We start from the raw sequence: 103,053 nt of genomic DNA on the forward strand, positions 1-103,053 counted from the left end.
AAGTTCTCCTCCGCTGCTTCACGGGTCTGTAGTTCCGATCAACGTTTAGTCGATGCTCAATAACTGAGGGGTCTATCCCCGGCATTTCATTATGTTCCCAAGCAAAGATATCAACATGGTCACACAAAAATCCCACCAGTTTCTTCTTTTCCGCCTCCGGGATTTGCGCTCCAATCCGGAGTTTCCGGTTCTGGGGCCCGACCGTCACATCCTCCAAGTCGCCGGTCGGACTCCTCATCTGTAATTGCTATTTGCCTGAAGAGCTTGCCCCCGGGTCGGGGCGTGCATCTCTGGAGGGGCTTGCCCCCGCACTGGGGCGTGCGTTTCCGGAAGGGTTTCCTAAAGAGATGTTATAACATTTGCGGGCCACCTTCTGCTCTCCCCGGATCACTCCTACTCCATCATCCGTCGGGAACTTCATACAAAGATGAGGTATCGAAGTTACCGCCTTCAGTTCGGCCTGAGCCGTCCTTCCGAAGATCGCGTTGTAAGCCGACGGTTGGTCAACTATGAGGAACTTAACCGGTATTGTCTTCTGGGTGGGGGAACTTCCCACAGTAACTTGCAATTCAATTGATCCTAAGGGCATTACCTGCTCCCCGGCAAACCCTACCAAAGGGAAGCGGAAAGTGGAAACTTTCTCCCTGCTAATCTTCATCAAATCGAAAGCTGATTTGTATAGGATATCGGCAGAGCTGCCATTGTCCACCAAGACCCGGTGTATCCTATGATTTGCTATCACCATTGTCACCACCAGAGCATCGGAGTGGGGCAAGTATACCCCTTCATAATCCTTGTCCGAGAAAGTAATGGTCAGCTTCTCACACTTAGCTGCTTTCAACGGTCTTGCAATCGAATAAATGGACACCTCCCTCATCTCTCGGGCATATGATTTTCGGGCTGAGTAAGTCTCGCCCCCTCCTCCAAAGCCTCCAGCTATAGTCTGAATCTCGGGAAAATCGCCCGGCCCCCCGTGCCGACTGCGGCTTCTACTCCGCTCCCGCTGACGCGCCCTCTCAGGCTGAGAGTCTCTGTCGGGCAGTCGAACCGGCCTCCTCTCGTAGCGGTACGGGGGGCGCGCCGGATGTGCATCCCGGCCGCCCGAACCTTGACCCTCAGCTGGTCTATTCGGCTGGAATCTCGCCGTCGTGTCCTCACGCTTTCCCAAAAAGCGCGTCAATTTGCCATCAGCTATATACTTCTCGATCATCTCTTTCAAGGCAACACATGTATTGGTCCAGTGGCCGAAGGAGTCATGATAATGACAATATTTGTGGCGATTACGGGGATGCGGCCGACCTTTTATCGGGGACGGATCCTTGTAATTCGGGTCTTTTCTGATTTCCATAAGGATTTCTCTAACCGGGGCGTTAACAGGCGTCCAGCTATAATTTTCGACTCTCTTAACAGGCTTGCGCTGGGTGAACTCCTTCCTTACCGGGACAGCTTCCTGCTTCGACCTTCCTCTATCCCCGGAACCACTTTTCGCAGCTTCATCTGTTTCTCGAAATGCCCGAAGGGTTTCTTCCTGGTTCACAAATTCCTCCGCACGATCATAGAAATCCTGCAATCTCTCAGCCGGCCTTCTCGCCAAGTCCGCCATAAGAGCACCATCCTTCCTTATGCCTTGGTAGATGGCACAATGAATGAATTGCTCATTTTGGCTTTCAGCCGCCAACCTCTCCTGATTAAAGCGAAGCAGGTAGCTTCTTAACGACTCCCGAGGACCTTGCTTGATGGTCATCAATTGTTGAGCAGGCCTCTTGCGGACAATACCAGCCATAAACTGGGACGCAAACTTTCTAGCAAGACTTTCAAAGTTTGCGATCGAGCCGGGTGGCAAGGTCCTGAACCACTCCCTGGCCCCTCCTGCCAAGGTCAGGGGGAACGCTCTACACGCGACCTCGTCCGGCGTGGCATGAAGCGCCACATGCGCACGGAAACTTGCCAAGTGCTCGATAGGGTCTCCCAACCCCGTATACACCGGTATCTCAGGCATCTTGAACTTGTTTGGGAGTTGGCGTGACATGATATGTTCGGTAAAAGGGGACACAGAGGCGGAAAACAAGCTATCAGTCAACAAAGCTTTTCCCGTCACTCCCGCCTGAGCAGAGCCCATCAAATAATCGCACTGTTGTTCTAACTTTGTTAACTTTTCCACCCACTTCTCTTTCCCCTTTTCATCCTTCTTAGCAAAGTTAGCAAGTTCGGCGTCTCTGTCAGCTTCACCTCCATCTCCCGCTACTCCTTCCGGAAGCCCGGCATCACGCTTAGGGTCCCTCTGGCCACTCTGCGACACTTCTTCCTGAGTTTCCTGCTGTTCCGTACGATCTCGTTCCTGCAACTCCTTCTCGAGCCGTGCTACCTTTTCATTTAAGCGGGCTATCTCTGCCTGGGGATCATGTGAGGTTCCCGCCTCCTCCCGCACATTCTCTTCAGTCATACTTCTTCGAGTCCACCGCGTACTCACCATGAGAGGTGTCAGACACGTTGTATTGGTGGGAACACGCGACCACGTCGTTCCCATAGACGGCGCCAAAATGTTGATGTCAAATTTCGAATATAACACGTGTCCACTCCTGGTGCTTTCGGACCTCGAACGATTAAACTGGAAGCTAGAGGGCAACTTTCTCCAAGTCCTGCAAAACAAAAGGACCGGCAGGGTTTCCGGCCAAATCCCCTCCGACGATCAAGTTAGTAGGAGTTTTTGTGAAGGATGGAAAAACTTCTTTTGGTCCTCTCACCTGAAAAATCATGTTGTTGTTTTTATCCTCATTTGTTCTTTATTATCCTCTTTTTCCCTTAATCCGTACGACCATTAATTACTCTGAGATGCTTATCAATTCCTCATTAATGCCTTTCAGCCGTTCCAAGTAGTCACCTCATGCCGCATTTCAGGCTTTCCTGTATGGCGGCGGGCGTCTTTGACCCGATGGACCACTACTTTCCTGTGAAGTGACTTCTCCCATTAATGCCCTCATTTAATATTTCACTGTTTCGCCTTCCTTCTCCGGACTCTCCACGTCATTGTCGCCGGACTCTGCCCTTGTCCGGGGTTATTAAAAATCTCTTTTTAATTCATGTAAATTTCCCTAACAAGGAAAGAAACAAAAACCATATATAATCAAAAACTAGGCTGTACTAAAATATGTCGGCTAAAGCATCAAAAGGAGGAACATCAATGTCCAACCAATGCCATGTTAGATCAAGCATTTCAAAGGAGCAACATCAATGAGCAATCTGTTAGTATATATTATTAGATTTAGTTGTATTCATAATTGATATCACTATTTGGTTGTAATTATCTCCAAACTTTTAGGTAATCAGATTTCAAATCTGATTTAATATTTTCTCCACCTACCAAAGTTTTCCTATAAATATAGACCATTTGTATTGTAATTAATCATAAAGAAGAACAAGATGTAGCCCATTTGGCTGGTTCCTAGTTTAAGAAGATTAGTTTAAGAAGACCACAAGATTTGTCCTTACAAAATTCGTAGATGATTCAGTCTCCAGATGTAGTCAGGGATTTCATCAGAAATATTACAATTCCTCAAAATTCTAAGAGACCAAAAAAGATTAAGTCAATTATGATAGTTAGATTATGGATAAATGTATTCATTTATGAACATCACATAAACTAAATAATTGGACATACAATCTCGTAAGGCCTGTCATGTTTCTCAACTCTGGAAAAGCCTGAATTGTTCCATTTATGTCACTAATCCTCCTATAAGTAAAGATAAAGTTATTAACACAATCCTTCAAGTAAAAAGATTATCAATCAATAAAAATATTTATGTCACTTAACAAAATGGTCAAGAATATATTCACTCACAAATCTGTTAACTTTTCCAAAACTGAAATGGATGATGGTATGGGCCCTTTGAGTCCACTAGCAATCATTTCTCTGTATTGAATAGAAAGAAAACAATCATGAGAAATTAACAAGCCTGAACCATGCTACTTTTCTCAAACCCTAAAAGGCATACAGAATTTTGAAAGCTCTGGAGCTTACAGTCTCTCAAGTTGTTTCCAGTTCAGAATAAAATCTGGTATTGTTCCATTTAAGTTGTTGTCATTTACACGGCTGCAACGGGCAGTAAAACGTCATCGATTCTACAATTTCAACATGAGTCATGAGTTTAAATGTTTGGTGAAGTATCATACTACAGAAAAGCTTACGAATCCGTCAAGTTTTTCAGCCCACCAAGTTCCTCCGGCAAGTTCCCACTGAAATTATTGGAGGATAGCATCCTGCAAGGACAAGTATTACAGCAAAATAGACAAATCAATATTCGGAAAAAAAAGATAACAAGTATACACGAACAAATTATCCATCTCAAAAAGAAAGTTACAAGGTGACTCACAAAGTTTCCCAGTTAACCAACTTCCCAAGTTCTGAAGGGAGCGTTCCAGAAAATTGATTTGCTTCAAGATTCCTAAGAAAAGAGTTTGCCATTCAGTTTGTCAGCAAGTTCTTCTGTCCACACGTACAGAATGTTGTGTTTCATGGAAAGTGTGTTTAAGAGTGATTGAAGCCATGCTTCTTAATTCCAGAAAGGAACCTCTTACGATTGAAATAGCACAACAAAAATAGAGAAAAGTAATAAGCATACACTGACCCAATTGCCCATATCTTATGCTAAAAGTTATATAACAATCTAACCTCCAAAATTTCATGGACAAAAATGGCAACATCATTTTCCAAGACATAATTTTGGTGAATAAAAAAAAAACAGCTTACAAGTATGTGAGATTCCAGAAGTTACCCAAGCCCTTTGGTATCTCCCCTGACAGTCGGTTTCCAAGAACAGAGCTGCATTATAATGTTTATTTATAGTTAATTGATCAAAGAATTCAATGTTCTCTATATGCTTGAAGTAATGAAAAGGAGAAGAAAATAATATTTGCTTACATAAACTTCAATTGCATTGAACTCCATTTGATTGGAATTGACCCACTTAGATAGTTGTAAGCAAAATCACTGCCAATTAAAACGTGGGCTTATTTTTTTGGTTTTCATGGCAACCAAACATAAAATTAGTAGGTGCATTTTGTAAGTGAAGCTCACATGTCCTGGAGGTAAGGAAGCTGAACCAGCTCAGGTGGAAGCACACCTGGCAAACTGAACCTCTTGATTTCTCTGCAAACAATAACACGAACCAACAAACAAACACAACAAAGTCAAATGATTAGAATGAGAAATACGGTAGATAAAATTCCCAACTAAAATGGGGCATTTTTTTTAGTTTTCTTTTTTCTGAATTTGAAACAAAAAATAACTCCTCAAACGTAGAGTACCATACATGGCTACAATGTGGCAGGTGTTGTTCTCGAATTGGCAATTGCAAGTAACTTTCTTCTCAGAACGGGGTGGCTGCTCCGGCGACGTAACGCCGACCATTTCCAATTCGCAAGAGGTGGCATTAAACTTCCAGTAAGTAGCCCCCATTGTCTTGGCAATTTGCTGGAGAGCATCCACTGAAATACAAGCATATCAAACAGTAACATTTCTGAGTGCCATGCACATACAAATATAGTATATCATCGAGTTTTCTTTCAATCAAAAAAGAAAAGGGAAATAAGAATTTCATCATACCTTCATCTTGAGGCACCCTAGCAGTAGCAAATCTTTGTGTGCTCAAGCAACTGAGGGCAACAACAGAAACAAAGAGTGCATGTTTGAGGAAGAACATGTCTGGAACCCCCAAAAGATTGACAAGAATCCAAGCAAATCTTTTGTTTGCACGTTAAATCAAGCTGGTAAAGATCAGTGAGTCAGTGACTGATCTTTTACAGTTGTTCTTCTGTACTTACAATTAGTACAGAGCGTTTGGTGATCACCGACAAAACAAATTTTTGTCATGGCAACCTGCTGAGTTGATTTTTCTTTTGCTTTGTTCAGACGTTTCAGCGTTCGAACGTGCTGCTGAAACGTCCAGACGGATGCAAGCTGGAGCAATTTGAAGCTTCTTGACACAGAAAAAGGTCCGGACGGAAAGTTCTCGTCATCTGGACGGATGATGCTTGGACAGTTGAGCATCCAGACGGTATATCACGTCGTCTGGACAGTTGCAAGGGAACCAAATTTAACTGCCTTGAAATCTTCACAGAGTTTGCTTAAAGATCATAACAGAAGAGTAGACTCTGGATAAAATAGCTTTCTTGTATAAAAGCATCATTACATAGAAAAAGCATCATTACATAGAAGTGATTTTGTCTAGCAGAATGAAGCCAATTACACACCAACACCCTATTTTATCTAATAATGGTGCATGCTTTTACGTTATTTTTGTTGATCATTTTAGTAAATTTACTTGGCTTTATCATATTGCTTGCAAATATGGTGTTTTCTCTATATTCCCTAAGTTCTAGGCTTATGAAGAACTCCAATTTAATCACAAAATCAAATCCATCCAAATGGATGGTGGTGGTGAAATTACCAAATTGCACCACTTTTTTTGCCTCTCAAGGAATCCATCATCGGATCACGTATCCTCACACCCATCAACAAAATGGATCTGTTGAACGCATACACCATCATATTGTCGAAATGGGCCTCACTCTCTTATTGTAACGCCCCCGCCTTTTACAAAAAGACGTAGGTGAAAATTTTAATTTTCACATGACATTACGACATCATCAATATAAATTGGCAGGGAATTTTTTTTTTTTTTTTTTTTAATGATAACATATCAGAACTTCTAACAAAAATACTTCAAAGTATATAGAAATAGTGTAATTGAATAATTACACATTAAAAATAGTATTTGTGCCACATGGCACGGATAATTTACAACCAAAATACTCATAATAATATTATTACATACCAACAAAAATATAAATATTGTTTTCCGAATATAATAATAATAATAATGGACTAGACATAGTAGTCCACAAAAATGGGAGACATCCTAGCCTCAGACACTGCTATTAAGATCATCTAAAGGTCTGGACAATCCTGATACTCATCTTCTTCATAACCTGTATTAATATATAATACAGAGATAAACAATAATATAAAAATACCTAGTGAGTCCACTGTTTTCAATAATGATATGATTGCTGATTTATTAGAAATAAAGAACACAATGTAATGACATAATAAAATGACAGTTTTATATGCACAGTCTTATTTATTTAAATAACCATTTTCTCCTTGCATTCACTTTGTAACTTTAACAAATAAATTCAAGGAGACGTCACTCCAGTATATAAAATCTAGAAGACGTAACTCTTGCCTAACGTGTTACAGGAAACGTCACTCTCGTTTAGCGGATGATAGGAGACGTCACTCCCGTTTAGCGAGTTCTAAGGAGACGTCACTCTTCTAATAATTTATTATCTTTTTGGCACAGACAGACGTTACTCCATGATCCGTAGGCAGACGTCAGTCCCTACTCTGTTTTTTATTAATAATTTGGGCTCAGGCAGACGTCACTCCCTGATCCGTTTGTAGAGGTCACTCCCAACTTTGCTATAATTAAATTCATTAATTAAAATAATAAAATATTCAAATTCCATATGCGCAAACAATTAAATAAAGCAGATATCATAACATTATAGAAATTCAACATCACCCCCCTCAGTAAGTAATAAATACCTACAGTTTTCACTTCCAAAGTTGTCCACGAAAATATTGACTGCATAATTATATCTGTGCAATAATAAATTAGCAAATTGCTAAGAGAATATTCATTATTATTATTATTTATTGCTACCACTTATCCCTAAGAAATTATTTTCTATTTGGGCAATCACAATAGTTACAGATTTAAATATGAAAGTTACGTGGATATTTACGTGTCCTTAAATCTGTTTATTTTATATAAATAGATAAAATGATTTATTTGACGTTAATCACATTTTTAAGTAGAAATGAACGGCACAGTGACATAAAATATTGATACTTTATATTTTTAAATCGGAGAAAATAACAGTATTAATATATTAAATGTCTAATAATATTTTAAAACAATCGAGCGACGTACCAAAGTTTTGAAAATATTCACTTTATTACGAACTAACCGAACCAAAATATATATATATATATATATATATATATATATATATATATATATATATATATATTGGTTCGGTTAAAGGCCCACACACAGATCAGCACCCTCACACATTTTTATATATTACCACACACACATGGTTTTCTTCAATAAAGAACTTACTGGGTGTTTCTAGAATAAGCTAGAATTTTGTGTTCTTGTTTGCTGGATGTTGACCGAGAGGAAGAGGGACTTTTGCGCATTTTCGGCCAAATAAAGAGAGGGATTATCTGAGTTTCTTTAGCAACAAAGTACCAAGAAGAAACAAAAGAAACATAATCAACAGAGAAGAAATCGTGACTTAACGAAAGAGAGAAGGAACTTCTCAGTTTTTGACGCAGACCAAGTGAAGGAGAGAAGAGGTAAGTAAAATATTTCTTCTCAGTTTTCACAGTTTTAGGTGCAGATTTTACAGGTTATTCGGTCTGTTCTTTGTTGATTTACTGCTATTATATATATATATATATATATATATATATATATATATATATATATATATATATATATATATATATATATATATATATATATATATATATATTTTTTTTTTTTTTTTCTAGCAAATAAGGTGCTACTGTGGAAACAAAATAGAAGAGAAGAAGGTAGAGAGAGTTGTTCCCTTTTTCCTTTTTGCTGCAGGCTGATTCAGAGACAGAGAGAGAACTCCTCTGTTTTTACTAATGGCCGAGAGCTTCAGAGAGTTCGAGACTGCTGTAAAATAGAGGAAGACAGAGAGAAAGCTAGAGAATTCTACAAAACATAGAAACAAAGAAGAAGAAGAAGAAGAATGGGGCAGCTTGTGCGTGAAATGTAAAGGGGGTTGCACCTCAATTTATACATTTTTGGACGGACAAGATCGCTTGATTTTGATCTGATCCGACGGTCAAGAATGCTACTTGGGCAGCAAGTTTGGGCTTGTAGGGGGTGAGCTGGGCATTCGTGACTCGTCTTAAGGGTAGAATAAAAATCAGAGAAGGAAAAGAGAGGAAGGAGTCGCGCGTGATTCATCAAGCTAGGGGAATAGCTAGGTGACTCATCTCATCTAAAGGAATCTCAACCATTAGATGAGATGAGTCACCTAGCTATTCCCCTCATATTTTAAGATGTTTTATTCAATATGTTAAAATACAGGGTATTACACTTAGCACATTGCTCTGCCCCTCTTCTATATTGGGCTTAAGCATTCCAAACTGCGTGTTACCTCATCAACCGCTTATCCACCCCTGTCCTCAACAATAACTCACCCTTCCAAAAACTCTTTCCTTCCTGCCCTATTTATAGTTTCATGCAAGTTTTTGGCTGTGCTTGTTGGCTACACCTTTGGTCTTACAACAAGCATAACCTAGATTTTCGCTCCAAAACCCGCATCTTCATCGACTATAGTCCTTCTCACCGCGGCTTCAAATTTCTTCATCTACCTACTGGATGCAACTACATTTCTCGCAATGTCATTTTTGATGAGTCTGTTTTACCTTTCCATCTCTCCTCATCATCCTTTACCCCCCATCCTCCCAACTCCCAAACCACACTCTACCCTCCCTGATTAGAGAATCTTAACACTCCCCCTCGCCTACCCGGTGCTCCAACCCCAACCCAAACATCCCCCTCTCTCGGGCCTCCTGAAGTCGAATCTTAGGAATCGTCTCTTCCTCGCACTTCATCGCCACCTTCCCCTATTAACATTGTTTCATCTCCTACTTGTATGCAGGTAACTTCCACAGACCCCGACACCAAACTTGTGATGCCACCTCCACAGCATGCCATGCAGACTCACTCCAAGAACAACATCTTCAAGCCCAAGTCCCTTCCCACTAGTCTCATCCGCTATCCTCTTCCTAAAGCACTCACTACCACCACTCGCTCAGCAGACGTCGAACCGACCTCCTACTCTACAACTTCCAAGCACCCGACATGACGTAATGCCATGAATCTTGAATTTGATGCCCTTCTCTGCAACGGTATTTGGACTCTTGTTCCTCCCACCTCTGACATGAACATTGTTGGTTGCAAATGGGTATTCTGCCTCAAACGCAAAGCTGATGGCTTCATTGATCGTCAGTTGTCAAGCCTACTACCATTTGCTGGTTCTCTCACTTGCCATCTCCGCCGGCTAGCCCATCCGCTAGATTGATGTCCAGAATGCCTTCTTACATGGATGACTCTCCAAAGATGTGCACATGATTTAGCCCCTCGGCTTCATTCATCCCCAGTTTCCTAATCATATCTGCAAGATCCACAAAGCGCTCTATGGCTTAAAACAAGCCCCTCGTGCCTGGTTCTCTCGTCTTAGTGATCACCTCCTAGAACTAGGATCATCAGCTCTTGATCTTACCCCTCATTGTTTATTCGTCACACACCTCAAGAGACTACTTTTGTCCTCATCTATGTTGATGACATCCTTATCACAAGTTCTCTTCCTCAAGGCACTGCCACTCTGCTACATCAAGGACTTAGGCCCCCTTCACTACTTCCTTGGTATGGAAGCCCACCACCACTCCAGATGGACTTATTCTATCACAACAACGCTACATCCTTTATCTTCTTCAAAAGAGCAACATGTCCAAAGCCAAACCAGTCAAGACTCCTATGTCCACAGCACATGCTTTCTCACTAGTCTCCGATGACCCTCTAGATCCCTCCCCCTACCACAGCCTTGTGGCGCCTTGCAATATTTGTCACTCACCCGCCCAAATATCTCCTTCGCTGTCAACAAAGTCTCTCAATTCATGCATTGACCCACTTCCCTAAACCTGCAAGCAGTCAAACGTATCCTAAGGTACCTCAAATCCACTATCTCTTATGGCCTACTCCTTCGCCTATCCTCATCCCAAACCCTCCAAGCCTACTCAGACGCTGACTAGGCAAGCTGCCCCAAAATCTTCTGGTGGTTTTTGTGTTTTTCTGGGCTCAAATCTCATTTCTTGGTCCTCCTACAAACAACGGACAGTCGCCCGCTCCAGCACTTAATTCGAATACCGCTGAACTCATTTGGCTCCAATCTATGTTGCGCGACCTTGGCTTTTACCTCCCCTCCCCACTCACCCTATGGTGTGACAACATTAAGGCAACCTACTTCTTCGCCAATCCCGCCTTCCATGCTCGTACCAAACATATCGAAATTGATTTTCACTTCGTTCGTGACAAAGTCGCTTCCAAAACCTTGATTGTCCGATTCATCTCCAACAAAGATAACCTGGCCGACATTTTTACCAAACCCATTGCCTCACCATATGTTACGTGTCTACACCCGGAGAAAGAATAGCCAATTAGAACTAGGTCTCTTGTTAGAGAAGGTAAGAGTCGTATTGTCTCTTTAAGAAAATAATGAATTTATAATAAGGTACGAGTCGTTTTGTCTCTTTAGGAGGATAATGGATTTATTATCCAAATAAAGGAGACTTGCTCATAAAACAATATCTCCAATAGGAAAATAAAGAATTTGTCTCCCTTAAGAATTATATTTATTATTTACGTTATTTTCGTTCTTACTATGTAATTTTCTATTTAAACGTGAGAATTGATCAAAAAAAATATGAGAAGTTTAATATTCAATTCTAACTGTTGTTTTAGAATGTTTAAGATTCCTCGAATTACCCTAAAATTAGGAGGCCTAGGATTCTTCGAATTATCCTACCAAAATTTATCGTTTTTGTTTATTTTTCATCCTTTGTTACATAAGCCCGTAACACCATACTTTTCCCTCATGCGCACCAAGCTCAACGTCGTGTCCCCTATGTCTCGCTTGCGGGGGCGTAATGAACCATCTACGGAGACACAACTCTACAAGCAACATTCTATACAAGACACAACTCAATTCTGTATTTCTATGTATTTTCTTCCCTTTTGTAATATGTCAAATACTTGTATAAATTGAAACCATCAATGAATGAAAATTCAGGCAATCCAATTCAATCATATTCTCACCTTTCTGTACTCCATATATTCCTGCTCTAACTATAGAAATGTTTTTTACAAAAATATTGACATTATATCAAGGCATCCCTGGTAAAATCTCTACTTGCTTGTGGACACCCAAGCTAATAATATTCACATAAACAATTGAAACTTCAGTTTCGTCTCCTTGATGGAGATAAGAATCTATCACTTAAAAGAATACCTACCGAGAGGAATGCTCACCCCCACTCAACAAGATCTTGATTCTGGTTTGATTTCACCAAAGTCGTGTCCAGATGTAGAGGAAGAGTAAAATGAATGGACTGTAGTTGAGTTTTGGATCTGACTTCCACTCGAACTGTGCTCTTGCCTTTGTTGATGGAGGTCTCTCATGGCCTTAAACCTCAAATCTTCACTGTAGGTGCTTGGTTCTGGGATCACTTCTGGAACGGTGATTCGCCCTTCGAGCATGCCTACAACCTCGGACATCGTAGGCCTAAGTGATGAGGAAGCATTTGTGCACAACAGAGCTACTTTAACCATAATTTCTGCTTCCTTTTGGTTGACCTCAGACCCCAACCTCTCATCAATCAGCTTCATAAAGTTTCCAGTTTGTTGCAATTGACAAGCCTGCGACAAAAACTATTTAATTACTATCATGCAAATGTTCCTCTTAGCTTATGATCAAAGTAACAAGTAAGCATAAGCATTAACAACGGATGTGTAACAGATTAAACCGGAAGAGGAGTTATAAAGTACCCGATCCAAAAGACAAACACAATTGTCACTCGGCACATAGTTACTATTGTTCTTTCCACTCAGAATTTCTAAGGCCACAACTCCAAAACTGTAAACATCTGCTTTGTAGGTCAGATAACCCCATAATGCATATTCCGGTGCCATATATCCTCTGCAAACCAAAATCTAAACGTCTAGTAATTCAACACCAAAAGTATAAATTTTTTGCAAATATCATGTATGTAACTATGACAACTATAAATTAAATAACTATTGAGTTTTATTATATAAGTAAACGAACATTGTTCCAGCGACTCGGGTACTAATGTGAGTTTTCTCCTCTTCATCAAGCTTAGCCAATCCAAAGTCAGATATTTTAGGGTTCATGTCTCCATCCAACAACACATTAGTTGCTTTAATGTCTCTGTGAACAATCTTGAGTACTGATTCTTCATGGAGAAAAGCTAGACCTCTTGCTATCCCAATACAGATCTTAAGCCTCGTAGGCCAATCCAATTTAAGCTGGCTGTTTTCTGGACCTACAAAAACAAGAAAACACTGCTACCAACTCAAATCTTTACTTTATAGTTTTTCAGAAAAGTAATGAAATAATTATAAGGGCACAAAACATGAGACACAACCCAAGAACACAGGAAACATACAAGGAGAAACTAAAAAACTAAAATAAAACTCCATAGAACTATCGAACCAGAAAATCAAGAAAAGAATAGTACATATCTTATTATTTTTAGTAGCATCCACAGCTAAACAAAATGGCATAATACTCACCAAATAGAGCACGAGCAAGGCTATTATTTTCCATATACTCATACACCAATAATAATTGATCCCCTTCAATACAACATCCATGAAGCTTCACAAGATTTGGGTGTTGCAAACAAGAAATAATGCCCATCTCATTTAAAAATTCACGATTTCCTTGCTTCGATTTAGATGAGAGCTGCTTAACTGCTATGACAGTACCATCAGGTAATTGACCCTGAACGGTTGCACCCAACATTTATTCAGATGAGAACAAAAATCCATACTCAAATGGGATAAGTCAAGTCAAGAGTTTGTTGCAGTACCTTGAACACCGGACCAAACCCACCTTCTCCAACCTTGTTGGCAGAATCAAAGTCACTAGTAGCAGCTTTTATTTGTTTTAAGGTAAAACTACCTGTCTGCAACTCTGGCCCTTGAACATCTGTCCAAGGAGGCACATGCGAACCAGTAAGCCAAGGAATTTAGTTTTCTTGTAAGTACTAGCTTGATATACACTAAAGAAAGATGATGTGCTCATATGAAAATTTAATGTGCAATGACCGCAGTGAGTATGACTACCAACTTTCTTATTCTTCTAAATATCATTATCATAATTAATTTCTATCACATTCTAAAATTGTACATCTTCGTACACCAAAGCTCATCATTAAGAAGCAACAATTCAACCGCTTCTCATAACATAAGATTGCGATGCTTAAGAAGTAAAAGAGAAATATGCTCTCACGATTTAGCTCAACAAAATCTCCTTCAGGAAAATAAATAGTTCTACTTAACTCATATGCCCTCCCATTAGAGTAAACTAACACTGCATAATTAATATTTGAAAACCATACTTAACATATTATTGCAACAAATATTCCATGACATATCAAAACACGTCTACAAGTAAATTAATTAAAGCGTAGATATTGCTAATAAGCCTACACCTGACAATATATTAGGTATCTGAATTTAATTATGCACACCTGCATACATTTCTCTAGCAACTGAAGATCAGTGAACCACAATTAAAGAAGTTCAAAAGTCAAGAAAACCTACTCTTTGTGCATCATTTACTCATTAAAATTGACTACGTAGAGGCAATTAAGTCAATTTCAGAATCAGCCAATTTTTTTTTTTTTTTTTTTTAAATAAGTAATTTGAGAATCAAGCAGTTGATAGAGCCTGTACCTGTTTTTCTCCCTCTTTTCCTCCACAAACAGCCTTTCCACCAAAGGATTCCCACTAAAAAGAGTAGTAAGCATACTGCTCCAATTGCAACTCCAACAATGATATGAACGGTTTGCTTGGTTCCACCATTTGGACAAAGCTTAAAATCTGCCCAAAGCCAAAAACAAAATAAATCAATTATGTTTTCTAAGGACTTATAGTTGACAAGACAAGAAAGCTTGGCAAGATATATATTAACTGAATAAAGTAAACATAAACATGGATTGTAACAACGAATATGATGCAATCAAATAATAAAAAGGAATAAAAGAAAAGATATGGGCTACTTCGAGAGAGCCGTGATCTCCAATGGCTACTTCGAGAGAGCCTTGATCTCCAAAACAACTAAAAAGGTCTAGGTTTTCATAATATTCAGCATGCCTATTCCTTGAGTAGGATTACACTTAAATAGATGACGGCTAGGTCATAAAACATAACCATTAGGTCTAGTCGTCATAACACAATGCAAAAAAATAAACTAAGAAGGAAATAACTAATGAAAAATACATTCCTTATTAAACTAAATACTTAAGGAAATAAAATATGAAGAATTAAATTCCTTATTCTAGCTGGCTTGGGGTTGCTTGGTGGCTACGGTAGTGCCACCTAACCCTAGGAAAATCTGAACGTATCATCCCTCTCCCCTAACATCTTCCTTGTCCCCAAGGAAGAACTCCGGAAATTGCTCCCTCAATCATTGGTGCTGCCGGGACCGAATAATCAGCCTTGTGGCGTTTCTGCACTCACTCCTGAGGCTCGGGTCCTTTCTTTTTCCTCATCTCAGGTTGATTAGCCCCCGCATAGCTTTTAGTATTTCTTGCAGCACGCGGAACTAGAGCTTCTTCAGCATGGACCACCGCGTCTGGTTTTATCCAATGACTCCAAAAGCTCCCATCATCTTCAGCACAAAAATTGGCAACTTCTTCTTCTTCTTCTTTCTCTTCCTGAACCAAGCAAAAACAAAAGCTCTCTTCTTTACCTCTCTCGCACCACAGTGAACACGAGTGACTCCTAGAGGCCTGGAGGCGCGGCGTGAGTTGATGACAACGCGTTTGGAAGGTTGGGTCCAGTGCCTTCTACATTTACGGCCGAGGTGGGCTGATTTGTGGCCGATCGACGGTGGTTTGGTGGGACGCTGGTGTGGATGGATTTTTGTTGCTTTGACCGTTCTTTTCTTCCTCTTTTTTGAGATGGTGGCAGCCGGTGAGGTTAGGTGTTATGTGTGAGGCTTGGCTTGCCGGAGAGGTGCGTGGTGGAGAAAAGCTTTCAATTCTTTTCCTAATCTCCTCCATCCGTTTGCTCGCTTCTTCTTTGTACGTAAGGAATTCTGACCGCAGCTTTTCCCACCTTGCTCGTTCTTCTTCATTCCGAAAAAATGGGGAAAACATGGTGATGGTGTGGATCGGAGATTGTTGTAGAAAACAATCAACCTTCGCTCCGATACCACTTGATGCAATCAAATAATAAAAAGGAATAAAAGAAAAGATACGGGCTACTTCGAGAGAGCCGTGATCTTCCAATGGCTACTTCGAGAGAGCCTTGATCTCCAGAACAACTAAAAAGGTCTAGGTTTTCATAATATTCAGCATGCTTATTCCTTGAGTAGGATTACACTTAAATAGATGACGGCTAGGTCATAAAACATAACCATTAGGTCTAGCCGTCATAACACAATGCAGGAAAATAAGCTAAGAAGGAAATAACTAATGGAAAATACATTTTTTATTAAACTAAATACTTAAGAAAATACAATATGGAGAATTAAATTCCTTATTCCAGCTGGCTTGGGGTTGCTTGGTGGCTACAGTAGTGCCACCTAGCCCTAGGAAAATCTGAACGTATCAGAATATTACCTGTTAATTACTCAGAAAATAGAATTAGGCGCGAAGGGAGAGGAAGGAGTTGGTGGGGGAGTGGGGGGGAGGGGATAATTCCCACAATTGAAAGCTAGGACTTTACATGAATTATTAGAAGAAGAAAAAAGCAAAAGAAAAAAGGGATCAGAATGCTGCACTATCCTAATCACAACAATTACTAAATTGCAATTTAATTTTATCCTTTGACAATGAATACAATCGTTTGTGAGCAATAAGGAAGCCAAAATATTCAGTTCCAAAAGTATTAACTATTTAAGCTTCAAAATTTTTTGACGATCCGAAATAATTTTATAGCAAGGATAATGTGACAGACTAAAACTAAATCAAGACACTGCATTTCTTATAAGATTTATGTATGATTTAAAAAACAATAAAGATCATAGAATTGAATTCATACGATTTGACTTCAAAAAAGCAGTTGAAATTTCTCTTTATGCTTTTCTATATTGTTCTGGATTGTGCATTTATTAGCCAAAGGAAAACTGGAAGGAATTTCATATCATGCAACTCAATCTCTATGACATTTTCCTTGTCCAATGAGCAAACCTAATGATTCCATGTGGAGCCAACAGCATCTATAATACAACAGAGGACATTCAAGGATTTTAAAACACTGATACGCTGGATTATATGGATTGTAGAGGTGTTGTACTAAGTGCTAAATTTCACATTGAGTGTGTACTCAGAAGAACTCAACTATATAAATGATGATATAAGAGACCTTAAAGTGACTAGTCCTTATGATATTATGCAAATGTGACTATCACATCTTTGGGTCGTCACAAAGAGTCTTTCCACAAAAGGATTCCAATAATTATTCTGTTGCTGAAAATCATGTCTTGATTTGAAGACACATCAAGTAGTGGTGAACTTAGAGGGAAACCCATAAAGAGGGTGTATGTCCCTATTACTTGTAAATTAGCATGTGCAAGAACATATAGTATCTCAAGGGAAAGTAATATGACAAAGAAAATATTCACACATAACTCACCAGAAACCACAGAAACAGCTGATATAATGGGACCATAAACTCCTCTATCAGGGATTCTCGTTGTCCCTTTACCAGCCCAATAGAATCGGATCTCTAAGACATTTTTTGACACACTGACATTGGACACAGGCTTGACTAGTGGCTTTTGAGCAACACCAGTGTAATCTTCAATATTGAAATCTTTCCACACTAGTCTTTCCTGTGGCAAAGAAGTCTAATTAAACTTTAATTGGCAACTTCAAAGATACATATTTACAATCATTGTGGCTCATTACCTGAACATAGATATCAAATACACGCTTCCCAAGACTGCTATATGTTTCGTCATTTGTTAACTGTATCTCTGCAAAGTGGAGATTTACAGTGTAGTTTCCATTCTCCAAGCAATAATGGAAATAAGTAAGCGATATAGGAGATACACGTGCTGTCCCATACAATTCAGTGACATTTGATGATGAGAGAGATACAGTATAACGTGTATTCTGGAAATCGTTATCATCCATAAAGTCTCCAGTGCTGCTAAATCCCCAGTAACTATTGTCACGGATAAAGAATTTTGCAGTGCCACCTTCAGCATCTGCATCTCCTTCATACATAACAGTTGCTTTATCTTCCTTGAAGGCTACATCATTTCCACCAGAATTAACATGCCAACAATTTGAATCTGCCAGGAAACAACATAGAAAGAGAATCTATGTGAGAGCAAGATGTATGGTAACCACAAAGCAACGTAGAGAGCTCATCATTTTATACAGCTCAATTTTTTATTATTTAAATTTGGTGTAATTAGATATCAATATATACCTATACAAAATTACAATCTTTTGTTAAACTCTTTTCATAACTACGTTAAAGCAAGCTAGCATAACAACTATCATTCACTTTTAATTCAATCTTTTCTCTCCTTCCGAAGAACAAACATTTCGAAATAAATCACAATATTCTTAGGAAAACACAAATCTGATTAGGAGAAATGCAAGCTAGAAATGGTGCAGCCCAAGCGCCGAGAGGTATACAAGAGAAGCAGATATCAACATGTATTCGTACACAATCATTGTCTTCTGTCATATTCTTAAGTGATCATAGCATTTGGAAACTTCTTTAACCTAAGCTACCATAGCAACTATCATCCACATTAATTTAAAGGATTTCTCTCCTCTCTCCAACATTAACCCTATAGAAAATAAACCACCATATTCTGGTAACATTGTTGACCTTTACAAATTTATATTTTGCAAGATAATGCAAAACTGATTAAGAGAAATGCAAGCTATAAGGGTGCAACCCTAGAGCACGGGAGCTATACAAGAAGCACTAGAAAAGAAAAGAGTGAAAAGGATGAATTTACAAAAATTAAACGACATTGCAATCTTTCAAAGAGATCCAAGAAAAGAGCCATAATCAGCAAAGCAAGATAGATTGAGAGTCCACTGCCTTGAACACCCTATTGCTCCTCATTCCAAATTCACCATATCAAACAAAGAGGAACTGCTCACCATGCCATTAGACTCATCGCACTTTTAAATTCTTATATATAAGCTGCCAATATCTTTATCACTAATGCAGGCATTACCCAGTAAACTCATAAAAGACCATGGACCAAAAGTCCATGGCTACCAGACAATTGAAAAGCAATTGATTTGCTGTCGCCCATCTCTTCCCACATAAGAATAGTATATTAAATAGTCTCGTCTTTTTACCAAATTCTCCACCATACCTATGTGAATAAGAATTGCATTCCTGAAACAAATAATACCTTAAAGTCAGACATCACCTTAGACTCATGACCCTCAGCTTCCAACAGAACATCTTCACCAAAACTACTGTCAAACATTGTGAAACATATGAACTGGACCCTCAACTGATTCTGATTCTGATCTTAGCAAGAATGGACAACTCTTATTCCAATGCAATATCTTCCATCTAGCCCAGATACTTAGTCATTGTTGCACTCTTCTTGTGAACAAAGGAAATAAATCAGGGAGCAGGAAAACTTGAAGGAATTCCCACACAAACCTGACAGGAACCCGAGGATTTCTTTCATTGAAAATCAGAAAATAAAAGGGATAAATCGATCACTTCGAAGGGATCAAGCCTCCAAATGATCACTTCGAGGAGATCAACCTCCAAATGCCTTAGGCAAAGTTGTATTTCTTTTCTATGAATTGGCCATATGGCATCTACAATCTTAAATAGAGAAGAATTATACTTATTTATAAATGCAGATTTGACAACATAAAAGGAAATCAAGGAAATAACGGCTATATCGGAAATAAAATCAGAACATTAATGAAGTGTAATCACGGAATAAATAGAAAATATTGAATTTCTTGACATTCCCCGGTCCTTCAAAACAACCTTGTCCTCGGGATTGATTATTAATAAAACATGTCACCAATCCCGTCCTAAATCCCATGTGGCTACCATGTCCTTGTTAAAGGTAGTGTCTCAGGAATGGAACACGATAGAAGAGAAACAAAAGAAAACATTTTAATATTGCCCATTTTATGAAGAGAACCATAGAAGAATTTTAAATCATTATTACCCTTCCGAGACATTACGTAGTTAACCCTCACAATTTGGAGCAAAAACTTCTTTGTTAGACTTTGTCGAATCGATTCCTTTCCAATAAAGCCTTGTCAAACCTGATCATGACTTGTTTCTTTATCAGATTATAGAGACAGTATCTCAACTAGTTCTTTATCTATTGTGCACCTCGCACTCATAAAGGATAACAATTAATCATCCTTGTCCATCATGGGATTCATGATCTCTTAAGTATTAGAACAATTATCAATATTTGAAAGAACTGAAAATTTTGATGAAATGAATTCCAACTACAAAACTTTTACCTTTCTCACAAATGACTCGTTCGTGGTAGGAGGTTTGCAAGCCGGGCTAGAAGATGAGCTACCTTTGCCAGACGTTGGTTTGTCTTTCACGTTAATTATTTGGCGGTTTCCCTCCCTAAGTCTCTCCTCCTTTCTCCTTGAAAATGAAAGGATCGGGATCTGTAGGTCTTAAATTCAAGTTGAATGTCCGAGTGAAGACCCTCAATAAATGTCTTTATCAACCACCTTTCTGTCCAGTTATGAGCGAGATTAGATAACTACTCAAAATGATTTTGGTATTCCTCAATTGTTGATGTTTGCCGAATTTTTGCCAACTCAACATCAATGTTTTCAAACTTATAAGAACCAAATCAATGAACTTCCATCTCTATACGCAAAAATCCTTGATCATGACTGTTAGGAAGACGTTCTCCTAGTGGAATCCAGCACGTAATTGATCCATAATTTTGTTCTTCATTCTGTTTGCCGAGCGCTTGATTGATGTAGTCACTAATGAACTCCTTCAGCTACTCAAAGATTTTTGAATCAAACCTCAACTCGAGTGGGACCTCCTCTTGTTGGTGAGAATTGCTAGTAGAAGCCATGGTGTATTCCCTCTTAAGTTTGAATTGATACTTAAGGCATAAAACCTTCTTATTCTTCTTCTTTTTATTTTTTTTGCCCTTCAAAGGGTTGAGCCTAACCTTGGATTGCTGTAATTTCGAGTTAGGGACTGATTTGTTATCATACCAAACAACTACCAGAAAAGAAGCTAAATCAAACTATACTATTCTGAGACTGGAATTAGGATATCCTATTGTCACAATAGGACACCCCAATATGTGCATCCAAATAGAAACTTTCCTAAACCAAAATAAGAACTAAGGTTCACCCGTAGCCAAACACCCTTCTTCTTCCTCCTACACCTCAAGCACAGGCCACCACTTTGAGCCATGCGCGGCCATCACCCGGCAACACCACCTCTTCACATGGCTAGCCACCACGCACAGTCACCTCTGCCTCGCACAACTCCACCGCGCACAGTCCCCTTAGCACAACGGCTGCTTCACTAATCACCTTTTGCACCACGCACCGCTTCTACCTCGCAGGGCCAACACTTTGCACAACCACCATGTACAGCCCACCACACATCACTAAGCACAGTACATGCTCCACCCGCACCACCACAGCACCACTTTGCACTGCCACCTCGCACAACACACCACCACCGGCACTCACCGACAGACCTATTGCATGGTTTAGATCACAAAACACCCGACAATCACCACCCACAGTAGCTCCGACAGCAACCCAAGCTACCACTGGCAATACTCCTGCAGCACTTCGAGGACCCCCAAACACAGTTCAACGACGGCAGAGCAACAATCCACTCATGGACACAGCCGCTGTTGAGTTTTGGCTATGGTGGTTTTTCTTTATGGGTAACGAAAAAATAAAAGAAAGAAGAAAAATCGAGAATCTCTAATACCAAATGATAGGAACCCGTGGGTTTATGTCATTGAAAATCAGAAAATAAAAGGGACAAATCGACCATTTTGAGGGGATCGAGCCTCCAAATGATCACTTTGAGGGGATCAATCTCCAAATGCCATAGCCAAAGTTGTATTTTGTTTCTATGAATTGACCATACGCATCTATAATCTTAAATAGCGAAGAGTTACACTTATTTTGAAAATAAAAATATATGCAGATTTGACAACATAAGGAAATCAAGGAAATAATGACCATAACAGAAATGAAATCAAGACATCAATGTGTAATCATGGAATAAATAGGAAAATTGGGTTTCTTAACAAACCATCCAGTAAGATCTTTTCATGCTTCAATTTAATGCAAATATGCCATGCAAAAACATCTGATTCATTCCTATTGTATTTCCGAAACCACCAAAATGTGAGCTCCAGAAAGTAAGAGTGGTCCAACCTCCCCCCATTTCAGAACTCACCAGCCTCCTCCATATGCTAACTTTTTCCACCACAAACTTATGCAAACACTACCCAACCCTCCAATTAGGAAATCCACCACTCTAGCAGATCTTGTGGAGTTTAAGGTAATGAAGGCTTTCAAAGCTCATAATATGCTCTTTTTGGCATTCTGAACTGAAGAAGCAAAAGTTCAAACTCAATCATCACTCCTCTTTTTCTTTTCCTTTAATTGAAGGCCTTATTGTATGTGGAAAACTCTTTCGTTTTGCTATCATAACTTTCTTTTCCAGGGTCAGCCAAGACTTCCTTAAGCAGTTTAATATAACTAACTAAAATTTTTCGTATGTATATATCCATAAATGAAGGCAAATTATCATATTTTCACATGAGAGGTAAGAAAGAATTTCCAAAATAAATTTGGTGAAACTCCAGAATAATTTCATAGCAGTCAATAATGTTGGAACTCCAGAAATGTATCCTTACATTGTGGACAATTGAAATTCTTCAAGCAACGAGGATGTTGCCTTCTGCAAAGAATGAGTAACAAAAGAATATGTTAGTAGAAAATGCACACCATTCATATTAAACTTTGTTCTCATTTTGTAGTAGCTTGAAAACTTATAACAGGACTAAAGAAGCCAGCTAAAAAATGAATGAAAAGAAAGGGTATCTTACAAGTTATCCTTGTTTAAGGAGCTTCGAAACAAGTTGAGGTTTAAATTCCTAATTGAACAATAGAAGGTGCAAGAAACATAAATTTTAAAGGCATATCAAACTGGAAAGTATACATAAACAATTAGTATACGAGTTGACTGACAGGTTTTCTCGACAAGCCGGTTGCTCAGGACCTTGCCATGTAAAGTTATTGTATGAAAGATCACTGCATCCATGCATTGGGGAAAAAAAAATGTCAATTTTTTTTAATTAGAAAATGAAAAAGAAATTTAACAAAAAAAGGAAAAAAAAAAAAAACAAACAAAGGCTGATATGAATTTAAAAGTAACAGCATTTAGTATTTCAAAAACATTTGAACCTGAAAAGCATGTTTTATAATTGCATGTCATTTTCTTGAAAACAACTAAATCTATCACTAATACAGTAATCTGTTAACATCCAGAAAATAGAAGCAACTTCGACAATGATAATAGGAGAATTTCGCAAAGATCAGAACTTAGGAAATTCAAGTATATGCTGAAAAGCCCTGACACTATAAGCTGTGAGGTTCGATACGGAAGTTGTTCAGTCCTGCAGATAGGCAATAACGGGACAGCTGAACTGGATATTGAATTTGTTTCTTGCTTCTGAAAGTATTATGGAAATAGTAGTCTAGTGCATGTAGTGGCTCTCAATTCAACAGGCAAAACAATCAAATTATAAAAAATTAAAAAAAATTAAAAAAAAAAAATTGGGAAAATTCTATCTTTAATTCAAAAACATACATTAAAAAGGAAGACTACCAAATAGAAATAGTGCATCTATGAGCTTAATAAGATAAGCAAAAGATGCATATTTCATTAATTCAAAAGGAGAATAGCAAACTCCACCCTTATAAATGGTTAGGGCCAATGTCCCTCAAATTGTTATCTCCCTGTATTTCATAGTTAATGTTTAAGATGGAGAACGATTTTGGATACAACACAAGGGCACGAAGGAAAAGGTGGATTGCAAATATATCAAAAAGATGAAACTAAACAGAAAGCATCCCAGATAAGAAACATACATATTACTTCCTTCTGTCAAGATTGAATCCGGTACATTTCCACTTAGCAAGTTGCGAGTTAAAAAGCTAACAGAAGCAACATCAAATGTTTAGTATGCATTAAAAATACTAGAATGCAAAAGCAATTGAACAAATCCTGTCAGAAATCTATGGTTGCATTTGGTAAGAGATACATGACATGGTTCTGCACTAGATAGCAAGTTTGACTATTAAAAAAATGGGGTGCATGCGTGCAGTTGTGCGTTCAGGTGTTTGTGTCTATATAAATCAAGTCCTCTAGACTTGGAAATGATATTAAAGTATGTTACTGATAAAAGTCAAAATATACAATCAATTACAGCCTCTATTTCGATATACTTACAGGAACTTCAGGCGCTCTAAGTTGGCATTGGTGGGAATCCCCCCAACCAAATTGTTGAAACTGACATCCCTACAACAATCACAAAGAGACAAGATAATCAATATCCAAACTTGGAACAATTTAGAACCTGTTATGTTGCATTCAAAATTTTACAGTTTGATAAGATAACCTTAGTTAATAAGGCATCATTCACTTAGAATTACTAGAAGCTATTTCGCTCATGAAAGAAAACATTGCTTCTATCAATATGCTATGTTTTCTAGTAATTTGTTACCATCCAGATAGGAGCAAAGCAGACACCAATTATAATAAAAGAATTGAAAAATGATAGCAGCAAAGAATTTGGGCAACATATTTATGCTAACTGGTCCCAAGGTATACATCAATCGGCTGGGAACCATGCCTCATGAAGCGGAGATCACTAGTTCGAATCTCACATTTCCCTCTCCCCTTAAGGCCAATTACTTATCAAAAAAAAATATGGTAACTAGTAAATTGACATGTCACAACTTCCTGCATCTTATAGGTCTCTGTTGTTTCAATTTTATTGGTTGGTCAATTTTGTGTACCAAAAACTTACAGGTGTGCACACAAGTGCACATCCATATGTTGTGTAATCATAATAAGTATGTTCGTAAGTGTGTCTATAAATTAATTTGTTCTCAATGATGTCTTCAGTTTCTGTAATTTGGTTTCTTAAGGAGAGTGCAATATTCATAGTTTGTGAAGCCAGATTGTTTCTTATTATATCGATCTTTGTAATAGATTTAGAACTTTTTCTACATCATCATTCAAACTATTTTCTTTTCTTTTTTTATAAGTAAGAATTCAATAAAAAGTGCAGAGGGGCACAACCCTAGTAAATAGGAAGTATACAAAAGTGCCTCTAATCAGAGGAAAAAAACGAGTAAGAAAGTAAAAAATCAGCGAACGACATATTACCCGAACTATGCGCCGACACCCAAAGATATAACATATTAAGCACATTCAAACTATTTTCTACACGTTTACTTTTATTTGAGGTCTTTCACACTAATTTTAAAGTTGATATATTGCTTTTCTTCCTTGTATGAACTTTTACAATGTTTTTTTGCTAGTCTAATTGTTTTGGTGATGAAATCATTACAAGCTTGAAGCAAATGCCAATTGTTAGAATCCGTAAGGGTTTACAAACATTTTGGACCTGTTTGGTTCTTTTTTAAAGCTCACAAAACAAAAAACAGTGCAAAAGGCACTACAAAACATGTTTTGAATTGAAAAACTGTTTTCGGAAAATTACTTTTGAAAATAGTCTATTTTCAGAAAGCATAAAAAAGGTTTCTTGGAACTGTTTTCTATTTTCAGTTTAGGAAAAATAACACCGTTGGAAACATCTTGTTATCAGCTTTCTTTTGTTCTTTGAAAACAATTTCCTAAAAGTACTCTTTGAAAACACAACCAAATAGGCCCTTAGAATTCTCTCAGTCCTAAGAATTTTTCAAGTAGTGCAAATTAAACCTTGCTTGACTTTCATGCATCTGCCCAAGATTTATCATTGAATGGACGCAAAATATTTGTGGAGTTAACAGCACTTTTACATTTGAACAAGGATAACATTTTATAAGTAAAAATAACATCAAAGTAATCTACCCTTACGTGAAGAAAAGCTAGATTTTTCTTTTCAGTTAACTGTCCCCCATCTTTGTTGTTCATTGCAACAAAAACATTTTTTTTGTAGCTTCAAATACCATCCAAATCAAAGGCATTCTGAAGGCATCACACACACACACACACACACACACACACACACACACACACACTATACATATATATATGATTATCGAATTCAAGCTAGTAAACAGCATACTCCAATATGTCACATGCTTTACTTACAACATTTCCAGATTCTTCATTGTCCAGATGTATGGAGGGATCTCCCCAAAAATCTTACAATTTCTCAAAACCCTAAAATACATAACTGAATTGTATCACATAAAGCATCATCAAAATCGAATATATATTTGACAATGTAAGCACTAAACATACAATCTTACTAGGCCAGACATGTTTATCAACGTAGGAAAATCCTGATTTGGCCCATCTATATCACTAATCCTCCTGTTTCAAAGATGCCACATGAGCCAAAACTGTTGATTGAATATACCAAAAAATCAAGTTGCATCCTATCAAGCAACTGGATGAATGTAAGAAGGTTTTTTACTCACAACTCTTTTAAATTACTCAGAAGAGATATATTTGGTGGGATGGGTCCTTCCAGTCCACTTGCATGCATTTCTCTTCAAGAATTTTTAAATTTGAATGAGAATAACTACTAGAAAATATAGATAAAAATAAAAAATAAAGGCTTATCTGCTATGGAGACTCAAAAAACACTTGAGATCTCTTGAAAAAAAAAGGATCTTACAATCTTGTCAGTTGCTTCCAATTCTGTATGAAATCAGGTATTGTTCCTATGAAGTTGTTATCATTTATCCTACTGCATTGTGCAATAAATTGATGTTCATCAGCAAAATATTTATATTTATGCTTTAAAGGAGGGGTGAATTATGTCAACAGAGAAGCATATATAATAAATTCTCACAAATCTGTTAGACTTCCCAGCATGGCAAAAGTCATCGGCAAGTTTCCTGTCAAATTATTGGAGGATAGCATCCTGCAATAACAATATTGCAGCAATGAACCAACAAAATCCTTAAAAAATGAGTTAGCAAGAAAAATATTATAACCTACCAAAATGAAGAGATGAGATGTCTTACAAAGTCTGTAAATTGGTCAAATTGCCAAGCTCAGGAGGAACAATGCCAAAGAATTGGTTTGCTTCAAGGCTTCTGTTTGAAAAAAAAACAAAAACCAGAAAAGGAATATTGAGATTACTAAAAGAGCATAATAGAAACTCATGATTAAACCAATCCAAGAAATCACTATGGAGTGCAGGGGTATCAAAACGACCGTATAACAATTAAAAAACACGGAAAGTTTCAGAGGTTTGAGGTCATAGCAGTACAATTAACAAGAAAACCAGAGTCTTTCTACTTTATTTTTATTTTACAACTCAAGCCCACTCATGAAGACTTCAAACCAAAGTTCAAAACGTACAGGTATGTGAGACTGGTAATATTTCCCAATTCCTTTGGAATCTCCCCTGATAAGCGATTCCCAAGAACAGAGCTGCACATTACTTGCTGGTTAATTTAAGAGAAAAGCAGCTAAATCAAAACTTAATTAATATAAAATAGAAGAGCTCACATAAAAGTTAATCGCATTGAAGCCCATTCCAGTGGTATTGTCCCATTGAGATAGTTGTAAGCAAAATCACTAAAATGAGAGGACCAGTGTAAATTGAAAAATGCTGAAAAAATAGTCTTTATTAAATTCTAGTGAATTGTGTTAGACATTAGTGCTGTAAAATATTACCATCAAACTTGAAACTGAAGCATTTCAAAAAGATCTTACATTTCTCGAAGGTGAGGAAGCTTCACCAGTTGAGGCGGAAGCATGCCAGGAAGACTATAGAACTTGATCTCTCTATAATAAATGAGTTATTAGATAGTGAGTATAGGTAACGGCTTTCATGAGAAGTAGATCAATCATGATATGCTGTTCGCATTTTACAGTATATTACATATGTCATGGATGTTAAAAAGGCAGCTTTTGAAAATAATGTCTGGTGGCCTTCATTACAATGTATAGTCAACAAAAATTTTCACTAACCTGACAAACAAAATAAGACTAAACATATATAGATTCATAGATGAAGGCTTAGATGAGTTGACTGAAATTAATTAATAAAATAATTATATTTTTTGACAATCATACGAAGATGTAAAATCATGCATAAGATTGAAGATTTGACATAAAAATAATTAGTAACAAGATGAGGGAACTGTACATCTTTACGACATGACAGACGGTGTTGTTGCAATCACAACCAATGCTGCTCTCAGAATTTCTTGGTGGCTCTGGTGTCATCCCAACCATTTCAAGTTGGCAAGAATTACCATCAAACTTCCAATATGTTGAGCCCATGGTACTAGCTATTTGTTGGAGTACATCAACTACACAACATCCCCATCAATAAACATCACATGTCAAATCAGCGTTGTACAAGTGTGCTTATGAAAAAGAAATGGCAATCCAACTTCATTGCAACTAGTTTTGGCTACGTTAAGTGACAAATTTATATTACAAAGAACCAAGGAAAACAGTTATCTGCGCTTGAACAATATCATTTTTATTGCCTAAATTCAGATTCAAAACACTACAAGCTCAACTGTGTCCAGCAGTTTTAAATACCCAAGAAATTTTTGAACATTTTTGTCATTCTCAATCACATGACCTTGAAGCTTGAAGCAAAAAAAGTATAAATGAAAAAATCGGTTTAATTATCCAATTTAATTCCATATTTGTGAAGGAAAATATGAAAATTAACAACTTAATATGACATTCGACAATTCGATTAATGCATTAAAAAAAAAAAAAAAAAGGGAAACAAGAAAACAATCAGTTTTGCTAGAATTATGTGAATTTAGACCAATAAGCATGTGAGAATCACACTAATTAGCCCATCTAATTAGAGAGCACCAGAGAATCATGCCCTAGTGAAGCACCATAATCATAAATTTCAATGGGGAAACCCCCAATTTTCTGTTTGGTCACCAAATTATTCAATGAAAAAAAAGAAAAAAGAAAAAGAAAAAGATCAATGCATAGTACTTTCATATCTTACTATGAAAAATGATAAGCTAAGCCCAACTAGTCCAAACAGTTAATGGGTGACACCCAGTTTGACTAACTTCCCAAGATTCAAACTTTTCATTGCTTTTCCCCATCCTTACCAACTACAACGGAAGAGCAAGCTCGTACCTTCTTCTTGGGGTACCACTGCCTTTGCGAATCTCAGCAACCTGAAGTAACTCAATGCAAAAACCATGAACACGAAGCGATTCTTTGCCAGCATGGTCAAGAATTTGACAAAACTACTACAAAGTTGGCTCAAACTATCTTGGTTTTGCAAAAGCTGTACTTACGAGAATCAACCAATGTATGTAGTTGACATTTGACACTCAAATCCCACCACCCAGATGTGAAAATGGTTGTAACTAATGTTGTGGATTCTTTGGACTTTGGAATGCTCTGGGTTTGAACTTTCCTCTGTCTTTCTCTATAATTGAATAAGATGGCGGTTGTCCACAGTCAATATTTATAAATTGATATTATTGGATTATTATTAAATTATGTTGCCATTGACACAGAGAATATACATCTAATAAGGGTGTATTCAACATACTTTTTTTTTTTTTTTTTTTTTTTGTAGGTGTGTATTCAACATACTGGTTACAGCTATGAAGTGATTTAAAAAACAAAACAGTATGTATTAGTAAAAGGGTTTTCGACTTTTGAGTCCAAATTAATCATAAACAATGTACCCATTTTGTCAAATTTCAACAAAAGATGTATCAAAACAAAAACAAAAAAAAGTCGTCAATCGATGAGACATTCTAACAGATTAGCATCTCGAAAGGCTCATTAGTCAATGATACTTTTACTAATTAAAAAGCAAGATGATTAATTAGGCATTTTCTTTTTTAGGTAATTAGGCATATTTCAAACCTAACTGTTGACATTGCTCGGCTCCTCTAGCATCTTATTTTCACATTTTAATCACTCAAGATTTGGAATATGCTCCGAGTTTTGAACTTTAATTTCCTCTAGCTTTCTCTATAAATTAAACTATGATTGCTGGTGTCTACTCTCAAGTATTCCATAAGAGAATTATAAAAGTGATATTATTTAATTTCGATTTTTAAGCTATATTGCCATTCATTTATCTGGCAATTTTGACACAGAGATCATGCATCTAATAATTAAGTACTACACATACCATCTTTCTTTGGCTTGGTGATCAGCTGTGTGTTTTTGTTATCCCCAAGATCAAAGATTAAGGATGGGGAAGGAATAGAAAAAAAAAAATAAAAAAAATACACTACATATCATTTTGGCCTCTCCACTATGCATCATTTCATTTACCTCTGTTTTGTGCTGTTCATTTCATCCCTAACTACTACTATTGTTTACTAATTGTGTTTTTGTTTTGAATAAGATCAGTTTTTCTTCTTTTTAGATATACTCTCATGGGAGATTTATGGGATGGAGGTTAGTCAAGTATGAGGGGTTATCTTTCATGACCTTGATAGTTCGGTGTGGGGATTATCTAGTGGGGGACCCAACCTTGTGAATATGGGGGGGGCCAAATTGAAAAATAAATAAATAAATAAATTGGGGAGGCAAAACTAATTTGGAAAATTTTGGGGCTTGGGGGGCTAGGGCCCCACTGGCCCCTATGTAGGTCCGTCACTGAAGTTATTTCTTATGGTCGGTTTAAATAAATTTTTCTAGGATATTTGGCTATCATTGTCTTAAATCTAATCTGCTCGGAGCAAATTTGCTCCTTAACTATTTTTGTACATGGGTTAGCGAAAGATAAAAATTATAAATAACTCTTTATTTTAAGAATTTTATTTATATCTATGACTATATAACCTCATAGCATGTGGCTGTGACTTTACAGAGCTTTTTATGCTTTGTGATATAAGAGATTTATGTTCATAATCTTTGATCAATGAAATACTCAAATCTTTCGTTAAAAAAATAAAAAATAAAAAAGCATTACATATTGTATTCAACATTATTGTTTTGTTATAAATACGAAATGATTTGAAATGAATAATGCTAGAAGTATGACTTTTATCTTTTTTTTTTATTCCCTTAAAATTGATGTACCTTTTAAAATCATCATTAAATTTTATTAATTATTAAATGATAATTAGGGTTTTAGATTTTGGAATTCAAATTAATTTGAAAATGTAATCTAGTTATGGTCAAAAATTATTTATTTAGTTAATACTTTATAATAAATATTTACTTTAAATATCGATATAAATAAAAAATAATAAAATAATAAAAAAGGATGAGACGCATTAGCCAATGATTACTTTAACAGCTGTACTTAGGCATTTTTCAAACCTGATCACTGTTCACATTCCTCGTGATCAGCTAGCTAGCATCTTCTTTTGAATAATTAGGGAGAGGAATGAGACTTTTATGCCGAAAGCATGCTTTTGAATGCTTTTAGTTTTAGTTTTACGCCTTCTCTCGCAACCTTCACGTGCTAGATTTCAGATTTCTTCATTGAATGAAACACATGCATTGAATATTTAACCCCTTAATTAAGTGGCAGCTGATCAGGAATATAAAGCAGTTTTAACTTGTACAAGTTCACCACCACACGTAACAAGCTTTTTTCCGTGTCCTTACAATTATGAGAAATTCTACGGACCCCGAAATATTTTCCAAACAAACGTTCCAAACTGACATGGACAGGAACGTGGCTGAGCCACGTTGGGGTTTTTTTTTTTTTTTTTTTTAAAAAAAAAAAAGGCCAAGTCTCCCTCTCAGAGCCTCTTTCTCGCCTTTAAGCAGATCAGCCCTTTCTCTCTCCCCCCTCTCACTGGCCGGCCTGACCGGATCTTTAACCGGATCTGGCCGGAAACCCACGCTCGGCCACGTTGGGTTTTAGAAAAAAAAAACAAAATAAAAAAACAAAATAAAAAACGCCGAGTCTTCCTCTCTCTCGGCACTCTCTCTCTCCCCCCTCTCACCAGTTGCCCTGACCAGATCTCTAAGCGGATCTGGCCCGAAACCCACGCTCGGCCGGCGTGGTTTGAGAGATCCGGCCATCCTGCCAGAAACCCACGCTCGGCAGGATCGACCGGATCTGATCTGAGATCCGGCCGGAAACCCACGCTCGGTTGGATCTGATCTGAGATTCGCGAGGTCGTCGGGGTTGGCCGGATCTTTGTTTCCGGGCGGATCTCTCTCGAGCTCCGATCGCTGGCTGTCCATGGCCTTCGGGAATGGCGAGTGGGATGGCCGGCGAGTGAGAGAGAGCGAGAGAGAGAGGACGAAAATATTTAGGAGAGCGTTTTTTTTTTTTTAAACCCCCAAAGCCACGTTACTGTCCAAGTCAGTTTGGAACGTTGTGTTTGGAAAATATTTCAGGGTCGGTAGCATTTTTCTACAATTATAAATTCAGACAGATGATTACAAGATATCATTTATATATAAAGCTCAATGATCTAAATGAATAAGTAGTATTTGAACAATTTAGTTTTTATTTGATCAGTCAATTTTATAAATGGCTTTTACAATTACATTATCTAGTTTTTTTCTTTTTTTTTTTTAAACGCTTGAAATTAAGTTAGATAACCTGTCTTTATCAACGTACTTTCAGTGTTCAATTCTCCCATGCTGGCCATGCAGATTGGTCAAAAAAGCTCTATCACGCAAATTAATACTGAGATTCTTTGGGAAATTATAGGCAAAAAACAAAATAACTTAAATAAGGGGACAGAGACCTTGGAGTTGCTTACGTACAAGAAAGAGATCGAGGCCCGGGTATGTGAATGTGGGTACTTGCAGCAAACAAGAGTAATAATTCACTATCACTTAAATATATAATTTTTAGTATCTTGTCTATATGACAAGGTGGTCCCTCACTTTAATTTATTTTTAAAAAATAAAAAAAATTCAAAAAGTAGTGGGGGACCACCTTGCCACATAGGCAATGTGGTGAAAAGTTGTATCTTTAGGTGGCAGTGAATCATTATTCTGCAAACAATTCACTATTGAGGAACAAGTTTACCTTATTTATAAGCCAATTTTTAAATATGAGTTATCCTTAAAGTTTGAATTATTTTATATCAAAATTGTCGTCACGGACGTCGAGTATATGATGAATTGGGTTGCAGCTTTGTGGATAAGTCTCAAAGGCTAAATTAAAATATAAGGTAAAATGTATAATAAATATTTGAGTCGACTCGCGATTTGAAAATTGCATGTCTCGCACTTTTTAAATTTAAACATTTACTCCTTAATTTTTTCGCGTTTCTGAATTGGGTCATTCCGTCTGTTTTCCATCCAATTTTGTTAACTCTGTTTGGCTGAGTCACCAACTACGCCTAAAAACGACGCCGTTTCAATATTTTTCTTATTTTTTTAATAATTTTATTTAAAAATAATTAAAGAAAAAGAAAAAAAGAAGAAGGGAGTTGCCGGCCACCCCCATTTTGGCCAATGGGGTGGCTAGGGTGGTGGTTCGGCCACCCCCAAAGGTCAAACCCTTTAAAATATTTTTAGGATGTACTTATAGGAGTGGCCGACCGTCGTTTTTAGGCTTAGTTGATGACTCAACTAAGCGGAGTTAACAAAATTGGATAAAAATTAACGAAATGACCCAATTCAAAAACAAAAAAATGTTAAGGAGTAAATGTTTAAAATTAAAAAGTGAGGGACCATTTTCAAATTGCGAGTCGAATCAGAGATATATTGGTATTATATATGGACATAGTATTAAATTATTAAATAATAATAAATAAATGAAGTCGTCAAAAGAGAAAAAAATGCAACTATCAAATTAATATCGATAAAATTAGCCATCGTGGGCATTGACTATAGAAGGTATAGTGTTACACGTTATTTAAGTACATCTTAATTCAATCTCTATTCGAGAACTTGAGTCATGATATATATAAAATAAAATGCTGATAAGCAGAAAGGGTACTTTCGCCTAAAGCCATGGCTAGCGGGGCCTAAAAGGAGGTTATCATATTGCACCCATGCATGACCATTGACCAAACCATTTGCTCATGGCCAGCCAAAGTTTACACTGCTGTCTGCTATGCACCTCTTTTCTTTTTCTTTTTTTCAAACAGCATGCAAACGGACCACGCGAAGCCCATATTAAATTGATGATATTTTTTAATTATAATATTTATTATTATTTTTACAAATTCTTATTGATATAAAGGCTGAACGTAACTATAATGCCATTTTAATTTATGAAATTATGAAATTGTAACGCCTCCGGCCCGTTAGGGCTAGGTTCGTTGACTTATCCACTCAAAGGCGCAAAGTATTATAAGGTTGTCAGAGCAATTAGTAAGATGTAGACTTAAATGCATGTTAAGAAAGTAGTTCCAAATTAAAAAAAATTTATTAAATGCGGGAACGTAATCTTGAATAACTTCAAAGAGAAATTCATAATAATTTAAGTCTTGTGCTACTACACTTATTTAAAAATTAAAATTATGCTGGTATACTCAATAATTATTTCTATCCCCATTCCGGCCTTCTAGTGTTTCCGTACATAACCTGAAAATAAAACATAAAACGGAGTGAGCGAAAAAGGCTCACTAAGAAAAATCTTCAACCATAAAACAAACGGTTTTCGGACGGAGCATTATGCACAAAATACTGGTTCAAGTGATCCAAAAGAGCACAAAAGTAATTTTTTGTTCTTTCTGATCTTATCTGAAGCAATGATTTGTGCAACTAAAAACGCCCAAACCTTTTTCTTTCCAAGTTGTTGCTTTGAAATAGAGCCTCCACCAAATGATACCCAATTCCAAGAATATGATGCAGAATCCTACAACTCCGACTATAAATAGTGCCTTTCCCCCTTCTGAATGAGCTGCCAAAAATAACCAAGCAAGTGAATATATGCTAATCAGGAGTTAGTTTGGCAATGAGGAAAGAAACTAAAACCGTACATAATCAAAAACTAGGCTGTACTAAAATATGTCGGCTAAAGCATCAAAAGGAGGAACATCAATGTCCAACCAATGCCATGTTAGATCAAGCATTTCAAAGGAGCAACATCAATGAGCAATCTGTTAGTATATATTATTAGATTTGATTGAATTCATAATTGATATCAATATTTGGTTGTAATTATCTCCAACCTTTTAGGTAATCAGATTTCAAATCTGATTTGATATTATCTCCACCTACCAAAGTTTTCCTATAAATATAGACCATTTGTATTGTAATTAATCATAAAAGAAGAGCAAGATGTAGTCCATTTGGCTCTTCCCTAGTGGTGAACGTAAGTGTCTAACATTGAACCATCCGTAAAATCTATTGTCTCAATTTTGCTCTTTATTCCGCTTTTATATTTAATTTTTCGTAGTATTATAAATTTCTTCACAATTTGTATCAACTAAACACAGTCACAAACCAAAGACCAAGAGGGGTGCTTGATGCAGTTTTCAAAATGGCATCTCAGAGTGATTGCACAGATTGGAGGATTATTAGCCAAATAATTATTCAACTTTCTTCCTACTCTAATGCACATGTCTTGATTTTCTCACAGGGAGAACAAGTCAAATTCAGATGTTAGTACAATTTTCAGAGTTACAAACTTTAGTACTTTGACATAAACCATCAAATTTCAACTGGGAATATATATATATATTCATTACTCCTTATGAGTATTACTCCAAGCCAAATAATTATTTAACCTTGTTCAACTGGCAGTATATAACGAGTATATTAGATAAGTGGGCTTTGGCCTTAGTAGCTTAGTGGGCTGGGCTTAGTTTGCCTTTAGTAATAATGGGCATGAGTTATGTGTATATAAAGGCCATTAGCTTAATTGTAGAGGGTATTGGTTTAGTAATTTGTTTATTGTAATAAACTGGAGGCTAATCGAGCACTTCGAATGCTCTGGAGACCGGACATCTTGAAGAGTCCATTTTATTTTGTAATTTTTGTTTATCAATTTTACAAAATTACTTTGTTCTTCCATTTCTCACATCAATTCATCATAATCTTCCATTTCCATTTACAATTTCCTAAATCAAAACCCTAGATTGCCATAAACAGATTCGGATCTGTTACACAGTATTGGGAATCTCTAAATGTGATCAGTCATCAATTTTCAATGTCTTATTGATTTCTAGTGCAAGTAATCAGGTCGTTTGCAGTACCAGCAGTAGAAGTATAACAATTACAATAATAATAATGGGAAGAATCAACTCACTGGGGTCAACAGAAATGGCTGATATCAGGGGACCATAAACTCCAGCTGCAGGTATTCGTGTTGTCCCTTTCCCAGCCCAATAGAAGCGGATTTCCAGAATATTTTCTGTAACACTGGCATTATACTTTTTTGTGATTGGCGTAACTACACCAGTCCTGTTTTCAGCTGCTATATTGAAATCCTTCTCCACTAATATGTCCTGCAACATAGTAGTGCATTAACACCATTTTAGCAAGCTCACCAAAAGCATGAACTCTCAAGAACCTTATTCTGACTCATGAAATAATATGGATAATTCAATTGCTAATGAGACTGTGAATGCCAGAAATCATCATCAAATGTCAGATGGTTGTAGAATCTGATATGAAGACCATATATATATATATATATATATATATGTGTGTGTGTGTAGTACTACAGAATGGCAGTATGAAGTATCAAGCACTCATGCAAATTCTCATAGTAAGCATATATTATGCAAATATGATTGCTTACCTGAATGTATATATCAAATATGCGCCTCCCAAGACTGTTATAAGTTTTGTCATTTGTGAATTGTGTCTCCAAAAAGTGTAGACTAACAGTGTAATTCCCATTTTCAAAACAATATCGATAATAAGTAAGAGAGAGAGGAGAAAGGCGAGCTGTTGTGTACAATGTAGTGATGTTTGGTGATGGCCGGGTTGAAATATAACGAATGTTTAGGAAATCATTGTCATCCATGAAGTCTCCAGTGCTACTTAGTCCCCAGTTATCTTTGTCACTCGAAAAGAATCTCGCAGCACCACCATAAACATCTGCATCACCTTCATACACAATGTCACTTTCTTCAAAGTCATCTCCACCACAATTGATATATAAGGAATTCCAATCTGCCCAGAGAAAAAGAAACTCTTAAGATACCATGATAACAGGATGAAGTTAGAGGTCCAAAAGAAAAACACAGACGGCTTCATATTATCAATTAGAAAATTCATGTAAACTTGCATGGATAGTTGTCTTTAAATAAAAACGATGTGCTTAAAATTGAAGCAATTGAATAGATATTGAAATTTTGGAACTGATGATTACAATTGTTCTAGTTTCCAAAAATCAGAATCTCATTTCAAGTAAGCTAGATAGAGAAGCACAGATGCCTAGTTTTAAGCCAAGCATCATTTCTTATCAGTTCAGAACAACAAAATTTTGAGATATAAGAGTTAGTTTCTTTTCCTAAGAAATCTTGGCAGCCAATCGGGCAATCAGCCATATGAACCACAACATTTTCATGAACATAATCCTCTTAAGACCATAGTCCATAAGGTTTACTTTGTCCATATGCACAAATCACTGAATTGTCTTTCAATTAATTATCTACTTTTTAGGATAACATATTATACAGTTTAAGATGACAGGGATTCCAGGATTTGTTAATTATGGAGGAAGTGCACTCCTTGATAGAAACTGAAAAGGCACACTTACATCGAGGACACTTGAAATCTTCCTTGCATGGACGAATCGCCCTTCTGGTTTAATAAGTTGAGAAAAAGAGAAGATTAGCACTACATCCATAATTTTTGGCTGAATTAAAGAAGAAGAAAAAAGAAACTTACAAGCCACTTTCCTGCTTAGAACTTCGAAACAAGTTTAAGTACAGATGTCTGGTGAAACAGAAATTTGAAAAATAGAAAGTGAAATAAATGTTAGTACTTGATTTCACCTTATAGTCGTTTAAAAGGTGAAAGTAAACAGATAATGATATTAACAAAGAAGGAATTATTTTTTCTATACTGACGAGGTCTGGCAAGCAGGCTGCTCTGCGCTTTGCCTTACAAAGTTATTGTACGAGAGATCCCTGCATTCCCCCAAAACAGAAAAATAAAACACTTCATCTTCTTAAAATGATGCACTTTGATTCATAAAACTATCTATTTCCCAACCAAACAGAAGATTTAAAAGACTAGGCATCCAAGATGAGAAACAAACACGTTAGTTCCTTTCTGTAAGATTGACTCCGGAACATTTCCACTAAGCAAGTTGCCGCTTAAGAAACTGTTGAAATCCACATCACACTATTAGTATGTTAATGTTAATAAAAGGACATGATTAAAGGTTTGATCACATCACAAAAGTAATAATTCATAAAACTAGAATGTCAATATCATAACTTACATGAACTTTATACTCCTTGTGCTTATAACAGTGGGTAGTTCTCCAATTAACTTGTTAAAACTGAGATCCCTGTCCAAAATCACAAGATAAAAGCATATCTTCATATCTTTGTCCCAAAAGACATGTAGTAATCTACTGTTGCAAGAGTTAGAGCTCTGGATAAGTCATTCTTGAAATCTATTGTTTGTATATGTAAGTCAAGTGAACCAAGTACCATAAAGAAGCAATAGTAGGGTATAATATATTAACTGTAAAACAAGAAACCTCAGGTTTGGAAGGATCAAAGCCATTCCTATTCACTCCTTTCTCCACCCATAGGCCATAGTGCCCAATGCAGGGCATTCTTGGCCAAGTTCCCAAGTCTTATTCAAGTTTATCATAATCCCATTACCTCATTAGAAACTACATTATGCTTCTTAGATTTGATTTTTCCCAGCCTACTTGGTGAAAATTAATACAAATGGCTATATGTGTAACCCAGCCTGGCTGCAGCTAGGTGATTGCCAAGATATGAAAGTAGCAGCCAAACTTGGAAGTAATATTTGAAACATCAACGGAAATCACAAAAGTATAACAAATATTGGAGAAATCATGTTCATAACATCAATTTAAAGCCCACTAATGTCCGGCAAAACTGTCATAACTCAAGGAAAACACTAATAACATGTCCTATTATTCTAAAAGGGCTAGTCGATGTCACAATTGTAACTCCCTTGAATCACTTATATAATTCAATATCACCTATAATCACAAAAGCTCCATTCAATAATTAGTTTTCTATATCACTTAGAAATATAGATATTTATTTATGTTTTATTTTTATTTTTTATTGAGATCTCTAAATATCAAGTACATTAAAAAACAACAACAAATATTTAATGAACTACAATGGCATTCATATGAACACAAATTCAGAGGCATAACTTAGGTTATTACTCAAGTCTATAAATATTGCAAAGGAAAAAGTGGAGAAAAAAAAGTACAAGATTAGTTTAAGAAGACCACAAGTTTTGTCCTTACAAAATTCGTAGATGATTCAGTCTCCAGATGTAGTCAGGGATTTCATCAGAAATATTACAGTTCCTCAAAATTCTAAGAGACCAAAAAAGATTAAGTCAATTATGATAGTTAGATTATGGATAAATGTATTCATTTATGAACATCACATAAACTAAATAATTGGACATACAATCTCGTAAGGCTTGTCATGTTTCTCAACTCTGGAAAAGCCTGAATTGTTCCATTTATGTCACTAATCCTCCTATAAGTAAAGATAAAGTTATTAACACAATCCTTCAAGTAAAAAGATTATCAATCAATAAAAATATTTATGTCACTTAACAAAATGGTCAAGAATATATTCACTCACAAATCTGTTAACTTTTCCAAAACTGAAATGGATGATGGTATGGGCCCTTTGAGTCCACTAGCAATCATTTCTCTGCATTGAATAGAAAGAAAACAATCATGAGAAATTAACAAGCCTGAACCATGCTACTTTTCTCAAACCCTAAAAGGCATACAGAATTTTGAAAGCTCTGGAGCTTACAGTCTCTCAAGTTGTTTCCAGTTCTGAATAAAATCTGGTATTGTTCCATTTAAGTTGTTATCATTTACACGGCTGCAACGGGCAGTAAAACGTCATCGATTCTACAATTTCAACATGAGTTTATATGTTTGGTGAAGTATCATACTACAGAAAAGCTTACAAATCCGTCAAATTTTTCAGCCCACCAAGTTCCTCTGGCAAGTTCCCACTCAAATTATTGGAGGATAGGATCCTGCAAGGACAAGTATTACAGCAAAATAGACAAATCAATATTCGGAAAAAAAGATAACAAGTATACACGAACAAATTATCCATCTCAAAAAGATAGTTACAAGGTGACTCACAAAGTTTCCAAGTTAACCAACTTCCCAAGTTCTGAAGGGAGTGTTCCAGAAAATTGATTTGCTTCAAGATTCCTAAGAAAAGAGTTTGCCATTCAGTTTGTCAGCAAGTTCTTCTGTCCATAGAATGTTGTGTTTCATGGAAAGTGTGTTCAAGAAGTGATTGAAGCACATCAATTGCATGCTTCGTAATTCCAGAAAGGAACCTCTTACGATTGAAATAGCACAACAAAAATAGAGAAAAATAATAAGCATACACTGACCCAATTGCCCATATCTTATGCTAAAAGTTATATATCAATCTAACCTCCAAAATTTCATGGACTAAAATGGCAACATCATTTTCCAAGACATAATTTTGGTGAATAAAAAAAAAAAACGGCTTACAAGTATGTGAGATTCCAGAAGTTACCCAAGCCCTTTGGTATCTCCCCTGACAGTCGGTTTCCAAGAACAGAGCTGCATTATAATGTTTATTTATAGTTAATTGATCAAAGAATTCAATGTTCTCTATATGCTTGAAGTAATGAAAAGGAGAAGAAAATAATATTTGCTTACATAAACTTCAATTGCATTGAACTCCATTGGATTGGAATTGACCCACTTAGATAGTTGTAAGCAAAATCACTGCCAATTAAAACATGGGCTTATTTTTTTGGTTTTCATGGCAACCAAACATAAAATTAGTAGGTGCATTTTGTAAGTGAAGCTCACATGTCCTGGAGGTAAGGAAGCTGAACCAGCTCAGGTGGAAGCACACCTGGCAAACTGAACCTCTTGATTTCTCTGCAAACAATAACACGAACCAACAAACAAACGCAACAAAGTCAAATGATTAGAATGAGAAATACGGTAGATAAAATTCCCAACTAAAATGGGGCATTTTTTTTTAGTTTTCTTTTTTTCTGAATTTGAAACAAAAAATAACACCTCAAACGTAGAGTACCATACATGGCTACAATGTGGCAGGTGTTGTTCTCGAATTGGCAATTGCAAGTAACTTTCTTCTCAGAACGGGGTGGTGGCTCCGGCGACGTAACGCCGACCATTTCCTATTCGCAAGAGGTGGCATTAAACTTCCAGTAAGTAGCCCCCATTGTCTTGGCAATTTGCTGGAGAGCATCCACTGAAATACAAGCATACAAACAGTAACATTTCTGAGTGCCATGCAAATACAAATATAGTATATCATCGAGTTTTCTTTCAATTAAAAAAGAAAAGGGAAATAAGAATTTCATCATACCTTCATCTTGAGGCACCCTAGCAGTAGCAAATCTTTGTGTGCTCAAGCAACTGAGGGCAACAAAAGAAACAAAGAGTGCATGTTTGAGGAAGAACATGTCTGGAACCCCCCAAAGATTGACAAGAATCCAAGCAAATCTTTTGTTTGTACGTTAAATCAAGCTGGTAAAGATCAGTGAGTCAGTGACTGATCTTTTACAGTTGTTCTTCTGTACTTACAATTAGTACAGAGCGTTTGGTGATCACCCACAAAACAGATATTTGTCATGGCAACCTGTTGAGTTGATTTTTCTTTTGCTTTGTTCGGATGTTTCAGCGTCCGAACGTGCTGCTGAAACGTCCAGACGGATGCAAGCTGGAGCAATTTGAAACTTCTCGACACAGAAAAAGGTTCGGACGGAAAGTTCTCGTCATCCGGACGGATGATGCTTGGACAGTTGAGCATCCGGACGGTATATCACGTCGTCTGGACGGTTGCAAGGGAACCAAATTTTACTGCCTTGAAATCTTCACAGAGTCTTCTTGAAGATCATAACAGAAGAGTAGACTCTGGCTAAAATATCTTTCCTGTATAAAAGCATCATTACATAGAAGTAATTTTGTCTAACAGAATGAAGCCAATTACACACCAACACCCTATTTTATCTAATAATGGTGCACGCTTTTATGTTATTTTTGTTGATCATTTTAGTAAATTTACTTGGCTTTATCATATTGCTTGCAAATATGGTGTTTTCTCTATATTCCCTAAGTTCCAGGCTTATGAAGAACTCCAATTTAATCACAAAATCAAATCCATCCAAATGGATGGTGGTGGTGAAATTACCAAATTGCACCACTTTTTTGCCTCTCAACGAATCCATCATCGGATCACGTATCCTCACACCCATCAACAAAATGGATATGTCGAACGCATACACCATCATATTGTCGAAATGGGCCTCACTCTCTTAGTGTAATGCCCCGCCTGTTACAAAAAGATGTAAGTGAAAATTTTAATTTTTACGTGACATTACAACATCATCAAAGTTATAAATTGGCAGTGAATTTTTTTTTTTTTTTTTTAATGATAACATATCAGAGCTTCTAACAAAAATACTTCAAAGTATATAGAAATAGTGTAATTGAATAATTACACATTAAAAATAGTATTTGTGCCACATGGCACGGATAGTTTACAACCAAAATACTCATACTAATATTATTACATACTAACAAAAATATAAATATTGTTTTCCGAATATAATAATAATAATGGACTAGACATAGTAGTCCACAAAAATGGGAGGCATCCTAGCCTCAGACACTGCTATTAAGATCATCTAAAGGTCTGGACAATCTTGATACTCATCTTCTTCATAACCTGTATTAATATATAATACAGAGAGAAACAATAGTACAAAAATATCTAATGAGTCCACTGTTTTCAATAATGATATGATTGCTGATTTATTAGAAATAAAGAACACAATGTAATGACATAATAAAATGACAGTCTTATTTATTTAAATAACCATTTTCTCCTTGGATTCACTTTGTAACTCTAACAAATAAATTCAAGGAGACGTCACTCCAGTATATAAAATCTAGAAGACGTAACTCTTGCCTAACGTGTTATAGGAGACGTCACTTCCGTTTAGCGGATGATAGGAGATGTCACTCCCGTTTAGCGAGTTCTAAGGAGACGTCACTCCTCTAATAATTTATTATCTTTTTGGCACAGGCAAACGTTATTCCATGGTCCGTAGGTAGACGTCATTCCCTACTCTTTTTTTATTAATAATTTTGGCTTAGGCAGACGTCACTCCCTGATCCGTTTGCAGACGTCACTCCCAACTTTGCTATAATTAAATTCATTTATTAAAATATTAAAATATGCAAAATTCACATGCGCAAACATTTAAATAAAGCAGAAATCATAACATTATGGCGATTCAGCATCACCATCTATAAGTAATACATACTTACAGTTTTCACTTCCAAAGTTGTCCACGGAAATATTGACTGCATAATTATATCCGTACAATAATAAATTAGCAAATTGCTAAGAGAATATTCATTATTATTACTACCACTTATCCCTAAGAAATTATTTTCTATTTGGGCAATCACAACAGCTACAGATTTAAATATGACAGTTACGTGGATATTTACGTGTCCTTAAATTTGTTTATTTTATATAAATAGATAAAATGATTCATTTGACGTTAATCACATTTTTAAGTAGAAATGAATGGCACAATGACATAAAATATTGATACTTTATATTTTTAAATCGGAGAGAATAACGACATTAATATATTAAATGTCTAATAATATTTTAAAACAATTAGGCGGTGTAATGACGTTTTGAAAATGTTTTCGCTTTATTACAAACTAACTGAACCACTATATATATATAGATAATACTCTTTTTAGTTCTTACACTTATATATAACACACAATTTGGTAATTCATACACATATGTATAATATATTATTCATATATTTAAAGGCCCACACACAGATCAGCACCCTCACACATTTTTATATATTACAGACACGTATGGTTTTCTTCAATAAAGAACGAGGGCTGCTACACTCACACCCAAATCCCCACAACCAAATCTCCACAACCTGACGTGAAATTCCACATCAGATTTTTTTTTTTTTTTTTTCGTTTTCTTTTTCCTCTCCACCTCCTCCCTCCATCTTCTCTCCCCTCCCACCTCCCTCCATCTTCCCTCACCTCCCACCTCCCACCTCCGGCCACCCGATCTAGCCCTTCTCCGGCCAGAATAGCCGGATTCCGGCCGATCTGGCCGGGGAACTGCCAGATCCCGGCCAGTCGGCTAGGATCCGGCCGTTCTGGCCGGGAAAGTGCCGGATCCCGTCCAGCTCCGGCTCTCTCCGTCACCGTCTTCGTTTGTAGTTGCCGACTGGAAGAGAAAAGAAGAAGAATGAGAGAGAGAAGAACAAGAGAGAGAGAGAGAGAGAGAGAGAGAGAGAGAGAGAGAGTTTTCATTTTAGAAAAGAAAAAAAAAAATCTGATGTGGAATTTCCACATCAGGTTGTGAAAAAATGTTGTGGGAATTTGGTGTAAGTATAGCATTTTCCGAAGAGAAGAATGGGGCAGCTTGTGCGTGAAATGTGAAGGGGGTTGCACCTCAATTTATACATTTTTGGACGAACAAGATCGCTTGATTTTGATCTGATCTGACGGTCAAGAATGCTACTTGGGCAGCAAGTTTGGGCTTGTAGGGGTGAGCTGGGCATTCGTGACTCATCTTAAGGGTAGATATAAATCGGAGATGGAAAAGAGAGTCATGCGTGATTCATCAAGCTGGGGGAATAGCTAGGTGACTCATCTCGTCTAAAGGAATCTCAATCATTAGATTGCATAATTTTCTTATCATTTCCTAACTAAGTCTTAGCTTCTAACTAGTTGCTTTGGTTTTGTGTGTGACTGAGTTATTGTGAGTATACTGAGCTTGTTTGATAAGTTACAGAACAACATAATGTTGTTACTGTTCACGTACATTGTTTTTCCACTTTTTTATATATTTTACCACTGATCAACATCAAAACATTCTCATTTTTTTCACTTTTTATATCACATCAATAATTTTTTATTACTATTCAAATAAAAAAATTCACTATAATACAAAACTTTTTCACTTTTTTATACAAATTCTTTTTTTTTTTTTATATCATGTCATCACTTTTTACTAATTCCAAAACTAACAACCCACTACTCTGTTCTGTACATGTCTTTACCGAACAAGCCCACTAACATGGGAGATGGGTTATTCATATCCAGAAAAATGAAAGAATAACGGCCATAAGTTATGTGCCTAGCGTGGACTGGGTTGGGTACAATTGTGTATGGGCTGGGCACTATCAACGTGTAGGCTGAGTTTTATGGGCTGGGTTCATAAAGAACTAAAATGGGCCCACAAATTATTATTGTTCAATTTTCGTCCAAATTAAGGTACCATTTTTTTGTCGGTATTTTTGGGTACTAAACAGAGTCCAAAAATTATGAAATTCAGAGGGTAGCTAGAGGACTTCAAGAAGAGCATTCTGTCTTTTGAATCGACCAAAACGGAGTTGGTTTAACCATGTTTTCGTTATTCTAAAGTTTAAGGTCCATTTGAGATTTTATCAAATTAAACTATAAATGCTTGTAGAATTTCAGAGTATATTGGCTTTCAAGCTTGCTCAACTAGTGAGCGTGTATGAGATTATATATAGAACATACAAGGTAGTATAGTTTACATGATAAGCCTTAGCTTATAGTATTCTAATCTAACTCAAACTCTTAGATAGAAATCTAGTTACAAATAAATCGTATTCTAATCTAACACAAACTCTTAGCTAGAAATCTAATTCCAAGTACATCTCCTCTAGATAATCTTATCCTTATCAATCGGTTGATCAACCGGAAGTCTATTAGCACACTCACTAGGATTCTTAAGAGATTTAATCATACTAGGAGTGTGCTGTGCGCTAATATCCTCCCTCAAGTTCAGCGGGAGGGAACGAACGTTGAGCTTGGAGCAAAGGAGTTGGAAACGCTTCGAAACAAGAGGCTTGGTGAGCACATCCGCGATCTGATCAGAACTTGGAACAAAGTGAATTTCTAAGAACTTGGAAGCAATTAACTCCCGAACAAAATGAAAATCAATGGCCACATGTTTTGTTCTTGCGTGGAACACGGGATTGACCGATAAGTAAGTGGCCCCAATGTTGTCACACCAAAGTTTTGGTGGATTAGGTCGTGAAACACCAAGTTCTTGGAGAAGAGAACAAAGCCAAAGCAATTCTGCGGCAGTATTGGCAACAGACTTGTATTCAGCCTCTGTGGAAGACCTAGACACGGTTGGCTGCTTTTTAGAGCTCCAAGAAATCAAGTTGTTGCCAAGGAAAACACAGTAGGCTCCTGTAGAGCGTCGGTCATCAGGGCATCCCGCCCAATCAGCATCCGAGTAAGCTTGAATAGAGGTGGAAGAGTTCTTGTGCAGCAACAGACCGTGAGTGATGGAATGCTTTAGGTATCTAAGAATTCTCTTGACGGCTTGCCAATGAAGCTTTGTTGGGCGATGCATGAATTGACAAACCCGATTGACAGCAAACGCCAAGTCTGGACGTGTGAGAGATAAGTACTGCAGAGAACCAACTGTGCTGCGATATAAAGAGGGATCTTCCATAGGGTCACCCGTGAATGCAGACAAGGCTGAGGAAGAAGACATTGGAGCACTAACCGGTTTTGCATCTGTCATATTGGTTTTGTTTAGTAGATCCCTAATGTACTTCTGTTGGGAGAGAAGAAGACCATCCTTCACGGGTATAACCTCAATGCCAAGAAAATAGTGTAATGATCCCAAGTCTTTAACCGCAAAGTCAGTACCGAGTAGCTGTAAAAGTTCAGTAATAGCAGCAGAAACTGAAGAGACAATGATAATATCATCAACATAAATGAGTAAGTACATAGTTATAGCTGCTGTGCGATAAATGAATAAAGAGGAATCAGCCTTGGAACCAACAAAACCGAGCTGAAGAAGTTTCCCACTGAGACGAGAAAACCATGCCCGAGGTGCCTGTTTCAGACCATAAATGGCCTTTTGCAACTTGCACACATGATGAGGATAGGAGGAGTGAATGAAACCCGGTGGCTGTGCCATATAGACATCTTCAGTCAAGAGTCCATGTAGAAAGGCATTTTGGATGTCTATTTGCTGCATAGACCAGCCTGCAGAGTAAGCAATGGACAAAACAGTTCGAATTGTTGTTGGTTTAACCACAGGACTAAAAGTCTCCCCATAATCTATCCCGGCATGCTGATGGAACCCCTTAGCAACCAGTCTGGCCTTGTGACGTTCTATAGTACCATCAGCCTTTCTCTTTAACTTAAAAACCCATTTGCAGCCAACGACATTATGAGCTGCTGAAGGAGGGACAAGAGACCAAGTTTGATTTTTAAGTAAAGCATTAAACTCAACCTGCATAGCAGTCTGCCATTCACTAACCTTGACAGCAGTAGAGAAGCATGTGGGCTCTATAAGTGCTGATTCGGCAAGTAAGGCTCGTGGTAGAGGGTATCTAACAGTCCCATCAGTGAGTTGTCGAATTAGGCGAACATTGTTTTGAGATCTAGTTCGCATAGGGTGAATACGGGTAGGAGGCAATGCTGATGTAACAGTTGGTTCTGCAGACGAGGGACTAGGAGTAGTAGAAGGAGAAAGAGTGGCAGGGGAGGTGGGAGACACGGGGATTGAAGGAGAGGTGTTGGGGACAGTAGGAACTACCTCTCGGGTAGGTGAAAAAGAAAGAGAAACAGGGACGGAATTTGAGGAAGAAGATACTGTTGGGGAGGATTCTGAATTGTGTTTGGCGTGAGAGAAAGGAAACACGTCCTCATGGAAGATAACATCTCGAGAAACAAAAACACGACCAGTTTCGGGATGAAAACATTTATAGCCTTTATGGTGAGAGCTATAACCTAAGAACACACAGGGTTTAGACCGAAGAGAGAATTTGTGAGAGTTATATGGTCTAAGATTAGGAAAACAAGCACAACCAAACACCTTAAGAAATTGATAATCAGGGGTTTGAGAGAAAAGTTTTTGAAAAGGAGAAATATTTCCAAGCAAGGGGGTTGGTAACCTATTTATTAAGTAGCAAGAAGTTAAACAAGCTTCATCCCAATATTTCTTTGGAAGGGAGCTATCAGCAAGAAGGGCTAGGGTTGTATCAATGAGATGACGGTGTTTCCGCTCAACACACCCTTGTTGTTGATGAGTGTGAGGGCAGGAAACACGATGATTAATACCAATTGTTTGAAAATATTTGTTGAGATTACGATATTCGCCACCCCAATCAGATTGGACACTTTTAATTTTGGTGTTGAGGAGGCGTTCAACCATAGTTTGAAACTTGAGGAAAACAGACATGACATCAGATTTAGATGAGATAGGATACACCCAAGTAAATCTACTAAAAGCATCCACAAATGAAACATAAAAACGATTTCCATTTATTGAAAGATGTGGGGCAGGGCCCCAAACATCGGAATAAACCAATTCTAAGGGATTACAAATAGTAGTAGTAGAACGAGAAAAGGGCAATTGATGACCCTTGGCCTGTGGACAGGTGGGGCATGGCGCATGTGCCTTATTTGTTGAAACTGGAAGCTGAAATTTGGAAAGAACGAGGTTGACAGTTCGAAGAGCCGGATGACCCAAACGTTTATGCCAACAATTTGAGGTAGTCCTCTCACCAACGAATGCTTGGGATGGAGATGTGGGCACTTTCGAAGGGAAGAGTTGATAGAGACCATTGTTAAGTGGACCTTGGTGGAGTGGACGTTTGGTCTTGCAATCCTTGATAATAAAATGAGAAGAGTGAAATTCAAAGAAAACAGAATTTGCAAGAGCAAATTGTTGAACTGAAAGGAGATTTTTGCATATAGTAGGAACATGAAGTAAATTCTGCAATAGGAATGGACGATTAGAGAGAGATAAGGAGGCAAAACCAGAATGTAAAATCGGCAAACCTGTACCATTCCCTATGCGAATCTGATCCTGGCCAGTGTACTCATCTGCTGAGAGATTCAGATTCTGAAAATTATTTGTCATGTGGTGTGTGGCAGCTGTATCTGGGTACCAATTTTCTTCAGGAGGCAGGGAAGGCGAGGAGTAATAAGCTTGAGCATTTGAGTATGCTGGAGGAGAGGGAGCAGCCAGAGCAGGGTCCGGGCGTTGATAACATCTTGGAGCAGTGTGCCCAATCTTGCCACAGAGTTGGCAGATTGGCCGAGAAGGAGCAGTAGGGTCTTGGGAGAAATAATGACCTCTACCTCGGCCACTAGGAGACTGTCCTCTGCCTCTATTCGTGGTGCGACCTCGACCACGATATCCTCTCCCACGATTCATGGGAGCCCGAGTAGAAATATTAGCCATTGGAGGGGAAACCTCAGTGGGGGAAAGATTGTGCTCTATCCTCATCTCGTGAGCAAGGAGATGACCATAAATATCATCTAAGGAGAGAGGATCCAACCGAGTGGTGATGGATGTGACAAAGGGATCATACTCAGATCCGAGACCAGCAAGAAGGTAAGAGGTGCTTTCAAAGTCATTGAGTTGCTGTCCGGCAGCAGCAAGATTGTCACACATGGCTTTAAAGGATTGAAAATACTCTGTGATAGAAGAGCTACCTTTCTTGGCTGTAGCAAGGCGATAGTGAATCTGCATAACCCGTGAACGAGCTTGGGAAGCAAACATGGAGACAAGAGTCGTCCAAAGTTGATGAGCAGTGGCTGAACCGACAGCATGAACGACTAATGGTTCAGTGAGCGTGGAGATCAACACGCTGAGCAGCATCTGGTCACGTTGACACCAGAGAAGGAAGTCGGGATTAGTCATGGTGGCAGGGGCACCAGGAGTGGTGCTAGTATTCGGGATGGTCTGGGCTGGAGGTGGAGTTGTACCATCCAGGAAGCCATACGCATCATTGGCTTTAACAAAGGCCAAAATCTGAGTTCGCCAGCTAGGAAAGTTGCTGTTGGACAGCTTGATATTCAAGGTATGGTTCATATTTGGGACGGTGAAGAGAACGTTGGATGAAGAGGACTTGGAGGAGGAATCTGGGGAGTCAGACATACTGAACGGAAGAAAAAAAAAATATTTGGAGACGTGAGTCTATAGAAGCTCTGATACCATGTAGAATTTCAGAGTATATTGGCTTTCAAGCTTGCTCAACTAGTGAGCGTGTATGAGATTATATATAGAACATACAAGGTTGTATAGTTTACATGATAAGCCTTAGCTTATAGTATTCTAATCTAACTCAAACTCTTAGATAGAAATCTAGTTACAAATAAATCGTATTCTAATCTAACACAAACTCTTAGCTAGAAATCTAATTCCAAGTACATCTCCTCTAGATAATCTTATCCTTATCAATCGGTTGATCAACCGGAAGTCTATCAGCACACTCACTAGGATTCTTAAGAGATTTAATCATACTAGGAGTGTGCTGTGCGCTAATAATGCTTCTAAATGAATATTTATTTTCATAAATATTCATATTTATTCTTTTACATTATTATTAGGTTATAAATCATATTTTAAGATATTTTATTCAATATCTTAAAATACAGGGTATTACACTTAGCACATTGCTCTGCCCCTCTTCTATATTGGGCTTAAGCATTCCAAACTGCGTGTTATCTCATCAACTGCTTACACACCCCTGTCCTCAACAATAACTCACCCTTCCAAAAACCCTTTCCTTCCTGTCCTAATTATAGTTTCATGCAAGTTTTTGGCTATGCTTGTTGGCCACACCTTCAGTCTTACAACAAGCATAACCTAGATTTTCGCTCCAAAACCCGCATCTTCATCGGCTATAGTCCTTCTCACCGTGGCTACAAATTTCTTCATCTACCTACTGAACGCATTTACATTTCTCGCAATGTCATCTTTGATGAGTCCGTTTTACCTTTCCATCTCTCCTCATCATCCTTTACCCCCAATCCTCCCAACTCCCAAATCACACTCTACCCTCCCCGATTAGAGAATCTTAACACTCCCCCTCGCCTACCGGGTGCTCCAACCCCAACCCAGACATCCCCCTCTCTTGGGCCTCCCGAAGCCGAATCTCAAGAATCGTCTCTTCCTCGCACTTCATCCCCACCTTCCCCTATTAACATTGTTTCGTCTCCTACTTGTATGCAAGTAAATTCCAAAGACCCTGACACCAAACTTGTGATGCCACCTCCGCAACATGCCATGCAGACTCGCTCCAAGAACAACATCTTCAAGCCCAAGTCCCTCCCCACTGGTCTCATCTACTATCCTCTTCCTAAAGCACTCACTACCACCACTGGCTCAGCAAACGTCGAACCGACCTCCTCCTCTACAGCTTCCAAGCACCCGACATGACGTAATGCCATGAATCTTGAATTTGATGCCCTTCTCTGCAACGGTATTTGAACTCTTATTCCTCCCACCTCTGACATGAACATTGTTTGCTGCAAATGCATATTCTGCCTTAAACGCAAAGTTGATGGCTTCATTGATCATCACAAAGCCCGTCTTGTCGCCAAAGGTTTCCACCAATAACCAGGTGTCGACTTTGATGAAACCTTCAGCCCAGTTGTCAAGCTTACTACCATTTGCTGGTTCTCTCACTTGCCATCTCCGCCAGCTAGCCCATCCACTAGATTGATGTCCAGAATGCCTTCTTACATGGATGACTCTTCAAAGATGTGCACATATTCAGCCCCTCGGCTTCATTCATCTCTAGTTTCGTAATCATATCTGCAAGCTCCACAAAGCGCTCTATGGCTTAAAACAAGGCCCTCATGCCTGGTTCTCTCATCTCAGTGATCACCTCCTAGAACTTGGATTCATCAGCTCTTGATCTTACCCCTCATTGTTTATTCGTCACACACCTCAAGAGACTACTTTTGTCCACATCTATGTTGATGACATCCTTATCACAAGTTCTCTTCCTCAAGGCGCTGCCACTCTGCTACATCAAAGACTTAGGCCTCCTTCACTACTTCCTTGGTATGGAAGCCCACCACCACTCCAGATGGACTTATTCTATCACAACAACGCTACATCCTTAATTTTCTTCAAAAGAGCAACATGTCCAAAGCCAAACTAGTCAAAACTCCTATGTCCACAACACATGCTCTCTCACTACTCTCCAGTGACCCTCTCATAGATCCCTCCCCCTACCGCAGCCTTGTTGGCGCCTTGCAATATTTGTCACTCACCCGCCCTGATATCTCCTTCGCTGTCAACAAAGTCTCCCAATTCATGCATTGACCCACTTCCCTACACCTGCAAGCAGTCAAACGTATCCTAAGGTACCTCAAATCCACTATCTCTTATGGCCTACTCCTTCGCCACTCCTCATCCCACACCCTCCAAGCCTACTCAGACGCTGACTAGGCAAGCTGCCCCAAAATCTACTGGTGGCTTATGTGTTTTTCTGGGCCCAAATCTCATTTCTTGGTCCTCCCACAAACAACGGACAGTCGCCCGCTCCAGCACTTAATCCGAATATTGCTGAACTCATTTGGCTCCAATCTATGCTGCAAGACCTTGGCTTTTACCTCCCCTCCCCACCCACCCTATGGTGTGACAACATTGGGGCAACCTACCTCTTCACCAATCCCGCCTTCCATGCTCGTACCAAACATATCGAAATTGATTTTCACTTCGTTTGTGACAAAGTCGCCTCCAAAACCTTGATTGTCCGATTCATCTCCAACAAAGATAACTTGGCTGACATTTTTACCAAACCCATTGCCTCACCATATGTTACATGTCTACACCCGGAGAAAGGATAGCCAATTCTCTTGTTAGATAAGGTAAGAGTCGTATTGTCTCTTTAAGAAAATAATGGATTTATTAAGGTACGAGTTGTTTTGTCTCTTTAGGAGAATAATGGATTTATTATCCAAATAAAGGAGACTTGCTTATAAAACAGTATCTCCAATAGGAAAATAAGGAATTTGTCTCCCTTTAGAATTATATTTATTATTTACGTTATTTTCGTTCTTACTATGTAATCTTCTATTTAAACGTGAGAATTGATCAATAAAAATATGAGAAGTTTAATATTCAGCTCTACCTGTTGTTTTAGAAGGTTTAAGATTCCTTGAATTACCCTAAAATTAGGAGGCCCAAGATTCTTCGAATTATCCTACTAAAATTTATCGTTTTTGTTTATTTTTCATCCTTTGTTACATAGGCCCGTAACACCATACTTTTCCCTCATGCGCACCAAGCTCAACGTCGTGTCCCCTATGTCTCGCTTGCGGGGGCGTAATGAACTATCTACGGAGACACAACTCTACAAGCAACATTCTATACAAGACACAACTCAATTCCGTATTTCAATGTATTTTCTTCCCTTTTGTAATATGTCAAATACTTGTATAAATTGAAACCATCAATGAATGAAAATTCAGGCAATCCAATTCAATCATATTCTCACCTTTCTGTACTCCATATATTCCTTCTCTAACTATAGAAATGTTTTTTTACAAAAATATTGACATCATAACAAGGCATCCCTAGTAAAATCTCTACTTGCTTGTGGACACCCAAGCTAATAATATTCACATAAACAATTGAAACTTCAGTGTCGTCTCCTTGATGGAGATAAGAATCTATCACTTAAAAGAATACCTACCGAGAGGAATGTGATGAGTCACAAATATTGTATATTTGGACCCCTTAATTTGTATTTGTTAAACCTTTAGTTTTGTTAATTTCTAATCTCTTTTGCAAATTTTAGTGTTTAGGTGTTTTTCAGGTCATGGAGAGAAAACAATATCAATTTTGGTGGAATTGCATTCAAAAAGAAAAGAAGACTCGTTTCTTTGCATGAAGGACATTAGGAGCATTAATGTGGAACTTGCAGCCAATCAAGACATGTTTTTTCCCTTTCTTTGCATGAGTGGACGACATGTGACTTGGGAAAACACATTTTCAACTCCAAATTCTGGAGAACACTCCACACACCACCTGGCAGCACCATACAGCTCCTGCAAGAGACAGCAGCCCCCATCCTCACTCCACCACACAGCAAGCTCCCCTTTGACAGAAAAGCAGCATGGGCTGCACCATTCTGCGCCTGACAGCAGCCGCCAAACCTGCTGGACAGCAGCAGCATGGTCTGCACAATTCCCCAAAGCTGGACAGCACCTGCAGCACTCCACCTTGCCTGCAGCACACTTTCGCACAGCAGCTCCTGCACCTTTTCCTCTCAACTGGACAACAGCTTCTCCTCACCACCACGCCTCCTGCAGCAACCTGCAGCTGCTGGACAGCTGCTGGACAACTCATTCAGCTCCTGCAGCTTCTGGCAGCACCTGCAAGGGGCAGAACCTCTGCTGGACAGTAGCATGGGCAGACACTCCACTGCAGGGACAGCACCAATTCTGAGTTTTCCCCAAGCTAGCAGCGAGGAAAATAAAAGAGGAGAGAAAAGGGGGAGTTCGGGGAGGATTATTGGGCAGAAACTTTCGGTGGACAGCAAGGGGATGGAAGGGTTTTCAACACCAAATTCTCAAAGGCTCTCCATGCATAGCTAAGCTCCTCCTAGGGTTTTGATAAACCCTATCCAAGTATCAATGACTTAATTGTGTTTTATTTTGGGATATTTATTTTGGGCATTGATGATTGTATAACTATGAGAATTACATTTTCGTAATTGGTTTTAAAGTTAAATGCAATCATGATGAAATGTTTATTTAGAAAGCTTATCATTTTGATTGTGCTCAAATTATGTTTATTGTTCAAAAGATGATAAATGTAATGGTTATACAATGGTATTATTTTGAACATGCAACAAGAGATTTTGATAGTTCATGCTTAGGATAGACAAATGATGCTACACCCTAGCTTAGGTAGATGATTTGTACTAATCTTAGGATGGGCTACACTTGGTCATTGTTTGCATGTAACTAAGTTAATAAATTTGATACCTCATGCCTAGGATAGACGGATGATGCTACACCCTAGCTTAGGTTGATGATCCGTACTAATCTTAGGATGGGGTATGCTTATTTTTAATGATGGTATTTTCTTGACACCTTGTTGAGCGATTAACAACCGCACACGGGTAATATCATGCCTAGAAAGAATGTCCCATGTTAATAGGATGGCCATTGGTACAAGGATAGTGGTGAAATCAATTCCCTAGTTTCCCATATCATTTCATACAACTTTAATTTACTTTGTAGAATTTAATTTCTGTTAGTAGTTTACAACTTGAAAATCACAAAAACAACATTATTTCCAAAGGATAAATTAGGACCGATTTTATTAAAGCTTGATGCATGCAACCAATACATTCCCTGTGGATCGACACCCTCAATATAGACATTATCCTACAACGATTCGTTCTATTGCGAGTGGTATTATTATTGAAGTAATTGAAAACCCACATCGGAATGCTCACCCCCACTCAACAAGATCTTGATTCTGGTTTGATTTCACCAAAGTCGTGTCCAGATGTAGAGGAAGTGTTAAATCTATGGACTGTAGTTGAGTTTTGGATCTGACTTCCACTCGAACTGTGCTCTTGCCTTTGTTGATGGAGGTCTCTCATGGCCTTAAACCTCAAATCTTCACTGTAGGTGCTTGGTTCTGGGATCACTTCTGGAACGGTCATTCGCCCTTCGAGCATGCCTACAACCTCGGACATGGTAGGCCGAAGTGATGAGGAAGCATTTGTGCACAACAGAGCTACTTTAACCATAATTTCTGCTTCCTTTTGGTTGACCTCAGACCCCAACCTCTCATCAATCAGCTTCATAAAGTTTCCAGTTTGTTGCAAATGACAAGCCTGCGACAAAAACTATTTAATTACTATCATGCAAATGTTCCTCTTAGCTTATGATCAAAGTAACAAGTAAGTATAAGCATTAACAACGGATGTGTAACGGATCAAACCGGAAGAGGAGTTATAAAGTACCCGATCCAAAAGACAAACACAATTGTCACTTGGCACATAGTTACTATTGTTCTTTCCACTCAGAATTTCTAAGGCCACAACTCCAAAACTGTAAACATCTGCTTTGTAGGTCAGATAACCCCATAATGCATATTCCGGTGCCATATATCCTCTGCAAACCAAAATCTAAACGTCTAGTAATTCAACACCAAAAGTATAAATTTTTTTGCAAATATCATATATGTATGTAACTATGACAACTATAAAATAAATAACTATTGAGTTTTATATAAGTAAACGAACATTGTTCCAGCGACTCGGGTACTAATGTGAGTTTTCTCCTCTTCATCAAGCTTAGCCAATCCAAAGTCAGATATTTTAGGATTCATGTCTCCATCCAACAACACATTAGTTGCTTTAATGTCTCTGTGAACAATCTTGAGTACTGATTCTTCATGGAGAAAAGCTAGACCTCTTGCTATCCCAATACAGATCTTAAGCCTTGTAGGCCAATCTAATTTAAGCTGGCTGTTTTTTGGACCTACAAAAACAAGAAAACACTGCTACCAACTCAAATCTTTACTTTATAGTTTTTCAGAAAAGTAATGAAATAATTATAAGGGCACAAAACTTGAGACACAACCCAGGAACACAGGAAACATACAAGGAGAAACTAAAAAACTAAAATAAAACTCCATAGAACTATCGAACCAGAAAATCAAGAAAAGAATAGTACATATCTTATTATTTTTTGTAGTATCCACGGCTAAACAAAATGGCATAATACTCACCAAATAGAGCCCGAGCAAGGCTATTATTTTCCATATACTCATACACCAATAATAATTGATCCCCTTCAATACAACATCCATGAAGCTTCACAAGATTTGGGTGTTGCAAACAAGAAATCATGCCTATCTCATTTAAAAATTCACGATTTCCTTGTTTCGATTTAGATGAGAGCTGCTTAACTGCTATGACAGTACCATCAGGTAATTGACCCTGCACGGTTGCACCCAACATTTATTCAGATGAGAACAAAAATCCATACTCAAATGGGATAAGTCAAGTCAAGAGTTTGTTGCAGTACCTTGAACACTGGACCAAACCCACCTTCTCCAACCTTGTTGGCAGAATCAAAGTCATTAGTAGCAGCTTTTATTTGTTTTAAGGTAAAACTTCCTGTCTGCAACTCTAGCCCTTGAACATCTGTCCAAGGAGGCACATGCGAACCAGTAAGCCAAGGAATTTAGTTTTCTTGTAAGTACTAGCTTGATATACACTAAAGAAAGATGATGTGCTCATATGAAAATTTAATGTGCAATGACCGCAGTGAGTATGACTACCAACTTTCTTTTTCTTCTAAATATCATTATCATAATTAATTTCTATCACGTACTAAAATTGTACATCTTCGGCTCATCATTAAGAAGCAACAATTCAACCGCTTCTCATAACATAAGATTGTGATGCTTAAGATGTAAAAGAGAAATATGCTCTCACGATTTAGCTCAACAAAATCTCCTTCAGGAAAATAAATAGTTCTACTTAACTCATATGCCCTCCCATTAGAGTAAACTAACACTGCATAAATTAATATTTGAAAACCATACTTAACATATATTATTGCAACAAATATCCCATGACATATCGAAACACGTCTACAAGGAAATTAATTAAAGCCTAGATATTGCTAATAAGCCTACACCTGACAATATATTAGGTATCTGAATTTAATTATGCACACCTGCATACATTTCTCTAGCAACTGAAGATCAGTGAACCACAATTAAAGAAGTTCAAAAGTCAAGAAAACCTACTCTTTGTGCATCATTTACTCATTAAAATTGACTACGTACGTAGAGGCAATTAAATCAATTTCAGAATCAGCCATTTTTTTTTTTTTTTTTTAAAATAAGTAATTTGAGAATCAAGCAGTTGATAGAGCCTGTACCTGTTTTTCTCCCTCTTTTCCTCCACAAACAGCCTTTCCACCAAAGGATTCCCACTAAAAAGAGTAGTAAGCATACTGCTCCAATTGCAACTCCAACAATGATATGAACGGTTTGCTTGGTTCCACCATTTGGACAAAGCTTAAAATCTGCCCAAAAACAAAATAAATCAATTATGTTTTCTAAGGACTTATAGTGAACAAGACAAGAAAGCTTGGCAAGATATATATTAACTGAATAAAGTAAACATAAACATGGAATGTAACAACGAATATTACCTGTTAATTACTCAGAAAATAGAATTAGGCGCGAAGGGAGAGGGAGGGAGTTGGTTGGGGGGGGGGGGGGGGGGGGGATAATTCCCACAATTGAAAGCTAGGACTTTACATGAATTATGAGAAGAAGAAAAAAGCAAAAGAAAAAAGGGATCAGAATGCTGCACTGTCCTAATCACAACAATTACTAAATTGCAATTAAATTTTATCCTTTGACAATGAATCCAATCGTTTGTGAGCAATAAGGAAGCCAAAATATTCAGTTCCAAAAGTATCAACTATTTAAGCTTCAAAATTTTTTGACGATCCAAAATAATTTTATAGCAAGGATAATGTGACAGACTAAAACTAAATCAAGACAGTGCATTTCTTATAAGATTTATGTATGATTTAAAAAACAATAAAGATCATAGAATTGAATTCATATTATTTGAATTCAAAAAAGCCGTTGAAATTTCTCTTTATGCTTTTCTATATTGTTCTGGATTGTGCATTTATTAGCCAAAGGAAAACTGGAAGGAATTTCATATCATGCAACTCAATCTCTATGACATTTTCCTTGTCCAATGAGCAAACCTAATGATTCCATGTGGAGCCAACAGCATCTATAATGCAACAGAGGACATTCAAGGATTTTAAAATACTGATACGCTGGATTATATGATATAAGAGACCTTAAAGTGACTAGTCCTTATGATAATATGCAAATGTGACTAACACATCTTTGGGTCGTCACAAAGAGTCTTTCCACAAAAGGATTCCAATAATTATTCTCTTGCTGAAAATCATGTCTTGATTTGAAGACTCATCAAGTAGTGGTGAACTTAGAGGGAAACCCATAAAGAGGGTATATGTCCCTATTACTTGTAAATTAGCATGTGCAAGAACATATAGTATCTCAAGGGATAGTAATATGACAAAGAAAATATTCACACATAACTCACCAGAAACCACAGAAACAGCTGATATAAGGGGACCATAAACTCCAATATTAGGGATTCTCGTTGTCCCTTTACCAGCCCAATAGAATCGGATCTCTAAGACATTTTTTGACACGCTGACATTGGACACAGGCTTGACTACTGGCTTTTGAGCAACACCAGTGTAATCTTCAATATTGAAATCTTTCCACACTAGTCTTTCCTGTGGCAAAGAGGTCTAATTAAACTTTAATTTGCAACTTCAAAGATACATATTTACAATCATTGTGGCTCATTACCTGAACATAGATATCAAATACACGCTTCCCAAGACTGCTATATGTTTCTTCATTTGTAAACTGTATCTCTGCAAAGTGAAGATTTACAGTGTAGTTTCCATTCTCCAAGCAATAATGGAAATAAGTAAGCGATATAGGAGATACACGTGCTGTCCGATACAATTCAGTGACATTTGATGATGAGAGAGATACAGTGTAAAGTATATTTTGGAAATCGTTATCATCCATAAAGTCTCCAGTGCTGCTAAATCCCCAGTAACTATTGTCACGGATAAAGAATTTTGCAGTGCCACCTTCAGCATCTGCATCTCCTTCATACATAACAGTTGCTTTATCTTCCTTGAAGGCTACATCATTTCCACCAGAATTAACATGCCAACAATTTGAATCTGCCAGGAAACAATATAGAAAGAGAATCTATGTGAGAGCAAGATATATGGTAACCACAAAGCAACGTAGAGAGCTCATCATTTTATACAGCTCAATTTTTTATTGTTTAAATTTGGTGTAATTAGATATCAATATGTACCTATACAAAATTACATAAAGCAAGCAAGCATAACAACTATCATTCACTTTTAATTCAATCTTTTCTCTCCTTCCCAAGAACAAACATTTCGAAATAAATCACAATATTCTTAGGCAAACACAAATCTGATTAGGAGAAATGCAAGCTAGAAATGGTGCAGCCCTAGCGCCGAGAGGCGAGAGGTATACAAGAGAAGCAGATATCAACATGTATTTGTACACAATCATTGTCTTCTGTTATTTCTTAAGTGATCATAGCATTTGGAAACTTCTTTAACCTAAGCTACCATAGCAACTATCATCCACATTAATTTAAAGGATTTCTCTCCTCTCTCCAACATTAACCCTTTAGAAAATAAACCACCATATTCTGGTGGCATTGTTGACCTTTACAAATTAATAAAATCAATTAATTATCTACTTTTTAGGATAACATATTATACAGTTAAAGATGACAGGGATTCCAGAATTTGTTAATTATGGAGGAAATGCAATCCTTGATAGAAACTGAAAAGGCACACTTACATCGAGGACACTTGAAATCTTCCTTGCATGGACGAAACGCCCTTCTGGTTTAGTAAGTTGAGAAAGAGAAGATTAGCACTACATCCATAATTTTTGGCTGAATTAGAGAAGACAAAAAAAGAAACTTACAAGCCACTTTCTTGATTAGAACTTCGAAACAAGTTTAAGTACAGATATCTGGTGAAACAGAAATTTGAAAAATAGAAAGTGAAATAAATATTAGTACTTGATTTCACCTTATCATAGTTTAAAAGGTGAAAGTAAACAGATAATGATATTAACAAAGAAGGAATTATTTTCCTATACTGACGAGGATGAGGCCTGGCAAGCAGGCTGCTCTGCGCTTTGCCTTACAAAGTTATTGTAAGAGAGATCCCTGCATTCCCCAAAACAGAAAAATAAAACACTTCATCTTCTTAAAATGATGCACTTTGATTCATAAAACTATCTATTTCCCAACCAAACAGAAGATTTAAAAGACTAGGCATCCAAGATGAGAAACATACACGTTAGTTCCTTTCTGCAAGATTGACTCCGGAACATTTCCACTAAGCAAGTTGCCGCTTAAGAAACTGATGAAATCCACAGCACACAATTAGTATGTTAATGTTAATAAAAGGACATGATTAAAGGTGTGATCACATCGCAAAAGTAAACATTCATAAAACTAGAACGTCAATATCATAACTTACATGAACTTTATACTCTTTGTGCTTATAACAGTGGGTAGTTCTCCACTTAACTTGTTAAAACTGAGATCCCTGTCCAAAATCACAAGATAAAAGCATATCTTCATATCTTAGTCCCAAAAGACATGTAGTAATCTACTATTGCAAGAGTTAGAGCTCTGGTCATTCTTGAAATCTATTGTTTGTATATGTAAGTCAAGTGAACCAAGTACCATTAAGAAGCAATAGTAGGGAATAATATATTAACTATAAAACAAGAAACCTCAGGTTTGGAAGGAACAAAGCCATTCCTAATCACTCCTTTCTCCACCCATAGTGCCCAATGCCGGGCATTCTTGGCCAAGTTCCCAAGTCTTATTCAAGTTTATCATAATCCCATTACCTCATTAGAGACTACATTATGCTTCTTAGATTTGATTTTTCCCAGCCTACTTGGTGAAAATTAATACAAATGGCTATATGTGTAACCCAGCCTGGCTGCAGCTGGGTGATTACCAAGATCTGAAAGTAGCAGCCAAAATTGGAAGTAATATTTCAAACATCAACAGAAATCACAAAAGTATAACAAATATTAGAGAGATCATTTTCATAACATCAATTTAAAGGCCACTAAAGTTCAGCAAAACTGTCATAACTCAAGGAAAACGCTAATAACATTTGCCCTTTTATTCTAATAGAACTAGTTGATGTCACAATTAGAACTCCCTTGAATCACTATAACTCAATCTCACCTATAATCACAAAAGCTCCATTCAACAATTAGTTTTCTATATCACTTAGAAATATTGATATTTATTTATTTATTTTATTTTATTTTTTATTTTTTAATTGAGATCTATAAATATCAAGTACATTAAAAACTAACAACAAATATTTAATGAACTACAATGGCATTCATATGAACACAAATTCAGAGGCATAACTTAGGTTATTACTCAAGTCTATAAATATTGCAAAGGAAAAAAGTGGGGAAAAAAAATACAATATTAGTTTAAGAAGACCACAAGTTTTGTCCTTACAAAATTCGTAGATCATTCATTCTCCAGATGTAGTCAGGGATTTCATCAGAAATATTACAGTTCCTCAAAATTCTAAAAGACCAAAAAAAATTAAGTCAATTATGATAGTCAGATTATGGATAAATGTATTCATTTATGAACATCACATAAACTAAATAATTGGACATACAATCTCGTTAGGCCTGTCATGTTTCTCAACTCTGGAAAAGCCTGAATTGTCCCATTTATGTCACTAATCCTCCTATAAGTAAAGATAAAGTTATTAACACAATCCTTCAAGTAAAACCCTATGGATTATCAATTAATAAAAATATTTATGTCACTTAACAAAATGGTAAAGAATATATTCACTCACAAATTTGTTAACTTTTCCAAAACTGAAATGGATGATGGTATGGGCCCTTTGAGTCCACTAGCAATCATTTCTCTGCATTGAATAGAAAGAAAACAATCATGAGAAATTAACAAGCCTGAACTATGCTACTTTTCTCAAACCCTAAAAGGCATTCAGAATTTTGAAAGCTCGGGAGCTTACAGTCTCTCAAGTTGTTTCCAGTTCTGAATAAAATCCGGTATTGTTCCATTTAAGTTGTTATCATTTACACGGCTGCAACGGGCAGTAAAACGTCATCGATTCTACAATGTCAACATGAGTTTATATGTTTGGTGAAGTATCATAGTACAGAAAATCTTACAAATCCGTCAAGTTTTTCAGCCCACCAAGTTCCTCTGGCAAATTCTCACTCAAATTATTGGAGGATAGCATCCTGCAAGGAAAAGTATTGCAGCAAAATAGACAAATCAATATTCGGAAAAAAAGATAACAAGTATACATGAACAAATTATCCATCTCAAAAAGAAAGTTACAAGGTGACTCACAAAGTTTCCAAGTTAACCAACTTCCCAAGTTCTGAAGGGAGCGTTCCAGAAAATTGATTTGCTTCAAGATTCCTAAGAAAAGAGTTTGCCATTCAGTTTGTCAGCAAGTTCTTCTGTCCACACGTACAGAATGTTGTGTTTCATGGAAAGTGTGTTCAAGAAGTGATTGAAGCACATCATTTGCATGCTTCTTAATTCCAGAAAGGAACCTCTTACAATTGAAATAGCACAACAAAAATAGAGAAAAGTAATAGGCATACACTGACCCAATTTCCCATATCTTATGCTAAAAGTTATATAACAATTTAACCTCCAAAACTGCATGGACTAAAATGGCAACATCATTTTCCAAGACATAATTTTGGTGAAAAAAAAAAACAGCTTACAAGTATGTGAGATTCCAGAAGTTACCCAAGCCCTTTGGTATCTCCCCTGACAGTCGGTTTCCAAGAACAGAGCTGCATTATAATGTTTATTTATAGTTAATTGATCAAAGAATTCAATGTTCTCAATATGCTTGAAGTAATGAAAATGAGAAGAAAATAATATTGCTTACATAAACTTCAATTGCATTGAACCCCACTGCATTGGAATTGACCCACTTAGATAGTTGTAAGCAAAATCACTGCCAATAAAAACATGGGCTTATTTTTTTGGTTTTCATGGCAACCAAACAAAAAATCAATAGGTGCATTTTGAAAATGAAGCTCACATGTTCTGGAGGTAAGGAAGCTGAACCAGTTCAGGTGGAAGTACACCTGGCAGACTGAACCTCTTGATTGCTCTGCAAACAATAAAACACAAACCAACAAACAAACGCAACAAAGTCAAATGATTAGAATGGGAAATAAGGTAGATAAAGTTTCCAACTAAAATGGGCCATTTTTTTTTTTTTTAGTTTTCATTTTTCTGAATTTGAAACAAAAGATAACTCCTCAAACATAGAGTACCATACATGGCTACAATGTGGCAGGTATTGTTCTCGAATTGGCAATTGCAAGTAACGTTCTTCTCAGAAAGGGGTGGCGGCTCCGGCGACGAAACGCCGACCATTTCCAATTCGCAAGAGGTGGCATTAAACTTCCAGTAAGTAGCCCCCATTGTCTTGGCAATTTGCTGGAGAGCATCCACTGAAATACAAGCATATCAAACAGTAACATTCCTGAGTGCCATGCACATACAAATATAGTATATCATCGAGTTTTCTTTCAATCAAAAAAGAAGAGGGAAATAAGAATTTCATCATACCTTCATCTTGGGGCACCATAGCAGTAGCAAATCTTTGTGTGCTCAAGCAACTGAGGGCTACAACAGAAACAAAGAGTGCATGTTTGAGGAAGAACATGTCTGGAACCCCCAAAAGATTAACAAGAATCCAAGCAAATCTTTTGCTTGTACGTTAAATCAAGCTGGTAAAGATCAGTGAGTCAGTGACCGATCTTTTATGGATGTTCTTCTGTACTTACAATTAGTACAGAGCTTTTGGTGATCACCCACAAAACAGATATTTGTTATGGCAACCTGTTGAGTTGATTTTTCTTTTGCTTTGTTCGTGTTTGAAAAGTACTTACTTTGAACGCGAGAGAGATTAGGACCTTAACCATTAATTTCCAAGCCCCAGTTGCCTTGACTAGTTGAGATTGTCCCCTCAAACAGCTAGACACTGAAAGATGCATTTCAAGTTTTCATAAATAAGTAAACATTTCATTGCCAATGAATTATACAATAAAATCGAGAATTTCCCTTTGGCATAAAAATGGAGGACTATAGAAAAGACTTAAGAAAAAGACGAAGACGAAGAGCATACATTTCCTTGTATCAATTTGGAATTAATTGGTCATAGAAAGCCAGCAGGCTACAAGGACAGCTAATTAATATGATTACAAATCTTGTGTTGCGTGTTTGAAACGTACATTTTCATCTCACAATTATCTTATAATGTTAACATATTATTTTTAACTAATCTTTGGATTAATATTTAATAAAAAGAAAATTCATGATTAATTGAGACTATCACATCAATATTATAAAATAAAAATATAATTTTTAAAATTTATAAAATCATTGACTTACTAAGGTTGCGTTTGGGACTGAGATTTTGTTGACAAAAAGTATGATTTTAAACCAATTCTCAGAAAATGAATCGTTTATAAATTATATTTTAAAAAAATTGAAATGCAGAAAACTGTTTTTTTAAATTGTAGGTAAATTGTTGCTTTTTTGAAAACGTAAAATTTTAAATGCTAACTTGCAATTTTAAAGGTTGAATTGCAATTTTGTCATACGCTTAATTGCATTTTTAAAAATAACTTTTTTAAATTGCAATTTTTAAGATCACTATTTTTAAATCGCAAACAAAAACGAACCATTACTGAATAAGACAATACATGCAATTTATTTACATCGTTAAAATGGAGTCATTGAGATGATGGCGTAAACTTGTAGTAAGGCATTTCATGCATTTCGAAGTTTAATTCTAAGAAAGTAATCTTTTAAGTTTAATCCCATACTTCATATAAATGGTGCATTATCGAAAACAAAATGAGTAATTCTAAAAATTACATTTGCATTTACGTAATAATCACGGGTTTCAACTAACTATCGGATCAATTTTAATTTTTAAAAAATAAAACTAAAAATTGGCTCGAACCGTTACATCAATATTGTAGGAGAGTTATAAGATAACAATGTAATTTTTAGTATTACTCAAATATAAAAGGTTAACAATTTTAGAACTTCATCAAAGGTATCGAACTATCAGCCTATTTGATTTAAAGATATTGAACTTTAAAACGTCTCAAATTAGAATATTCAATTTTTCAAACGTCTCAATTATTTCGTTATGATTTGTAATTAATCCTGTTAAATTTTTGAAAATACTTTTTTTTTTTTGTTTTTGTTTTTTTTTTTTTTAAGAATATATATATTTCTATTTCAGGTGTATTTTGATTTTTGAAAATCAATTGTCTAGATAAAGTTTGTGAAGAAAATAGTAAATACACACCTGTAAAAATTAAAATTCCCCATTCTCAATCTTCGCATTTCCCTTCAAGGAAAACTTGGCAATCACTCAAATGGAATCCCCCGATCCCAACACCGAAGACGAAGACGTTTACTTCGACGCCCTCGACGACTTTCCCTGCTACGACTGCCTCTCCTCCCTCACCGCGCCACCAGAACGCTACTCGTCCTCCTTAACTCTCTCCGCTCCCAATCCCTCGCCGGAGACTTCTTCTCCGGCTTACACCCTCCGTCGCCGACCGTTCTCTCTTCGCACACTCTCCGGCGAGGTCTCCAACGACTTGAGCTTGGATTTGGATTGTGATTCCACTCTCAGCTCCGAGATCCTCGCCGAAACCGATACGAAACCGAGTTTCCGGGAACGGAAATATTGGATTCATCGGAACGCAAACCAAAAGCCCCATCCCGAGCCGACTCAGGAGCGATTAACCTCGGTTCCTCAAGCTCAGGGCTCGAATTCGACCATAACCACTGAAACCGATAACCGAGTCGACGACGACTCGGCTGACTCGGCCCCCAGACTCAGCGATCCCTCATCGAACTTGCTCGTGTTCGTAGCGGGACTGGTAATCAAAGCAATCAACTTCCAAATCAACCTCTTCATCACCTTCACAACATTTCCTCTCCTCCTCCTCTATCACTCCTACGCAATCATCACTAACCCCTTCCAAACGGTGCGTCGCGGCAGAGACTATCTGATCCAAAAACTCTCAAAACTAGGGCACACTGTCCGAGAAAGCACGAGCCCCTGGCTAAACGACTGGTCGCGGGAGCACAGTTGGGTCTGGGAGGTCGTATCGCGGTGCGCGTGGGGATTGTTGTGGTCGGTCTACGTTTGCGTCGTTTTGTGCGGTCTGTTGGTGTCGTCGCTCGCGGTTAGCGCTGTTTTGATGAGGTATTTGGTGGAGGAGCCGATTCAGATGAAGGAGGTGTTGATTTTCGATTACACGAAACCCAGTCCGGTCGCGTCCGTGCCAGTTGCCTCGTGTGGTGGCGCTGGTTGTGGCGAGGATTGTGAGGAAAAGATTTCGGGGTTCAGGGTTGTACCTCCTGGTCACAGGTTGCAGGCCACGGTTTCGTTGACGTTGCCGGAGTCGGAGTACAACCGAAATCTCGGGGTGTTTCAGGTACTTGATTGATTCATTGAGTGAAATTAATCTCCTATTGTTTGTTTTTCTTCTTTCTTTTTGTTAAGAAATCTGTAGATTTTGTTCGCATTAGGAACTTACATTGCTTCCACTTAGAATAATTCATGTTTCTTTTGGGGTCAGGACGAAATCTGTGAACTTGCATTGTTGGATTGGATTTTTTAGATTTCTAGTAGTTGCAGACTTGCAGTCTGTACTCTTTGTGTTAAGGAGTGGGATAATGCAACCTTCTAGAAAATGTAGGTAGGGGTATTTACGTGGCCAATGAAATTGATAAACTGACCTGGTCGTTTTCTGACGCTCGCCACAGTGCGGTTTCTGTATTAACCTAACCAATGCCATCAGTTCAGTGTTCGTTTTCGGACGTCAATTTTTTTTTCTTTTTGACAAGAACGGAGCGACATGCCCGCTCGGAGGGGTGTTTTACACTTAACATTTGAAGCCCTGCTGGTTCGACCATCATCTCTGCTCACTGTTTCGCGTCAGCTTGTTGCCTCACTTGGCTGGTCTCGGTCTCTCGCTCTCAGATATGACGAGATACTGGGTGTTCAAACCTGTTAACTCACACCACACTGACAGCAATTGTTGTGGATTGGTCCAGTAAGGGGACAGCAACAACCTTGGTTCAGCAGTCAAAAGATCCTCAAAGCTGACCCGACCGAAATGTGAACACCCCTAAATGTAGGGATCTTATGAAAGCTTATACAAATGAATAGTTATTTTCTAGTCTGTTTGTTATATTTGAGTTGGGTAACTCTTCATCGTAATTGGTAGATGTTACTCTACAAATGAACTTCATTGTCCATTGTTATTTTGGTAACTTTTTCTAACGCTATGGGATGTAGTGGAGCCTGTTTCATACTCTGCCCTGGCCATCAGTAAAGTCTGTTGGCATCATAGAGTGCAGTTTGAGTTCTATCTGTCAATAGAGCAAGAGCCTGAGATTAAGATGTCATTATATTCTTGAATTGGTTAAAAATAGTCTGAAACTAAAAACATCAAAAAGAATCTTTGATGATAACAATTTAAGAAGTTTGGATGAGATTGTGCCATATTTACTTCCAATTGTGTCATATGGATCTGCATGGTGTGAACTCAATCCTCTTACCGTCCTTTGAAGAAAAGGAAAACAAAAAAGATTGAGAACGTCTAGAATGCTCAACATATCCCCATATGTATATATATACTGTTTACCATGTTTAATGGAACTAGTTCAAGCTCTGATGTGCGGTCTTGAAACCGAAAAACGTTATGGGGTTCTTAAAGTTCGAGAAGTGGGAAGAGTGCTATTTCTGCCTGGGCTGTTTCTTATTGTATAATTTTAAGGTTTTTTTTTTTTTTTGTTACCATATTGGCAGCAGACATTGTACTGGTTATATGATCTTAATTCATGACTCTCTATTATTTGATTTTGTTTGGTCTCTAATATCCATATATGATGGATATTTGTATGACTTTCTTTAATGCTCTTTTGAAGATCAGAGTAGACTTCCTCTCTACTAGTGGTAAAACCCTTGCCAGTTCAAGCCATCCATGCATGTTACAGTTCAAAAGTGAGCCTGTCCGTCTTCTCCTGACTTTTCTTAAGATTGCTCCTCTTGTTACTGGTTACGGATCAGAATCACAGACTCTGAATCTGAAGTTTAGAGGTTTTACTGAAGGAGATATGCCTACTGCCTGCTTAAAGGTTGCAATTGAACAACGAGCAGAGTACCGCGCTGGTGCTGGTATCCCTGAAATATATGATGCATCTCTAATACTTGAGTCAGAACTTCCACTATTTAAAAGAATTATATGGTATTGGAAGAAGACTATATTTATATGGATCAGCATGACATCATTTATGATGCAGTTGCTGTTTACTCTAGTCTGTTGTAGACCTATTATTATTCCAAAACCAAGGCCAAGGGAGGGTTCTGCTAGTAGTGGTGCTGCTCGAAACAGTCTCCCAGCACAAGATTGAGAACATGGCTTCTGCAGACTCAATGATAATGATGAGAAAGGGATTTTTATGCCTGAAAGTTGAGCTCAAGGTCCTCTAACACATTCAATTGCATTTGGTATGGCACCCTATCTTTGATTTTCACCATTTTTTAATTTTTTTTTTTTTTTAACGACCGTGTACATGTTGTTTGATTAAAAATGGGGTATTTTTAATGTTGGAAAGAGAAATTAAATTGACGCTTGTATATCTCCCGTACAGATTTTATTTCTTTGGTTAGTATTTAAATGAACAATGTTGTGAAATATGATGCAATGAAGAAAGAAGCACGTAATGTTGTATTTAGTTTGTTATGACTTAGAAAATGTTTTCAAACGGATGCAGTTACAGATTTTCATTGTGAGGATATAGATTGGTGTATCAAAAGTTATTTGGAAATCTGAAAATAATTTATGAACATCCTTTTTAGCAATACAACTTTTACGAAATGGTTTGTGAAAAAGAGTGACCATGGATAAATCATGAGAGAGCCTTTTTGTAAACTAGTCCATTAAGTTACATACAAATTTATGGGAAAAGTTATGTGACCAAAATAATGTGGATTGTTTTAGAAATGCATTATTTTGATGTTCCTACAAATAAATATCTAAATTAATATGCTCAGACAAAAATGTATTGTTACGGGTATTACAACTTTTATTATATAAGCTTTTTTATAAGCCGTTGTGGCAATCCATAATTGCTTACATGGTTAAGTAAAAATTTGGACTTGTCAATTTAATTATTTCACAATTTATGAACTCTTATATTAGGTTGTAAGAAAATTATAGTAAAAACTTTCATCCTCCAAGCATTTTTTCATGAAAAAACTTCTAAAATTTTGTCAGAAGAATATTGCATGAGAGGAATATTTCATCGAATATCTGTCGACTGATTTCAAATCTAATTGGCAAGGTTTGCAAACTTTAAATACTAGTTAACGTATATACTCCACTCCATACACGGTAACAATTGCCTTTTAGTTAGAAAGAATAATGCTATCTTTTACATTCATTTATCATATGTATATCACACCGATTGACATAATGAATTTTAAGTGAGTAATAATGTTAAACACTTAAAAAGACAAGTGGACACGTCATGATAATTAGAATGATACGAGTGTGATAAATTAGGGTAAAATATAACATTACTGGTTACCAACTAGTGTCACCCATAATCATTTGACACACAGAATAAGACACTTGTGTCATAATTATTAACTATACCAAACTGAAAAAATAAAATTACAAATGATGTCGGCCAATTTGAACAAATTCCAGCATGGTTCCAACTAGTTTTAGGATTTTCTTTCCATTATTTTTTTTTTCCCACAGGTTTTTCTAATTATTTTAGAAGTCCAAATTTGTCTGGTTTTCCTAAAACTCTAGGATTAGTTTATTTTTTTCTTTTTGTTTTATAAGAGCAACTTAACTCGCCCGCGCACACGAGTCGGCGAATGTAATTTATTTGCCCTTTATAATTAATATTTTATTAAAATAATTACTCCTTTCCTTATTAGGGTAGAATTTCTCTTCCTATTAGAATCAGGATTATTGATTCCTCTTTCTACTAGAATTATGATTATTTTCTTCAATTATTAAAGATAGCAATTCCCGAATAAAAATCGCAGATGCAACTCAAATTTATTTTCTTACGGTTTTCTTCAATTTGGGGAATTTCCGACTTATTTAGGGTTTCGATCAAAATCAAACCCAACGGAGCTGATTCCTGAACACATGGAAGACGATACTGATTCTGTTGAATATGTTCCGGTGGCGAAGCGTAGAGCGATGCAAGCGCCAAATATTCTTCAGCGCAAGAGGAAATTTTCTGCCCTTGAAGAGGAAGAGCGCTTAAAACTTGACGATGCCAAACCGAGCCTCCTTGCCAAATCAATGATGCGAGAGAAACCTGAGATTAGTCCAACCGAGAAGATTCTACAACAAGAGAATGAAATCATTCGGCATTTATCTGATCGGAAAACTTTAGCGTCGGTTCATGAACTAGCACATGGGATTGCTTATACGGAGCCTCTGTTGACAGGATGGAAGCCTCCATTGCCAATCAGGGAAATGTCGAAAAGGAAACGTGATAAAATTCGGAAGCGGCGGCGCATTGTGGTTGATGGTGAAGATATTCCCCCACCAATTAAGAATTTTAGGGATATGAGGTTCCATGAACCAGTTTTGAAGAGGTTAAAGGCGAAGGGGATTGAACGCCCAACGCCTATTCAAGTGCAAGGTCTCCCTGTGATTTTATCTGGGAGGGATATGATTGGAATCGCGTTTACGGGTTCAGGAAAAACATTGGTTTTTGTGCTGCCAATGATTGGGGTCGCGTTGCAGGAAGAGCTGGAGATGCCTTTGGATCCCGGAGAAGGGCCAATTTGTTTGGTTATATGCCCATCCCGAGAGCTCGCACGCCAGACTATGAAGTGGTGGAACAGTTTTTGACTCCCATGAGAGAGGCAGGTTACGCGGAATTGAGGGCTTTGCTTTGTATTGGTGGAGCGGATATGAAAACCCAATTGGAGGTTCTGAAAACAGGTGTTCATATTGTTGTTGCCACTCCCGGGAGGTTGAAGGATATGTTGGCGAAGAAAATAATGAATCTTGACAGTTGCAGGTATCTTACTTTAGACGAGGCAGATAGATTAGTTGACTTGGGATTTGAAGATGATATAAAATATGTTTTGGATCATTTTAAATTTCAACGGCAGACTCTTCTGTTTTCTGCCACCATGCCCACCAGAATTCAAAATTTTGCGAGGAATGCTCTTGTAAAGCCTATTATTGTTAATGTGGGAAGAGCAGGAGCTGCAAATCGTGATGTGATTCAGGAAGTAGAGTATGTGAAGCAAGAGGTTAAGATTGTTCATCTTCTTGAATGTATACAGAAAACCCCACCTCCCGTGTTGATATTCTGTGAAAACAAGGCTGATGTGGATTGCATCCATGAATATCTCCTTTTGAAAGGACTCCAAGCACTAGCAATTCATGGAGGCAAGGATCAGGAAGAGAGAGAGTATGCCATTTCATCGTTTAAGGCTGGAAAGAAAGATGTCCTGGTTGCCACTGATGTTGCCTCCAAGGGATTGGATTTTCCTGATGTTCAACACGTCATTAATTATGACATGCCCGCAGAAATCGAAAACTATACACACAGGATTGGCCGAACCGGAAGATGCGGCAAGAAAGGAATAGCAACAACATTTATAAACAAGAATCAGAGTGAGAAAACACTTTTTGATTTGAAACTCCTCTTGGAAGAAGCAAAACAGAGGATTCCGCCGGTGTTGGCTGAGCTAAAAGGTACGACGGAAGATGCGGCGGCAATTGCCAATGCAAGTGGGTGTGAGGGCTGTGCATACTGTGGTGGCCTTGGTCGCCGTATTGGGGATTGCCCGAAATTGCAACATCATACAAGCATGAAGATTTCCAGCTTTAGAAGGGAGTATGGATCTTGTGGTTACAAGGGGGAGATATGATACTAACCAGACCTATTTGTATTCCAAAAGCAAGGCCAAGGGAGGATTTTTATGTCTGAAAGATGAGCTCAGGTTCCTCTTAACAGATTCAATTACATTTGGTATGGCATCCTAACATTGATTTTCACCATTTCTAAACATTTTTTAATGACCATGTACATTTTGTTTGATTGAAGTTGATGTTTTTTACATGTTAGAATACAACTTAATGGTCTTTTCTGTACAGCAATGGGAGCATTTGAGCTTTTATGACCTTGGTTATTCACACATAGTTCTAGTTTTGTTGCATTGGTAGATTTTTCTCAGAAATTTGAAAAGTGTGTTGCTCATCATAAATGGATTTGGCCTCTATAGAGTGGGGTAGACTTGCTGCTGGTTCTTGGTTGGTTCTGCTTTTGTCATAACATTGTTTTTTTTTATTATTATTATTTTTATAATAATAATAATTTTATTATAAAAAAGGCAAAGTATACAAGAGAGCCAAGGCTCTATCTACTACAATCTAGAAAACAAATCAGATGTAGTAAATTTCCTAAGGAAAAATTAGGAACATTGTTTCCAGCGTCTGCAAATTTGTAATCCAGGAACTGTTTGGATCACACAACATTTTACTCATTGGTGTGTCGAAAGCTGCCACTGATGGGGGGCTTCACGTTTCAGCTATAACATTTTCTTGTAGTGCAGAAACCTTGAAAAGGACTAATCATGACCGATTCCATATTTTCAATGAGAACATAGTTTATTTCACCCAAATAATAATGTGTATCGAAATTACTCTAATGTTTTTGTTTTTTTGCCAAGGTTCGTTAGTGGACACTATGGCCTTAAAACGGGCATGTATTTATTTCTTGTATTTGGAGGTTTGCAGCTTCTGCATGCATCCTCTCATACTTCTGAGTAGAATAGATATTCAGGGAATTTACTTCCTTAATGTGCCAATTACCTAAAGGTTCCATCTTAGTAAAGCTTCCAAGCGCGGCCAAACTGATATTGAGGTTTAGAGTCCGTTTGGATATGCGGTTTCAAAACGTGTAATTTAAAAAATAGCAATTTCAAAACGTGCGATTTGAAAACGCAGTTAAGCGTTTGGTAAAACCGTGATTTGGTCTTTAAAATCGCTCTTTAATCTTTAAAATAGTGGATTTTAAAAACACACCCACGTGCTTGCGATTTGAAAGCGCAAATTTTTTTACGTTTTCAAACTGCAGTTTTTTAAAAACATCCTCAAACGATACACTTTTTGCACTTTTAGCTCGCGAAATCACACGACCAAACGGACTCTTAACCTATAAATGCAGAAAAAAGGAAATGGAAACCAACCATTGAGCAATATATATACGACCAATTCAGATTTTAGTTATGTTCTAAAACTAAATTCTGAGTCAATTTGGAATTTGGAAGCTAGCAGCTGAGAAAATCAGTTAACCTAAATTCCTACAATCTTAATTCATGTAGAGAAACTCCAACTACATTATTCCAAAAGGTCCCCATGTATATAAAAGAAGCATATCAGCATTCCTACAATCTCACAAGAGAGATAGAAATTGGTATCAAGACAATGAATAAATAATGTAACATTCATTTCTTGGTATGAGAAATGAACAGTGCAGTACAAAAGCTCCATACTGATTTAAAGTCTCTTCCTAACATCAATTGCAGCTTCTTTTTTGATTGAAATTGCCACACAGATCATTAAGAATAGTTAAAAGAATGAATTGCAACCAAATGAACACCAACTGCAAGAGATCCAGCAAGACAAGTTCCAAAAACTCTGTTCAAACTTTTCCTCAGTATTGCACCTGCAATTCAAATAATAAGGCAAAGTTGGACTACGAAGCTTCAAGCAAGTTGCTTTTAGGCCTTACCGAGAGAAGGACCTAACCATAAATTTACAATGGTAGCATCATCACTAAGCATGCAGAGTAATCGTAAGTCACAATTTTTTCAAATCACATGCTATGATTCAAATTACACTATATTCAACCATAAGATCCTCTAGAGTTCTCAATTTCACTTTCCATATAAAATGGGTACCTCCGGGATATGGTTATCACCCGGTGCCCTGGACCTGGAGGGATAGCTTGGAGGGAGTTGTATCCTTATTTTTTATATGAAGTGACCAATCTCAAAACTTAAACCTACACACTTGTAATTGGCGGTCCAAGATTTTATATTACACCAGACATGGCCCCTATTTTGAGAAACTAGTAGCTGACTCAATAACTCAATAAGAGCTTAAAGAGCTCACATTCCGGTGGGAAATGTTTCTTAGGTTAAGAGGATTCAACCTAAATATGAAGTCTATCAAGTATGTTCAGTCATTTTTAAAAAAGAAAAAAAAGAATGTTCATAGTAAAGTACCATAGATTTAGTTCTTGTATACCTTAATCTTTAATGACCCAAGAAAAAACTTCAGCTAAATTTGCACTATCACCTTAAAATGACTAATCAATTTGAAACTTTTTTAGAATCATTGAACTCAATTTCACCTACTAAGTAACTAATGTGGACTTAGTACCCATGTGTTTCGTTCTATAAACCACCCTATGTAGGCAACTTTTGGACTGGAGTGTTGCAAACTCCCCCACTTATACCCTCGACGTCTTTGTCAGGGTCACATTATGCGGTGCTAAGAGTATTACATGGAGCATTAGTAGGTGGCTCTGATACCATTTGTAACAATTAAAAAAAAACGTTAGCCACATCTGTGCTGTCACCTCAAAAATATTAATTAATTTGGAACTAATTGATTAATGGAATTAATCAATTAATTCACAAACAAATATGATCAACTAATTGATGATGATTAAAAATGTTGTTGGCAGATCTTCCTGGATTATAGTTGGGGACTTTAATGTAATCCGGTTTCCTCAAGAGAAATGGGGGAATGAGGGGTTTTCTTGTTATGAGAAGGAGTTTGTTGAGTGTATTCAAAATCTGGGGGTGGATGATCTGAGCTACTTTGGATGCTTTCATACTTGGACAAACAATCAATCTGACTCTGATTTTGTCTCTAAGAAGCTGGATAGGGTGTTATCTAATTGTGAATGGTTGAATCAGTTTGGGAACACTTCTGTGGAGTTTCTTGAGAGAGGAGTTTCTGACCATTCCCCGGCTTTAGTGACTATTTCCAGTGTTATTAGCTACGGACCTAAGCCTTTCAAGTTCTTTGACTATTGGGCTGAACATAACAATTTCTTAGATTGGATTGGAGATGCTTGGAGGGTGGAGGTGGAAGGTTATTCTATGTTCTGTTTCTATTATAAGCTCAAAGCAGTTAGAGATGTGCTTAAAGTGAAGAACAGAGAAGTTTTTGGTAATTTGGGTCTGAAAATTTCTCAAGCCCGGCATGAGTTAGCCAAGGCCCAAAATTCTTTTATTTCTTCCAAAGGCAATGCTGAATGCCAAAGGAAAGAGAAGGAATGCCTTCATTTGCTGATCTCTTTGATGGCTGCAGAAGAGAATTTTCTTAAGCAAAAATCAAGGGTAAAATAGCTTAATCTTGGGGATGGTAACAATGCATTTTTCCACAATGCGGTTAAGGTTAGGAATTCTACTAATCTTATTAAAATGCTGAAGGATGCTGAGGGTAATAGTATTCATGATATGCATGAGATTAAGAGAATGGCTATTAGCTTTTATCAGAATTTGTTGGGGCATTCTTCTCATAACTTCTCTTCAAATAAGGCTGATCGGGTTGCTGGTCTTATTGATAAGAGGTTTTCTGATTCTTGTGTGGCTGGTATGTGTGCTCCAGTGACTAGATCAAAAATTCAAAGAGTTATTTTCTCTATGAATCCTAGCAAAGCTCTCGGCCCGGATGGCTTTACAGCTAGATTTTTCCAGAAAACTTGGCCTATGATTGGGGATGATTTTTGTGATGCTATTTTGGAATTCTTTGTGACTGGAAAGCTCTTAAGGGAGGTGAACTCTACTATTCTCACACTGATTCCGAAGAAGAAGAATGCTTCTACTATGGGTGATTATCGGCCTATTGCTTGTTGCAACTTAGTATACAAATGTGTTACTAAGATTCTTGCTAATAGACTGGTCCCTGGACTTGATGAGGTTATTAGTTCTAATCAAGGAGCCTTCATTCCAAAAAGAAGTATTGCTGAGAACATTCTTTTAGCTCAAGAGGTTGTATGTGATTATCATAAGGAGAAGGGTACTCCAAGGTGCACTCTTAAGGTGGATTTGATGAAAGCTTACGATTCTGTGGACTGGGAGTACATTTTGCATTGCTTATATTGTTTTGGAGCCCCTGCCAGATTTGTTGCCTGGATTAGAGCTTGCATAACTAGTCCTACCTTCACTATAAATCTTAATGGCACTTTAGTGGGTCACTTTGCTGGTAGGAAAGGGCTTAGACAAGGGGATCCTATTTTCCCTTATCTTTTTGTCTTGGCTATGGAGTGTTTATCCCGTCTATTGGCTCAAGCTACTGTTTCTCCTCATTTTAGTTACCATCCCAAGTGTAAGGCTATTCAGCTTACACATCTTTGCTTTGCGGATGATCTTCTGGTTTTTTCTGCAGCTAATCTTACTTCGGTCTCTGCTATTGTGGGTGCTCTTGCTGAGTTTGAGTCTCTTTCTGGTTTGAAAGCCAATCCGGCCAAAAGTTCTATTTTCCTTGCTGGAGTGTCGTTGGAAGACAAGCAAGACATCCTAGATTTTCTACAGATGCCGGCAGGTTCTCTTCCAGTTAGATACTTGGGAGTCCCACTCATAACTAAACGGCTGTCTTCTTCTGATTGTGAAACTTTGGTAAGTCGAATTATAGATAGGATTGATTCTTGGACTGTGAGAAGTCTTTCCTTCGCTGGTAGACTTCAGCTCTTATCTTCAGTCCTCATTAGTCTGCAGGTTTTTTGGGCTAAGGTGTTTATTCTCCCTAAAAAGATCATACGGTTGATTGAGCAAAAACTTAACCGGTTTCTTTGGAGCGGAAAGGACTCTAAGGCCAATGCTAAGGTTTCTTGGGAGAGAATTTGTGCCCCAAAGAAGGAAGGTGGTTTGGGTATTAAAAGGATTGAAGTGTGGAACAAGGCTTCTATGATTAACCACATTTGGAATCTCTTCACCAAAGCTGGTTCCTTGTGGGTGGCCTGGACTGAAGCAAATTGGTTGAAAGGTAGGAGCTTCTGGCAGGTTCCTATCCCGACTTCTTGCTCTTGGAGTTGGAAGAAAATTCTCAAGCTTCGAGACCTTGCAAAACAACACATCAGGTTTAAGGTTGGGGATGGAAGGAAGGTGTTTCTATGGCTGGATCAGTGGCATCCGGAAGGTTATCTCTTAGATAGATATGGCTATAGATTGATCTATGATTCTGGTTTTCCCATTAACTCTAGACTTCATACTATTATTAAAGAAGGGAATTGGTATTGGCCTGCAGCTCGATTAGATGATTTAGTTGCTATTCAAAGCCAGCTTCATGATGTGGAGATTGGTGTAGATGATATGCCTATCTGGGATTCTAGTGATGGAAAATATTCTTGTGCTGATGCTTGGAGAAAGCTGAGAACTGTCTACCCGATAGTTAAATGGTGGAAATTGGTTTGGTCTCCTTTGTCCATTCCTAAACACTCATTTTTTCTTTGGTTAGTGTTTAGGGATGCTTTGGTTACTAAATATAAAATGTGTTGTTGGGGATTTTCTGGAAATATCCTCTGTCCTTTTTGTTATGGGGAATGGAGAGTCGTGACCATCTTTTTTTCAAGTGCAGCTTTAGTTGCCGCATATGGATTCATATCATGGCTGATTGCTCTTTGATAAATGTTCCGGTGGAATGGGATTGTATTGAGAGTTGGGGTAATACCATGTTGATGCGGAAGCGTCTTAAGGCTTGCTTGGGTAGATTGTGTTTGGGTGCCACAGTTTATCACTTATGGAGGCACAGAAATGATTTGATTCACTTAAAGATTCCCAGATCTGAAGAAGCTATTCTGGCTCAGATCAAGTGAGATGTGAGGGTCCGGGTGATAGCTCAAGGCAGATTTAAGAAGTTTACCTATAATGCAGAACTTGTGGATAAATGGAACCTACAACATCTGATGTAGATGTTCTGTAGATTGGTTGTGTGTATTTGGTGGACTGTTTGTTGTTTGTTCTGGTCTTGACTTGTTGTTTGGCCTGGGCTTGTCTTGTTGTCTTTTGGTTTGATGCAGTTGGTTTTTACGGTGTTTAGGCTTGTATTCTGGCCTTTGGTTTGGTTCTTGTTTGGGTTATGAGTTCCAGTTTATCTGGAGTGTAGTTGGTTGTTGATCAATAAAGCTTCCATTCATCGAAAAAAATATGTTCAACTTATGTAATCAGATGCTCGACTTTCGAGAGACTATAAGAAAAATGCAATTTATGTAACGTTTTTGCCTTTATACATAAAGTTAGTGGTTCATAAAGATAGTTACGAGTGTTAAATTTTAACATTACTATATATATAAAAGACATGATATTAACTCATGTCTTTTATGAGCTTGCTTTCTCAAAATACATTTTTTCACCAGAGCATATTGATATTGGTAGCTCTTGCTACTCGAGAAGAGCTTCTATGCCTATTGATGCTTATAGCAATAACTATTTTTGTTCTGACATTGCATTAATCTTTAGCATCTGATGCTTATACTTTGATACGCAGATATGGCAAAAGTGAAAAACAGAGTCAAGTTAGACAAACTTTCCCCCATTTTATTTTATTTTACAGAGAAAATTTAGGTGGCAAGAAGAAGCTAACAACATGTACCTTTCTGGTGTCTGTGGGGTAGGTAAGCTTTGAATGTAGTAGCTCTTATTAGTTAGACCTACCTATCAATCGGGCCCTTCTCCTACGATTTTACTTATTTTTTGTTGTGACAAACAGGCTGGGCACTGAGGCTGTACTGTGACCTTTATCCATTTCTCTAGCCCTTTTGTCATCTCCTTGACATATATTTAGGCTCTTTGTTTCGGTATCAAATATTTTTTTTTAATTTTTGTTGTTTGTTTGTGAATCAAGAAAATGGTTTGAAAAATATTTTATGGCATTTGGTAGAATGAAAAATCGCCAAATATTTCATTTATTTTCATATAATACAAGGAGTTGTAAGAAATAAAAGAGACAACAAATAGGATATGCGAAGGAAGAGGGTGATAATAGAAGGCCTTCAAGAGTGAGATTGAGATCCGGTGCAATTGTCTGCCCATATTATTTGCAATTTGAATGGGCAATTGTGACTTGTAAGAAGACCCTTGTGTGGCTCACTTGTCTGGACAGATGTTCGGACAACTTTAGACCTGTTCGGATAGATAGGCACCGCAAGGGGCCTCTCACAATTGTCTGTCCGAAAGTGTAGGAGAACGGTGAAAAATAGTTTACACACATGAGAAATGTAAACTATTTTATGTCATATAAATTTTATTTTTCTTAGTCAACTGAAATATTTTTAGCTTAATAGGTATTTTATTTTATGCTGCGTCAAACAATTTTTTTAAAAAAATATTTTACGTGTAAAAAAAGAAAAAAAGAAAGAAAGAAAAAAGGTATTTATTGTGGGCATTTTTGTTACTTTAAAATGTAAATGGTCAATTAATAGAGAGTGGCCCGTCTTGTACGGTATGAGTGAGAGCTCATCCTAATTCCTAAAGACCAGTTTAGGTTTATAGCTGGAGGTGGCTCTATCCTCCACATTAATATTATTATTACCTAAAAGGATTTATTTATTTATTAATAGATAATTAACTAAAAGGATTTAGGTTGTTGAAAAGCACACCAAAGACTATTTTTGGCTTCTCCTAATTAACCGACAATTCTGTTGCTACCCAAACTTTTACTAGCCGTATCCAAACAAAACAAAATATAAAATAGATCCTAATTTTCACGTGTATTTTTAATAGTATTAATTAATAAAATATAGGACATCTGTTTTTAGAATTTATGATTCTTGCTTACGTTTTAAAAATGCATTTGGGTTTACATGCTTTAAAGACATAGTCAACCTTTTAAAACTGTCTATTTCATCATCATTGTAGGATAGTTGGGGAGTCTTGAACGGATAAAGAGTAATGCTAAAAAAATTTTATATATATATTTTTAATTTTGATCTCATAATTAACTATCTCATAATGTTGACGTGTTAGTTCCAAGCAATTTTTGGATTAATCTTTGTCTTTTTTTTTTAAAAAAAAAAACAAAAAAAGAATCTAAAGAATATTGTTTACATCGACACTATAAAATAATTATGAGATATATATAACATTAAATCCCAAATGGGCAGTAAACTTTCCTCTTGATCTAAATATAAGCCTTAGGCATATGTCTATATCACTTTCCCTCCTTGTTTATCAATTATCAACTGCCAAATTGACTAATTATGTGTCATGGAAATGTAAAGGGGAAAGCAAGTTTAATTAGTCCCCAAATATGGGGATGTATCATTAATGCCTCCTGACCTTTGTATTTAACTGTTTTCTGCCCCTTCTTCAAGGCGCAACTCATGGGATTTGGCCCTTCTGAGTTTAGTCAAATGAGAAGAAAAAATAAAAATAAAAAAATCAATTAATGCATAAATCTTTACATAAGCATGCCGTCATTGATAGTCTTTTTTTTTTTTTTTCGAGTCAAATGGTGGAATTTAAAAGAAAATATTGACAATTTAAAAGAAGAAAATGCATGGATTCAGAAATTTTTCCTGCTGAAGATGAGCATGCATGTGCCAAAAAAGATGGATCGTGATTCTTGACTTTGGTAGCAAAAATACCCATTTATACAACCTTTCTTTTTTTTCTTTTTTCTTTTTTTTTCTTTTTTTTTTTTTTATGGAGAATTCACTTATAACTTATGAACTTTCACTATTTTTAAAGAATGTATATAAATTTTAAAACGTCTTTATTTAGTGTATTTATTTTTCAGAAAGTTTCAATCTCAGTCATCCGTTAGAATTTTTCGTTAAATTTTGTTAAAATTCTCAAAATACCCATCATTTTTTTAGGAAAAAAAAAATTGCTAGGATTTAATTTTAGGTGTTGGTTAGAAATTTAACGAAATTTGCAAAAAAATATCCATGCATGAATCTTTGAAAATTTTTATAATTTTTTTTTTAAAATAAAAATAAACACATTGGTATTTTGAGAATTTTAATAGAATTTAATGGAAAATTCTAACGGAAGATTGAAATTGAAACTTTCTGAAAAATAGATACCTTAAATTGAGACGTTTTAAAGTTTAGGTACCTTCTTTCAAAAGGTATGAAAGTTTAGAAGTAATAAGTGAACATTTTCATTTTTTTTTTAAAAAAAAAAGATAATTGTACCACTGTTCCCTAAGGTTGGCCTAAATTACGAATCACTCCCTAAACCCGTTTTTCATCCACCAAGTTAACAGAATCCGTTAGTTTGCCACGTCATATAAATAGTGAGACAACCTTTAAATAACATTTGTATTGTAATCTACTAATAGACTTTGTTTACTTGGTGAACGAAAAACAAATTCATGGAGTGATTTGTAATTATAGTACCATAGGTAGTGATTCGTAATTTAGGCCAGTCCCAGAAATCAGTGGTGCAATTATTAAAAAAAAAAGGTACAAATCATATTTAGTCCTTAAATTTTTATCTGATTTGGATTTAGTCCTTAGGTTTTTAATTTAAAAAATAAGGTCTTTAAGTTTTACCCAAGTTTCAAATTAATCACTCTATTAATTTAATGTCAAAGTTAACGATTTTTCACTTGTCACATATGTTTCATTTGACATTATAGGGTTTATGTTGGCACCCAATACAATGTCAATATCCATGTCAGCATCAAATTTAACGGTTTTCCATCTAATGTTACAAATCTAAAAGATTAAGATGACGAAGAATATGATTTTTGTTTTTAGAGTTGGGTCTTTTTTTTCTTTTTCTTTTTCTTTTTTTTTATGGATGGCTTGACGCTTAATGATGTGGCATTGATATTAGGCATTGATATGAACGCTGATTTGTCAATTGAGATACACATGAAATATGACAAGCTATTAATCTTGAGGAAAAAATTGACAGAGGGACCTATTTAAAATTTGTGCAAAACCTAAGGACCACATTCTTGAAATTAAAAATACAATGATTAAATTCAAATAAGATAAAAACCTAAGGACTAAATATGATTTTTCCCAACAAAAAAAAAAAAAAAAAATCACTACTTTTTTGAATTGATGCATTAGCTTTTGGCTTTGTGCATTTAAGACCATAATTCATGTGATTAAGATAAAGAGTTGTCAAACACCGCCATGGTTATTAAAAATTTATCCTTATCCCACTTGAGAGTTGAGAATCAATCAATGGCTGCTCACTTTCTATATATATGTATGCACGACCCTTTCCTCGTGTCATCTCTTTCCTTTCCCTCGCATCTTACGTGCATGCACGCCTTATCCCTTTTCTCTCTTTAATGTCATTTAATTTACGTAGTTATTCATGTGACATGTACTCACAAAATATTCCAACAAACTCTTCTTTACTTCAGTTTATTAAACATATATATCTTCTCTTACATGTATATATATATTTTTTTCCTAAAAAAGTGAGAAAAAGAGGTTAAGTGAATGCTTTAAAAAATAAGATTACAACGAGCCCATCTAACAAGACCATGTGCACGATAATCAGCACATCGAGATACTTTCAAAGCATACCAATTTTAAAAGGATGATAAGTCTAAACATATATTTTTCCTTATGTGTATTGTTTTTGAAAAAAAAAAATTCCAACCCAGTTTAAAATAAAACTTTATTTGACGCCAATTGTTAAAATGTTGGTTAAATGATTAAATTTATTATTTTTTATCGGCTTAAACTTTTAGAATAAGTAGTAATTCTAATATTATATCAAAGCAAAACATCTTGACTTCGAATATTATGGCCAAGTGGATAACAGAGTTTCACCCGGTGTATTTTATTTTACAGAGAAAATTTAGGTGACAAGAAGAAGTTAATAACATGTAGCTTTCTGGTGTCTGTAGGGTAGAGAAGCTTTGAATGTAGTAGCTATTACTAGTTAGACCTACCTATCAATCGGGCCCTTCTCCTACGATTTTACTTTCTTTTTTGTTGTTGTGACAAACAGGCTGGGCACTGAGGCTGTACTGTGACCTTTATCCATTTTTCTAGCCCTTTTGTCATCTCCTTGACATATATTTAGGCTTTTTGTTTCGGTATAAAATATTTTTTGTTGTTGTTTGTTTGTCAATCATGAAAATGGTTCAAAAAATATTTTATGGCATTTGGTAGAATAAAAAATCGCTAAATATTTTATTTTATTTTCATATAATATGAGGAGCTGTGAAAAATAAAAGAGACAACAAAGAGAATATGTGGAGGAAAAGAGTGATAATAGAAGGCCTTCGAGAGTAAAATTGAGATCCGGTACAATTGTCTGCTCATATTGCTTGCAATTTAAGCAGGCAATTGTGAGAGGATCCTTGTGCGGCTCACTTGCCTGGGTAAGCGTTCGGACAACTCTAGACCTGTTCGAATAGGTAGGCACCGTAAGAGACCTCTCACAATTGTCTATTCGAAAATATGGGATAACGGCGGAAAATAGTTTACGCATATGAGAAACGTAAACCATTTTATGTTGTATAAATGTTATTTTCTTTACTTAACGGAAACATTTTTAACTTAACACATTTTATGCCGCATCAAATAACATTTTTCAAAAAATAATTTTTTTTTTTTTAAAAAATGGTATTAACCGTGGGCATCTATGTTATTTTAAAATGTAAATGGCCGGTGAAAGAAAAATGTATATTTTTTGCCCCGTCTTCTATTATTGACGTACGGGTATGGCTGAGAGCTCATCCTAAAGACTAGTTTAGGCTTGTTGCTGGAGGTGGCTCTATCCTCCACATTAATATTATTATTAACTAAAAGTATTTAGGTCGTTGAAAAGCACCCCCAAAGACTAGTTTTGGCTTCTCCTAACCGAAAATTCTGTATAAAAACAAAACAAAATATAAAATAATTTAGAAATTAATAGTGGAGCCTTTTGTTTTTTTCACAAATTTTTCATTGCAGAAAATATGAAAATGACATCTAATTTTCACATACATTTTTAATAAGATTAACGAAGTATATGACATTTATTCTTAGAATATGTAATTCTTAAATGCATTTGGGTTTACATGCTTTAAAGACATATGTCAACCTTACAAAAATGTCCATTTTATAAATGAGGTGATTATTATTTTTTGAACGAAAGATCTGAGTATTTTATTGATCAAAGATCACAAGCATAAAGCTCTTACATCACAAAACATAAAGGTCTATGAGGTTACATAATCATAGATACAAATAAAATTCTTACATTAAAGTGTTATATATGACTTTCATCTTTCGTTAATTCATGCACAAAAATAGTTAAAGATGTGATCATTATTGAATTTACTGTTTTAGCAATGAGTAGGTCATCATAATTGTTGGATAATTGGGAGTTTTGGGACCGACAAAGAGTAATAGGTTAGAAATCATATTTTTTATTTTTTTATTTTATCTCATAATTATCACATAATGTTGACGTGTGAGTCCCAACTAATTTTTGGATCAATCTTTGTCTTTTTTTCTTTTTCTTTGTCTTTTTTTTTTTAAAAAAAAAAATGGAATCTAAAGATTGTTTACATCGACACTATAAAATAATTATGTGATAAAAAAAATATAATTTCTAATATTAATTCCCAAATGGGTAGTAAACTTTCCTCTTTATCTAAATATAAGCCTCATGCATATGTCTATATCACTCTCCCTCCTTGTTTATCAACTGCCAAATTGACTAATTCATGTGTCATGGAAATGTTGAGGGGACATCAAGTTTACTTAGTCCCCAAATTTGGGGATGTATCATTAATGCCTCTGACCTTTGTATTTCACTGTTTTCTGCCCCTTTACAAGGCGCAACTCATGGGATTTGGCCCTTTTGAGTTTAGTCAAATGAGAAGAAAAAAAAATTTATTAAAAAAATCAGTTAATGCATAAATCTTTACATAAGCATGCCGTCATTGATAGTCTGATAATTAAGTCCTTTTTTTTTAAATTTTTTTTCGAGTCAAATGGTGGAATTTAAAACAAATATTGACAATTTAAAAGAAGAAAATGCATGGATTCAGAAAATTTTCCAACTGAAGATGAGCATGGGATGTGCCAAAAAAGATGGGTCGTGATTCATGACTTTGGTAGCAAAAATACCCATTTATACAACCTTCTTTTTTTTTTCTTTTTTTTTTTTTTTTTAAAAAGGGAGAATTCACTTATAACTTCTTAACTTTTATCTTTTTTGAAAAACATGTACCTAAATTTTAAAACGTCTCAATTTAGAGGTATCAATTTTTTCAGAAAGTTTCATTCTCAATCTTCCGTTAGAATTTTTTATTAAATCCTGTTGAAATTCTCAAAATACTCATTCATTTTTTTTTTAAAAAAAAAAATGGTAAAATTAAGGTGTTAGTTAAAATTTATCAGAATTTACAAAAATACATATGGCTGAATCTTTGAATAGTTTTATAAAAAAAATAAAAACAATGGTATTTTGAGAATTTTAATAGGATTTAACAGAAAATTTTAACGAATGACTAAAATTAAAACTTTCGGAAAAATGGATACCTTAAATTGAGACGTTTTAAAGTTTAGGTACCTTCTTTCAAAACAAGTGAAAATTCAAGAGTTATAAGTGAAGTTCTTAATTTTTTATTTTTTATTTTTTTTTAAAAAAAAGAGAGAGTTGTCAAACATCGTCACGGTTATTAAAAATTTATCCTTATCCATTTGAGAATTAATTACGCACAAAAATTTATCCTTATCCCCACTTGAGAATCAATCAATGGCTGCTCACTTTCTATATATATGCATGCTGTCTTTCCTCGTGTCATCTCTTTCCTTTCCCGGCCCTCACATGTTACGACTTACGTGCACGGCTTATCCCTTCTCTCTCTAGCTTTAATGTCATTTACGTACGTAGTTATTCATGTGACATTTTCTCACAAAATATTCCAACCAACTCTTCTTTAATTCAGTTTATCAAACATATATTTATTTTCCTAATTAAATGAGAAAAAAAAGGCTAATTAAGGGAATGCTTACAAAAACAAGATCAGAACGAGCCCATCTAACAAGAGCATGTGCACGATAATTAGCACATCGAGACCCTTTCAAAATATTCCAACTTTGAAAGGAAGATAAGTCTGAACAGATACATTTCCTTACGTGTTTTGTTTTTTTAAAGAACTTTCTGAAACTCAGTATAAAAGAAAACTTTGTTTAACGCCAACTGTTAAAAAATTGTTGGTCAAATGATTAAATTTACCATTTTCTATCGGGTTAAACTTTTGGGATAAATAGTAATTCTAACATTATCTCCGTCAATTCACCCCCTCTAATTTCAGGCTAAATATTTTACGTGTTGGTTCTTACTTATTAAAGAGAAGTTGAAACTTACACGTGAGGATGAGTTTTAAAGTGTTCGTTAAATGATTAAATTTACACGTTCCTACCGGCTTAAACTTTAGGTTTAAAAATTAACGCCAACAATATCAATGAAGCAAACTTTCATTTATAAGATTTGTTAGATACAAAGATTACTACATTTCATCATAACATACATGATAAGTTCCTCCTCACACTTTTTAAGCCTATATATAGTAAGTACCACATCCTACGCAGCAATCACCATACAAGTACAACAAAATATAGAGGAAACCTTTTTTTCCTTTTTCTCATAAATAGTTGGAAATACTATTTTTATCCGAATTAAAATCAGATAAAAAAAAAAAAGTGTTTCCAACCATTAATTACTCCGTAAGACAGAGCCGTTACTTCTTGACGCTTTTAGGAAAGATCCACTCTTGGTGATCTCGCGTAACGGCTTGTCCGTGAACCTGATTATATTGTACACCCATGCACCGGATATAGCCCCAAGAGTTGTTGCCGAAAGGTACACCCATAAGCTTTCGTACTTGCAATGTACAATAGCAGGCCCCAAGCTTCTCGCTGGATTCATCGATGCTCCTGAAATTGGCCTGTCAAAATAATATCCCCACATCATTAGACTAAGGTACTACAATTTTTATTACAAGTTTTTTATAAATTGATTTTACCGTTCTCGTGACGGTCTTCGTAGTACTATCGCATGAGTTTTTTTTTTTTTTTTTTTTAACAAATAGCATGTGTTATCATTAATACAAGAAAGCTTGAAGGCATACAACTTGAGAATTAAGGGACAGACCCCCAACACTTTAAGCCTGAAGAATCTGACTTAAAAACAGCTGTCTAAGCAGAATCACAAATCTCACTAGAATTACATTTAAGCCCCCTTACAATAAAATTTCAATAAAATTTAAGTCATACATGGGCAGACTGTACATAGAAACAAAGGAATACATAAACACATCTAACAGAAAAATCACTTAAGCCGGCAGTATGGACACTGTCATTGCCAGAGACCGGCGCGTGAATTGATAAAAGAATGGAGTAAAACAGTGGTATTTTAAGTATTTTTCTTAAAATATGTACCAAACATTAATATATACGAATGTCATACAATTTGATGATATTAAAAAAAAAAAAAAAAAGATTTTCAGTGTTGCATCATCCTAATTATATAATAATTGTATTGCAGTCTACCGGATAAATAAATATAATAAAAAAATGGTGTGAACATATAATTTGTGCAATATATTCTACTATTCTAATAAGATTAGATTAAGCTATTACCCGGCAAACATTACGTTAAGTAGGACCGTAGACCCAACAGCAAGGCCAGCAAGCTCTCCGATCTGCATTGACAAAATATATATATTTTAACACTTTATATATTTATTTATTTGAACAGTGTAGAAGAATATTGATACGTAATTGTCAACATGGATAAGCTTCAAAATTATTTTCGTATTATAACTCAACACATTTGGGTTTATATACAAGGCAGATTGCTTGATATCATAAGATTCTGTACGCAATCGGTCAATGAGATGGGAGAACTAATCAGCCAACCAAATTGGCTAATTATAATTAATTTGTTGTGCAATTACTTTAATCGGAGAATTTGATTGAATATTAATTATATGATTTTTTAAAATATTTCATCGGTGATTTGACATAATATCACTATCAAGAATTAAGATAAGCTTTTTTCTATTTGAAGGCTAACAAAGCTCTTGGTCGGGATGGGTTTACCCCCTATTCTTTCAAGAAGACTTGGTGTATTGTTGGAGACATGGTGTTAGGGGTTGTAAATTTTTCTTTCTTCTAACGAGAAATGTTCTTTCTTCAACTCCTCAATTCAACTCTAATAACTTTTTTTAAAATTAATTATTGATTATTTAAGGCTTACATGAAAGAAAACAAATCTAATGATTAATTTGAAATTTTTTTTAAAAAAATGGATGAAAATTAGACAGAAATTAAAAAAGTATCTGATCTCTTTTTTTAAAATTAGTATGTCTTATAAACTTAAACTTTTGAAATAAATTAACAAAATTAAACAAATAAAAGGTTGAAAAAACTAACAGCTCTGTTGTCGGTGGCAACACCGGATATGACAAACATGAGGTAGAATGTGATTATGAACTCGAGCACAAAAGACTGCAGGTTAGACCCCGCCGGAATTGTTCCGGCAAACCGGTTCTCTTGCCCACTGAATATCAACCGAAGGGTGCCGCTCGCAAGTGTTGACCCGAGGACTTGAGCTGATACATAAGCTGGCACCTACAAGAGATATAAATTTGACAAAAGAAAAATAGAAAAAGAAGTTTAAGTCAGACAGACAAATCTGATTCACATGGTATTTTTTGCAGAATATTATTTGAATACAATGTGGATTGGTTGGGAGAAGGCATATGAATCATGGGTTTTTCTCACGGCTTAAAAATTCACCAAAATTGAAGTAATTTTTTTTTTTTGGTAAATAAGTTGAAAATACATGAATTTTTTACATACCCATTTGGGTGTTAAAAACAATTAATAACATGCCTTTTTAAAACAAGTTGGAGAATGTTTGTTTGAAAGGAAACTGGGTTGTTTAGAAACTGCAAAAAAAAAAACTTGTTAATTAACGCTCTTTCTTGCAGTGCACCGAAACAAGAATGATAAATTTTCTCTGGTGTAGTTTACCTGCTTCCATGGAAATCTTCTGCAAGTGGCAAATGCAATGGTGACCGCAGGATTAAAATGGGCGCCGGAGATGTGGCCAACAGAGTAAACCAGAACCATCACAGCCAGCCCCCATACTATTGATATTCCCGGCTGAGTCACCACCTTGTCATTGTCCAAATTCACCACCACCGCTCCACAACCGGCAAAGACCAAGAAGTAGGTACCAAAAACCTCTGCCACCAACTGTCATCAACAAAAAAAAAAATTCCCTTATTTATGTTAAATCGGCTTAGATAAGGCTGAATATGCAGACCCAAAAACATTCTTAAAGCTCATGTTTTCTAGGACTTGGCATATAAATTGAAAAAGAATAAAGGAATCAACTAAATATATGCACCTTCTGCATGAAAGGAACAGAGAGACAGAAGCCTCCTCCGTGGTTAGTTTTGGAGGCAGAGGAGGCATGGTTGTGATTGGCCTCGCATTCTTTAACAGACAAAGCAACATCATGGTTTCCGTTACTTCCTGAATTCTCTGCCATCGCTCTTGACACAAGAAGAAAGGAAGGAACAGAGGTGAAAAAACAGAGAAATGAGATTGCTCGGCTTTGGCAAAGAACAACCGGGGGAACAACTCCAATTTATTGGTACAAAAAGATCCCAAAAGAGAGAGAGAGAGAGAGAGAATGGACTTTTTGGATCTTTTCTAGAATCCTTTATAAAACTCAGTTTCACTTACTAACTAAGCAACGTGAAATTTAACACTTGTAACTATCTTTATAAACTATTCACTTTATGTATAAAGACAGAAGTGTTACAGAAACTGTTTTCTATAGTCTCTCAACAGTCGAGTATCTGATTGCATAAGTTGATCGTATTTGTTTGTGAATTAATTCCATTACTCCTTTTAACATTACCATATATATACATTAATTAATTTGGAGCTTTCTTAAAATTACTTATAAAATTTAATTTCACCTAATAAGTAATTAATGTGAAACTTAGTACCTAAGAATTCTTTTTTATATATAAACCACAAACTCTACGTGGACAACTCTTCTTTCCAATATAGAATTAGAGTGTTATAAACTCCCTGACTTCAATTCCTGACGTCCTTGAAAAGAGTTTCTATGCCTATTGATGACTGTAGCAATAACTATTTTTGTTCTGACATTGCATTAATCTTTAGCATCTGATGCATATACTTTGATTTGCTGATATGGCCAAGTGGAAAACAGAGTCAAGTTAGACAAACTTTCACCCGGTGTATTTTATTTTACAAAGAAAATTTAGGTGACAAGAAGAAGCTAACAACATGTAGCTTTCTAGTGTCTGTAGGGTAGAGAAGCTTTGAATGTAGTAGCTATTATTAGTTAGACCTACCTATCAATCGGGCCCTTCTCCTACGATTTTACTTATTTTTTGTTGCGACAAACAGGCTGCCAGGCTGGGCACTGAGGCTGTACTGTGAGTCTGTGACCTTTATCTTTCTCTGGCCCTTTTGTCATCTCCTTGGCATATATTTAGGCTCTTTGTTTCGGTCTAAAATATTTTTTAATTTTTGCGGTTTGTTTGTAAATCATGAAAATGGTTCGAAAATATTTTATAGTATTTGGTGGAATGAAAAATCACCAAACATTTTATTTATTTTCATATAATACGAGGAACTGTAAAAAATAAAAGAGACAACAAAGAGGATATGCGGAGAAAGAGAGTGATAATAGAAGGCATTCGAGAGTGAGATTGAGATTCGGTGCAATTATCTGCTCATATTGCTTGCAATTTGAGTGGGCAATTGTGACTTGTGAGAGGACCCTTGTGTGGCTCACTTGTCTAGACAGGTGTTCGGACAACTCTAGATTTGTTTAAAAAGTAATGCTAGAAATTATATTTTTTTATTTTTTATTTTTATTTCATAATTATTATATAATGTTGATGTATGAGTCCCAACTAATTTTTTGATCAATCTAAAGATTGTTTACATCGACACTATAAAATAATTATATAATAAAAAAAATATAATTTCTAACATTAAATTCCAAATTGGTAGTAAACTTTCCTCTTGGTCTAAATATAAGCCGTATGCATATGTCTATATCACTTTCCCTCCTTGTTTATCAACTGCCAAATTGACTAATTTATGTGTCATGGAAATGTTAAGGGGACATCAAGTTTAATTTAGTCCCCAAATTTGGGGATGTATCATTAATGCCTCTGACCTTTGTATTTCACTGTTTTCTGCCCCTCTACAAGGCGCAACTCATGGGATTTGGCCCTTTTGAGTTTAGTCAAATGAGAAGAAAAAAAATATATTAAAAAAATCAGTTAATGCATAAATCTTTACATAAGCATGCCGTCATTGATAGTCTGATAGTTAAGTCCTTTTTTTTTCGAGTCAAATGGTGGAATTTAAAAGAAATATTGACAATTTAAAAGAAGAAAATGCATGGATTCAGAAAATTTTCCAGCTGAAGATGAGCATGGGATGTGCCAAAAAAGATGGATCGTGATTCACGACTTTGGTAGCAAAAATACCCATTTATACAACTTTTTTTTTTTTTTTTTTTTTAAAGGAGAATTCACTTATAACTTATGAACTTTTATCTTTTTTGAAAAACATGTATCTAAATTTTAAAACGTCTCAATTTAAAGGTATCTATTTTTTCAAAAAGTTTCATTCTCAATCTTTCGTTAGAATTTTTTGTCAAATCCTGTTGAAATTCTCAAAATACACCTTCATATTTTTAGAAAAAAAAAATTGGTAAAATTTAGGTGTTAGTTAGAATTTAACAGAACTTACAAAAATACAGATGCATGAATCTTTAAATAGTTTTATAAAAAAGAATAAAAACAATGGTATTTCAAAAATTTTGATAGGATTTAATAGAAAATTCTAACGGATGACTAAAATTAAAACTTTCTAAAAAATAAATACCTTAAATTTATCCTTATCCATTTGAGAAATAATTATGCAGAAAAATTTATCCTTATCCCCACTTGAGAATCAATCAATGGCGCCTGCTCACTTTCTATATATATGCATGCTGTCTTTCCTCGTGTTATCTCTTTCCTTTTCCTGCCCTCACATGTTACGACTTACGTGCACGCCTTATCCCTTTTCTCTATGTCTAGCTTTAATGTCATTTACGTACGTAGTTATTCATGTGACATTTTCTCGATCACAAAATATTCCAACAAACTCTTCTTTAATTCAGTTTATCAAACATATATTTATTTTCCTAATTAAATGAGAAAAAAAAGGTTAATTAAGGGAATGCTTACAAAAACAAGATCAGACGAGCCCATCTAACAAGATCATGTGTACGATAATTAGCACATCGAGACCTTTTCAAAACATTCCAACTTTAAAAGGAAGATAAGTCTAAACAGATACCTTTCCTTACTTGTTTTGTTTTTTAAAGAACTTTCTAAAACTCAATATAAATGAAAACTTTGTTTAACGCCAACTGTTAAAAAATTGTTGGTCAAATGATTAAATTTACCATTTTCTATCGGCTAAAACTTTTAGGATAAATAGTAATTCTAACATTATATTAGAGCAAAACATACATCTTGAGTTCAAACATTATCTCCGCCAATTCACCCCCTCCAATTTCAGGTTAAATATTTCTCGTGTTGGTTCTTACTTATTAAAGAGAAGTTTGAGCTTACACATGAGAATGAGTTTTAAAGTATTAGTTAAATAATTAAATTTACACATTTCTACCGGCTTAAACTTTAGGTTTAAAAATTAACGCCAACAATATCAATGAAGCAAACTTTCATTTATAAAATTTGTTATATACAAGGATTACTACATTTCATCATAACATTCAGTCATGCATGATGAGTTCCTCCTTACACTTTTTAAAGCCTATATATAGTAAGTACCACATCCTACGTACGCAGCAATCACCAAACAAGTACAACAAAATATAGAGGAAACCCTTTTATCTTTTTTCTCATAAATAGTTGGAAATACTATTTTTATCCGAATTAAAATCAGATAAAAAAAAAAAGTGTTTCCAACCATTAATTACTCCGTTAGACAGAGCCGTTACTTCTTGACGCTTTTAGGAAAGATCCACTCTTGGTGATCTCGCGTAACGGCTTGTCGGTGAACCTGATTATATTGTAGACCCATGCACCGGATATAGCTCCAAGAGTCGTCGCCGAAAGGTACACCCATATGCTTTCGTACTTGCAATGTACAATAGCAGGCCCCAAGCTTCTTGCTGGATTCATCGATGCTCCTGAAATTGGCCTGTCAAAATAGTAACCCCACATCATTAGATTACGAGCATTGGTAAGGTACTACAATTTTTATTACACGTTCTATATAAACTAATTCTACCATGCATTCTCGTGACAGTCTTCGTAGCTCTGTCGCATGAGTTGACTAAAGGATGTAGTAAAAACAGTAGTATTTTAAGCATTTTTTTAAAAAAATTATGTATTAAACATGAATATATACGACTGTCATACAATTCGATAATGTAAAAAAAAAATTTAAAAAAATTGATTTTCAGTGCTACTTACTGAACAAATATATATAATAAAAAAATGGTATGAACATATAATTTGTGTAATATATTCTAATATTCTAATAAGATCAGATTAAGCTATTACCCGGCAAACATTACGTTAAGTAGGACCGTAGACCCAACAGCAAGGCCAGCAAGCTCTCCGATCTGCATAAACAAAAAATATATATTTTAACACTTTATATATTTATTTATTTATTTATTTGAACAATGTAGAAGAATATTGATACGTAATTGTCAACATGGATAAGCTTCAAAATTATTTTCGTATTATAACTCAACACATTTGGGTTTATATACAAGGCAGATTGCTTGATATCATAAGATTCTGTACGCAATCGGTCAACGAGATGGGAGAACTAATCAGCCAACCAATTGGCTAATTATAATTAATTTGTTGTGCAATTACTTTAATCGGAGAATTTGATTGAATATTAATTATATGATTTTTTTTAAATATTTCATTGGTGATTTGACATAATTAAGACAAGCATTTTTCTATTTGAAGGCCAACAAGGCTCTTCGTCGAGATGGGTTTACCTCCTATTTTTTCATGTAGACTTGGTGTATTGTTGGAGATATGGTGTTACGGGTTGTGAATTTTTCTTTCTTCTAATGAGGAATGTTATTTCTTCAACTCCCTTGGTTCAACTCTAGTAACTTTTTGTAAAATTAATTATTAAATATGTAAAATTCACATGTAAGAAAATAGATCTAATGATTAGTTTGAAAAATAAAAAATAATAATAAAAAAAAAAGATTAAAATTAGACAGAAATTGAAAAAGTATTAAATCCCTTTTTTTATGTGTCTCAGACGAACTTCTTAAAGTAGTCATTCTACAGCTATCTCTTTGATCTCGAAAGTTTCTTGCTGCTAAAAGATTTTAAGTTCAAATCCTGATTCTATATTTCACCCATATTAGAGCAGATATCTGAATTCAAACACCGACTCTATATTTCACCACCCATGTTAATTAAATATTTCACAACGTGTTAACCTCACTTGTATGATTAAAATTAGTACGTTTTATAAACTTAAACTTTTGAAAGAACAGCTAGAATTAAACAAAATTAAACGAATAAAAGGGTGAAAGAACTAACAGCTCTGTTGTCGGTGGCAACACCGGATATGACAAACATGAGGAAGAATGTGATTATGAACTCAAGCACAAAAGACTGCAAGTTAGACCCCGCTGGAATTGTTCCGGCAAACCGGTTCTCGTGCCCACTGAATATCAACAGTAGGGTGCCGCTCGCCAGTGTCGACCCGAGGACTTGAGCTGATACATAAGCTGGCACCTACAAGAGATATAAATTTGACAAAAGAAAAAAAGAAAAAAAAAAAAAAGTTTTAATCAGACAGACAAATCTGATTCACATGGTATTTTTGGCAGAATATTATTCGAATACAATGTGGATTGGTTGGGAGAAGGCATATGAATCATGGGTTTTTGTCACAGCTTGAAAATTCACCAAAATTGAAGTAATTTTTTTTGGTAAAATAGTTGAAAATACATGAATTTTTTACATACCCATTTGGGTGTTAATAACAATTAATAACATGCCTTTTAAAACAAGTTGGAGAATGTTTGTTTGAAAGGAAAGTGGGTTGTTTAGAAACTGCAAAAAAAACTTGTTAATTAACGAGCTTTCTTGCAGTGCACCCAAACAAGAATGAGAAAGTTTCTCTGGTGTGGTTTACCTGCTTCCACGGAAATCTTCTACAAGTGGCAAAGGCAATGGTGACCGCAGGATTAAAATGGGCGCCGGAGATGTGGCCAACAGAGTAAACCAGAACCATCACAGCCAGCCCCCATACTATCGATATTCCCGGCAGAGTCACGACCTTGTCATTGTCCAAATTCACCACCACCGCTCCACAACCGGCAAAGACCAAGAAGTAAGTACCAAAAACCTCTGCCACCAACTGTCATCGACAAAAAAAATTCTCTTTTTCATGTTAAATCGGCTTAGATAAGGCTGAATATGCAGACCCAAAAACATTCTTAAAGCTCATGTTTTCTAGGACTTGGAATATAAATTGAAAAAGAACAAAGGAATCAACTAAATATATATTATGCACCTTCTGCATGAAAGGAACAGAGAGAGAGAAGCCTCCTCCTTGGTTGGTTTTGGACGCAGAGGAGGCATGGTTGTGATTGGCCTCGCATTCTTTAACAGTCAAAGAAACATCATGGTTTCCGTTACTTCCTGAATTCTGTGCCATCGCTCTTGACACGACAACAGAGGAAGGAACAGAGGTGAAAGAACAGAGAAAGGAGATTGCTCAGCTTTGGCAAAGAACACCCAGCGGAACAACTCCAATTTATTGGTACATAAAGATCCAAAAAGAGAGAGAGAGAGAGAGAGAGAGAGAGAGAGAGAGAGAGAGAGAGAGAGAGAGAACGGACTTTTTTAGTCCCCAAATATGGGGATGTGTCATTAATGCCTCCTGACCTTTGTATTTAACTGTTTTCTGCCCCTCGTCTGGGCGCAACTCATGGGATTTAGCGCCCCCCCCCTTTTTTTTTTTTTTTTTTTTTTTTTGAATAAATAGCATATACTATTATAAATTGCTGAAAAAACTCGAAAGCATACATCTAGAGAATAGAGGTACAAGACCCCTACATTCTAAGTCAGAATGATCTGACTTAAAATACAGCTGCTTAAGCAGTACACAAATTTTACAAGAACAAACATTTAAGTCTCTCTTTACAATAACGCACACTTCAAAAGAAAAGAGGATCGGTCTAACTCCAAGCCTACAAATAATCCCAGCAAAATTTGAGCAATACAAAAGCAAATTGTGACATGCGAAACAAATGAATAAACACAAAACAGAAACCACAAAGCAAACAGTGTCGAAAAAACGTCGTCACCGGAGCTGACGCATGCAGGCCATTCGCCGTCTTTAGAAGCCCTCCCAGCAGCAGACAACGCTTAGAACCACCGAACTCCGCCAAACCACAATCGAAATACGACGGTCGTGGCCCTCACGCACGGATCCAGGGAGAAAACGCCCTGGCGTGTGCTGGCCACACGTTGAGCAGGACAGCCCATCACGGCCGTGGCTTGATGCTACCAAACCGGAGGAAGCCGGCGACTACCATGGAAGGGCATTTGTCTCAAGAAAACTAGCCGAAGACCACATATCTAGCTCCAAAAAATAACACCCAAAAATCACTGCCAGAACGCCTTCATCGAAGACACTCCAAGAATGTCCATTCCCCTCAACCGACTACTTGTGAAGCTTCTATAAGAAAAACCAAAAAAGAAAGCAAGACATAATAGGAAAGAAAAAACTCTATAGCTTAAACACTAGGAGGACCACCAGCCACCACCGAAAAAAGTCAGGAGGAAAACAAAACTCTATAACCCTAGTGGCCGTGAGAGATCTAGCCTCCACTAGTTCACACCATGAAAAGTCAAAAAAAAATTTCCTAACTTATAAAAGCTAGAAGGAAACCATCTTCGGAAGGAGGGTGGCCTGAAGCCTCCCTCCCCCAACTCTAAATCAATTCACAAGCCTCTCCTCTCTCTCTCTCTCTCTAGAAGAAAACAAGACCCCTCTCTCAGAAAAGAAGAAAGGGTGACGACCATTTTTTAGGGTCCACTTGGGATTTGGCCCTTCTGAGTTTAGTCAAATGACAAGAAAAATAAAAAATAAAATAAAATAAAAAATCAATTAATGATTAAAACTACATAAGTATGCCGTCATTGATAGTCTGATAAGTCTTTATTTTATTTTTTTTCTGAGTCAAATGGTGGAATTTAAAAGAAATATCGACAATTTAAAAGAAGAAAATGCATGGATTCAGAAAATTTTCCAACTGAAGATGAGCATGCATGTGCCAAAAAAGATGGATAGTGATTCATGACTTTGGTAGCAAAAATACCCATTTACACGACATTTTCTTTTTTAATGATAACTTCACTTATAATTATAATTCTTGAATTTTCATCTTTTTTTTTTTCTTTTTTTTCTTTTTTTTAAATAAGGTACTTAAAACGTCTCAATTTATAATATTTATTTTTCAGAAAGTTTTAATCTCAGTCATCCGTTAAAAATTTTCGTTAATCTTGCCAAAATTCTTAAAATATCCTCTCTTTTTTGGAAAAAAAAAAAAAATTGCTAGGATTTAGATGTTTGTTAGAATTAAACTGAGTTTACAAAAATACTCATGCCTAAATCTTTGAATAGTTATATTAATTTTTTTTTAAAAAAAAATAAACACAATGGTATTTCGAGAATTTTAATAGGATTTAACAGAAAATTTTAATAAATGATTGAAATTGAAACTTTTTGAAAAATGGATACCGTACATTAAGACGTTTTAAAGTATAGGTACATTTTTAAAAAAATTGGTGAAAGTTTAAGAGTTATAAGTGAAATTCTACATTAATTAAAAAAAAAAAACTAACTTGTTTGAATTGATGCATTCCCTTTTAGCTTTGTGCATTTAAGAGCATAATTCATGTGATTAAGATAAAGAGTTGTCAAACACCGCCATGGTAATTAAAAATTTATCCTTATCACACTTGAGAGTTGAGAATCAATCAATGGCTGCTCACTTTCTATATATATTTATGCACGACCCTTTCCTCGTGTCATCTCTTTCCTTTGCCTCGCATCTTACGTGCACGCCTTATCCCTTTTCTCTCTTTAATGTCATTTACGTAGTTATTCATGTGATATGTACAGTATGAACTCACAAAATATTCCAACAAACTCTTCTTTACTTCAGTTCATTAAACATATATATCTTCTCTTACATGTATATATATATATATATTCCTAAAAAAGTTAGAAAAAGAGTTAAGTGAATGCTTTAAAAAAATAAGATTACAACGAGCCCATCGATCTAATAAGAGCATGTGCACGATAATTAGTACATTGAGATACTTTCAAAGCATACTAATTTTAAAAGGATGATAAGTCTAAACATATATCTTTCCTTATGTGTATTTTTTTTGCCAAAAAAAAAAAATTCGAACCCAGTTTAGAAGAAAACTTCGTTTAACGCCAATTGTTAAAATGTTGGTTAAATAATTAAATTTATCATTTCTTATTAGCTTAAACTTCTGGGATAAGTAGTAATTCTAACATTGTATCAGAGCAAAAAATCTTGAGTTCGAATATTATCTCTACCAATTCACCTCCTTCTTAATTTTAGTTAAATATTTCACGCATTGGTCCTTACCTATTAAAAAGAAGTTTGAGCCTAAACGTGAGAATGAGTGTTAAAGTATTGGTCAAATGATTAAATTTACACATTCTTATCGGCTCTAACTTTTGGAATAAATTAACGCCAACAATAACAAAGAAGCAAACCTTCATTTATAAAATTTGTTAGGAAACAGAGATTACTACATTTCATCGTAAACATACATATATGTGAGTTCCTCCTTACACTTTTTAAGCCTATATTTATAGTAAGTACCACATCCTACGCAGCAATCACCAAACAAGTACTTATTTTTTGTTGTGACAAAAAGGCTGGCCGGGCACTGAGGCTGTACTGTGACCTTTATCCATTTCTCTAGGCCTTTTATCATCTCCTTGACATATATTTAGGCTATTTGTTTTGGTATAAAATATTTTTTAATTTTTGCTATTTGTTTGTAAATCATGAAAATGGTTATCACCCAGTACCCTGGACCTGGAGGGATAGCTTGGCCTTGGAGGGAGTTGTATCCTTATTTTTTCTATGAAGTGGCCAATCTCAAAACTTAAACCTACACACTTGTAATTGGCGGTCCAACATTTTATATTACACCAGACATGGCCCTTATTTTGAGAAACTAGTAACTGACTCAATAACTCAATAAGAGTTATTGTATAGTAAAGTACCATGGATTTAGTTCTTGTATACCTTAATCTATAACGACCCAGAAAAAAACATCAGTCACGTATATCTGCATTATCACCCTAGTAAGTAATTAATGTAGGACTTAGTACCTATGTGTTTCTTTCTATAAACCACCCTATGTAGGCAACTTTTAGATTAGAGTGTTACAAACTCTTCCACTTAAACCCTCGATGTCCTTGTCATGGCCACATTATGCGGTGCTAATAGTATTGCATGGCGCATTATTAAGTGGCTCTGATACCATTCATAATGACTCAAGAAAAACGGTAGCCACATCTGTGTTAAGCCTCAAAAATACTAATAAATTTGGAACTTTTCTAGAATCCATTATAAAATACAGTTTTACATACTAACTAAGCGACGTGAAATTTAACACTCGTAACTATCTTTATAAACCACTCACTTTATGTATAAAGACAAAGGTGTTACATAAGCTGTTTCCTATAGTCTCTCAAAAGTCGAGTATCTGATTGCATAAGTTGATCGTATTTGCTTGTGAATTAATTCCATTACTCCTTTTAACATTACCAAATATATATATATATATATATATATATATATATATATATATATATATATATATAAACCACCCACTCTATGTGGATAACTTTTCTTCCCAATATAAAATCGGAGTGTTACAAATTCCTCGACTTCAATTCTTGACGTCTTCGAAAAGAGCTTCTATGCCTATTGATGACTGTAGCAATAACTATTTTTGTTCTGACATTGCATTAATCTTTAGCATCTGATGCATATACTTTGATATGCAGATATGGCAAAGTGGAAAACAGAGTCAAGTTTGACAAACTTTCACCCAGTGTATTTTATTTTACAAAGAAAATTTAGGTGACAAGAAGAAGCTAACAACATGTAGCTTTCTAGTGTCTGTAGGGTAGAGAAGCTTTGAATGTAGTAGCTATTATTAGTTAGACCTACCTATCAATCGGGCCCTTCTCCTACGATTTTACTTATTTTTTGTTGCGACAAACAGGCTGCCAGGCTGGGCACTGAGGCTGTACTGTGAGTCTGTGACCTTTATCTTTCTCTGGCCCTTTTGTCATCTCCTTGACATATATTTAGGCTCTTTGTTTCGGTCTAAAATATTTTTTAATTTTTGCGGTTTGTTTGTAAATCATGAAAATGGTTCGAAAATATTTTATATTATTTGGTGGAATGAAAAATCACCAAACATTTTATTTATTTTCATATAATACGAGGAACTGTGAAAAATAAAAGAGACAACAAAGAGGATATGCGGAGAAAGAGAGTGATAATAGAAGGCATTCGAGAGTGAGATTGAGATTCGGTGCAATTGTCTGCTCATATTGCTTGCAATTTGAGTGGGCAATTGTGACTTGTGAGAGGACCCTTGTGTGGCTCACTTGTCTAGACAGGTGTTCGGACAACTCTAGATTTGTTTAAAAAGTAATGCTAGAAATTTCATTTTTTTTTTTATTTCATAATTATTATATAATGTTGATGTATGAGTCCTAGCTAATTTTTTGATCAATCTAAAGATTGTTTACATCGACACTATAAAATAATTATATAATAAAAAAAATATAATTTCTGACATTAAATTCCAAATTGGTAGTAAACTTTCCTCTTAATCTAAATATAAGCCTTCTGCATATGTCTATATCACTTTCCCTCTTGTTTATCAACTGCCAAATTGACTAATTTATGTGTCATGGAAATGTTAAGGGGACATCAAGTTTAATTTAGTCCCCAAATTTGGGGATGTATCATTAATGCCTCTGACCTTTGTATTTCACTGTTTTCTGCCCCTCTACAAGGCGCAACTCATGGGATTTGGCCCTTTTGAGTTTAGTCGAATGAGAAGAAAAAAAATATATTAAAAAAATCAGTTAATGCATAAATCTTTACATAAGCATGCCGTCATTGATAGTCTGATAATTAAGTCCTTTTTTTTTTCGAGTCAAATGGTGGAATTTAAAAGAAATATTGACAATTTAAAAGAAGAAAATGCATGGATTCAGAAAATTTTCCAACTGAAGATGAGCATGGGATGTGCCAAAAAAGATGGATCGTGATTCACGACTTTGGTAGCAAAAATACCCATTTATACAACTTTTTTTTTTTTTTTTTTTTTTTAAAGAAGAATTCACTTATAACTTCTGAACTTTTATCTTTTTTGAAAAATATGTATCTAAATTTTAAAACGTCTCAATTTAAAGGTATCTATTTTTTCAAAAAGTTTCATTCTCAATCTTTCGTTAGAATTTTTTGTCAAATTCTGTTGAAATTCTCAAAATACTCCTTCATATTTTTAGAAAAAAAAAAAATTGGTAAAATTTAGGTGTTAGTTAGAATTTAACAGAATTTACAAAAATACAGATGCCTGAATCTTTGAATAGTTTTATAAAAAAGAATAAAAACAATGGTATTTTGAGAATTTTGATAAGATTTAATAAAAAATTCTAACGGAGAACTAAAATTAAAACTTTCTAAAAAATAAATACCTTAAATTTATCCTTATCCATTTGAGAAATAATTATGCAGAAAAATTTATCCTTATCCCCACTTGAGAATCAATCAATGGCGCCTGCTCACTCTCTATATATATATGCATGCTGTCTTTCCTCGTGTTATCTCTTTCCTTTTCCTGCCCTCACATGTTACGACTTACGTGCACGCCTTATCCCTTTTCTCTATGTCTAGCTTTAATGTCATTTACGTACGTAGTTATTCATGTGACATTTTCTCGATCACAAAATATTCCAACAAACTCTTCTTTAATTCAGTTTATCAAACATATATTTATTTTCCTAA

At 36.2% G+C, this 103,053-nt stretch overlaps 6 protein-coding genes and 2 pseudogenes across 6 annotated transcripts; 2 read left to right on the top strand and 6 right to left on the bottom strand.

Annotated features, from left to right (window-relative positions):
* Positions 1 to 247: 247 nt before the first annotated feature.
* Positions 248 to 2,443, bottom strand: LOC133869247 (uncharacterized). Its single transcript, XM_062306203.1, has one exon. It carries the CDS (start codon positions 2,441 to 2,443, stop codon positions 248 to 250), a length of 2,196 nt encoding a protein of 731 aa, XP_062162187.1.
* Positions 2,444 to 11,946: 9,503 nt separating this feature from the next.
* LOC133867980 (probable LRR receptor-like serine/threonine-protein kinase RFK1) lies at positions 11,947 to 29,588 on the bottom strand. Its single transcript, XM_062304763.1, has 24 exons — positions 29,280 to 29,588; positions 28,306 to 28,471; positions 27,870 to 27,941; positions 27,663 to 27,731; positions 27,513 to 27,584; positions 27,173 to 27,244; positions 26,998 to 27,069; positions 26,821 to 26,892; positions 26,621 to 26,692; positions 26,442 to 26,513; positions 26,289 to 26,360; positions 24,417 to 24,485; positions 24,056 to 24,121; positions 23,153 to 23,215; positions 23,011 to 23,058; positions 22,819 to 22,862; positions 17,834 to 18,222; positions 17,559 to 17,757; positions 14,652 to 14,798; positions 13,784 to 13,902; positions 13,485 to 13,695; positions 12,997 to 13,234; positions 12,717 to 12,867; positions 11,947 to 12,587 (listed from the first exon to the last, which is right to left on the bottom strand). The coding sequence occupies exons 1-24, from the start codon at positions 29,371 to 29,373 to the stop codon at positions 12,207 to 12,209; spliced, it is 3,030 nt and encodes a 1,009-aa protein (XP_062160747.1). The 5' UTR covers positions 29,374 to 29,588; the 3' UTR covers positions 11,947 to 12,206.
* A 4,893-nt stretch (positions 29,589 to 34,481) lies between these two features.
* LOC133869249 (probable LRR receptor-like serine/threonine-protein kinase RFK1) lies at positions 34,482 to 41,462 on the bottom strand (annotated as a pseudogene).
* A 13,862-nt stretch (positions 41,463 to 55,324) lies between these two features.
* LOC133867982 (probable LRR receptor-like serine/threonine-protein kinase RFK1) lies at positions 55,325 to 64,653 on the bottom strand. Its single transcript, XM_062304768.1, has 22 exons — positions 64,371 to 64,653; positions 64,078 to 64,252; positions 63,835 to 63,906; positions 63,679 to 63,747; positions 63,509 to 63,580; positions 63,123 to 63,194; positions 62,939 to 63,010; positions 62,779 to 62,850; positions 62,599 to 62,670; positions 62,413 to 62,484; positions 62,244 to 62,315; positions 61,228 to 61,296; positions 61,042 to 61,107; positions 60,855 to 60,911; positions 59,464 to 59,852; positions 59,208 to 59,387; positions 57,991 to 58,137; positions 57,127 to 57,245; positions 56,828 to 57,038; positions 56,340 to 56,577; positions 56,058 to 56,208; positions 55,325 to 55,928 (listed from the first exon to the last, which is right to left on the bottom strand). The coding sequence occupies exons 1-22, from the start codon at positions 64,465 to 64,467 to the stop codon at positions 55,548 to 55,550; spliced, it is 2,925 nt and encodes a 974-aa protein (XP_062160752.1). The 5' UTR covers positions 64,468 to 64,653; the 3' UTR covers positions 55,325 to 55,547.
* Positions 64,654 to 66,142: 1,489 nt separating this feature from the next.
* On the top strand, positions 66,143 to 69,578 carry LOC133868299 (seipin-2). Its single transcript, XM_062305114.1, has 2 exons — positions 66,143 to 67,270; positions 68,769 to 69,578. The coding sequence occupies exons 1-2, from the start codon at positions 66,197 to 66,199 to the stop codon at positions 69,252 to 69,254; spliced, it is 1,560 nt and encodes a 519-aa protein (XP_062161098.1). The 5' UTR covers positions 66,143 to 66,196; the 3' UTR covers positions 69,255 to 69,578.
* A 1,433-nt stretch (positions 69,579 to 71,011) lies between these two features.
* On the top strand, positions 71,012 to 73,156 carry LOC133868298 (DEAD-box ATP-dependent RNA helicase 35-like; annotated as a pseudogene).
* Positions 73,157 to 87,286: 14,130 nt separating this feature from the next.
* Positions 87,287 to 90,507, bottom strand: LOC133868402 (aquaporin NIP1-1-like). The gene is made up of 5 exons (XM_062305290.1): positions 90,244 to 90,507; positions 89,865 to 90,089; positions 89,262 to 89,459; positions 88,467 to 88,528; positions 87,287 to 87,772 (listed from the first exon to the last, which is right to left on the bottom strand). The coding sequence occupies exons 1-5, from the start codon at positions 90,385 to 90,387 to the stop codon at positions 87,541 to 87,543; spliced, it is 861 nt and encodes a 286-aa protein (XP_062161274.1). The 5' UTR covers positions 90,388 to 90,507; the 3' UTR covers positions 87,287 to 87,540.
* Positions 90,508 to 93,680: 3,173 nt separating this feature from the next.
* LOC133868491 (aquaporin NIP1-1-like) lies at positions 93,681 to 96,782 on the bottom strand. The gene is made up of 5 exons (XM_062305394.1): positions 96,474 to 96,782; positions 96,093 to 96,317; positions 95,492 to 95,689; positions 94,475 to 94,536; positions 93,681 to 94,109 (listed from the first exon to the last, which is right to left on the bottom strand). The coding sequence occupies exons 1-5, from the start codon at positions 96,615 to 96,617 to the stop codon at positions 93,890 to 93,892; spliced, it is 849 nt and encodes a 282-aa protein (XP_062161378.1). The 5' UTR covers positions 96,618 to 96,782; the 3' UTR covers positions 93,681 to 93,889.
* Positions 96,783 to 103,053: the final 6,271 nt, after the last annotated feature.

This window comes from Alnus glutinosa, chromosome 5 (genome assembly GCF_958979055.1).
Source record: "Alnus glutinosa chromosome 5, dhAlnGlut1.1, whole genome shotgun sequence".
NCBI lineage: Eukaryota > Viridiplantae > Streptophyta > Magnoliopsida > Fagales > Betulaceae > Alnus > Alnus glutinosa.

What these genes read in the sequence shown, in the direction of transcription:
- LOC133868402 (XM_062305290.1), bottom strand. Translation starts at nt 90,387, where the DNA reads ATGGCAGAGAATTCAGGAAGTAACGGAAACCATGATGTTGCTTTGTCT. An exon ending in GAAGATTTCCATGGAAGCAG is followed by an intron (nt 89,460 to 89,864) that starts GTAAACTACACC and finishes TATCTCTTGTAG; the next exon opens with GTGCCAGCTTATGTATCAGC. An exon ending in CTTAACGTAATGTTTGCCGG is followed by an intron (nt 87,773 to 88,466) that starts GTAATAGCTTAA and finishes TTATTTTGACAG; the next exon opens with GCCAATTTCAGGAGCATCGA.
- LOC133867982 (XM_062304768.1), bottom strand. Translation starts at nt 64,467, where the DNA reads ATGTTCTTCCTCAAACATGCACTCTTTGTTTCTGTTGTAGCCCTCAGT. An exon ending in ACAAAGAGTATAAAGTTCAT is followed by an intron (nt 61,108 to 61,227) that starts GTAAGTTATGAT and finishes GGATTTCATCAG; the next exon opens with TTTCTTAAGCGGCAACTTGC. An exon ending in GGTAATGAGCCACAATGATT is followed by an intron (nt 59,388 to 59,463) that starts GTAAATATGTAT and finishes TAGTGTGGAAAG; the next exon opens with ATTTCAATATTGAAGATTAC.
- LOC133869247 (XM_062306203.1), bottom strand. Translation starts at nt 2,443, where the DNA reads ATGACTGAAGAGAATGTGCGGGAGGAGGCGGGAACCTCACATGATCCC.
- LOC133868299 (XM_062305114.1), top strand. Translation starts at nt 66,197, where the DNA reads ATGGAATCCCCCGATCCCAACACCGAAGACGAAGACGTTTACTTCGAC. An exon ending in GAAATCTCGGGGTGTTTCAG is followed by an intron (nt 67,271 to 68,768) that starts GTACTTGATTGA and finishes GCTCTTTTGAAG; the next exon opens with ATCAGAGTAGACTTCCTCTC.
- LOC133867980 (XM_062304763.1), bottom strand. Translation starts at nt 29,373, where the DNA reads ATGCTGGCAAAGAATCGCTTCGTGTTCATGGTTTTTGCATTGAGTTAC. An exon ending in TGGAAGCAACTGACAAGATT is followed by an intron (nt 26,693 to 26,820) that starts GTAAGATCCTTT and finishes AAATTCTTGAAG; the next exon opens with AGAAATGCATGCAAGTGGAC. An exon ending in CTGAGTAATTTAAAAGAGTT is followed by an intron (nt 26,514 to 26,620) that starts GTGAGTAAAAAA and finishes TCTTTGAAACAG; the next exon opens with GAGGATTAGTGATATAGATG.
- LOC133868491 (XM_062305394.1), bottom strand. Translation starts at nt 96,617, where the DNA reads ATGGCACAGAATTCAGGAAGTAACGGAAACCATGATGTTTCTTTGACT. An exon ending in CTGTTCCTTTCATGCAGAAG is followed by an intron (nt 96,318 to 96,473) that starts GTGCATAATATA and finishes TGTCGATGACAG; the next exon opens with TTGGTGGCAGAGGTTTTTGG. An exon ending in CTTAACGTAATGTTTGCCGG is followed by an intron (nt 94,110 to 94,474) that starts GTAATAGCTTAA and finishes CTATTTTGACAG; the next exon opens with GCCAATTTCAGGAGCATCGA.